Source organism: Triturus cristatus, chromosome 12 (assembly GCF_964204655.1).
Source record: "Triturus cristatus chromosome 12, aTriCri1.1, whole genome shotgun sequence".
Lineage (NCBI taxonomy): Eukaryota > Metazoa > Chordata > Amphibia > Caudata > Salamandridae > Triturus > Triturus cristatus.
Window position 1 is genome coordinate 13,967,042 of NC_140595.1, and position 144,179 is coordinate 14,111,220.

The following is a 144,179-nucleotide window of genomic DNA, read 5'->3' on the forward strand; positions in this document are numbered from 1 at the left end:
GTGTAAAGTCAGGAAAGAAGGAGAGTGTGGTGTTTTGAAATTGGATAGGTTGTTTCTCCCGGGCTAGGCGAAGTAGGGTGTCGCGATCCCTATAGTTCAGAAATCTGATGACGATAGGCCGTGGGGGGGCTCCGGGCACGGGACGAGGGCCCAGGGTGCGATGTGCTCGCTCAACCACCAACTGCGGAGAAAAGGCAGACGCGCCAAATAGATCGGACAGGCGCTTTTCAATGAAGATTTCCATTTTGCCAATGGATGTAGACTCTGCCAGACCAATAAGGCGCACGTTATTGCGGCGCGATCTCGCTTCTAAGTCCTCGTTCTTGTCGGCGATCACCTTCAGTAATTTTTCCATGTGCGATACTTTGATGGCGGTGCCCGCCGCCCCATCCTCTAGCCCAGAAATCCGTTGCTCCGATTCCTTAACTCGCTCCTCTTGTTGGTCGAGCCTATGTACTACAAAGTCTAGGCGCCGAGACATACCGTCAATTTTCGTGTCAATGGAGGTGAGGCTAGTCTGCATGTTGAGCAGGAGCGCCTTCCAGTCCACGTCGTCAGCGTCTCCTCCATCAGAATCGCCGTCTCCCGGTGGAGGACCGCGGATTTTTTTCTTTTGAGTTTCGAAGGGGAGTCGGGATTGTTTAGTGTCTGTTTTCCCCATTATAGCCGGGTATCAGAGATAGATTCCCCTATAGGCCACCAGTATGAGGGACTCCGGCCGGAGCTGGTAGGATCACGGTGTGTATCTTGATAAGGAACAGCCCGGAGCCCGGAGCCACTGCCACACCCGGCCCCACTCGTAGTTTGCGAAAAGGAAAGGGCACGATGTCACTAATGTGGGGGACCCCAACTGCAAAGATCGCCAAGCACAATGTCCCATCCGAAAGATGAGTTGCAGCGCACGGCCGCCACTCCGCCGGAGCCCCCCCACAAAGGCCTCTTGGGGCCTGGTGACGACGAGCAGTCCGGCCCGACCAGATGAGCAGCCTCCTCTAATAGCGTGTGTCTGGCCTGAACGATTCAGCAGTGGTGGGGTAGAAATGCCTGCAGAAGCATTCACCGCAGGTTATTAGCCATGCCAGGGTGCCAGGCGGCAACAGTCAGTCTCCCAGGCCGGAATTTAACAGGGTATGCGGCAAGCGCGGCCTCCGCGGGGGCGTCTCTGCGCCGTGGTTCAGGAGGGGGGGGGAGGGAGGCTACAGGGATTCGGTTTGTCCCGCACCTCCAGGGACAGCTCCGGGCAGGTATCGCACCTCCCCCCTCCCTGTCGAAAAGAGGAGAGACCTGGCGGGTAGCGGCCAGCACGCAGCCCAGAGCCCCCACCAGCGCCCAAGCTCGGCACCGCCTTACCGGCCTTCCAGCAGGTCCTCCCCAGCCGTCAGAAGGTCCGTCCACAGCACCAGTTATCTTCCGCCGCCTCCAGTAGGTCGCCGCGCACCGCGGCCCTCTGTCCACGTGTTCGCCTCGGTGTCGTGCAAGGACTCGCGCCGGCCTCACGCTCCGGCTGGAGCTCCGCTGCAGCCGCCGGAACCCTCGGCAGCGATTTCTCCCGTTCCGCTAGGCAGATCAGCCCCAGACTCGCCACAGGTGCTCTCCAGCTCCAGCCCAACACTCGACGGCGGTAAAGAGTTTATTTCCTTGATGTAGGATGGTCAAATGAAGTGTTAACTCGCCCGGCTGGCGAGAGCCTCACAGGTGTGCGGCCATTACAGTCCGGCGCCCTCTAGCGCCCCCCCTATGTTTAATATATTTGATTGTATATTTTAGAATATTGTTTATTTATTTTATGATTTTTTAAATTTTGTAATATTTTTAGTTTTTTCCAATTGTTTAAGTGTTTTTAGTACTTTTTGTTTCTCAGCTATCCAACACTTTCGCAAATGTTGCATTCACTGGAGTGGGAATAGTAATGTTTACCTCTCAGCTATCCAACCCTTTCCCTACTGTTGCACTCACTGGTGTGGAAATGGTCATTTTTACCCCTCAGCTATCCAGCACTTTCCCTACTGTTGCACTCACTGGAGTGGGAATAGTAATTTTTACCCTTCGGCTATCCAACACTTTCCCTACTGTTGCACTCACTGGAGTGGTGATAATAAATGTTACCCCTCCGCTATCCAACACGTATCCTACTGTTGCATTCAGTGGAGTGGGAATATTAATTTTTACCCCTCTGCTATCCAACACTTTCTATACTGTTGCATTCTTTGGAGTCGGAATAGTAAATTTTACCCCTGTGCTATCCAATACCTTCCCTACTATTGCCCCCACTGGAGTGGGAATAGTAATTTTTGCCCCTTCGCTATCTAATACTTTCCCTACTGTTGCACTCACCGGAGTTGGAATAGTTAATGTAATTCCTCCGCTATCCAACACTTACACTATTTTTGCAATCACTCCAGTGGGAATAGCAATTTTTACCCCTACGCTATCCAACACTTTCCCTACTGTTGCACTCTTTGGAAAGGGAGTAGTAATTTTCGACCCTCCGCTATCCAACCCTTTTCCTACTGTTGCACTCACTGGAGTGGGAATAGTAATTTTTACCCCTCTGCTATCCAACACTTTCCCTACTGTTGCACTTTTGGAAAGGGAATAGTAAATTTTGACCCTCCACTATCCAACTCTTTTCCTACTGTTGCACTCACTGGAGTGGGAATAGTAATTTTAACCCTTCCGCTATCCAACCCTTTCCCTACTGTTGCACTCTTTGGAGTGGGAATATCAATTTTTACCCCTCTGCTATCCAACACTTTCCCTACTATTGCACTCTTTGGAGTGGGAATAGTAATTTTTACCCCTCCACTATCTACCACTTTCCCTACTGTTGCACTCTATGGAGTGGGAATAGTAATTTTTCTCCTCTGCTAAGCAACACTTTCCCTACTGTTGCACTCACTGGAGTTGGAATAGTAAATGTAATTAATCCCCCATCCAACACGTTCCCTACTGCTGCACTTATTGTATTAGGAAATGTTAGATTAATTTTTTTTCAATAGTTTAAATTTATGATAGAATGAGTTTTTTTATTTTAAATTATTGATATATATATTTTATTTTTATATAATTTTACAGTTTAAAAATTAAATAAAGATAGTTAATACATAGTTTTTAAGTTAATAAATGTATAGTATACATTGTTATGTTTCTGAGTTTCTATATTTTTATTACGTTTATTTGTTATATTAATTTAAAATGCATAGCAAATGTAATATATTTTGTTAAAAATAATATTCAAATGTAATATATTTTGTTAAAAATAATATTCAAATGTAATATATTTTATTTTATATCTTTTTTTAATTGATATTTTTTACATTTATATTTTTTACTTAGATATTTTTGATTCAATATTTTTGTACTTACCTGTTTAAGTATAGGGAGTCGATGTTTTTGCATTCTATATTTTTTCTTCTATATTTTTGACATCGATATTTTGTCAGAGAACCCTCATATATTTCATTGGATTGTTAAGCATGGGGTATAATTGATTGTGCAATAGAATTCCTGGTTCAATTTTAAATTGATATATTGTTGTTTGAATATGGGGGTGTAACTATTAGTAATATATCATTTTTAATAACTATCAAATATTTGTGCCGCGCCTGGATGTCTGTGGCACTATAATTGATGGTGGGGTTTAGATGTAAACACAAGAAGATGATGGTCGAAGTACAGAAACTTTTCAGACACTCGCCCACAGTCACAGATCTGGATTGCATCCATCATCATTCTTTAGCTCACTTCCACACCCTAGTTCAGTGCTCCGTCAATCATCTCCTTGTGTTTGCTTTCTTTGCCTTAAGTTGGCAGGGTATGCCCAGACGTGGGTCCTTTGCTCACTTTGCCACTGGATTCAAGCTAGCCTGGCTGATGAGGGCTGTTACCCCGAAACCGGTCCCAGGATGCTTGTTTCCGGTCCAGTGAAGACATGGCTTGGCAGTTCAGGCTGGACTGTTCCCATGAGGCACAGGGTCAGACTGATTTGCATATAGCTGTGTCTGAACTGGGGTGGTGAAGTGAGCTATGGAACGATGATGGATTCAACCCAGATCTGTGACTGCGGGTGAGTGTCTGAAAAGTTTCAGCACTCTGTCCATCATCTCCTTGTGTTTGATTTGTTCGTCCTAAGTTGGCAGGGTCTGCCCAGACATGGGTCCCTTGCTCACTTTGCCACTGGATGCACACTAGCCTGGCTGATGAAAAGTGTTACCTCAAAACCGGTCCCAAAATGCTTGTATCTGGTCCAGGGAAGACATGGATTGGCAGTGCAGGCTGGACTGTTCCATAAGACACAGGGTCAAGACTGATTTGCATATGGCTGTGTCTGAATTGGGGTGTCGAAGTGATAGAATGATGATGGATTCAACCCAGATCTGTGACTGGGGGGCCCCGTCCATGGGGTTTCTTAAAGAGGGTTGTGAAAGGGTTGCCCCTCCCTTGTTTAAGGGACTTGCGAAGAAGGGATCCTGACTTCTCTAGGGGAAGTAAGAAGGGATGCCCCAGGTTTCTTACAGGGGTGTGAGAATTTTACCTCCTAGTTCTTGGAGATAAGTCCGGGATTTGTGGGGGTGGTTTGCACCTGACTTCTCTAAATGAGGTGAGGGGCTCGCTCCTGACTTCTCTGAAGGAGGTCAGTGGTTGACCCTGGAGTTAGTTGAAGTGGGTGAGAGGTTTGACTCTAACTTCTTAGTGAGAAATGAGAAGTTTGACCCAAGAGTTCTGAGGGAGGGGAGAGGGTTGGGCCTTACTACTTTGAGGAATGTAAGAGGGCTGCCCCTGACATTGCTGAGGGACATGAGGTGTTTTCCATAACTTCCCTGAGAGTTTTATCCCTAATGTCTCCCAGAGGAGTGAAAAGTCTGTTTCTCCCTAACCGCTCTGATGAAGGTGAGGGTTGTCTCTGAGAGAACAATTTGTTTCTCCCCGATCTCTCTAATGAAGGGGAGAGGTTTGTCTCCGTGTGAAAGGTCTATTTCTCCTTGACTCCTCTGAGGGAGGTGAGGGTTTTTTCTCTGAGTAGAAAGGTATCTTTGCCCTTGACCTCTCCGAGGAAGGTGAGAGATCGTGACCCGGATGTCTCTAAAGGAGGCGAGAGGCTTGCCCCCGACTTGTCTGAGATTGGTGACAAGCTTGTCTCCGAGTGAAAGGTTTGGTGCCATCTGACGTCTCTGAGGAAGGTGAAAGGTTTGCCTCGGACTTCTCGAGGGAGGCAAGAAGGTTTCCCCCTGACTTAACTAAAGGGGTGATAGGTGTGACCCGATTGACTTCGCTGGTGGTGTAAGAGGTATAACCCGGCCTGTCACTGAGGCAAGCGTGTGTACCCGTCGTCTTCAAGGGAAGTGTCGGTCTGTCCCTGGCATGTGAGTCTGCAGAAGTTTGTCTCCGAGTTGTCTAAGGCATGGGTGAGGGCTAAAGATTGCCCCCGTGTTCTTTAAGGGGTGGTGGCTATTACTTCTGGGTGGTGCATGGATCTGATGCGCGGACAGCCCCCAGCACCCCTCCTCGCAGCCTCCCTCCCGAGGCTGCAGTGCGCGGAGGGGCGGAGCGGGAGCGGTGTGTGCAGAGGAGAGGTGTGGGGACGCGAGGTGCGCCGTGCGCGCTGCCACTGCTGCTGTGCCTGCTCTGCGGCGGGAGCTCTCTGACGCCCGCCATGGAGCAACCCCGACACCCGGAGCTGCTATAAAAGAGACGGCTGCTTTGTGAGGCTCATTGTCAGCGAGGAGCCCGGGGGGAGCCGGGAGGAGCGAGGCTCAGGCAGCACTGCGGCCGGGACCAGCCCTGCACCCGACGGCCGGGGCTCACCTGCACAGGTAGGAGCTCACTTACCGACCAGGCCCACACGGGCTGGAACCCAGGACTCTTCCCCCCGCCCACCATCACCACAGTCCCCCGGTGCGGGCTGACCCGCACAGGTACCGCAACCAGCAGAGTCTTCCCGCGCGCTCCCTGGCCCCACCTGTGCCACGGGACCGTCCCTTCTCCAGACCGGGCTCACGCGCACAGATAGGAGCTAAGAACCTGTTGAGCCCTACCAGGACGGGGGTCCCCCGCACACACACACACTTCTTCAGAACCCCCCAAACCCTGGTACCAGCTTAGAACCTCCAGGACCCCGCCTGCGCCACAGTCCCCTCCCCCTCCCACCTGCACAGGAACTAGCCTAGGACCCCCGTGCGCTTCCAGGACCCCACCTGCGCCATATGACCATCCCTTCTCCAGACAGGCCTCACCTCCACAGGTAGAAGCTCGCCCACCGCCAGGACCACCTGCCTCCGCGGACCCTCGCTCCTGCGGAGAGGGGCGCAACTGCACAGGTAGGAAGGAGCCCGCAACCTGCAGGACCCTCCCGTGCGCTCCCAGGACCCCACCTGCGCCATAGCGCCACCCCTGGCTCTCGCCTGCACAGGTAGAGCCTCGCATCCTGGGTTGGTCCCCCATGTGCTCCCAGGACCCCACCTGCGCCATAGCGCCGCCCCTGGCTCTCGCCGCCACAGGTAGAACCTCGCATCCTGGAGTAGTCCCCCGTTCTCACAGGACCCCACCTGCGCCACGGGACACCTGGGCAGGCTCTTCCGGACAGGGGTACAGCTTACCTGCTCAGTAAGAGCTCGCATGCAGTAAGGCCCCATGCCTATGCTTTCCCAGGACCCCCCCGCCCAGACAGTGCTCACCTGCACAGGTGAGACCCCAGTGCTGTCACAACAGACCCTCTGCTCCCCAGCATTACTGCCCCCCCACCCCGTTCACCTTTCAGAGACCCCCTCCACGGCTTCCAGAAGTCCACCCTCGCACCAGTGTCTCACCCGCTCCTCCGGACCGTGTCTCGCCTGCAACCCAGGACTGGCCCTGCTCACTGGGGGGAGGAGGGGGGGGGGTCGTATGGCCCCATTTCACCCCAGGGCCATGCCTGTGTCTAAGGACCACACCAGAACACTGAATCTACTCCTGCACCCCTGGACCCCAACTGTGTGGCAGAATCAGTCCTGCACCCCATGCCGGGGCCACCCTCGCACCCCGGCCACCCTCACCCGAGGCGTACGACCACTCCCAGCTGCGCCCCTAGGACCACTCCACTAAAAACCAGTCCGGGGTTCACCTCCTCGGGGTTCACTTGCCATGCACCCTCTCTGCACTCTGGGAACACCCCTGCACACAGGAAACCTGCTGCACCCGCGACTACCCCTGCACCCCATGACCTCCGATGTACCCGTGGAGCAGACCCTGTACATCCCCTGCCCACAGCAAACTCGCCGAACCCTGTACACCCGTTTCCTCCTCTGTGAAGTTCGTCTCCTGTGCAGAGAAGCGATCCGTGCAAACAGCAGCAGCTGCAGGGAAGGAACAGCGCCAGGGAGAGACCACAGTGTCTGGGAGACGCATCACCTGTTAGAGGGGAGAGCACCATTGATGGTGAACTGCACCAGAGAGAGGGAGCAGCACCAGTGAAGGTGAACTGCACCAGAGAGAGGGAACAGCACCAGTGATGGTGAACTGCACCAGAGAGAGGGAGCAGCACCAGTGAAGGTGAACTGCACCAGAGAGAGGGAACAGCACCAGTGATGGTGAACTGCACCAGAGAGAGGGAACAGCACCAGTGATGGTGAACTGCACCAGAGAGAGGGAGCAGCACCAGTGATGGTGAACTGCACCAGAGAGAGGGTACAGCACCAGCGACTGTGAACTGCACCAGAGAGAGGGAACAGCACCAGTGATGGTGAACTGCATCAGAGAGAGGGAATATCACCAGTGAAGATGAACTGCACCAGTGATGGTGAACTGCACCAGAGAGAGGGGACAGAAGCAGTGAAGGTGAACTGCACCAGGGAGAGGCAACAGCACCAGTGATGGTGAACTGCACCAGGGAGAGGCAACAGCACCAGTGACGGTGAACTGCACCAGGGAGAGGGAACAGCACCAGTGACGGTGAACTGCACCACGGAGAGGGAACAGCACCAGTGAAGGTGAACTGCATCAGGGAGAGGGAATAGCACCAGGGGGAAGAACATCACCAGGTACCGGGGACAGCACCAGGGAGAGACTACAGTGTCTGGGAGACGCATCACCTGTTAGAGGGAACAGCACCAGTTAGAGGAAACTGCACCAGGGAGAGGGAACAGCACCAGGGAGAGGGAACAGCACCAGGGAGAGGGAACAGCACCAGGGAGAGGGAACAGCACCAGGGAGAGGAAACAGCACCAGGGAGAGAGAACAGCACCAGGGAGAGGGAACAGCACCAGGGAGAGGGAACAGCACCAGGGAGAGGGAACAGCACCAGGGAGAGGGAACAGCACCAGGGAGAGGAAACAGCACCAGGGAGAGAGAACAGCACCAGGGAGAGGGAGAGGGATAGCGCCAGGGAGAGGGAACAGCACCAGGGAGAGGGAACAGCACCAGGGAGAGGGAACAGCACCAGGGAGAGAGAACAGCACCAGGGAGAGGGAACAGCACCAGGGAGAGGGAGAGGGATAGCGCCAGGGAGAGGGAACAGCGCCAGGGAGAGGGAACAGCACCAGGGAGAGGGAACAGCACCAGGGAGAGGGAGAGGGATAGCGCCAGGGAGAGGGAACAGCGCCAGGGAGAGGGAACAGCGCCAGGGAGAGGAAACAGCACCAGGGAGAGAGAACAGCACCAGGGAGAGGGAGAGGGATAGCGCCAGGGAGAGGGAACAGCGCCAGGGAGAGGGAACAGCACCAGGGAGAGGGAACAGCACCAGGGAGAGGGAACAGCACCAGGGAGAGGGAACAGCGCCATAAAGCTGCAACAGTGCAGAGGAGGTTGGGGGGCTTCACCTGTTTAAGGGGGCAGCAGTGATGGTGAACTGCACCAGGGAGTCAAAACAGCCCCAGACACAGGGAGCAAGACCAGGGATAGGCGTAGTGTCCTGCAGGTGACATATCACATGATGCAGGGAACAGCGAGGGGGGTGAGGGAAGGGGGTCAGGAGAGCGATCGGACCTTGGAAGGGGACGGTCCCCACCAGAGAGAAGAGGGGGCGCATTAGAGAAAGTGAACAGCGCTAGAGAAAGAAGAGAGCGAGGGAAGAGAAGACTGCAGTGGGGGAGGAGAAGGGGCGAGAGAGAATGAGGTTTACAAGAGGCAGAACAGCAGCGACAGGTGCCTCACTCGTAAACTCCCCGAAGTCCGCAGAAGGGACAGGCACAACCCCGAACCTGGGAGCAGTGCCTGTCTCCGGGGAGGGGGCGGGGCTGAACCCCTCCATGGAAGGGGATCTGCCCCTGGATATGCAACCCCCGGGGGGTCTGCGTCTCCTCCACCTACCACCACCTGTGATGGGAGGTACCGGGACCCCCGGGAAGCGCCCTACCTCGACGTCTCCTAGTTTGTATCCTTGGCGAGCACCCTACCCTACTCCCCTCTCGTCTGCACCCACAGGGAGCCCCCACCTCACCCCCACCTCGTCTGCTCCCTACATGGTGGCCTCACCTCGCCAGCACCCTACAGGAAGCGCCCACCTCACCCCTCTCCTAGTACGCACACTACCTCACTCCCCTCCTCGTCTGCACCCTACAGGGAGCCCCTACCTCACCTCTCATCGCCTGCACCCTACAAGGAGTCCCTACCTCACCCTTCCTCGTCTGCACTCACAGGGAGCACCCTACCTCACGCCACTACCCTCCCCGTCTCCACACGCAGGGAGCACCCTACCTCACCTCACTTCCCTTCTCGTCTGCACCCTACAGGGAGCCCCCATCTCACCCTTCCTCGTCTGCACCCTACATGGAGTACCCTACGTCATCCTACCTAGGCTCTCCCTACCTCACCCTCACCTAGTCGGCAATACCCCCCCCCCCCATTTCTTGGAGCACTGTATCTCACACCCCTCTTTTTCTGTACATGTAGCCCCCGCCGCCCCCCCCCCACACTTGAATACATGAACCCCTACCAGGTAGACCCCTCGTGGAGTGGATACTGAAGGACATTGTAAGGGGCAGGGGAGGTGGCTTGGAGATGTGAATATTCGGGGGAGGGGAGGGGGTCGCATAGTCTCCGGGTGAACAGCATTGGCTAAGGGCTTTACAGGTTGTGCAGGAGTTGGAGGTGGGGCGTGTCAGCTGTGCGGCTTTAGGGGCGACGGAGGGGGTCTGTAAATGGTGGGAATACAGTTGGAGGCAGGGGCTTCTTGGCGGCGGCGGTGGGAGTAGGTTGGCGGGGGGGAGGGGGTGCATTAAAAAATGCTGCATTGCATAGAACTTCCTTTCCTCGTGCACCTGCCTTCCGATCTCTTCACCTCAGTCCATCTGTCTGTCTGTCTGTCTCTGTATCTTTGTGTTCCCCCAATCCCCCCTTACCTGAACCTGTGTGTATGTCACTCACAGAAGTTCCCAAGTGTGCAAGAACGAACGCCCATGGCGCTATCTCCCAGCTGTCCCCTCCCTCCCCACGGTAAAGCGACTCTCCTCTGTTTGTTGCCGCTTCAGTGTGCTAGCTGCCGGCTGATCTGAAGGGGCGGCGGACAGGCATGCACAATAAAACTCTCCCTGTCCTTCTTGTGGGTTAAGTGCCTGGCCGGCAGCAGCCTGTCATGTCAGAGGTGCGACCTTTGTACTGTTCCCACACTCCGCTTGAAGCCCCCCCCCCCCCTTGAGTTACGCCAGAATCACGTGTGACCATATAAGGAGTTGCTGTCGAGGTGTCTGGCTTGGGGGTGGAATACATATCCCGGCTACCCAGGTTAGTGCTACTCCAGAAGGGGGCACTCGCCCATTCCATTAGTCTCGTGCCACCTACAGGATGGGGCGCGCTAGAACCAGAACTTTGAAGAGCTGCACCCCGAAAACATGCGCTGACCCGATGATGAGTGATGTGAGGCACTTCACCCTCCAAGCTTGGGAAGACGTCTGCCGTGTCCTGGAATATCTGAAGGTCTGAAGAGCTAGTCTGCAGAGCCGAAGCCCCCAGCAGGGGGCTCTGCATGGCTGAAGAGCTAGTCTGCAGAGCCGAAGCCCCCAGCAGGGGGCATCAGCACCAACAGGACCATCTCCCATCCTTTTGAGACTTCAGCGCACCCCCTTGAACCAGACTCAACTGTGCCAATGTGGAGACCCTATCTGGCCAACTGGCCGCTGGATGTCAGAGAGGGACCCCCGACATGGCCCTGGCTGCAAGGTGCCAGGACGCAAAGTCCCACCAGGCTAATGCAAAAACAGAACATTGACTGGTGGGTCCTGCTACCCCCCTGAGAGCCGCAAAAGACGTTCCTCAACAAAGGACACTCAAAGGTGGCGCCTGACACCAAAACCCTCTGGCTGAGATCGCGAGAACAATTTATAAACGCCTCCGTTAGTTTCATTCTCATCACTACTGTGATACTGTCCAAACTACTGAGAATACCCAGGAACCATAGTCCAGTCAGTGCCAGGCTGTGCAAGACTGTCCCCTACTACAGGTTTGTGTCCTCCTGCAGAAACCGGTGCCCAGCGGCTGTAACCAGGAGTAGTGTAAAGAGAAGGCCCACAGCCTAAGCCCTTTCCAGACAAGGGGGTCTCCTGACCTATAGGTTAACAAAGCGCCCTTCACTGAGTATCCCTAAGAACCAGTGTGTGACTGCATGTCCCTAAGGATCTATGTGTGACTGCACGTCCCTAAGGATCTATGTGTGACTGCACGTCCCTAAGGATCTGCTTGTGACTGCTCGTCCCTAAGGATCTGTGTGTAACTGTTCATCCCTAAGGATCTGTGTGTGACTGCATGTCCCTAAGGATCTGTGTGTAACTGTTCGTTTCTAAGAATCTGTGTGTGACTGCACGTCTCTAAGCATCTGTTTGTGACTGCTCACCCCTAAGGATCTGTGTGTGACTGCACGTCCCTAAGGATCTGTTTGTGACTGCTCACACCTAAGGATCTGTGTGTGACTGCACGTCTCTAAGGATCTGTGTGTGACTGCTCGTCTCTAAGGATCTGTATCTGACTGCACGTCCCTAAGGATCTGTGTGTGACTGCACGCCCCTAAGGATCTGTGTGTGACTGCTCGTCTCTAAGGATCTGTATCTGACTGCACGTCCCTAAGGATCTGTGTGTGACTGCTCGTCCCTAAGGATCTGTGTTTTACTGTTCATCCCTAAGGATCTGTGTGTGACTGCATGTCCCTATGGATCTGTGTGTAACTGTTTGTTTCTAAGGATCTGTGTGTGACTGCTCGTCCCTAAGGATCTGTGTGTGACTGCTCATCTCTAAGGATCTGTGTGTGACTGCTCATCCCTAAGGATCTGTGTGGGACTGCACGTCCATAAGGATCTGTGGGTGACAGCACGACCCCAAGGATCCTCAGTGACTGCACGTCCATAAGGATCTGAGTGCAACTCCACGTCCCTATGGATCTGTTTGTGACTGCGCGTCTCTAAGTATCTGTGTGTGACTGCACAACCCCAAGGATCCTCAGTGACTGCATGTCCATAAGGATCTGTGTGTGACTGCACGTCCATAAGGATCTATGTGACTGCACGTCCCTAGGGATCTGTGTGACTGCACGTCTGTAAGAATCTGTGTGTGACTGCAAATCCCCAAGGATCTATGTGTGACTGCACGTCCCTAAGGATTTGTGAGTGATTGCACGTCTGTGAGGATCTGTGTGTGACTGCATGTCTCTAAGGATCTGTGCGTGACTGCGCATCTCTAATGATCTGTGAGTGACTGCACGTCTATAATGATCTGTGAGTGACTGCATGTCTCTAAGGATCTGTGTGTGACTGCACGTCCCCAAGAATCTGTGTGTGACTACACGTCCCTAAGGATCTGAGAGTGACTGTTCATCCCCAAGGTCTGTATGTAACTGCTCATCCCTAAGGATCTGTGTGTGACTTCACATCTAAGGATCTGTGCATGACTGCACGCCTCTAAGGATCTGTGTGTGACTGCTCGTCCCTAAGGATTTGTGTGTGACTGCACGTCTCTAAGGACCTGTGTGTGACTGCACGTTCATAATGAACTGTGCGTGACTGCACGTCCCCAAGAATCTGTGTGTGACTGCACGTCCCTAAGGATCTGAGAGTGACTGTTCATCCCCAAGGTCTGTGTGTAACTGCTCATCCCTAAGGATCTGTGTGTGACTTCACATCTAAGGATCTGTGTGTGACTTCACATCTAAGGATCTGTGCATGACTGCACATCCCTAAGGATCTGTGTGGGACTGCACGTCTCTAAGGATCTGTGTGTGATTGCTCGTCCCTAAGGATTTGTGTGTGACGGCACGTTTCTAAGGATTTGTGCGTCACTGCTCGTCCTTAAGGATCTGTGTGTGACTGCACGTCCCTAAGGCTCTGTGTGTGACTGCTCCTCTCTAAGGATCTGTGCGTGACTGCTCGTCCCTAAGGATCTGTGTGTGACTGCGCGTCTCTAAGGATCTGTGTGTGACTGCAGGTCTCTAAGGATCTGTGTGTGACTGCAGGTCTCTAAGGATCTGTGTGTGACTGCACGTCTCTACGGACCTGTGTGTGACTGCACGTCCCTAAGCATCTGTGCGTGACTGCACATCTCTAAGGATCTCTGTGTGGCTGTATGTCCCTAAGGTTCTGTGTGTGACTGCACTTCTCTAAGGATCTGTGTGTGACAGCTCGCCCCTAATGATCTGTGTGTACCCTGTTGCAGGTCCCTGGTGGCCTAGGCGTCCTATTGGCTAAGGGTAAGCCTCACTCCTCAGAAACCACCTTTTAAGGTTAAAAGAAGTTTGTTATCGTTTATTAGCGACCCTTTGAGGATGAACGTAGGGCCCCAGCAGCAAGGAAACTTGGGACTTTCAGAAGTTACAAGTCACGGTGGTATGAAAGTTCCCACTGGCAGCAAAAAAATCAGTGTTCTGGGTGCCCTCTGACCGGCAGATTCCAGGTCTGGCACTTGGGTGGTGTTGAAATAGGCAGGGTGGCAAAGCAGCGACAGGGCGGTTCACACTTTCATCATTACATGGTATATGTGGTAGTCATGTGTAGTGGTGTCTGGTATCTACTGGTCTACACTGCATAGTCGTGGGGTTGGTCCGTGGGACAAAGCTGTCTGTGTCAGTGACAGACTGACATGGAGTCTGCCAGTTACAATATACAGGATAAGCCTGCATGCTCCCGGAGGCTTGGGTAGGTCAAACTACAAACAGAAAGGATGCCCTACGCAAGCAGTTTGCATAAAGTGGTGGTGCTAAGACGTCATTGTGTTAATATACACACTCCAAGTGGTCACTATTCTTGGTGTAAGAAGGAGAGGGTGGAAGGAACAATCGAAAAAGAGAAATTAGGGAACCACTGCTTACAGAAACCAACATACTTGCATTAATGTTTACATAGTTTTAAATACTATACAGTAAAAATAAAATACCATTTTACAGGAGAGGTGATGAAAAATATAAAAACGCAGTCTATGTTGTGAGATGGGCAGCTATCCGTTCATGTTAGGAGCAGGGAGTATAAAAATGTGGCCATGAGGGACATGCGGCCTTGTTGAAGAGGTTACCTATGAAATGCACTATTTTTATAAATAAATACAAATCCTCAAAGGCACTGCTGGAAGCACAATGCATGAACCAATCGACTTCTTCCTTAACACATGTTCTGATCCGGTGCCGTCCAGAAAGGTCCTTCACCAGGAATGATAACCACGTGTACCACAACCACAAACCGCAGAAGGGCTGTAAAAGGCAGCCAGTTTTTTTCTCCAGAAATTTTGTTTCAGCCTCATGGTCATGGTGGCTACGATTGCACTGTAGCAGTTAGAAAAGGCTAGCAGTGACCAGTGAGGTCAGTGACACCTGGAGACTGCGCTGGAAAGTTGATGCGTACACCCTCAGTTGTGTTGTGGAGACCCCAGGGGGCCCCTCAGCCAGTAACACAGAACATCTCCCATCAGGCAGGACACGTGGCACTCAGCTGAGGAAGCGTCTTGCTTCTCTGATCCAAGGGCCAGACATTAAAACCGCACTAGACGTCCAGTTCAGGAAGCATTTCAGGGCCCTGCCTTGGCCTTCCTCTCCCATGGCCTCTCGCGCCTAGAGGAGCTGCAGGCCGGTGCCCACTGTCCAGCCACACTTACACGCTCACAATCAGACGCCTGGCTTGTAAAGACCTTGCAACGGCTCTTGTCACTCCACTGGCGCCGGTGCCCGATGCAGAGGAGAAGCAAGGAAGGAAGGGGGAGAGGAAAGGAAAGAAAACATGTAAGAGGGCTGAAAAAGGAACACCAATGGAGAATAAAAGGGAAAGAGCAAACAACTTAAAAGAGAGACAATGGGGGCAAACATGAAAAAACGAGGAAAAGAACAGCGTAAAAAGGGAGAGAAAAGGAGAGAAGATTGAAGAGTAATAGAGCAGGAAACATAAAAAGTGGTTCCTGATGAAGAATTAACCTGGAACTCGGAGGACAATACTAAACGAATGCAAAAGAATATATTGCAGTATAGGGGAAGGAATAAGAGAAATCATCAAAAGGGAAAAACCAAGGAGAAAAGGTGAAAGGAGACACTGCAGACAAAAAGGACGCGCGTGAAACGAAGGGCAGAGAAGAGTGATAGCAATGAACGTAAAGAGAAAGCAAAGGGCAATCCAGAAGCTTTGTGCGCTGCAGGCCAGCTCTGAGTGAGATACAAGGGGGGGCCAAGGGGGGTGATGCAGCCAATGCAGAGCCGTGTGTGCGATCTACCGCCCTCCAGCTGCAACCCTGGGGAAACAGCTCAGTGGATCACATACAGCGATGTGTAGGCTGCAGGTCACAGGTTCTAATCCCATACAGAAAGCCCGATGGGTTAATGCACATACAGTTGAGCTGTGTGTTGCCCCCACCGCAGGCTGCACATCGTGTTACTGCCCCTGCTGCAGAAATGTCCCTGCTTCAGGCCAGAGGCGCAACTAGAGCCGAATTTCGGGGGGGGCTGAGCAAAAATTTCGGGGGGGGCTGAACTTTAAGCAATAGGCAGAGTGGAGCTGCAGGGGCTCTTAGAAGGGGTGAAACAACAGCAAGGCCTCATTAACATGTAAATGGTCTTTTAAAGACCTGTGAAGTGCTCAGGTGCGGCTGCTTTTTTGCCCGGGAAGGTGTCTCATCCCGGGCTGCCACACACGACGGGGGGGGGCTGAAGCCCTGTGAGTCCAATGGGTGTTGCGCGCCTGCTTCAGGCCTCGGTCCCAGGGGCGGGCCTCGCCCCCTCCCGGGCAGGGCTCTTGCAGGACGAGTGAAGTGTCAGCGGAGTCCCAGGGTTAGAAAGAAGTGATTTTTTTTTTTTAAAAAGAGAGAAATTTGCATTATTGCGACGCTGTAGAGCCCGAGAAAATGGTGCACCGTGAAAACGAGACCATAGTGTGTGTGATTTCACCATTGTGTGTTTGACAGATCTGTGGACTGCGGTCGGCCAGCGTCTGGGCAAACGGGGGGTTGTGGCAGGGCGCAGTCTGAGGACTGTCGTAGACACGTAGAGCAAGGGTGCACTGCTGCCTCTGTGTGAGCCTGGCACAGGTGCGTGTGGCCACTAGCATGTGTGTGCAAGGTGTCTTCAGGTAAATTTGCACTGCTGCCTCTGTGTGAGCCTGGCACAGGTGCGAGTGGTCACTAGCATGTGTGTGCAAGGTGTCTTCAGGTAAATGTGCATTGCTGCCTCTGTGTGAGCCTGGCACAGGTGCGTGTGGTCACTAGCATGTGTGTGCAAGGTGTCTTCAGGTAAATGTGCATCGCTGCCGCGATGTGAGCCTCGCACAGGTGCGAGTGGTCACTAGCATGTGTGTGCAAGGTGTCTTCAGGTAAATGTGCACTGAAGCCTCTGTGTGAGCCTGGCACAGGTGCGTGTGGTCACTAGCATGTGTGTGCAAGGTGTCTTCAGGTAAATGTGCACTGCTGCCTCTGTGTGAGCCTGGCACAGGTGCGAGTGGTCACTAGCATGTGTGTGCAGGGTGTCTTCAGGTAAATGTGTATTGCTGCCGCAGTGTGAGCCTGGCACACATGCGTGTTTTCACTAGCATGTGTGTGCAAGGTGTCTTCAGGTAAATGTGTATTGCTGCCTCTGTGTGAGCCTGGCACAGGTGCGTGTGGTCACTAGCATGTGTGTGCAAGGTGTCTTCAGGTAAATGTGTATTGCTGCATCTGTGTGAGCCTGGCACAGGTGCGTGTGGTCACTAGCATGTGTGTGCAAGGTGTCTTCAGGTAAATGGGCATTGCTGCCGCGATGTGAGCCTCGCACAGGTGCGTGTGGTCACTAGCATGTGTGTGCAAGGTGCCTTCAGGTAAATGTGCACTGCTGCCGCTGTGTGAGCCTGGCACAGGTGAGTGTGGTCACTAGCATGTGTGTGCAAGGTGTCTTCAGGTAAATGTGCACTACTGCCTCTGTGTGAGCCTGGCACAGGTGCGAGTGGTCACTAGCATGTGTGTGCAAGGTGTCTTCAGGTAAATGTGTATTGCTGCCCCAGTGTGAGCCTGGCACACGTGCGTGTTTTCACTAGCATGTGTGTGCAAGGTGTCTTCAGGTAAATGTGTATTGCTGCCTCTGTGTGAGCCTGGCACAGGTGCGTGTGGTCACTAGCATGTGTGTGCAAGGTGTCTTCAGGTAAATGTGCACTGCTGCCTCTGTGTGAGCCTGGCACAGGTGCGTGTGGTCACTAGCATGTGTGTGCAAGGTGTCTTCAGGTAAATGTGTATTGCTGCCGCTGTGTGAGCCTGGCAAACGTGCGTGTTTTCACTAGCATGTGTGTGCAAGGTGTCTTCAGGTAAATGTGTATTGCTGCCTCTGTGTGAGCCTGGCACAGGTGTGTGTGGTCACTAGCATGTGTGTGCAAGGTGTCTTCAGGTAAATGTGTATTGCTGCCGCTGTGTGAGCCTGGCACAGGTGCGAGTGGTCACTAGCATGTGTGTGCAAGGTGTCTTCAGGTAAATGTGCACTGCTGCCTCTGTGTGAGCCTGGCACAGGTGCGTGTGGTCACTAGCATGTGTGTGCAAGGTGTCTTCAGGTAAATGTGTATTGCTGCCACAGTGTGAGCCTGGCACACGTGTGTGTTTTCACTAGCATATGTGTGCGAGGTGTCTTCAGGTAAATGTGTATTGCTGCCTCTGTGTGAGCCTGGCACAGGTGCGTGTGGTCACTAGCATGTGTGTGCAAGGTGTCTTCAGGTAAATGTGCACTGCTGCCTCTGTGTGAGCCTGGCACACGTGCGTGTTGTCACTAGCATGTGTGTGCAAGGTGTCTTCAGGTAAATGTGCATCGCTGCCGCTGTGTGAGCCTGGCACAGGTGCGAGTGGTCACTAGCATGTGTGTGCAAGGTGTCTTCAGGTAAATGTGCACTGCTGCCTCTGTGTGAGCCTGGCACAGGTGCGTGTGGTCAGTAGCATGTGTGTGCAAGGTGTCTTCAGGTAAATGTGTATTGCTGCCGCTGTGTGAGCCTGGCACACATGCGTGTTTTCACTAGCATGTGTGTGCAAGGTGTCTTCAGGTAAATGTGTATTGCTGCCTCTGTGTGAGCCTGGCACAGGTGCGTGTGGTCACTAGCATGTGTGTGCAAGGTGTCTTCAGGTAAATGTGTATTGCTGCCGCTGTGTGAGCCTGGTACACATGCGTGTTTTTACTAGCATGTGTGTGCAAGGTGTCTTCAGGTAAATGTGCATTGCTGCCGTGGTGTGAGCCTGGCACAGGTGCGAGTGGTCACTAGCATGTGTGTGCAAGGTGTCTTCAGGTAAATGTGCACTGCTGCCTCTGTGTGAGCCTGGCACAGGTGCGTGTGGTCACTAGCATGTGTGTGCAAGGTGTCTTCAGGTAAATGTGTATTGCTGCCTCTGTGTGAGCCTGGCACAGGTGCGTGTGGTCACTAGCATGTGTGTGCAAGGTGTCTTCAGGTAAATGTGTATTGCTGCCGCTGTGTGAGCCTGGCACACATGCGTGTTTTCACTAGCATGTGTGTGCAAGGTGTCTTCAGGTAAATGTGTATTGCTGCCTCTGTGTGAGCCTGGCACAGGTGCGTGTGGTCACTAGCATGTGTGTGCAAGGTGTCTTCAGGTAAATGTGTATTGCTGCCGCTGTGTGAGCCTGGCACACGTGCGTGTTTTCACTAGCATGTGTGTGCAAGGTGTCTTCAGGTAAATGTGCATTGCTGCCGCGGTGTGAGCCTCGCACAGGTGCGAGTGGTCACTAGCATGTGTGTGCAAGGTGTCTTTAGGTAAATGTGCACTGCTGCCTCTGTGTGAGCCTGGCACAGGTGTGTGTGGTCACTAGCATGTGTGTGCAAGGTGTCTTCAGGTAAATGTGTATTGCTGCCGCTGTGTGAGCCTGGCACAGGTGCGTGTGGTCACTAGCATGTGTGTGCAAGGTGTCTTCAGGTAAATGTGTATTGCTGCCTCTGTGTGAGCCTGGCACAGGTGCGTGTGGTCACTAGCATGTGTGTGCAAGGTGTCTTCAGGTAAATGTGTATTGCTGCCGCTGTGTGAGCCTGGCACACGTGCGTGTTTTCACTAGCATGTGTGTGCAAGGTGTCTTCAGGTAAATGTGCATTGCTGCCGCGGTGTGAGCCTCGCACAGGTGCGAGTGGTCACTAGCATGTGTGTGCAAGGTGTCTTTAGGTAAATGTGCACTGCTGCCTCTGTGTGAGCCTGGCACAGGTGTGTGTGGTCACTAGCATGTGTGTGCAAGGTGTCTTCAGGTAAATGTGTATTGCTGCCGCTGTGTGAGCCTGGCACAGGTGCGTGTGGTCACTAGCATGTGTGTGCAAGGTGTCTTCAGGTAAATGTGCACTGCTGCCTCTGTGTGAGCCTGGCACACTTGCGTGTTTTCACTAGCATGTGTGTGCAAGGTGTCTTCAGGTAAATGTGCATTGCTGCCTCTGTGTGAGCCTGGCACAGGTGCGTGTGGTCACTAGCATGTGTGTGCAAGGTGTCTTCAGGTAAATGTGTATTGCTGCCTCTGTGTGAGCCTGGCACAGGTGCGTGTGGTCACTAGCATGTGTGTGCAAGGTGTCTTCAGGTAAATGTGTATTGCTGCCGCTGTGTGAGCCTGGTACACATGCGTGTTTTTACTAGCATGTGTGTGCAAGGTGTCTTCAGGTAAATGTGCATTGCTGCCGTGGTGTGAGCCTGGCACAGGTGCGAGTGGTCACTAGCATGTGTGTGCAAGGTGTCTTCAGGTAAATGTGCACTGCTGCCTCTGTGTGAGCCTGGCACACGTGCGAGTGGTCACTAGCATGTGTGTGCAAGGTGTCTTCAGGTAAATGTGCATTGCTGCTGCTGTGTGAACCTGGCACAGGTACGCACTTTGAAAGTTCCGCTCTGTTAGTACATTTCCCCCCAATCAAGTAGCAATTACTCATCCAATGCTGACGTAATGCACACGTGATTCATTTACAACAGCCTTTCTTAAACATGGCTCGGATCAGCTCTCAATAGGCACAGAGTTCTAGATTTTACTGTACCTATAAACATAGCACTCACCACAACATTTCAGTTACAAACCATATTGTTGCGTTGGTAAAAGGAAGGATAGTGTGACATGATCTGCCGCTGTGTAATTTGATGGGTATCTCTACTCCATGTTGCTCTGTTTGTCGGTCGGTGTGTGTTGTGTTGTTAGTCTTTGGTGTGGTTGTTGCTGCCTGCAGTATCTTCACTGCAGTTGTGTTTTATGTTCTGCATCTTGCAGTCCTGCGGTGTGGTTGTGTGTCTGTCTGATCTATGCCCATCTCTAGTTGCTGCTGGTGTTACCTGTGTTTGTGCCCTGCTGTCCCTTTGCTTCATACGCGAGGCGTGCTCATGTGCACGTGATTTATCCGCATGTGGCTACATGTCTTTCTGGAGCTGCTCATCTGTGTATCTGTGTGCTGATCTATCTGTGCTGTGTTGTATCCATGTGTTCCCGCGTTATCTGTGTGCTGCATTGCCTATAGGGTGTTGTATCCATGTGTGCCTGCTTTACCTACGTGCTGCATTGCCTATAGGGTGTTGTATCCGTGTATGCCTGTTTTGTCTGTGTGCTGCATGTGTTTCAGCTTTCTCTGTGTGCACGTTTCACCTTTAGGGTGTTTTACCGTGTGCTTTAGCTTCAAATGTGTGCATGTTTCTCATGTAGGTTGTTATATCTGTGTGTTTCAGCTTTATCTGTGTGCATGTTCCACCTATAGGGTGTTTAATCCGTGTGTTTCCGCTTTATCTGTGTGCTGCTTTATCTGAACTGTGTTTTATCCGCATGTTTCAGCTTTATCTGTGTGCACATTTCACCTGTAGGGTGTTTTACCGTGGATTTTACTTTTATCTGTATGCTGCTCTACCTGTAAGGTGTTTTACTGTGTGTTTTACCTTTATCTGTGTGCTGCTTTAGCTAAACTGTTTTTGTCCGTGTGTTTCAGCTGTCTCTGTGTGCTTCTTTATCTGAACTGTGTTTTATCCGCATATTTCAGCTTTATCTGTGTGCATATTTCACCTGTAGGGTGCTTTACCGTGCATTTTAGCCTTATCTGTATGCTGCTGTACCTGCAGGTTTTTTTTTTATCCATTTGTTTCAACTTTATCTGTGAGCACATTTCACCTGTAGGGTGTTTTACCACGTGTTATAGCTTTATAAGTGGGCATGCTCTACCAGCAGTGTTTTTTATCTGTGTGTTTCAGCTTTATCTGTGTGCCGCTCAACCTGTAGGGTGTTTTAACTTTATCTGTGTGCTGCACTACCTGTAATGTGTTTTATGCGCGCATGTCCTTTTAATCTCTATTGTATCAAACAGGTGTGCAGTTCCTTCAGAAAGAGTCAGATAGAGAGAATAAGTGACTGGTCGGTCTGATATCCAGAGGAAGGGACGGGAGTCCGCTCCTTTAGGATCTCGGGCCCTCACACACCCGGCTGGGTGTCTTGCTTCATCATTGGCCCTGCTCCTCGTGGGGCCGGCGCTGCAATGCCCGACGAGCACTCGTAACGGGGCTCTTCATCAGAGATCTTTTATTCCAAAGTTGTTATGTGAAGTGGGGGTGTAGGTCTGTGAGGTGTAGATGAGTGTGATGAAATGCAAAGTACGTCGGGTAGTGCAATTAAAATAGACTAAGTAGTGGTACTCTAAAGCAAGTTTTAATATGCGAGTCTGCTTGTCTAGTTAAAACAAGCATTGGCATAGCCAATAGGTCTCGCCTTTGGGACCTTATAAGTGTTTAGCCATGCAACAGTTGCATAACTAAATACTTATAAGGTCCCAAAAGCGAGACCTATTGGCTATGCAAAGCGGCCGCGAAAGTGAAACTGATCGCGATCACGATCAAACATCAAAGCGGCCCCGAAACCGAAAGTAGTCGCGGTAAAGCACGGCGCGCGCCCCCGCGCACATGCACTGTGGCTCTAGGCTGGCCTGGTAGCACTTTTTGGAGTCGTCTCAATAAGTCTTGCCAGACCAGCGCATGCGCTGGGTCAGGCGAGACCTAAACAAATATGGCTAACTTGTGCGACATTGTTCTCTGGTTGCTCTACAAGGTCAACATGTTTCTTGCCTAATCTGTCAAAGAGGGATCACTTGGCAATTCGTCAGGACAAAAAAATGATTTCTATCATCTACACAGTGGTTGGAATACTGGTTAGTAGGAAGGGTCACCCAATCACTAGTAAAAATCTAAATGTGGTGTACTGTTTGGAATGCCGACCTGTAGTAAAAGCATCAATATACATTAGCCAAATTCTCATTCTTGTCCAGCATGCAATAGATTCCTCGACACGCTGTTATCAATATTGTGCACTAGGCCCAGTGAGAGGGAAGGCAATGGTGACAGACGGGTGACACATCTAAGGGCAAAAGCAGGCAGGTACATTGTGGTGGGAGGGGCATGGTAACTCACCCGAGTAGGGTGGCTCTCAGGCCTCCTCAGGTAATAGCAGAGGGAAAACTAATTTAGCATCCTTAAAAGAGAAAATAAAGCATGGCAAAAATTGTCCAGACGTCAGGAAAAAATGATGTACGTTGTGGAAGTATGCAAATATCATGCACTTTCTGCATCTGAACGACCCACCCTCTCTGCCACTTCAGGAGAGTGGGAACAGGGGGAAGACATGTTTTAGGCATTAATGCACGCTCCTTATGCAGGTGTTTCAGTCCCAGTTTCGTGCATGGTGATAATGCTTATGAAAACAGAGCGCCACATTGGACGTTCCAGATTGGTAAGATAGCCTAGGTGGGGTCCCTATATCCGTGGAGACTTTTCTATGGAGGTTTCCCCAGGGCCCAGCAATGTTGAGTAAATATGTATTTTGCAGCCTGTAAATTCAAAATCCCACCCAGATACGGGTGGCATTGTAATAATATATAAAATGAAACAATGGCAGCCGTGCAGAAGTCCGTCAATTGGACCCGCACCGCCAGCACCATATTATCGCCAAATGTCCAGGCAAAAGGGGCCAATGATGTATGGCGGGAGCCCCTCCGGGAGAGGTGCGCCTCCCGCCATCTGTCGTGCTAGGCATAGGCCACGTGGGCCTCAGTCGATGGTGAGACCAGACTGCTGGATGGGCCATGGGAGATCGAACGCCTAAATTCCCAGGGAATCATGGGGATTGTGGTTTCTGGTGACAAGTGGAAGTTACAACTACTGATTCCTAAGGAATAATGGGAATTGTAGTTGTTAATCGTGTGGTGCCAGAGTAGGGAGACTGGTGACAAGCGCGGTGGTGTGGCAATGAAGAGACATGAGAAAGGGTCACCGACCTGGCCACAATTTAAAGGATAGGTCAGAAGGGGTCGACTCCGAAGGTAATCTACCCTCGCTTGGCAGACAGTGGAAGTGCTCTACATGTTCCTTGGGTAAGTGGAGTATAGTTGTTTATCAGTTCAGTGATTTCCTCGTTCAACCCCCCCTCTGTGTGTGGAAAGGCGTAAAATCCAATTTTGTTCTCCTCTGAAGAGCGCATTCTTACTCATGCGTGGATTTGCCTCAAGGAATGTCCACCGTATGTCATCGAGTGAGTGCCTCTGGTTAGTAAAGTGTGTGCACATTTTGGTCTTTATTTTATGGCACCGAATGTTACTGCGGTGTTCCATGATGCGTGTCTTTACCGGTCTGGTGATCATACCGATATACCTTTTGTTGCAAGGACATGTCAAAGTATCTATGCAGTTACTGGAATTACAGTTAGAGTGTCTCTTCGGTATCCAGTTCAATGTACTTGTCAATTTGACTTCCTCAGTCGTGTCGGTTAATGCACCCGCGGTGCAGGACCCGCCAGGGAAATGCCCCATCACTGGAGGTAGGTCCCAGGGATCTCTAGTTAGTCTTGGGTGGCAATCATGGCCATGTATGTATTAACATGTCCTTCATATTCATGGCATGTATAAAGGCGAACCGTGGTTGTGGTATAGTCAGTTTGCCTGTTTGCAGTATACCCCAGTGCTTTTTGATAATATTACGAATTCTGTTTGGGTCAGTTGTACATGTTGTTGCGCAAGTCAGTGTGTCTTCTTGCTGTCTTGTGTTATATTTCAAGAGTGCGTCCCTATCATTGTTTTTGACCCGTTTTTTGGTTACTCTGATGCTGTGTGTGGGCTACTCTTGTTTTTCCAGATTGTCTGATAGTAGTTGTGCCTCTATATTGTAGTGTTTCAGAAAAAGACTGGGGAACCCACAAGGTAATGAAGGACCTTGGGCGTCAGTATTTTAAGTCAACAGTGGTCCTTAAAAAAGGTGAATAGAGCTATGATTTATATAGACTAGAATCAGTGCTACATTACAGCTGTCCAGCCGGACAGTAAATTAATAAATGATCGAAGCAAATGATAAACACACAACAATAAAGTGGGACACAGTCCTGTGTCCTACACAATCACAAAACATGTACAAATAAACAAAAACATTCAGGCGAGAAAGGAATAGCTTGTAAAAAATGCAATTAGTAGGAACAAGCTTAAAGGCGACAGTCGTGGCACTTGTTTTATCACAATAGATTAATGTGCCAGCTGTTTTAGCAAGTCCATGACGTTTCGATCCACTAACAAGATACTAGGATCATCATCAGGACGGTATTATACAAGCCTGAAAATTGGTGCCTCTTATTGAGGCATTTTGCGAACCAGGATGGCGTCAATGCACGAGTGCACAGGGGTAGTGCCGATGACGGCTCAAGTGCGGGCCTCAATTTAGGTGGTCGGAATAGGTAGAGAGGGGCGAGGTGCCGATGCACAGCACGGTTGTCTCGGTGGAAGCTGCACGGAATTGAAGAAGCAGGAATTAAAGCTCTTAAGTGACGATACATGGATAATCAGGATTGCAAGGGTCCGTAGCTCGATGGATGGGATAAAGGACGCATGGTGCCATAATTAAGGCGTAGTCGTAAAAATGTACCATCTGATAAGTTGTCCCTAAGAGCTTTAGGGTGGTGACTGCTGTATAGAAGTGGACTATTGCAGTCAGTTGGTTTCCTGTATATAGTAGTGGTCGACCGTCCCTCCGTCAAGGTGACCATCAGATCCAGAAAAGGGACCTTATTATTAGAGATTTTGCTGGAGAAGTGAAGGTAAGGGTTAAGGGTGTTTATCCACTCGCAAAATGCCTTCCTAGTGGCCCTTTCACCTTTCCAAAAAATCAAAATATCATTGATGTTCCTGCGACACAGTGATATGTTCAAGTAGCAGGGATTGGACTCCTGAAAGATCATGTCTGTTTCAAAGGCTGCCGTCTAGAGGCATGCCAGGCTGGGGGCAAATGTACTTCCCATTGATGTCCTCTGGGTCTGGGGTAAAGTTGTTTCTCAAATTGGAAGAGCTTCTCAGTTAGGGCTGTAGTTGTTCACTCCATGATGATGCTAACTGTAGTTGCCGAAGTCCAGTCTTCAGCTGGCAGGGCTCTCGCCACCTCTTCGAGTGTAGCTGTTGAGGTATGTTCATGTAGAGTGACTTGCTGATCACATCGGACGCAGAGGCAATCTCATGTGTGTCATTGGTGTTCTCAATCAACTGAACGGTATCTCTAGTATCCTGTAAGAATGAAGGAGTCTTTTGTGCCACTGGTTGTAGAAAGTGGTCACAAAAGCTGGATCGGGGCTCCAATAGGGAGTTGTCACCTGATACAATGGGTCGTCCCGTGGTGGGTGTTCTCCCTTATAGATTTTAGGCAGGACAGAAAAGTAGGGAATCCTGGGTTGTTTGTTAATCAGGAAATCAGCCTCATTCCTGCTAATCCAGCCCTGAGTCTCAGCAGCAGATACCAATGCGGTGATCTGTGTAGTCAAACGCTCAGTGAAGTCCGTTGAAATGGGGGTATAGTAGGTACTATTGGCCAACTGGCAGATACATTCCGCATTGTAATCTGCGGTTGACATGATTACTTTAGATCCCTTTTGTCAGCTTGTTTTATCACAATCTCAGTGTCATTGGTCGATGAACTCGCTGCTGCTAATTCAGAGTTAGAAAGATTGTGAAAGAAAAATCTCTTTTCACATTTGGCAACTTCTTTCAGAACTGTTTATTCGAATTTATTTAATTAGGTATCATGTTGGCATTGGGGTAAGCTTTGAGGGACTGAGTAGCCAGCCGTGAGTCCTTTTGGTCCGCACACAGTTTTCATGAAAGAACTTCCTCAATCGTATCTTTCTCAAAAAAAGTTTGAAGCTCACAGTTGTCACAGAATCTGTCACTTTTTTGGGGTGGGTACAAAGCCATGGCCTTTCTGTAAGACCTTTGTTTCAGTCTCAGTTAGATTCCTTTGTAATAGTTTTACTATCAATTTTCTTCCCCGATTGGCTCCGAGTCTGCATGATTTGCTGGGGCGGTCCCTGTCATTACACCCGTTTTTGATTTCCTGTCCTGCGTCCTCTACCTCTGGCCCAACCTGTCTAAAGTCTAAAAAAGTGGGGTTAAGAGGTTGACAGTAGAATTGTTTTGGGCTCTGTGGGAACATGGGGTATTGCCAGTACGATGGTCCTTGGTACGGTGCCATTGCTTCCCCAACTATTGTTGCTGGAGTTGCTGTTTGATGAGGAGCTTCCCTTACATGAGGATTGACTCTCATCAGATGAGTTGTCTCCTCCTGTGGGTACCTAATCCTCTTTGAGGTAGAGGTAAATCTTCTCCTTTTCAAATTTCTGTATGTTCTTTTGCAGTTTTGCAATTTTTTGTTCTATTAAGTAATCCTTATTCTCTGTGATCTCATTGTCAATCTTGGCTAATTAGGCTGATATTAGTATTCCTGTCCGAGGGCCCCTTCCGCTGCTGGAAATCTGACCATCAAGGCTCCTGTCCGAGGGCCCCTTCCGCTGCTGGAAATCTGACCATTAAGGCTCCTGTCCGAGGGCCCTTTCCGCTGCTGGAACTCTGACCATCAAGGCTCCTGTCCGAGGGCCCCTTCCGCTGCTGGAAATCTGACCATCAAGGGTCCTGTCCGAGGGCCCTTCCGCTACTGGAGCTCTGACCATCAAGGCATCCGCTCGTCGCTTTGTGGTATTTATGATCAGGATGAGGCAGTCCCTGGTGCACTTCCATGCCACCAGGGGCCGTTCATTTTTAAAGGTGTCATCCAATTAGAAAATTAGTGGACATTTGTCACCACCAGACCAGTGCGATATTGGCCCTTGAATAGTCAGTCATAATAGCACCATGAAGAGTGATCTTTTCCCACTGTCTCCTCATGGCTGTGAGTGATTTCCAATCTTCAGATTGGCTTCCTGATGGGGTACTCCCATCAGCCCCCAGTAAAGATGGGGTTTTCAGAGTCTCTGTCATTTGCAAAGCTTAAGCCCTGGTTGTCCTCTATAGTTAGGATAAATGCCGGTCAGTGGTCACCAAATATTGTATGGTGACGTTATCAAGGGAAGAAAGTTCCCAAAACAAAGAGAATTGAGGGCTCCGTGTAAGACTAATCAAGTCTCACGGCTAGCCGCCGTACAAGTAATGTATCTTCAAAGGATAGAGGACCAGGGGCCCTCATAGGGCCAGCATACGAGTCCCTAATAAATCGTAATTGTTTCAAATATGCAGTTCCTTCAGACTCAACACTGATGGGCCCTGTGGAAACCGCCCCCATAGAACAATGTCCACGGATATAGGGGCCACATCTAGGCTATCTTACCGATCAGTTACGTACACTATGGAATTCCGTTTTCATTAACATTATTACATGCAAAGGGAGCATGCATAGACACTTAAAACCAGCCTTCCCCCTGTTCCCACTCTGGGGTATATTGCAAACAGGCGAACTGACGGTTCTATGAATATGAAGGACATGTTAATACATACAAGGCCATGATTGCCACCCAAGACTAACTAGAGATCCCTGGGACCTACCTCCAGTGATGGGGCATTTCCCTGGCGGGTCCTGCACCGCGGGTGCATTAACCGACACGACTGAGGAAGTAAAATTGACAAGTACATTGAACTGGATACCGAAGAGACACTCTAACTGCAATTCCAGTAACTGCATAGATACTTTGACATGTCCTTGCAACAAAAGGTATATCGGTATGATCACCAGACCGGTAAAGACACGCATCATGGAACACCGCAGTAACATTCGGTGCCATAAAATAAAGACCAAAATGTGCACACACTTTACTAACCAGAGGCACTCACTCGATGACATACGGTGGACATTCCTTGAGGCAAATCCACGCATGAGTAAGAATGCGCTCTTCAGAGGAGAACAAAATTGGATTTTACGCCTTTCCACACACAGAGGGGGGGGTTGAACGAGGAAATCACTGAACTGATAAACAACTATACTCCACTTACCCAAGGAACATGTAGAGCACTTCCACTGTCTGCCAAGCGAGGGTAGATTACCTTCAGAGTCGACCCCTTCTGACCTATCCTTTAAATTGTGTCCAGGTCGTTGACCCTGTCTCATGTCTCTTCATTGCCACACCACCGCGCTTGTCACCAGTCTCCCTACTCTGGCATCGCACCATTAACAACTACAATTCCCATAATTCCATGGGAATCAATAGTTCTACTGCAAACGATTGGGAATCAATAGTTCTAGCTTACACCTATCATCAGAAACCACAATCCCCATGATTCTCTGGGAATTTAGTAGTTCGATCTCCCATGGCCCATCCAGCAGCCCAGTTTCACTATCGACTGGGGCCCACGTGGCCTATGCCTAGCACGACAGATGCCGGGAGGTGCACCTCTCACGGAGGGGCTACCACCATACATCATTGGCCCCTTTCGCCTGTAACATGCAGCGATAATATGGTGCGCGTCCGATTGACGGACTTCCGCACTGGCAGCATTTTTTCATTATATATATTGTTACACTGCCACACCCGTCTGGCTGGGATATTGAATTGCCGGCTGCAAAATACATGTTTACTCAACATTGTGGGCCCTGGGGAAACCGCCTCCATAGAACAGTGCCCAAGGATATAGGGCCCACACCTAGGCTAGCTTACCAATCTGGAACGTCCAATATGGCGCTCCGTTTTGATAAGCATTATCACCATGCACGAAACTGGGACTGAAACACCTGCAAAGGGAGCGTGCATTAATGCCTAAAACCCGCCTTCCTTCTGTTCCCACTCTCCTAAATTGGCAGAGAGGGTAGGTTGCTCAGTGCAAACGTCACAACGATGCAGAAAGCGCATGGTATTTGTATACTTCCACAGCGTACATCATTTTTTCCTGACGTCTGGACAATTTTTGCCATGCTTTATTTTCTCTTTTTAGGACGCTAAATTAGTTTTCCCTCTGCTATTACCTGAGGAGGCCTGAGAGCCACCCTACTCGGGTGAGTTACCATGCCCCTCCCACCACAATGTACCTGCCTGCTTTTGCCCTTAGATGTGTCACCCGTCTGTCACCATTGCCTTCCCTTTCACTGCGCCTAGGGCACAATATTGTAGCGTGTCGAGGAATCCATCGCATGCTGGACAAGAATGAGAATTTGAGTAATGTATATTGATGCTTTTATTACAGGGCGGCATTCCAAACAGCACACCACATTTAGATTTTTACTAGTGATTGGATGACCCTTGCTACTAACCAGTATTCCACCCACTGTGTAGATGATAGAAATCATTTTTTTGTCCTGACGAATTGCCAATTGATCACTGTTTGACCGATTAGGCAAGAAACATGTTGACCTTTGGCCTTGTAGAGCAACCAGAGAACAATGTCGCACAGGTTAGCCATCATTGTTTTTAACTAGACAAGCAGACTCGCATATTACAATTTGTTTTAGAGTACTACTCAGTCTATTTTAATTACACTACCCAACGTACTTTGCACTTTATCACATTCAACTACACCTCACAGCCCTACACCACACTGAACATGATGGCTTTGGAATAAAAGATCTCTGATAAAGAGCCCCATTACGGGTGCCCGTCGGCCATTGCAGCGCCGGCCCCACGAGGAGCACGGCCAATGATGAAGCAAGACACCCAGCCGGGTGTGTGAGGGCCCTTGTTCCTAAAGGAGTGGACTCCCGTCCCCTCCTCTGGATATCAGACCGACCAGTCACTTATTCTCTCTATCTGACTCTTTCTGAAGGAACTGCACACCCGTTTGATACAATTAACATTTATTTGGGGTTCGTATACTGTACCTATAAGCGCCCCTGGACCCCTTTCCATTGATGATCCTTTTCATCTATATAGCATGTTTTTCCTATCTGTGCACTCTACTTGTAGTGTCTTTTATCTCTATGCTTGCAATCTGAGTTGTGTTTTACCAGACTGCATGCTTTATCCGTAGTGTGACCCTGCGTGCCTTCTTTAACTGCCTCCATACTTTATCCATAGCGTGTTTTATCCATGCGTGTCTTTTTTTTATTCATAGTGTGCTTGCTTTAACTGTATGCATGCTTTACCTGGAGCATGTTTTATCCATGTGTGTCTGCTTTATCGTCATGCATACTTTATCTGCTGTATGTCCTGTTCGTTTGTGTCTGCGTTAGGTGTCTACATGGTTTACCTGTGGTATGTTTTATTACCTACTGGCGGTCGCCAGTAGGTAGTTATAGTTAGGACCACGTTTCCATAGGAAATCCGCAACATTCTATTTTGAATAACTTTTGCGCCGGTCGAAGAATCCTCGCGAATTTTTCAAAATAGGTGGGGCGCTACGCTCCGCTCCTACCCTGAAAGTCTCGGGGGGATTCGTCAAGCGGGGGCTGAGATAAAAGGGGGGTCCCAAAACGCGTTTTTCCCATGCATTTTTCCATAGGACCTTTAGACACAGCTACAGCCCGAACGGCTGAACAGAATTACTTGAAATTTGGCAGAGAGGTAGTCCTCAGGTCAAGGAAGTGCCTTTTGTAGGTTTGGTGTAAATCTGTTCAGTAGATTCTGAGAAAATAGCCTTTAAATCAATATATATATCTGAGCTAGCTTACGGTGCGCTTACGGTGCGCTTACCGTACGCGTACGGTGACGTGCGCGAGCGCGATTCTGATTGGCTCTTAGATCTTAGTAAACATTTGAATCGGCCGAAACCAGGAAGCGGCGGCCGCCATTTTCTCTCTCGCACTCTGAGTGGGGCAGCATAAATGAAGCCCAAAAATGTGTAAAGGGGCAGTATATTGAGATAATAATCACCCAGCAATGATATACGGGCCCCCAAACAACCCACAAGGCCAAAAAAAAAATATTTTTTTTTTTCGAAAAATCGCCGATTACGCTTACCGTACGCGTACGGTAAAAATAAAAAATAAAAAAAAAAAGTATCCACACTCTCCCCACCCCATGTGCAAATGGTGCCCGAAGGGCACCATTTGTGCATGGCTTATCAATCAAATGAAAACAATAAACAAAACATTTCACAACGATGCGCATAATATGTCCCCCATGTGTGCACGGTGCGCGAAGCGCATCGTGCGTACATGGCCCATCTCGCATAATGTGGGCACGCGGTGCGCACAGCGCACCGCGTGACCACCGTGCGTGCATGGCACTAACTGCGTAAAGTGGGCGCGTGGTGCGCGAAGCACACCGCGTGCTCACTGTGCGCGCACGGTGCGCGAAGCGCACCGTGCGCGCACGGAACGAACTGCGTTAACTGGGCGCGCACGCCACGAATGGCGTAAAGTAAGTTAGCATTTAAAAAACCGTACAAATTCACTGAAAAAACCATAGGTTTCACACACGTTATAGTTAGGAATTAGCATTTAAAAAACCTTGCAAATTCACTGAAAAAACCATAGGTTTCACACATGTTATAGTTAGCTGTAGATTTTACTGATAAAAAACCAATGAAATTCCCCCGTTATAGTTACTGTAGGCAACTATAACTCACGCGACCGTAATCCTCTGCTGATGACATATGTGTCTTTATGAAAAAAAAATATTTGTAATATATGTATAGCTAAAATTTAATGGAAGAAGACATGGGCAAATAAGTGTCTAAATACAGTATTAGCATCAGCAGAGGATTACGGTCGCGTGAGTTATAGTTGCCTACAGTAACTATAACGGGGGAATTTCATTGGTTTTTTATCAGTAAAATCTACAGCTAACTATAACATGTGTGAAACCTATGGTTTTTTCAGTGAATTTATATATATATATATATATATATATATATATATATATATATATATATATATATATATATATATATATATATATATATATATATGCTCGCTCACTCCTTTATCCTTTCTGGTATAAGGAAAGCACTCACAGGGGGTTTTCTTTCTTATTTCTTTTTAATTCATCCGCTTTGAAACATGACGCGCTTCGGCTAACGCCTTAGTCTAATGTTTTTAAGTTTCGCGCCAGAAAACGGCTCACATTTAAAATTACGACAATGGTCACATGATGTATTTTGCATGGAAATCAAAAAGAGACCACTAAACTCACATATACAGGCGCCATGTTGGAGAGTATAATCCCCCATCAAGACCGATGTACAGGACAAACATTACTGAATTATTTTCAGCGTAGAACAAAAAATTGTGAAATCACATTATTTGTAAAAAAGGTTAAAATAGTATATCTTACATACAATTAACAAATCCTGTTTGTCCAGAACAAATCAATACGAGTGAACTGAACTCAGAATTTAGCCGATACACGGCGTGATTGATTTGTTCTGGACAAACAGGATTTGTTAATTGTATGTAAGATATACTATTTTAACCTTTTTTACAAATAATGTGATTTCACATTTGTTTGTTCTACGCTGAAAATAATTCAGTAATGTTTGTCCTGTACATCGGGCTTGATGGGGGATTATACTCTCCAACATGGCACCTGTATATGTGAGTTTAGTGGTCTCTTTTTGATTTCCATGCAAAATACATCATGTGACCATTGTCGTAATTTTAAATGTGAGCCGTTTTCTGGCGCGAAACTTAAAAACATTAGACTAAGGCGTTAGCCGAAACGCGTCATGTTTCAAAGCGGATGAATTAAAAAGACATTCGAAAGAAAACCCCCTGTGAGTGCTTTCCTTATACCAGAAAGGATAAAGGAGTGAGCAAACATTGACAACGCGGATGCACCTCCGCGTACGAAGCACCCGTCCGTGAGTGCGCTGGTCTGAGGTGCAGTTGGAGCCATTATATATATATATATATATATATATATATTATCTACTGGCGGTCGCCAGTAGATAGTTATAGTTAGGACCGTGTTTCCATAGGAAATCTGAAAATTCTATTTTGAATAACTTTGGCGCTGGTTGACGAATCCTCGCGAATGTTTCAAAATAGGTGGGGTGCTCCGCTCCGCTCCTACCCTGAAAGTCTCGGGGTGATTAGTAAGGGTGGGCGTAGTGGGCGTAGTGGGGCTACGTGAAGCAGCACGTAGTGTGCCCAAATCTACGCACACTACGCGCTTCGCGTAGCCCCACTACGTGCCACCTACCTCCCGCCCGCCCTCCTTTTAAATAATATCAGCAATGTAAAATAAATTAAAGTAAAGCGACTTACCGTAAGCGCGGCGTCTCCGGGGCTCCCTCTTCTTCGTTTCTAATTTCTTCTGACAAATGCGCATGCGTCCGCGCATGCGCATTTCTCGCAAGAAATGCGCATGCGCGGGTGTCCGCGCATGCGCATTTGCCAGAAGAAATTAGAAACGAGAAAGAGGGAGCCCCGGAGACGCCGCGCTTACGGTAAGTCGCTTTACTTTAATTTATTTTTCATTGCTGATATTATTAAAAGGAGGGCAGGCGGGAGGTGGGTGGCGGGTGGCAAGCAGCTACGCTTCGCCCTCGGCGTGTGCGTAGCGCTGCCCTGCTTCGCCTACTTCGGAAAGTGCGAAGCAGGCAGCGCTACGTACACTATGTGGGCGAAGCGTAGTGCTACGCCCGGGGTTAGTGATTAGTCAAGCGGGGGCCGAGAAAAAAGGGGGTCCCAAAACGTGTTTTCCCCATGCATTTTTCCATAGGGACCTTTAGTCCAAGGTACAGCCCGAACGGCTGAACAGAATTACTTGAAATTTGGCAGAGAGGTAGTCCTCAGGTCTGGGATGTGCCTTTTGAATATCTGGAGTCAATCTGTTCAGTAGTTCCTGAGAACATTTCAGTTAAAAGTACAGATATATCTATAAGCGCGCACCGTGAGCGCACCGTGCACGCACGGTGACGTGCGCGTGCGCAATTCTGATTGGTTGTTAGATGTCAGTAAACATTCGAATCGGTCGAAATCAGGAAGTGTCGTCCGCCATTTTGTCTCTCGCAGTCTGAGGCAGTGAAAAACAAAGGTGGAGAACGTGAAAAGGGGGCAGGGTGGACAGTTCCTGACCCCCTAGCCTTTGTCAGGGGATCACTGAAGGACCCCCAAGGGTGAAAAAAACATTTATTTTTTTACGAAAAAGCGCGGGGTGCGCGCACTGTGCTTGCACGGCACGCACAACGCATCGTGGGTGCTCGGTGCGTGAAGTGCACCCAGTGCCCACGGTGCGCGCACGGTGCGCGAAGCGCGAAGCGCTTGGTGCCCGCACGGTTAAAAAACCTGAAAAAAAAAATATTAATAAATACATAACTTAGCATTTAAAAAACCGTACAAATTCACTTAAAAAACCATAGGTTTCACACACGTTATAGTTAGGAATTAGCATTTAAAAAACCTTGCAAATTCACTTAAAAAACCATAGGTTTCACACATGTTATAGTTAGCTGGACATTTCCCTCGTAAAAAACCAATGAAATTCCCGCGTTATAGTTAGTGCAGGCAACTATAACTCACACGACAGCAATCCTCTGCTGATGACGTCAGATATTACATCACTGTATTTAGACACCTATTTACCCATGTCTTCTTCCATTAATCTTAAGCTATACATATATTACAAATATTTATTTTTCAGAAAGACACATATGTACTCAGTGATGTAATATCTGACGTCATCAGCAGAGGATTGCGGTCGCGTGAGTTATAGTTGCCTGCACTAACTATAACGGGGGAATTTCATTGGTTTTTTACGAGGGAAATGTCCAGCTAACTATAACATGTGTGAAACCTATGGTTTTTTAAGTGAATCCATGTATGCTTGCTTTATATGTCTGCTTTATGTGGGAGTGTTTTCTTTGCGTGCATGTTTGATCAATGTTGTGTGTCTGGTAAGCGTCAGCCTCTCTGCTGTGTGTAAGATGGTATGTTATGTGCATTTGTCATTTGGCCAGCCGCACAGTGCTGTGGACATCAGGTCACCCTCTACGGTTCTGGGGATCTCACTGACCAGAGTCAAGGTGGTCTGTGGGTGCTGCATGGGGTGGTGTTTAGAGGTGAATCATACTGAGCAGTGGCCAAAGACGTTAGAATAGCATGTATCAATGAATGATGGACCCGCGTGGGTGGATCCCATGTGCACGGGCGCACCTGCAGAAGGACACTGCCGTGGATTCATTCTGCTTGGGGTGGAGAGCGGTTCATTGCTCGGCTTGGGTGGCTCTTCACTAGGGATGCATTCTTGCCCATTTTCAGGTCTGGCTTAATAGCGCATCTGTTTGCTTGACCTATTGCTGTCAGTTCCTTAAAACATTGATAGCTTCACCCAGAGAAGTCTCTCTTTTTATACATTATGCTATTGGCGGTTTGTTGTATCAATCCGCCTCCCAAGGGATGCTTACATTGTAATGCATGAGGAACTATTTTACATCTCAAAAGTACACTGAATTATGACACCTGAAAATCTTCATCTCACAGCTGCACTGTTTACAGCAGTTCATTTGTTTGTGTTTTTTCACTACAGCAGGATCTTTTTTTAAAAGGACTCAAAATACAAACCAGACCTATTGACCTTGCCAGTGCTTGTTCAGCTTTGATGTGATGTTGTGCATGTGAGATATCTTTTTCTGAATCGTTGTTAAGTAGTTTGGTGAGAGTACATGGCTGTGCTGCCAGGGTGGTCCATTTTAACTAACCATATAGTGCCAGCGCCGCATGGTGTATGAGGCATCAGGGACGTCACACATTGCACTTTTGAGTAAGATTACACCTTTGAGTACGTTTCCTACTTTTCTGTATTTATAAACTGCACTTTTGTAGTACTTTATACTTTTGTAGTAAGTACCGAACTACAAATGACCAACCACAGGTGCTGCAACACCCGTCCATAGAAAATAAGAGGAAGAGATGTAAAATAACCCCCCACAGGAAATAATGTTGAATTAAATTATTAAAAATTGTAAAAAATGTACACAAGACAAAGTGCCAGGCAATGCACTTCAAAAGACACTTTGCTTGAAGTGATCAACCAGACCCTCCTAGCAGACAGCAAAAAAATTGTGACTTTTTATTGGCTGTTCGCGCACACGTCACTACGTTCCGCCGTATTAATAGCCGCTTCCTCCTGCCGCTTAACAGTTTTGCCCAAACTCAGGATCAGACCAGAGACGCCCGTAGATAGGCTCAATCTCCGAGGTGCCTCTTCAAAACCTCCAATTCTGAATGTCTAGAGGTGTGGAGGCTAATTTACCGCTATGATCAAGTTTTTCAAATGAAGAGTTTCGGAATGCCATGTGTTCTGGAAGTAGCTTAGTGCTCAGCATACGGCACTATATTAAAGGAGGATTTCACGAAATGACATGCATGTCACAGAGGAGGCCTGCCCTTCAGTAGCGGCTCCTGGAGAGAGTGCTGCGGGGCGGTGGAGCAGGGGAGGGGCAGGGCGATGGGTAGTAAACTCCGGCACACGGCCGAACCGAGGTAAGTACATAAATAAATAAATATAACGAATTACATTGCGCACGCTGCATCACCGATTGTCGGTGCAGCGTAATTAATTGGGAATCGCTAACAGTGTGAAATACACTGTTGTACATTGGAAATAACGCCTTGCAAATTGCCAGTTGCAAAAAACTCGTTATTTGCAAGGCGCTATTTCCACGGTCGTACATCTGGCCCGAAATCTCTTTAAAGTTCTTGATTTCTTTATTCACGCCCCTTGCAAGCAAGCTTAGTTTCGGAAGAGGGTGCTGTAAACGTGGTCTTCCTTATCTGCAGCATCACTTATTGGCGGCGGCTGGATTAAGTGACTCCCATGCCGTTATATAGTGCTTGGTGTTGCATGTAGATATGCGATCTCAAGCGCTGTACTGGTTGCGCTACTTTTACCGACTTAAGGAAAATGTGAAGTCAAGTCATCCAGGAAGTTGGGCAGATCTCTGCCACAGACTCAGTACGCTCTGAAGCTTAACTGCTGTTCCAGTTAATGTTTATTTCCTACTTCGTGAGGCAGAGAGGATGATGGGAGCTTGCATTCTTGTTTGGAACGGCTTACCTGTCTGGACTTGCATCTTGTCACTGAATCGTGTGTAAACTGTAGAATAAAATATATATTATTAGCACACAAACACTCTCAGAAACTGTAAAAATGCCTATTTCAAAGTTCAATACTCTGCTAAAACAGTTTCCATTGATTTAACGCTAAAAAGGAATTATTACAAGTTAAATAAAGTGCTGCAATAATGCAGCAAAATTTCCATTTTTGTGCCACAAAATTAGGAAATCTATGCGGCAATATCCTGGGGGCCAGATCAACCCCAAACTCGAAAAGTCAGTGCAGAGTCGGCCATTTTGTTGGACAGAAGAGATGAATAAAAAGAGACAGTAGGGGAAGAGAAAAAAAACAACCACAGACCACCGGCAGAGCAGCGGTGTGCAGCAAGAGACAGGGACAGTCTGGCAACGCTAGTATATATAGCATTGGCAGGTGTGAAGTTTCCTTATTTACTTATTGCAGACATATGCCGTATGCGCAAACACTTTGGCAAACATATAAAAAGATACAAAAAAAGGAGTGGCCCAGCCATCGAAGCACACTAGCCTTGTAAGTGAGGCGTGCTGCTTTTGAGGTAGCAGTGCCCAGTGCTCAGGTAATATACCCTCACATACAGGACAACCCGCCAGTGGCCGAAATGGGCTGATCCGCGCTGTATGCTGCAGTGGGCAGAACAAAATGTGAATGACACAACAACAGACCAATAGATGAAGAGGACTGACACACTGTATGCTGTAGTGAGGGAGTGAAATGTGAATGACACAACAACAGACCAATAGATGAAAAGAACTGACACGCTGTATGCTGTAGTGAGGGAGTGAAATGTGAACAGACCAAAAGATGAAGAGGGCTGATGCGCTGTATGCTGTAGTGCAGGAGTAAAATGTGAACAGACCAATAGATAAAGAGGGCTGACCTATATCCCCTGTCTATGCATGCATTTCTATTATGAATTTTTGGAAAATCACAAGACTAGCACAACAGCTAAACCTGTCTCCAGGCGCAACCAGATAAACAAAAGAGAGCTGCAGGTAAGGAGCAGAGCGGCCAGGGGAATAAAGACTATGACGGGAGAAAGAGGCAGCCTCTGGCTGCAGCTGAGAGACAAAGATCTGGCATGGACCCATGGCTCTGGCATCTGCCCCATGCCGGGTGTCAGGCTGCCTGGGAGCACAACAGAACGTGCATTTATAAAGCGCACGTTCACTAAAGGGTTTCTTGGCGCTAAATAACCGAACTCAATGGTACTCATTTTATTACCCTTAGAAGGATGAAAGGCTGAGTGGACTTGCAGGATTTGAACCTGTGACCATGAGGCCGACCACAGGTCCCTACAATGGACTCATTAGTCCACTAAGTCACCAGACCCAGCCATAAGAAGTGGGGTGAGTGGATGGTCACGGGGCTCGTATCCCCTTGGCTGAAGCTACCCTAGGCTTCTAGTCCAATGCAGTGACTTGCTGGCAGGAGGCGGAGCACTAATGCTTCTTAGATATGGAAACCACACTAGAGCTGTAACAGATCCCTCGACCCACATGAGACCACTGCCCGACAATAAATCATTTGTACCACACGCAATAACATGCAATGCAATACAAAGCAACAACGACAGGGTCCGATTGGAACAGAAAATATGCTCGGACACCAAAATAAAAGCGGCCTCCATTAGTGAATTAGAAAGCTAAAAAAGTGGCCCATGTTTGCAAATTTGGGCAGTTTTGAACTTGTAAAGACACGCTGCATAAGTGTTCTGCGAGGTATGGATGACTGCATGCATTTGAGCTTGCTGCAGGTAATGTTTGTTTAAACATCAAGGAAAGCAACATTAAAAACCGGTCCAACAGCCCAACGAACAGGCCCACAAAAAGCGGCCCGCACACTGGCCTGCAAGAATCAGCCCGCCAGGCACTGCCGGGTTGCCCTTAAGGCTACCTAGACCCCGGCAATGTCTCATCAGCATTTATTTGCTTGCAGTGTTGCAAATGCTGGAACGATGCTTCACCTTTGCGAGTTTTACATGGATTTTTTTGCCTGCCTCGGTTGGGAGATGAGAAGGACTGACTGCCCTCTCTGCCAGCTCTGGGGGGGGGTTTGTGGTCGCCATCTTCAAGCCTCGAGGTGACTTCACTGTGGGGGGGGGGGTTGTGTTACCACACACCTGGGGTGCTTCTCTTCTAGTCCTCCACAAGGTCCAGGTGACACAGTTGATACCTCGGGCCCTCTGTCTCTTCCAGTGTTGGCTGCGTGACTCCTGACCCTGCGCTCGGTCATCAGGTGCCTTTGTTAGCGGTTCTTCACTGTCATGAAATGTCCTGATCTACAAGACTTCCTCTCCAGCCGTCTGGAGCATGTCACTGTGTGTCTGTTTGTGTTCCCTGTGGGTGGAAAGTCGTTGTTCAGCTGCTCTGTACAGCAGACCTGGGTGCTTTGGTTCTGCCCTCCTGTGGTCTTGTGGGCAGTTTTACCTCAGACAAGGCGGTGTTTGGAGGATCTGTTAATGGGAGGATGTGGTCACGGTCCACTGAATTTGAAAGGCTCTGAACTGAAAGATTCATTGCTGCTTTCCTGGCAGTGTGTCCTGAAGTCTGAGGTCTCTTGCATGTCCAGCAGTACAGGTTATTGTTGCTTTCCTGGCAGTGTGTCCTGAAGTCTGAGGTCTCTTCCATGTCCAGCAGTAGGGGTTATTGTTGCTTTCCTGGCAGTGTGTCCTGAAGTCTGAGGACTCTTCCATGTCCAGCAGTACAGGTTATTGTTGCTTTCCTGGCAGTGTGTCCTGAAGTGTGTCCTGAAGTCTGAGGCCTCTTCCATGTCCAGCAGTAGGGGTTATTGCTGCTTTCCTGGCAGTGTGTCCTGAAGTCTGAGGTCTCTTCCATGTCCAGCAGTAGGGGTTATTGCTGCTTTCCTGGCAGTGTGTCCTGAAGTCTGAGGTCTCTTCCATGTCCAGCAGTAGGGGTTATTGCTGCTTTCCTGGCAGTGTGTCCTGAAGTCTGAGGTCTCTTCCATGTCCAGCAGTACAGGTTATTGTTGCTTTCCTGCTGTGTGTCCTGAAGTCTGGGGTCTGTTCATGTGCAGCAGTAGGGGTTATTGCTGCTTTCCTGGCAGTGTGTCCTGAAGTCTGCGGTCTCTTCCATGTCCAGCAGTACAGGTTATTGTTGCTTTCCTGGCAGTGTGTCCTGAAGTGTGTCCTGAAGTCTGAGGCCTCTTCCATGTCCAGCAGTAGGGGTAATTGCTGCTTTCCTGGCAGTGTGTCCTGAAGTCTGCGGTCTCTTCCATGTCCAGCAGTAGGGGTTATTGCTGCTTTCCTGGCAGTGTGTCCTGAAGTCTGAGGTCTCTTCCATGTCCAGCAGTAGGGGTTATTGCTGCTTTCCTGGCAGTGTGTCCTGAAGTCTGAGGTCTCTTCCATGTCCAGCAGTAGGGGTTACTGCTGCTTTCCTGCTGTGTGTCCTGAAGTCTGGGGTCTGTTCATGTCCAGCAGTAGGGGTTATTTCTGCTTTCCTGGCAGTGTGTCCTGAAGTCTGAGGTCTCTTGCATGTCCAGCAGTACAGGTTATTGTTGCTTTCCTGGCAGTGTGTCCTGAAGTCTGAGGTCTCTTCCATGTCCAGCAGTACAGGTTATTGTTGCTTTCCTGGCAGTGTGTCCTGAAGTCTGAGGATTCTTCCATGTCCAGCAGTAGGGGTTATTGTTGCTTTCCTGCCAGTGTGTCCTGAAGTCTGAGGCCTCTTCCATGTCCAGCAGTACAGGTTATTGTTGCTTTCCTGGCAGTGTGTCCTGAAGTGTGTCCTGAAGTCTGAGGTCTCTTCCATGTCCAGCAGTAGGGGTTATTGCTGCTTTCCTGGCAGTGTGTCCTGAAGTCTGAGGTCTCTTCCATGTCCAGCAGTACAGGTTATTGTTGCTTTCCTGGCAGTGTGTCCTGAAGTCTGGGGTCTGTTCATGTGCAGCAGTAGGGGTTATTTCTGCTTTCCTGGCAGTGTGTCTTGAAGTCTGGGGTCTGAGGCAGGAGGTATTGCCTAGTTCTGCCCACAACCTGCGGCTGAGGCCCTGGGCACATCCTAGCTTTATCTAGGGTGTCTGCAGCCCGTGGCGAGTCTGCAGCCACCAGACCAGGAGAGCTGGTTGCCCAGCTCCATCCCAGAGTAATATTTAGACTTTCTTGGGCTGCTCAGTCCTTGTTGGTTGGATTTTGTGGCATAGCAGGGCCCCCGTGGTCTGGTCTTCGAAGAATGTCACAGCTCAGTAGGCAGCAACTGGATGTGTTTGGTTTTGTTTGACACTTTCCGTTTCCTTATTCTTATACCTTGTTTTTTATGTAGTGCATTTTACCACAATTTTTGACATTTTAAAGCTCTGCAAGTAACAGATGTTACCCAGTTTAAAGGTACCCAGGTTTTTGTCCTTGGAAGGATAACAGTACGAGTTGGTCTTACTGGGGTTCAAGCTAGTAATCTGCAGATCGCCAGCAGACGCCCCCTGCCCTCTCCCGGCAGCCAGTGCTTTTACATGGATTTCACATTTGCCCTTTTTAGGTCTCGGCTAGCGATGGCTGTGCTTGCGCAGTCTCGCTCGCGAGAGATAATGACTTGGGAGAAGAGGGGCTTGAACCCGCCCCTCTTCTACCCTGTTCTCCATTGGCTGGCCTAGTAAATGCTGGCCAGCCATTGGAGAAGAGGTCCCGTCACTCCAATCATGCCCCGTCCTTTTCGGATCGGGGGGCGTGTTTTTTGCGAAAAGTCTCAGGGAGGAGACAACAGCAAAACACGCCCCCGAATCCGAAAAGGACGCTGCGTTTCTCCGAGGCAGTTCTTCTCTGCCTCGGAGAAAGGCGGTGGTGTCCCGGCGTTGCTCCCTCACCTGATCTCCTTGTTCGTAAAAAGACCGACTCTCTCCAGCGAATATTCTTAACTCCACTTCTAGGTATTTTGAAAATACACACGGTACACACATGCCACGTTAAGTAATGTAAACCCATATCCAGTAAACTTACCATCTTGATTTTCGGGCAGTCGATATTCCGATCGCGATATTTTTGCATGTCGATGTGAGAAGCTCGATATTCTGGCAACAAACCTTCCAGGTGTGCTCGGCCCCTCATTTGACCCACTGGACAGCGAACATCTACACGGCACCGGTCTCTTCATCGCCGCGTCCCTGCACCTCTGCACAATGGCGTGCACAGTTTCTGTATTTATGGATTTGTTCCAAACAAATACAAAATAAATTATTCCTGTGAGACGCGTTGAAGCTACTTGCAGCAGTGCAACCGGAAGTCCTTAAAGGCAGTCCACCCATATTGTGCATTTCTATGGTTGTTTCGAAGGTTGTGCGCTTCTTGTCGCCGCAGCAGCGCTCATTGATAAGACATTTTGAAAGCCTGTAAGGACTTCGGTACAAATGAGTAAATTACCTAATAACTAACATATTCATCTTTTAACGTCACTCGATACTGCTCAGCAGACACTCTCTTAGATGATAACCACCGCCTATATCCTTATCTTGACTGTGTAGTATTTGTACTGTTACTGTAGAATATCTGTGTATTGGTGTTATGTTGCCCCGGGAAGCCCAGCGGCTTGAACCCGTTCATTCCTAGTGTAAGCGCCCCTCGCCTCCTCGTGCCCCGTCCCCTCCGCTCCGTCCCCTCCTCGCGCTCCGTCCCTGTGGCGTTCCCACACTTGAGTACAAGGGGCACGAACGTGTCCCCACCATCTGCCGTCTGAGCGCCGCTCAGTGGCTGAAGGGCCGGCTCCGGAAACGGATTCACAGCCAGCTGCTTTTCACAGCTTTCCCTCGTTGCAGGGGGGCGTGCTGCCGGCAAAAGGGAGAGGCGGGGAGCACGCACAGAAGGTCACCGAAAGGGAAAGTCTCAAGAGCAGGAATAACTAGAGGCGCAAGCAGTGGTCGAAGTGCATTAATAAACAAGAATTGGCATAGCTAATAGATCTCGAGACGTCCTTAGGCCCTTTATAAGACGTTAGCCAGAGCTATTGGCTTTGCCAAACCTGAGTTTGCAACATGCCCGCACTTGCAGTGTGCTTATGCGTGACACTGCAATGCCTTACGTGTGACACTAAGTGACACTTTATGATGAGCGGGACAAGGCAGTTATAACCAGGATTCCCTTTTCTGAAATGTAAGGCTCTATCTAGAAGGGATTTAAAATGGCTGCAGCAACGTGTGACGGTCAGACATGGGTGACGAGAACACAGGCCTATCAGAGCTTGAAGGCACAACTTGGACACAGACCCAGTAAAGTGGAAACTGGGAGCCTGTCACCAGTACTGCAGCTGCCACAGAGCTCTATCCCCCTGCAGGTCAGCCTGGAGCGCAGCAGGCACACGAGAAGAGCAGCTCGGAGCAGGTAAGTTGCCCACCTCCTGGCACAGCCGACAGTCTGAGAATAAGCAGAGACGACACCTGTGACATGCACTTACCCCTCCCCTTCTGCCGTCCCCGCCAATCCATTTTCGCTTCAAACCCTCTTCTGGTTCGATGCACCATCTTTCTCGTCTATTCATTCATTTACTCACTCTCTGCCTGCCATAATCGCTAGTTTTCTCCTCTACGATACTTCCTTTTGCCTAAATCTTCTCCCTCTCTCGTCGTTTCCACTTCACCACCTGCTTTCTCTTTATCCTCCTCCCACTTTAATGTTTTTATCTAGTTTTCTTCTCCTTCCTAAGCTGTTTCGTATATTCCTTCCTTCCTACTACATCTCCACCCCCTTGCACAAATTTCCTTCCAATTTCTCTGTGGTCCGGTCTCTATTCCAGGTGAATTCTAACCATATTTGGTGCTTCCACGTCACGTAATGTGAAATCCTTTCCCCCATTCACTTTTAACAGCCAAGTGGCCCTATGTGTGACACCATCAGCTAGTTCTGGCCATTTAGTCAACAACCCATATCACACTGGGAGTTGTAGTTTCCCTTTCCGGCTTATCAATTTGAGCCTAAATACCCAAGTGATGCTGGCTAAGCAGCCATGCTGGGGCTTGGAGAACTGAGAGTGTAACGTGACACAACCCAAGGGCGGCAATGATGATGCAAGTAATGCTCTTGTATTGCGAGGTCAGCAGTGTTTCTTGGACCGTGATGACATCACCACACACAGCGCAAGAGGGCACTACTTCTTTCGGCTGCTCTAGTAGATTTTCTACTTGAGCGGCAGCTTCCTTAACGCGAACAGAAGGCTTCTCAGCGTGAGCGGTGGTGACCATCAGCGACTGCCATGGTTGAGAAATCTCTCCGTGGGGTGGTCTGGAGTAAGATTTTTCTCACTCGCCAACTTAATGTTGGCGAGAGAGGAAAAGACTCTCCTCCACTGAGTTTTTCAGAACTCCGCGCTCTACACGGAGCAAGAAACACTCCACGCGCTAAGCTGAATTTCACACCGAGGCCTAGCATACAGGCCTCATGGGCTTTCTGGTAGACTACAATGATTTCAATCAGCAGGACTTCTGCCTTCCATATCACAGACATACTTTATTTTTCTCCCACGTGCCCGTCACACTTGAACTCCGAGCCCTACATTGTTTTCTGTCCCCAGCTTCCCAGCCTCTAGTGGTGATTTTTTTCTAGCTCTCCCTGGCCCACCACCCAAACAAATCACCACGGCTCTCCTTAACAAGCATTTACAATGCAATGGTCTCAGCATTGGTAAAGTTAGAGCTATTGGCATTCCTCATGACATTATTTTTGTTTATGTTTTTGTTTTTAAAACATTTAAAGAAACGGCATTGTTATTTACAATGTCAATAGCTTAATCACTCTCAAATGCGAGACCTATTGCATTTGCACCCACACACAGATTAAGCTATTGACATTGTAAATAACAATGCCGTTTCTTTAAATGTTTTAAAAACAAAAACATAAACTAAAATAATGTCATGAGCAATGCCAATAGCTCTAACTTTACCAATGCCGAGACCATTGCATTGTAAATGCTTGTTCAGAACATAGCCATGCTCGTTTCAGTTCGGCTTATTTTCCTGCTTTGCAGGTGCAGTGAGGACAGGCTCGTGTGTGTGTGTGTGTGTGATGCGATCGTAGTAGTTGCTTTGAGGTAGCGGCCAAGAGGCTGCTTCAAAGCGCTACTGAAAACACAACATGATCCCGCCTCTCATGAAGCTCGGCCTGTGTTTCTGTCGCGCGTCTGGCAGCAGCTGGATAAGTTTGAAATCCACATGACGCCGACACAAGACGGCTTCTCTCCTCACAGCGATGTCTGCGCTCGTCACTGTGAGACAGGTACACCCATGGGCAGGAGGGGCCTGTCAGCTGTCTGCCGAGACATGCTTACCTGTGATGAGCCGTGGGATCTGCATGGCTTTCAACATGTCGTACTGCTAATGTTCCTCATTAAGGCTGCCCTGTCTATGGTGCATAATTGGCAATTTGCTGGTGAATGTGTCCTGCATGAGCGCTTGTGTCTGCTGTGTTTGTTAAGTCTGCATGTGGGTGGTGTGTAGTCTAGGCCAGGCCCCCCTGATATGTGTGTTGTGGTGTGCCATGGCTCTGAGACGGGCTTTTGATGCCATTTGTACATTCCAGCGATACATCAGAGTTGTGAGTCTCCATGGGTGCCGGCCACGTCATTCCTGTATGTGTCTTGAGGAGATCTGGATCGAGGTAACACTAAGCCTGGGCAAAGCACTACGCTACGCTCGCGTAGTTTGCGAAGTTTGCGCTACTTCACACTACGCGAATTGCACGTAGCACAGTGCGAACACGCGTAGCGTTGCGTAGTGCAGTGGTCATTTTTTGCTTGCTCGCGGTCTTCAACGTCAAGTTGGCGACCGCGAGCAAGCAAAATGACATCCCGGCGAGACTTTTTCCTCGTTTGCGATTAGTAACATCAAGTTGGCGATCGCAAGCGTGGAAAATAAACCTCCCGGCGAGATTCTCAACGCGAGGAGGTCAGGTTTCTCATTGCGAGTGGTCGCGTATGCTCGCAACCGCTCGCGATGAGAAACTACCAGTCCGCGTTGAGAAAGCTGCCGCACGAGTAAAAATCTACTCGAGCGGCAGAAAACTACAGCTCGCACTGTGCAAGATGCCGTTTTCAATGATTGCACAGTGCCGGTTGCTTGTCCGCACTGTGCAATCATTGAAAACGACATCTTGCACAGTGCGAACAGGGTAATACGCAGTTCGCGAAGTGCTACGCGTAGCTCGCGTAGTGCGAAGTGCACTTTGCGTAGCTTCGCGTAGTGCTACTTCGCGAACTACGCCCAGGGTTAGGTAACACCCCTTGTCTCGTCGAGTTGTGCAGTGGGTACTGCATTCTGTAAGGGTGTCAGTGCCTTGAAGTACATGACATGCCTTTATTCCTCTGAAACTTTCATTGAGTTTTAGGAGGGCATGTTGGTGCCAGACTGAGTCAGTGCATGGGGGTAGTATGGGGGTTGTCATTAGGGGTGGGCGGAATTTGCGTAGTCGCGTTACGCAAATCTCCGCGAAATGGTTAAAAATCTCCGCGAACACGCAGAAATTCCGCGAACACGCGGAATTGCTTGTTCGCGATGCTTTTTTCTTGTTCGCGACCGCTTTTTGCGTGCTCGGGGGGAAATATCTCGCGAACACGCATTCTGAGATCGCGAACAAGCAAAAAATTCCGCAAAGCCGCGGAAAGCAGAATTTTTGGCAATTCCGCGTTCTCTGCGGAACGCGAAATTACCTAAATTTCGCAAATTCCGCGAACGGAACGGAATTGACCGCCCAGGCCTAGTTGTCATCCTGGACCCTACGTTGTACCGCGCAGCGTCAGGAACGTTCTCTCGCCCGTGCATAACCCCCCCTTCCCCCCCCCCCCACACTACACTTTTAGATTTCAGGAAGAAGCTCAAGACCCGCCTCTTCGACCGCCATGGCAACCCGACCTACCGAGTCTAGCGGAACCCCAGCGCCTCGGGACCCCCAGGGGAACAAGGTGCGCTCTACAAGACCCGCTGATTGATAGGACCTGTGAAGCGGCCCCCTTTTTAGGCCTGGCTTGTCAGCGACACACTTGCATTCAGAGGCACTTAGCTTTGGCTCCTCCCACTTGTTCATTATCTTAAGATAGCATTTGATAGGTCAGACGTTGTGTGCTTCCTCTGAAAAAAAGAGTGCTTCTTTTACACTCTTTGCATTGTGGAAAGTCATATGCTCAATATAGCAGGACTGAGTAGGTTGTGGTGCCAATCAACTGATCCACGCCATATATTATATAAAGTTACAACAAAGGCCGTAGGCCTGACCTGAAAAATGCGTTTTAAAGCCAATATGAACTGCATTTACCAGCTCTGATGCACTCCTATCAATGTAAGTGAACCTATTTTAAGAAAATGTATACTAATTAGCCGGTATGGGTGTGCTGCCTTCGTAGTGGTTCTACCATACCACTGATTCAAAGAGAAAATGATTTCTAGGATTATCCGTTCTAGACGAAGCCTGCACTACCTAAAAAACTCAGTCACAAGTTTGTTTGATAACATAAAACATTTGAAACAATTTTTGACAAAACTACATCAAGTGAACAGAATCAACACATCATAGTGAACTAATATGTTTGAACTTAATAACACAATTTCCATCCGCCGTGGTTCATCGCTTCTTTTATTCAAAAGCGAGACTCATAGATGAATGTGAAACTTCACATAACATTGCATGTAGTACTGAGACTCGAAACTTGTTGTTCCCAATGCATTTCGGATGCTTCATACACCCTTCGTCAGGTGAAATCTACAGAAAACATACATATTCTGAATTAATAGAACTATATTATTGTTTTTATGTGATGACAGGGCTCTCATTTACCGGGAAAAAACTAAGAGATTGACATTATATACGAAGGGTATCTTACACAACGAAAGAAATATCATAATCAATATTTTTAGTTTTAATCTGACAAACATGCCCAGTAAGGAAACCTAAATAAACCTGGAAAAGAGAGGAAGAAGTAGCGAAAACAAGTTATGCAAAGAAAAGTTAGAAAAGTAACCGTGAACCACATGGCAGTGTGTTGAATGAATATAGATTCAATGTGCTCCGATCCTATATGAGACATACCAAGAATCCAATCTAGTTGGAAATGCCTATTCTCGTCCTCGAATTCGATAGTTTCTTTAATTGCCAATACCGCAAATCCAATGCTTGTGGCGCGATGAGCGCGTGAAATATCTGCGAATAATGAAATTGCCAAATCAGAAGGATCTGGCCAAAATCGCAAGACAAAGGCTTTTATTGGGCTACCAGGAGACTCTTGGCTTACCTATCTGAATTCCAAATGCATATCGAGACAAATGTTATCTTGTGTACGACATACACCCAAGGTTATCCTGTTAAGAAGCGTGGTAAAAACGTAAAGAAACCTCACTGTTACTGCTGCAATAGAATTCGAAATCACCCTAGACCTTCACCACTGGTGTGAGTCAAAAATGTGCATCTCACCTTCCTGATACTACGCCGGCAAATCAATTTAAAATATGGAGTTGAAAGTACTCGTGATCAACCCGTCCTCTCTGCATCAAAAAACATGTTCACGAAAATGAGGTGAGAAATATCGAAATTAAGATGTGTATCCCCCGTGCTACAAATCCATATAAATTAGATCTGGACTTACATGAAAGACGGATGGGGGCCTCATGCGGAGTGGTCTCGATATGTGAACAGCGCTCGATCAATTCTGCACCGTTTATAAACAATTCAGTGTTTGCGTCTTTTCGCGCACGAGTTGCTAAACCTCAAAATAGGACTAAAGAATGAACGTGACTACCATGCGCGGCGGCCGTGTTGGTATGTTGTATGTAACACAGAACGTAAGCAGGACAGTCACCCAAAGAGAGAATCCATAGAGAGGAATGAGGAAAAAATGAAAACAAGCTGCAGAAGATCAAAATACACTAATGGCTGTATTGTTTCAATTACACACATATGGTCCTGGCGGACCGTTAAAAAGATACGAGTCATAAGTAATGTTATAACCTACTCGGCTTCCCTAATAACAATTGTCAAAGTCATACTCATCACATGTGTATGCAACATAGCTAATTGACAGACATCCTGTTAATGCGTATACATTTTTTAAAATAGCTCTTATACAGAAATAGATGTACTAATGATTATACTCATAGCACAAAAAGAGTCTGGTTAATATCAGGCTATACAGAGATTGTACTAACTATTATAAAACAAGGCAATTCTCATAAACAATGCCTGTATACTGTATGCAATGATAGAAATGTGTTGTTGTACATTGATAAACTCTTACATCAAACTGTACCCACACTTGACAAGTTCCTGATTGCCATCCCTTATAAGTAACTGATGATTCAGAAAGGATGCAGATAAATGGTTCACATGGACGGTTCCTAGATATCATGCTAGTTAAATGTAAAACGGTTCAATTCATGAAATGCATACCCAATTAACAAAGTTCGCTGTTGTAAACGATTGCTTAAGTACTAGGAAGTCAAGCAGTTGTAGATTAAAATGAAATTAAATTACAATGCTGAGAGTATGGTTGTTGCCTTAACTGGCCAGTCTGTCAGAGATACAATTGGTAAATCAAATGAATCTGACAAATCAAATGATGCAGAACATAAATGCCACTACAGGAAACATGCGAGTTCTAATTTGTCATTGAGACCATTGGGGGTGAGGGTGTTTAAGTACTTAATCCAAAAAGTTTCTCTTTGTGTGATCACTTTAGACATGTCTTTATCATCATGCTGTTTTACTACCTCAAGGATGGTAAACCTGAGTTGAGCTATAGAATGATGCGCCTTTACCCAATGAGTCGCTAACGGGGAACTTAATGCTCGCGTTCTGATCCTACTCTTGTGTTCTGTTATTCGGGTCCTTAAGACCCTTTCTGTCTTTCCTACATAATGAAGTGAACAGGGGCACTTAATTAAATAAATAACCTTCTTAGTGTTGAAATTGCCTGTAAACTTTAAGGTTATCTGTTTACCTGACCACGGGTGTGATATGGAGGATCCTATGAGAACATTATTGCAATGTGAGCAATTAAAACATTTTTGCATGCCCTTAAACTGTTCTTCATGTGTCAAGAGTTTTTTATTTAAGATCTCGCGTAAATTGTTAGATCGTTTATACGCGAATATGGGAGGATTTTGAAAAAGTTCTTTGAAATCGGGCTCTGCTTGTAATATTTCCCAACGTGGTAGGATCATTTTCTTGATGGCCGCTGACTGGGTGGAAAATGTGGATACATAAACCTCCCGTTTAAGCTGTGATTTAACTTTTTTTTTCTAAAAGCACTTCTCTTGTGATCCCTTCCACTCGTGTGACTGATGAGTCAATCACATCCCTAGGATAACCCCGATCCAAAACATTTTTGGGGGATTCAATCAATGCTTGTGTGAATTGATTTTCATTAGATGAAATGCGTTTTATTCGTAAAAATTGTGAGAAAGGTAGATGTTTTTTGAGAGTATCAGGATGAAAGCTACTGTAATGAAGTGTATTATTACGATCAGTAGGTTTTTTGTAGACAGAAGTATGAATGTTTAAACCATCCACTTCAAGGCAAACATCTAGATAAGAAATCTTGTGTGCGTCGAGAGTGTAGGTGAATTGGATTCTCGGATTTTTGGTATTCAAGTCCCTCAGTTTGGTTTCAAGAGAACACTTAGAACCCTGCCAGATGATAAAAATATCATCAATGTATCGACCATACATGATCAACTGGTCAGTCCAGGAAGGTTCGTTCAAAACATGTTCCTGCTCAAATTTCATCATAAAAGTATTCACATAGCTCGGTGCTCCTGCAAAACCCATAGAAGTACCATGGGTTTGTAAAAAGAACCTGTCTTTCCAGCTAAAATAGCTGTTAAATAGACTGAATTCTAGCAATTGTAAAAGAAAAACTTTATTCGCGGCTATATCCTCTTGTTGCAACAATGACCACTCAATGGCCTCAATTCGCTCAGCGTGCGGTATGGAGGTATACAGAGATACCACATCCACCGTACCTAACCAAATCTCTTTCATTGGTGGTAGCTGGAGATCCCTAATCAATTTTAAGAAGTGCGTGGTGTCCTGCACATATGTGTTACCTGACTGTACAAACGGTTGTAAGAAGGTGTCTATATATTGCCCTAAACGTTCATGGATGGGGCTACATCCTGATACTGTGGGTTGAAATGGTGGGTCTTGTAGGTTTTTGTGAATCTTAGGTAACATGTAAATTGTCGGTCTGCGAGGAAACTTGGTGTATAAGAAATCACGTGTTTTCTCCGTGATCCATTTCATGTCCAATGCGTGTGTCAGGATCTTCCATAAGGAGTCCTGAAATTCTTTAGTGGGATCATAGTTAAGAGGAAGATATGTAGTCTCATCTAATAGGACGGTTTCTACCTTGGACTCATAGTAGTTACGATCCATTACCACTAGGCCTCCTCCCTTGTCTGCTGGATAAAAAACAAATGATTTGTCGGACTTCAAGGATTTGAGTGCTTTTCTGTCTTTGAGTGTTAGGTTATGTCGTATACTGGGCTTGCGAGGCAGATGAGACAAATCACTTTTCACCAATGTCTCAAAAGAATCAATGACTTTGTGTGAGACGGGAGCAAGAAAACTGCTTTTGGGTCTGAATTCCCTGTATTCAGGTTGATGCGCTGTAGTCGGTTCTAGATTGGCAAAAAAATGTCTAAGCTTAAGTTTCCTGGTGAATTTATATAAGTCTATCTCCATGTCTAATGACTTCGCTTGGAATGTAGGCACAAAGGATATACCTTTGTTGAGAACTGATGTTTGTGTCTTGGTAAGTGGTGTCTGTGAAATATTCACCACTAATGTTTTTTCTGTCTGCGACCAACACCCGCTTGCTTTGAGCTTTCCACGACCTCTGCGGGTTTTGCCGTGTCTGATTTTTCTAATGTGGGGCCCGTAGGTGCATGGTTTGCTGCTTGACTTGTCTCCAAAATAGTATCTGCTGTTGTTGATGCAGGTGGACGTGATGTTCTGGTTTCACTGATAGATACTAGGCTCTCTTCTGAGGATGTAGTGCCAGGTTTTTCATATGTACGTTTTTGTGCATATATCTCTGCCCATGTATATACCTCGTCTAACTTATAGTCTATCGTGTCTCGTCTGAACTTTCGTATTTTTCGTTCATGGATTTCTTTGGCATAGTTGTCTAGTTTCTTGTTGATGTCATCCAAAGATGCTATCCATTCTTCGCCTGTCATGCGTCATTTTAGCGAATCCTGTAATTCTTTAATCTCTTGTTCTAATCCTTTCAGGACACTCGATAATTCTTCTACTATTAGAAGAATTAGGTCTAAAGAACACTTGTTCAAAATCGAGTACCACTTGTCCATACATTTTTTATTCATTTTGAACATCATTAGTTTCAGTGGGAGTCTTAAACCCCCTAGGGATCCTGCTGGCTTTATGATACTGCACCAGAGTGGTGGCATGAAGCCGTTGATTAATTTCTCGACGCATTAAATACTCTACCTGCCTTAATTGGTGAACAACCGGTCCCTGTGTTAAGTCAAATGTAATTGCAGTGACGGCCCGTGTAGGGCGTTTTACCGGGGCGGTGATGTGGCGCAGAGGAGGGGCAGGGTGGGGGGGTCGCAAAATGCGATGCAGCGCACGCAACGAAATTCGTTTTATTAATTTTTTTCGTAACTTACCTGAAATCGGCCGTTTGCCGCATTTTGCAACCCCCCACCCTGCCCCTCCTATGCACCACGTCACCGCCCCAGTAAAACGCCCTACACGGGCCGTCACTGATTAATTGTATCCAATACAAGACGCTTTTTGAATAATTTTTTCTAAACTTATTGTTTGAGAGTCTTCCTTTCTCTTAATTGTAATGTCTCGTACATGCACCTTTAATTATCTATTCTAAATGATACCAGTTGAGATTGTTTGTTGTCTCTTGCATATTTACCCTAGTCTCAACAAGGTTTATGGGTTTTGCTCCTGTTGTTCATTATAAAATCCTTTTAGACCGCCATAGGGGCATTGTATTTTACAGTGGGCCTGAGCCGGTGATGTTGACCAGCTGTGTATAAAGGCTAAATGCCTGATTGGTTCAAGGGGAAAAGTTATGTAAAATGCCACAAGTCATCTCTGTTTTTACTGGAAACTTTTAACAAAGGCAGCCGGCCAGGCTTATCTATTGTGAAAAGCCTTTTTTAAAGCCACTGTGCCTTTAAGGGTGGAAGGGCATTACACTATTTTAAAGGCCGTATGCATGTATTTTGTACCGTGGAATTTCACATTTTACTGTAGAAGGCATTGGTTGTGGCAACCAGCCATGGACAAGTTCTGGGGGTAGAAGATTTTCCCTGTGATAATCATTGTTAATGCCTCTTAGAAGGTGCTGCATATTTTTCTGTCAGCATTAGTTCTGCATATATGTTTACTTTGTTGACTGTATGGCTGATGGGTGCCCAGTGGGAAAGATAGGAGCAATACATTAGGCGTGAGTTGGTACGGTGTGGAGACAGTGGTAAAAGCTATATGTCTGAGTTGGTTTGCAGGGAAAAATGATTTTAGATGCCAAAGTTCTGAAATGTTTATTATGAAACGTTACTTCAAATCCAGTAGGCCTGACATATTCATTGTGATAAGCACAAGTGAAAAGAATACTCTTTTAAGGGCCGATGGCTGTTGCGTCGAGGGCTGGTGACGGATAATTTGCTACACAGCATCTCGCATATTACCGCGCCAGGCAAGGGATTTGATGTTGGTCAAACCAGCGGACAAACACCTGGGGTTGAATATTTGCTGTGTGATAATCCTTGTTAGATCCTTTTGGCTGGGGTTGCCTATTGTTTTGCCAACAGGAATTGTACACATATTGGTGATTTTAGGACTGTGTGTGCAATGATAGAAATGTTATTATGTACAATACCGTAGGCCTGAGCAGTTTATTTTGACAGGCCAATGAGAAAGGCTAAAGGTTTGATTGGTGCATTCGGAACATTTATGTCAGATGCCACAGGTCTGATCTATTTATACTGCAACGTTAAGACAGAGGTAGTAGGCCTGACTTATTTAAGGTGAAGGCATTTGTTAAAGCCGACGGGCCTGCGAGGGTGGATAGGTATTACACTGTGTTAAAGGCGGTGTAACTTGGAAGCTGAGAGATCCCCATCCTCTGTAACTATGCTGGAGTTAGTTACCCCTGTGACGAACCCTGGAGGAAGAGGGCTGTACACATAGTTTTCCCATCGCGCAATGTTCTACTTATTTATGAACTTATGAGTGGTCCCTGGTGGTTGCCTTGTAGATTATGCTCAATATAAGAGGCTGGAGTTGTTTTTATTGTAAAGCCAATTTTATAGGATAGAGCCCTGATTGGTTGACCAGGAAATGAGCTCTCTTCAGCCACTGCTCCTATAGCTCTATGAGTGATGGCATTTTGTCTTATCACATGAGTGCCACGGCTGGTGGACCCTTGAGTTTTCCATTTTCCTTTTTTATAGATCCTTGTTAGTTTCTTCCTTCCCTTTTTTAATTTCATTTTTATTCTTTAGAGTGTAACTGGCTCCCCATGCAGTACCCCTGTCCCCCTCGCTTACTGTTCACTTAATCTGTAATGCACTGCATCCCGCATGGCCACTGTTTTTAAAACAGGTAGCCATCTTGGAATGGTATTGTCCATAGTCTACCATTCTTTATCGTTCTAAGATGGCCAACATGCTACTTCTAAATGTGGCAGCCATGTTGGAACTTTAAAGCAACAACAGACTATGTAGAATATCATTGCAAGATGGCCTCTTATTGGGATGTTTAATTGTATTTTTTATTTTAAGCATACAGTTAGACAGCTGCATGGTTTTCCTACTTTATTCTTCTAATTTATCTTGCATGTGCTTGTTGAGCTTTTTTGTGTGTTTTACTGCGGATGGGTAAATGGGTGAATGCCATGATGAATGTCAGAGTGCATTTATGATGACTTATTGAGTGCTTAAACTAACCAGTGACAGTATTTTAACAATCTGCGGGGCTGCATGTTATGTAACTTCACAACTTTGCTTGTCTCTAAAACGACTAGAAGACGGCAGGGAAGGTGGGAGTGCATGTGCTGCTGACCAGAACACCAGCTCCGGGCCTGGGAGAGCCTAGTATACTCTCTGGGTGGCTGTGATCACTCAGTTAAGGCCTGCTAAGGGCTAAAGTCGACCCATAAGTCTTCAGCGCACAGTCCTAGAAGGTTGTTGAAGTAAAGAGCATTTATCTGGACAGTTTCTATACGGTCATGATACGCCCGTATTCAAACACAACACACTCTGGCGTATACGCCGACACTGTACTCACAGGAACCACAGGCATAGCATGGTCGTATAGAAACTGTTCACATAAATGCTGTTTGCTTCAGCGGCTTCAACAACCTTCCAGTACTGTGCGCTGAAGACTTACGGCTGACTTTAGCCCATTATACAGTGATTCCGGTATTGTCAATACCAGGGTTCAAATTCTACCCCTCGGGCCTTTATGGTTTGATTTGACTTCTACAATTAACTATGCTATCAGCCTTGAAAAAGTCGTCCAAGACGAAACACGTGTCGGCCGTCTTCTTATATACAGATATTGCCACTTCTGCTGGACTTTTGATCTCTTCAGCAATAAAATTGGACACTTTGTAGTGCTCTGGGTCTACTAATCTATCATGATCAATTGACCTCAAGGCTGAAACAATGCTGTAATGATTCTCCTGAACTTTGAAACAATTATTCTTTGTGGGAGATTCTCTGTAAGGGCTTCTCTTGTGGAATCGTTCCATGGCATAATCCCAACAATAGATTAATAAATGCATCAGAGCAGGTACAACCAGGGAACTAGAATCATTTCACCTCCTCGAGGGCGATAAAATGAGTATGATTGAAAAAGGTGATAATATCACCACCACCAACTCAGACAAGTAACACATCAAAACAAAATATGGCTACTACTAAATGTTAGCTCCAAGGAACACCTTTGGGTTTATAGGGATCTCTGGAGACTTTGGTCTTTGCTCCATCAATGTTCACTCTAAATTTCTGTTTCTGTTCTTTTTCTTCCAGAGGGCGAGCAGCTGGAGTTCCACCACCATCATTTGCTCTCCACGGCTCCTCCCAGAAGTGACTGACATCATGTGGCTCTTGGACAGGATACGTGGGTCAGCGGACCACAGTGGTGGCCGTGCCGGAGATTCGGTGGATAAGCAAGGCAAAGGACAAGGCTACAGCAATGTCTTGACGCCAGACAAGATCCCTGATTTCTTCATCCCACCTAAGCTGGCCATGGGGGTGCCCGAAGGAGCGGAAGCAGGGGCTGAAGGAAAGACCAAGTCCAACATTGGAATGTCAGCCTCGGAGCAGAACCTGTCTGTCCGGAAGCCCCAGCGCAGCCCACGGCTTCCGACCAAGGCAGCTTCAGAGAGCAGGAACCTACTCAAGTCGGCCAACCGGCACATCATTCAGATCGAAAGCGCAGACGAGTGGGCCTCGGAGGAGGACTTCAGCACCAACGCTGATCCCCAGTCACAGACGGCCATGTCGCTGCCCTACGTGCCAAAGGCTCAGACCTCCTATGGATTTGCCACGCTTATGGAGAGTCCCCATACCCGGCGAAAAGAGTCCTTGTTTCACAGTGACCATGGAAGTCTCTCTCAGTGCCAATCCCAATCCAATTCACCAAGCTCCCAACGCAAAAACCCCAACGGAGAGAGTGGCCACCTCAACCCCTCAGACATCAACATGTCACTCATGAACCCCTACCGGTACTTCAGTGGCGGGGAGAGCGATGCATCCTGCTCCTCAGCAGAATCCTCCCCCTTCAGTTCGCCCCTGCTCTCCAGGTCTGTCTCTTTGCTAAAGATCTTCAGCCAAGACAGTCAGTCCAAGATCATCAAGTTGAAACATTCGGTGGCCAGGAATAGCTCTCTGTCGACGGACGAGTGCAGCTCGGCTGATACCAGCCCAAGTGTGCCACGGAGACTGCGGGGTGCCATGAGCGCAGCAGGAAGCAGTGCCGCCCAACAGGGACTCCTACCCTTGGACCTGCTCAGTGAACGCGTGCACAAGGAGCACACCATCAGCTTGAGCAAAGGAGGCAGCATGCGGCTTGGTGCCGAGTACGACGCATCCAATGCCCGCCTGCGTGTCCGCGTCATCGCAGCAGAGAACCTCTTCGACAAACTCTGCGACGTCAAGAGCATCAACTGCTGCGTCGTGCTCTACCTCAATCCAGGCAAGGTGCACAAGCAGAGGAGCAACATCATCAAGAACAGCCGGAACCCGGTGTTCAACGAGGACTTCTTCTTCGACGGACTGGTGTCCGGCACCGTCAAGAAGATGGCACTGAAGTTAAAAGTCGTGAACAAAGGGAGCAGCCTGAAGAGGGACACTTTACTGGGCGAGAAGGAGATGCCGCTGACGAGCCTTCTGCCATTCGTATGAACTGGCGGGAAATGGGACTGGGTGGTGCTCCGGGAATTTATCTCGCAATCTGGACGATTGATGACCCGAGAGAAGGCAATACAAGTAGTGTCTGTGATTGGATATTTACATGTGATCTTGGATTTTAATCTTCTCCCCAATGCAGTCTGGTCGATGTAGTCCTTGAGCTATTACTTGAATGCCGCGTTATGCTGAGGAAACTCCTGCTCACTTTAAAAGACCAAAGAGGTCTTGGGAGACCACGGATTTATGATACAACAGGTCTGTCGAGGCACTCTCGTGCCCACCATGTTTGCCCTCTTCTGTTGCACCTTGAAAGAAAAGAAGAGGCCACACTGGGACATCTGAGGGTCCCAGGAAGGGTCCTGAGATGCATTGCTACCGGTCTGTGACAGCAGTCTATTTGCCAAAACAGGCCTCACTGATGCCATCTGCAAGGGAGCGCCCCCCTGTGTTATGCAGACCCCTGGGGGATGAGGTGGGGTGTTCACAGTCCAGGGATCACAGGGGACTTTCCTCAGCCTTAGGACCCGCAACCAAATTGGTTCATTTGTTTCTTGAAAAGCACAAGCGTTTGAATGCTTGCACCATGATGAACTAACATTGCTCGCCGCCCACCCCCTCCGACCGAAACACCAAAACAACACATTGTCATACTTCACCACTCAGAGCAGAGGCACAAGTTGGTGCATGAACCCAGAGAATTAGAACATAGTTCCCTCCGCTCGGGTGCAGCACAGGAAACTAACGGGGAACATACTCGTCTCGAGTTTACAGACGCGGGGGGGCTCATTCATGGGAATTGTGCTTCCCCTCCCCACCTTTACTTACCTCCCCTCCACGTGCACAGGTGTTTAAAGCTCACTTACCTTGCAATGAGTGTTATTTAAATATCAGCTTGAAGATATGTACCTTCGGCATCTACAGTCTGTCTGGAGTAGGGTGACACTACACCAACCTCTTCTTTATCCATGGCCAGGGGGTGACCGAACCGACAGAAAAGGTCGAGTGAGGGCTCAGTTTTGTAAAAGCGAGCAGCGAAGCGGGCAGTGTAGTTGGTTTGGCCTTATATTTGTTTCCAGCTACCCTGGCCTGAACCCTCCTCCCTCATGGAAGCCACAGTCTGACTCGAACTGGGGGTCTGCTGCCTCTGCCTAAGAGGTGAACCTGCTCCTCACCAGTGAGGGCCAGTGTTTAATTTGTGCTGGTGTTTCCGGTGCTCAGCACCAGCACTTATTTCGAAACACCGGCACTTATCATGGGATTACACCACATGGTGGCACTGTATGTCAATTTTTCTGCTGATTTTGTCAGTGTCGTGTTTATTCAAAGGTGATAAATCTAACACATGGGCAATGCTGGCACTGGCATTCGGCAGCGATGGCAGGGCCGTTGGTGGAGCCAGCTGAAGTGGACTCCTATGAAGTGCCTTGGGCTAAGGTGCAAAGGACTGGGTGCTGCACTAGGCAGTCGGCTTATGCACCAGAGCTGGGTAAGGGGAAAACAGTGTCATATCTGAGTGTGCTTGACTCTGTGATGCTCTTTCCCCTACTGCAACGCAGAACAACAACTCTGCTCGCTGCGTTGTGGTAAAAAAAAATAATACGCCTGCCCCCAAAGCTCTGATGAGACGGAGAGAACAGTCCAGCTTATTCGAAGTGCATCAGTGGAAGCAATCCAGAACTGGAACACCCACAATGCACTGGCCTGTGAAAAGAAAGTCAGGTCTAGACAAATTGCTCCCAGGGGTCTTGAAATTCTAGCTGCAGTATATGGACACAGATCAGCAACAGGTACTGAATCTGCTGAGGTGTAAACCATCCCAAAGCTCCTACACCAGACACCGCACACACACACAGCTAGGAGTCCCAAGTTCCCTAGACTCTGGGTTCTGTGTCTTGGCCACAGTCCGGGCCTCTCATCCTCACCAGTCACTCTTATGTGGGCCAAAAAGCCAAGAAGTGCTGAAAGAGACCCTCATGTCATGGGACATTGGGTAGCTGGGTCACCAGGGCAGAGGTCTATGCGAGGCTTATAAATACCAACCGTGAGCATCCCAGAGGGTCCACCATGGAGCAGGAGGGACTAGGAGATATTTGACGATCTGAAAATTAGATATAATTTTCTCTTTTCTGGAGGATCTCCAGTGCCCGACATTCTGAGTCGAGGTAAAAACCCTGAGCCTCAAATACAAATGCTTGGAGCAACATCTAAGTCCCATCTTCTGCACATAAGTGCCCCCGAGGCACCCCCAGCCGGCATTCCCAGGTCTGTGATCCACATGAGATGTCCATCTCTATTCAAACACCCTCAACTCAAGCTGTATTTAAAAAGGCCATGTATGGTAGAGAAGAAAAGGGTCTCTTACTCCAGTGCTACATGGCTAACAATTACCAACAACATCCGTCCCAGAATGTCCGTCTGTTTGATGACGTCTGCTGGGGGTTGAGCGCTATAGTGACATCATTCGATGGATGGCCCTTTAAGGAGCATGCACATCCCACGTTCCATGCTTCAGGGCGTGTTGAGATGGTTAATTTGTAGTGTATGACATATAAAACACATACATAAAAATCCATACATTCATTTTTCAAATACAAAAAAAATGTACATCACACGCCTGCACAAATATCTTGTGTATACATGGACACTCCCACTCACAACTCATCCAAATGCACAATGCATCAGCTTGCATGTGATATATGCTTTTTCACATCACAGGCGAAAAATCTTTGCACGGCTGCTCATGGCCGCCCCCTGCCCCGGCTGCTCCGGGCTAGGGGTTGCCAATTGGCAGAGATGTTAATTCTCCCACAGTGGCCTTTTATCCCTCCCAGATATAACAAGGTATTTATTCCCAAACCCCTCAGGCCAGGGTCCTCTCTGCCTCTTGGGAAGCTTGCCTTCCATTTATGGGGATCGACCGAGGCCTGGTACCCATCCTTAACCTGCCCATCCCCCCACCCTTGGCACTGGTCCTCTCTGCTGCATCAAGATAATTCAGGTGAACCAGGGCTCACCTCCATTGCACGATTCATCTACAAGTTCAAGGGAGATAAAGGAACTCAAGAACGGTGCACGGACCCAGACATGCTGATGTAGGAAGCAGTCTCATCGCCCCAAGAAACCCCACCGTCTGCCCAGAACCCCTCGGCACCCGCTGTCTGCACTGGTCGACGGCGATGCTTTCATGGAACCAAGTGCACCGTCTTTCCCAATATCACACCTCGCGCCCAGCAGCAGCAATGAAGTGTGCCCCTTAAGTAGCATGACTGGAAGAAGGGAGGCAGCCTGAGCACCCCTACACCCTCTTCCCAAAGAACTGCCCGGGGAAGTGTGAAGAGAAGTCCTGCCTTGGTTCCTTCTTCTTGACCCCTTGCCTCAGTTTATCCCTTCATCATGGGAAGTGGCACAGCCATGGGGCAGATATTGGCCAGATCATGTACGAAAAACTTGCAATGTGCCACCAGGGACACCATCTGCTCTTGTGCATGGAAATCCCAGGATAGCTGACTGTACGGCGGTTTACCAGTGACTGTATGCACATCACGGAGCCGCTCCCTGGGGAGAGTGGGCGTTTACATGCAGCCTCAAAATATAGACAAAGCCGGCGGAGCAGCGCACTTTCCAGTCAGACAGCATCTAAATGAAGATGGATGTGACCGTCTGCTTTCTAGCTATCCAACGCACAGGAGAGAGCGGGGGTGGGGGGGCAGGAGATGAAGGAAGGGTATTGTAACAGAGAGTGGAAGCCAGAAACAAACTCTGATGCTGGTGTTTTGTTAAATATTACTTTCATCATCTGATGGCCTTGCTGTGATGGGAGAATTGACAAAAAATGAAAGAGTGCCTCGGATTGGGGCGGGGCTAGAACACCCTCATGGTGGAGGGGTAGAGCCCACTGATGAAGGACAGGACCCTCTGGGGAGTGTGAGCCAGCTCCCCCTAGTGAGTGAGTCATGGAGATTACTTCATATGCCTGGGTCTAGGTCTTCTGTGACACCTGGGTTCCTTTGTGTCTGCCTAGGTTTGGAGAGAAGGAATATCTGTGTGGTTCTCCTGTCATCCCAGCCCACATTACTCTGGGTGCTTGCTCCGGGGGACTAAATGATGTCTTTGCATAAGGCTGTTTTAGGAAAGAAGTTGTTCCCGGTCTTTGTTTAAGGTCATAATGCCACCAGGCTTCAGCCTGGCCATCCCTTGAAGAGTTTAGGAATGAACTGTACTTTTGATCCACTCAACTCGTTAGACAGAGATGAAGAATATTTATTCCCTCTTTTGTCCCTCAGATGGTTGAGGCTTGTTCCTTAACCCTGTATTTTCAAAGGGGGTGAGACACGCTGCTGTCGGACCTGTCTCCCCGTGAGATGTGGCATTATGGATTTCAGTCCTCCAAGAAGGAAGCGAGGTACCAGTGGACTTCTTGTCTTCCATGAAACAAACAGGTATCTTTGCAGCCTTCTTTGGAGTGAGGCGTCACATATGCCTCTCACCCCCCCTCCAACAGAGGCGTCACATATGCCTCTCACCCCCCCTCCAACAGAGGCGTGACATATGCCTCTCACCCCCCTCCAACCGAGGCGTGACATATGTCTCCCACCCCCCTCCAACAGAGGCGTGACATATGTCTCCCACCCCCTCCTCCAACAGAGGCGTGACATATACCTCTCACCCCCCTCCAACAGAGGCGTGACATATGCACCTCACCCCTCCTCCCAAAGGCATGACATATGTCTCCCACCCCCTCCTCCAGCAGAGGCGTGACATATGCCTCTCACCCCCCTCCAACCGAGGCGTGACATATGCACCTCACCCCTCCTCCCAAAGGCATGACATATGTCTCCCACCCCCTCCTCCAGCAGAGGCGTGACATATGCCCCTCACCCCCCTCCAACAGAGGCGTGACATATGCCCCTCACCTCTTCTCCCACAGAGGCGTGATATATGCCTCTCACCCCCTCTCCAACAGAGGCGTGACATATGCCTCCCACCCCCTCTCCAACAGAGGCGTGACATATGTCTCCCAGCCCTCCTCCAACAGAGGCGTGACATATGCCTCTCACCTCCACTTGCCCCTCATTGCAGCACCCCAGGACAAGGTCCCCTCTGGTCCACTGAACAGACAGCCTCTTCTGGACAGATGCTCACTCCCTTCATGTGTTTGACAGTGCTGGCCGGTGTTTGATTATTTAAAGTTTAGACCTCCATTGGTGTGACAGGTAGAGTGGGCGCGTTCCTCTCCTACCCTCCCATGGGTGCCGACTGTTTCTTCACATTGTCAGAGGTTGCTTGTGACATGCATGGCTCATGGCATCGGCGTGAGTTTCATGCAGCTTGGCATGTACTCCCAAACTCCCCGCCTCACTCGAACCCGCTCCACAGCTTTGCACTGTAAATATGCCTCTGAAAGCATGGCTTGGGGTGGGGGGTCTTCAGTGTTTCGATAAATGCATGGAGAGTTTTTTAGTGCACATGGTTCTGTTCCCAGAATGCACTGGTTCCTTCCCGGCGCATGCCAGAATACGCCTCCCACGGGTCTTTGAATTCCTCTATTCACTGCCCACGGTCTTCTACAGCCTTGGTATCCAATAGGTGACCTTTTCCACTTCCACATATATGTAGCAATGTACAGCCTTTGGGGGTCCCTGTGCCACCCACTGTCCAGGGGCTGGAGGGGTGATTCCATGCACTGAGTGCTTTGGTCTTCCAGTATACGGTGTGAGCTGCTCACATTGGCTTTGATACGCCTGAGAAGTTAAGGGCAATACTGTAAGAAGTAATAAACTTTGTGTGGGTGACTGGCTCCTTGAATCAGGTGACACAAGACCACCATAGCTGGGATTTGGGTGGACTGGTTTGTGTTCTCTCCTATCTGTGGGCACCAGTGAATCTTGGGGTTTGTGGGTGCCACAGACCCATTCTGTGCCAAGCCTGTGTAGGAGGGAGTCTTCTGAATCAGTGTTAAGTGAGAGAGTAAAAGAGAAGTTTTCACCTCAGAAAGCATCTTTGTCTTTGGAGGAAACCCTCTTAGACATGGTTTGGCCATGGTCAACCTAGGGTTTTTGGTATTGCTTCCACCAGGGGTCTGAGTGAGGGTCATGTTGCTTCCTACGATACATGCATGCAAGTTTCTCCATTGGTACTCCGAGCCCTCCTTCCTGCGGGGTAACTTCTCTTTCCGGTGAAGAGTCCAATCTCTGCTCAACCAAAGTCTTAAAGATGATTTTTCAGAAACATAAATCTCAGACGGCGGGTGTATTTTTCTACAAAGCGAGAACCTCCTGCTCAGAAGGTTAAGAGCAGGTGATTGGCTATCGGCAGGTTACCAGGGGTTGACCACACTGGGCCTTGACTATTCAAGGATTACTTTTCTGTCTTGCCTACGCCAGCACTCACTGCGTCTGTGCTCCCTTTAGATACAGTAAAGGATTTGTGTACCACCTAGAGGTTCGCGTCCAAGCTTAGACACACAGCATTAAAAGACTTGTCTGTGAATCGTCTTCGGTCATCTACACCCTCTCTGATGGTCTCCAGTTATTTTTAACAAACCATAGTTACCCAAGGAAAAGCCACAGATGTCCATATTCAAACCTTGTTTTTAAGCACACATCCGACTGGGCCCAGCGAAGCACTGCTTGACTAACTGAAACTTCATTAGTAATAATAATAATAATAAAAATTAAATTTAAAAAAAAACTTTTTTAATATCGAGACAACATTCCTTGCATGCACTACAGTGGAGGTGCACTGATTACTCGAAATACACTACTGAGACACAGGCAGTCGGAAGCCCTGCAGCATTTGTATCCTGGGCTAGCTGTAGGCAGACACAGACAGGAAAGGGCTTCAACTAAGGACTTCCTGCCATGTGACACGTTGCCTTGCAGCACTTCCTGTTACGTGGCGGTGTGCTTCCTGCAAGCACCTTTTCTTTGCCTACTTTACTTTCCGTCTGATAGCTTGTAGTCAGAACCAGACCATGGAAGCCGCCATCTTTGTAGTAATGCATTTTTCACAGAACCTACAACGGCCAAAAGTTAGAGGCTTCCTTTGGGCCTCACAGTCTTCTAGGGACCACCTGCATATCCAACCGCTTCTGCACCATAGCTGCCTGAACGCTAATGCCCGTCTTCAAGGACACCGCAGGCCTGTCATTAATAAGACCCCTCATGAAGGGCCCTGAGAACTGCCGTCAGAACACTTCACGGGCTAAACACCAACCAAAGAAAGAGATCAGGGTTCAGGAAGACGTCAACTTGCCTGGCTTGGTGCGATTCGCTGATACCCGACATTTGCTTGAAGCATCTTTTCTCCCAGTGATGTTCTAACGTTGACACATCTCTCACAGGTCGCCGTCTGTCAGACTCACGATTCCAGGTCACATCAAGGTGAGATACTTCAGAGTGTCCACTGCTTATATGATATCCCTCCGAAACAACTGGCCTCGGCCGCAACAGGGACCTCTGGCTATGTCTTTTAGCCCTACCCTTGCAAGCCTTGCTCAGTTCTTGCCTTTCTGGCTTGAGGTACCATGTGCAGTGGAATATTAAAAATCTAACCTCAGATCTAGACTGTCAAGACCATTTTCTCTTTAGTAACACCAGAAAATGTCCAAGAGCTCCTGCTCTGCGCTGGTCTCAACTTTCGAGTTAAAAATGGCAGGCAGGCTTATCTGGGTGGGAGGAACACATAAATTTGATTCCACAAGCTGATTCACATGAAATGCTTTGCAATGTTGACAAAGTGATCAAATGACAGTAGTACAATTCAAAAGAGGCAGACCTAAATCCATGTTTAGCCTCAAGAATTTTCTTCTTAAGTAGCCTCATACTGGGATCTTCCCTCTGAAACTCCCATATTTATCTAGCCCAATTTATCAACATTTTAAAAAATGCCGACTTTAGAAGTAGAGAACAGAGGCGCCAGCCGATGGAGTCATCTGCCTAATATCCCACAATAAATGAGAGCTCAGACTTATCGAAACTCAAATAAATGTTTTACTTGCTCAACCAAGCAATGTCTGCTCTTGGAACCCCAAGCAGTATAAGGCAGGGCTCTAGAGCAGTTTCTAGTCATCACCGGGCTGGACTTCGACACCACAGGAGCTGTGAGACACATTCCAGACGCACATCATGAGGACAAATAATCGAACTGCTGAACTTCTTCCAAAATATAATCTATCTTGTAAACCTGTATCTTCTTACCTAATCTCTGAAGGCGGTAGTATTCTTGTACGGTGCTGGATGCTGGCGATAAAAATGTCTTCTTGGCTGTTAGAGAATGTTGAAGACAGAAGTCGTCTTGTACATTAAAGGATGCTGAACACAAACACCTTCTTGTCCATTGATGGATGATGAAGACGGTATCTTCTTTTTCATCTTTTCTATTAAGGGATGCCGAAAAATAAAGTGGTTTTGTACACTGAAGGATGCTGAAAACCAACATCTTTGTGTGCGTAGAAGGATGCTGAAGACTGTAGTCTTCTCTTTCAGTCTTCTTGTCCATTGATGGATACTGAAGATGGGAGTCATCTTCTTGTCCATGGAAGGAGGCTGAAGACCAAAGTCTTCTTGTCTATTGAAGGATACTGAAGACAGGAATCTTCTTCTTGTCCATGGAAGGAGGCTGAAGACCAAAGTCTTCTTCTCTTTTGAAGGAGACTGAAGACAGGAATCTTCTTCTTGTCCATGGAAGGAGGCTGAAGACCAAAGTCTTCTTGTCTATTGAAGGAGACTGAAGACAGGAATCTTCTTCTTGTCCATGGAAGGAGGCTGAAGACCAAAGTCGTCTTCTCTATTGAAGGAGACTGAAGACAGGAATCTTCTTCTTGTCCATGGAAGGAGGCTGAAGACCAAAGTCTTCTTGTCCATGGAAGGAGGCTGAAGACAGGAATCTTCTTCTTGTCCACTGAAGGATGCTGAAGGCTGTAGTCTTCTCTTTCAGTCTTCTTGTCCATTGATGGATACTGAAGATGGGAGTCATCTTCTTGTCCATGGAAGGAGGCTGAAGACAAAGTCTTCTTGTCTATTGAAGGAGACTGAAGACAGGAATCTTCTTCTTGTCCATGGAAGGAGGCTGAAGACAGGAATCTTCTTCTTGTCCATGGAAGGAGGCTGAAGACCAAAGTCTTCTTGTCTATTGAAGGAGACTGAAGACAGGAATCTTCTTCTTGTCCATGGAAGGAGGCTGAAGACCAAAGTTGTCTTCTCTATTGAAGGAGACTGAAGACAGGAATCTTCTTCTTGTCCATGGAAGGAGGCTGAAGACCAAAGTCTTCTCGTCCATGGAAGGAGGCTGAAGACAGGAATCTTCTTCTTGTCCACTGAAGGATGCTGAAGGCTGTAGTCTTCTCTTTCAGTCTTCTTGTCCATTGATGGATACTGAAGATGGGAGTCATCTTCTTGTCCATGGAAGGAGGCTGAAGACAAAGTCTTCTTGTCTATTGAAGGAGACTGAAGACAGGAATCTTCTTCTTGTCCATGGAAGGAGGCTGAAGACAGGAATCTTCTTCTTGTCCATGGAAGGAGGCTGAAGACCAAAGTCTTCTTGTGCATAGAAGGATGCTGAAGACTGGACTCTTCTTATCTCTTGAGCACTGCCCAAGATGCAAGCCTCCTGGCCCCTTAAACGATGGTGAAAAAATCTTCTTGACTCCTGATCACTACTGAAGACGGCAGCCTTTGTGTCAATGATTGGACGCTGTTGAGAGAAATGTTCTTGCCTGTTGCAGGCACCTTTAAAGATAGTGAAGAGAGTCACTTCCTGCTTGTGGACCTATGATGAAGACAGGAATCCTCTGTCTCCTTTAAAGATGGTAGAGCGGATGGTGGATTGGAGTCGTCCTGTTTGCTGATCGATGCTGAAGACAGGATTTTTCTTCTCTATTGAGAAGCCAGAAGCTGGATGACATAGAACCGTTACCCAATGCTAAAGACAAGAACCCTCTTGCCCAATGATGAACTTGGAAGATGTACTAAAGGTCATGTGAGAGGAACCCTTCTTTGGAGAAGGGATGGGTATATGGACTCCAAAAAACAACAAAACAACAACTACACTTTTCTCTGATGAAGTCTAAAGAGCGCCCAGTCTAGTGGAGGTTGCAGATCTGTCACTGGTGCTCCCCGGGCATAAAGAAAAGAAATGTTGCATTGTGCAAGAGAGGTTTAATGAAGCTTCCTCTAAGTCTTTCAATTTTATTTCAGGATTTTGGTCACAGCAAATATAAGAAGGCAGGTGATACTGAAACATGGCAAAGCATCCTAAATAAACTGCTTGACTCGCGTAGTCGCTAGTGTGCAGGAGCTAGAAAAGACCTTGGGCCGAGTCAGTTATTTACAATACAGACTCTGAAGTGTGAAGTGATTCCGCATTGATAAACACCACTCCAGTGTGTCAAGTCAGTAAATACCTCGATGGGCTAATGATCCTTCTACACATACTGTAAAACATGTAGGTCCATAGATCCAGAGTGCTGACTCATTCTTTCATCCTTTAGAATTTGAGAAAGTAGTGCCCCTTAATTGACTAATATAACTGCCACTTCAATGAAGCAAAACATAGCTATTAATTACTATGTGACCAACAAGTTATGAATTTAAGAAGGTGATAATTAAGCAAGTATGCGTTCTTTTCCCCCACTAAAAGACAGGATAAACATATTCTTCTTTTCAAGTTTGCATTTACTAATCACCAAAGTGCACTTTATAAGAGTGTAAACAAACAAAATGTGCAAAATAATTAATAAGAGTATCATGATAAGTGCATAGGAGAAGAGGTAGTTGGAGGATGTGTTCCGCGAGCTGACCACGTTTCGGTCACAGACTCTTCATCAGAAAACAAATACTCAATAATGAGATGCTGGGCCTGTGAAGACCCTCAGAGCCCTGCTGGGCCTGCGAGGACCCTCGGAGCCATGCAGGGCCTGCGAGGACCCTCAGAGCCCTGCAGGGCCTGCGAAGACCCTCAGAGCTCTGCTGGGCCTGCGAAGACCCTCAGAGCCCTGCTGGGCCAGCGAAGACCCTCAGAGCCCTGCTGGGCCAGCGAAGACCCTCAGAGCCCTGCTGGGCCAGCGAAGACCCTCAGAGCCCTGCTGGGCCTGTGAAGACCCTCAGAGCTCTGCTGGGCCTGCGAAGACCCTCAGAGCCCTGCTGGGCCAGCGAAGACCCTCAGAGCCGTGTTGCTGCTCTGTGATCTTGCATTTATAGACATTTTTGCTTTCCCTTATTAATCAGAAGTTGCTACTCACACCTGACAGGATACATTTGACAGTTCCTCACTGTTCTGAAAGGGTATTTATTTCCTGGGGTGGGGGGCACGGGATCTGGTGATCTCAGAGTCCCGGCTGCGTGCTGGTGCCTTCTAGTGAACAAAAGCTTAATTTCTGTGGTGCACACTTCGATGAAAGTCCGGCAGTGTGTTTGGCGAGACTGTAGCAGACATTATATCACAGAGAAGGTATATTTTCCTTTGCATGTTCCAGTGCCTGTTTTATTCACTGTCCGCTTGTTTCATCAAACCTTTGACGTTGCTTGGTTAGTGACCCTACTCTTGGGACATCCGGGGCCTGGCTGTGTGTGACGCTCTCAGCCAATGCCAGAGCAATGCTGAGAAGCGGTTTTAAAGACTTTTGGGTTTTTTAATGATGGTTTATTTCCTTGGGCGCCTTGACGTGACGCACAGCGACTCAAAGCACTGCGCCAAAAGGCACAACTCTTTGTAAACTAGGCCCTAGTCTTTCGTATTTTCTATTTAAAAAACATGAACCCCAATTTGGTCTCATCACCTGGAAGAGAAGCAAAGATTGGCCGGTCCATCCCATGCGTGACACCATCCCTGTGCGTGACATGTTCGCGTTATAAATTGCACGTGTACTATAATAATAATTATTATTATAACGATGTTTACCTTAATAAAAGCAACCCTCTCTTGCCTGCTCGTCCTCTGACCCCTGCGGCCCCGCCCTCCAGCGCTGACCGTGCGTGACGTTGGTTCCGTTCTAGACGCTGCCCCCAGGGGCAGAGGGGAAGGCCTGGCTGACGGGGGCGGAGACTGTCTTTCTGTCCCGTTTTTCTACACCGTATGCACTTGTTTGATATCTTTCTGTGTTTGGATTTTGCAGCAAATACAAAGATGGAATGTTTATATACATAAATGAAACTTTGCGACTTATTTGTGCAATAAAGTACTTTCTGCAACAGGAACGTAAAGGCCCTGGCATCATTTCTTTGTTTTTGAAAAGCAGTAAAGCTTCACAGTGTTTACGTTCGACATCCTGAGCCTGGAGCCGCAGAAAAACCCCAGGGTTGAGGCCGCGAAGCACGAGTCAGAAATTAAGGGGATGACAAATCCTACATTCTCGATGACCTTATTGACCACACAGAGCTCGTGCCCACTCAGGCTGGTGTACTAAACGCTGCGGCGGCCACAGATGCTCTGATTTGGCGCTTGTGACTGTTAAATGCTTTTTTCCTATGTACTAATCGCATTTTAGGAGTCGGAGTCTGGAAGGGGTGTGCTGCAGAAGTTCCTACCGAATACCGCAGCTGTGTCTTCTGCAGAGATGCTTTGTGACCGAAATGATGGAAGCAAAACATTGATTGGCAAATTTACAAGTCCCCTGCATCACTTTTAACATGGGAAAAGTGACGCAAAAGTGGCGCAAGGGGCTTGTAAATCTGCCCATGAATGTTTACAGACACTTCTAAGGAGGTGGCCCCCATTAGCAAAACGGAAAGGGCCCCTTTGGGACCTGTTCCCCTTGTAAAGGTAAGTGCAGACAATCTTTCAGGAAAACAGTCTGCTTTTAGAAACTAAGGGCCATATTTACAAGGCGGCGATAGAAAATTATCTCCGCTTTAGTGGCCGTTTTCGATAATTTTATCGCCTAATTAGCAAGGCCACGCTAACGCGTGAAACCTTGCTTTAGCGTCAGGATTCCTAACGCCCAGCTTTGCATCTCTAATGAGATGCAAAGTGGGCGTTCCTGACCTGACATGACAGGAGAAATGTCTCTAAGCGACATTTCTCCTATCATCAAGCCCCACGCTATGAAGCATAGCGGCAGGAAAAGATAACCCCTGTTATCGCTACTTTCCTTACGCCTGCTTCAGGACTGACTTAGCCATGATATCCTATGGAAGGTGGATATCATGGCTAAGTTTGTGAGTCCCTATCAACAAGCTAACGCCGGTTTCCAGTGATAATCTCACGTTAGGCAGTTAGCATGAGGATTTTTATCACTGAGGAGATAAGCGTTGCTAATAGCACGCTACATCAGCGATAAAAATCCTCGTTAGCTTATTTTGTTTCTACCAGAAGAGCGTTCGTCATTCCGAGCGGTATCATGAAGTCTGTCCCTTGCTTGTGATCTTGGCATGTGGCCTGTGGATGAGACAGCCCCAACTAAGAAATCCTTATTCGTGTCTGGAGCCACCATGACCCGACGGGCCCTTCAGGATGAGCGCGGGTGGTGCAGACACGGGTGGGGATCGAGCGCCTTGAAGGACCCGCAGGGAGTGAACCAAGGCTACAGCTTTCCAACCAAAGATCGACTGCTCCCAGGTGACAGTGTCACAGCGGGCTGTGGTTTGATTTGCACTCCCAACCCTTCAGGAGGGTGGCTCTCGGGTGCACATTCTGTCACTCATCCCTTTGGGGCATATTTGCAATAACTGGCGCATCCCTGCATATCAGCAGGGATGCGGCAGTTATTGTGCGCCACTGCTCCGCCACCATGGATGCGCCGCATTTACAATGCGGCGCACCATGGGGCAAAAACGGCACAGATGCGTGACGCATCTGTGCCGTAAAAGTGGCGCATTGCTGAAGTTGCGTCGCAAGCGCGACGCAGCTCCAGCAATGCTCTGGGGGGCCCTATCTTGCTAATGCTGCGTCAATCCCTACGCCTGCTTCAAGCAGGCGCAGGGTTTTGACGCAGCATGGGCATAAAAGTGACTGAGTGAAATCTTGTAGATTTCACTCAGCCACTTTTAGGAGGCGTTCCTGCGCCGGAACACCCTCCCCTGCGCAGGAACGCCTACATGTGGCGCAGGGCTTTACAACGTGACGCATCTCCCAGATGCGTCACGTTGTAAGTACCCCGCACCATGGTGCAGGAGTTGCGCCGCCACTGCGTCACAAAAGTGACGCAGCGGCGGCGTAAATGAGCCGCAAGGGGCTTGTAAATCTGCCCCTTTGTCTCTCAAGTTCATGCACAGGCTTCTCCTGCTGCACAGACTCAGCGGCTCCATGGCAAGGTGGCTGCAAACCACACTGTGGCAGCGCCGGATCCAAGGGAAGCGCTTGGAATCCACTGCGGAGTTCAAGGCCTTTTTCCTGTCTCTTGAAGGAGAGAGACTGGAGCGACGGGAACGTCTCTACAGCCAGAAGGGGCCAAAACACACCCCAGTGGCTGCATCCAGCTCAGATCTAACAGACAGCAACGTGACTCATCACCAGCGCACAAGAGCAGACGCTGTCAGACTCTGCATAGGTTCCCGGGACTGAGGCGCGCATCCTTTATCCTTTTCTAGATTCTGGGGCCTCCTGAAGTCCACATCCTCCCAGGTGGGTTGGAAAGGGTGCTTTCATACCGGCTGGAAGCTGAGTCCAGACCCCTCCACTGACCATTCCTTCATTCATAACGGATTCCAAACCCAGCATGGATGTGCCACCCCGGTACCAAACCACATGGGGCGCGGGGGAGTTCTTTCACTAGCTGATGGCAGAAAATGAAAGCCAGCCTCCTGCGCTCTTCCTTCCAGTTGGGTGTCAAAGCATTCCCAGGGCTGTTTGAAGTCTGAGTGTTATCCCTTCATCAGGACGACAAGCTCAAGGCGTCTGCTGTCTAACCACTCGAAATCACCGACCTGATGTGTTTACATACTGCGTTTGCCAACCCTACCACCAACAGAGACATGTTCCATCTATACTGTCCAGGCGCAGCACTCTGTGTAATGTCTCCTGCCACGAGGGGTCCTTGTGTTTGGAAAGAAGGAAAACAAGCATTTGCAATGCATTAGGTCTCGCATTTACGCAAGTTTGAGCTATTGACATTGCAAATAACAATGCCTATTGGCATTGTCATTTACAATGCCAATAGCTTTAACTCGTGTAACTAGTTGAAGAATTACGATATCCTTTTACAAATTATTTCGTCATTTAAGAAAGCACAGCTGTACACACTGAATGTAAATTCAGCTGTGGTTTATACATATACGCCACCAGGAAAAAGGCATGCGCGGATGCATGAGAGTGTTGGTAATATATTTTAATATGCTTTTTTTTAATTGTCAATCGAAGATGTAGTGACAAACTTTAATAGCCTGCTTATTGGTGTTTTTAAAATATGAAATAGAAGAATGTTTCCAAACGAACGCGCTGACAGTTTGATCAACGGAAATTACCAATATACGATTAATTCGATTACCTCCATTGCACACGTGTGTTTGGAGCCAGCAAATTAACTCCCTCGGCCAGCGGATATCGGATCGGTTTTCAGTCTCCACCATATGAAACAAAATTGAGCACAGTAGCGGACCATTCAAAGAGACACTACTTAAAAAATAAAAAAGGAAGTGTCCCCATTTCCCCGAAACGGTCCCAGTTTTGTAAGATAAGTTGAAGAAAGTAGGAACGTCCGTTCTTACCTTTATTTCAATTTTCTATAGTGTTAACTTGTCCCGAGGTCACTGGAGCAATTTACCGGAGACGCAGGCTAGATACATAGATGTATAGGGATTGAGAGAGTACGAGATTTGCCCAGAATCACAGGGTTTTGTGCCGAGGCCGGGATTTAAACCTAACTCCCCAGTTCCAAAGCCAACACCGCTAGCCGCTAGATTGTTGTATATGGCTTCAGTGAGCTGCAAAACGGGTTGCTTGGATTTCGGAATGCTCCGTTGGGGGGAGCATGGTGTGTTTGTGCGTTGTGGGGGGCTGTTTGCACATGCCTGGAGCTAATTACAGGCCGTGGCGGGCATGTCCAGACTGGGATAACAGCAACAGGGAGGCATCTATCTGTCCCAGCGCAGCTCTTGGTGACTCATTCTCGAAGGAAAATGTAATGAGCAACAGGTGGGCGTTGAGGAGAGTGGTCTCTCTGTGGGCGGGGGCGGGGGCGGGGGGGGGGCGAGGGCATGCATTAGCATCTGCGCAAGCAACATCCCCAATCATTAATACTTTTTGGGTTCCGGAATAGCGTGCTCCTCACCAAAAAGCGCATTGATGTCTCGTCAGTAGTAAGCGCTATATAAGTGCAATTAACATGCAGTAATATCATGCACGCCAGGTAAGTACCAGTAAAAAAACACACTCGAACACCGACACACGAAGAGTCCCGACAGAAAAGCAGACACAGAATGACATGCATGAACGGCCTGACCAGTACATGCAATGCAGTGTTTTACGTGGAGATACAGAAGTGCAGGGACTCACTCTCGCGTTGTAATAATGTCTTTCAAGTGGGCCAAAAAAGACCTGCTTATGGATACTAGTCCCAAAATAGCTTTTACATCCTGTGCCTCAAATAATACGTCTATGTAACATATATATGTAATTCTAACTGTACAGTGAGTTGTCTAAGACTGTACCAATTGAAGGACCACTGCTAATTTCTGCCATGCTGTCTCAACCGTACTCGCACACCATGATGTTCAAAGTCAGATCATGTTTTGAATGGCCCTGCTGCGACAAAAAAGTGTTCTCTTCAGCGGCCTGATGCTCCTTTGAGCTTTTTATGAGCACTATGAAATACGTTAAATGTATTTAAAAATTATTTTTTGGCTTACAAAACGGTGCCATGTGTATCACGTAGGCCGTTTGTGTAAAAAGTCACGGATTGGGTCTACCTTCGTTCCTTCCCAGTCGTTGTGCCCAAGCCATGGTCTCCCCGAAGCACTGGTGCCTGTGTTATGCTTTGCACGCCCTTGTGACGACAATAAAGCACGCCCGCTGAAAGCCCAGGATAAACACAGGGATCATTAGGGGGTGAATAAACAGCTGAAACATAAATGATACCAGCCACTTGACACCCATGAGCACCCAAGGGAGGGGGTGGCAAATGGCGTGTACATTTCGCGGGCGCTTTGATGTTCACAGTGGCCGCGCGGCTCACTGAGAACATCAAAGCGCCCGCGAAATGTACACGCAGGCTGCCAAATGGTGCGCGCGCCGCATGCACTGTGTGAAAGTGATCGCAATCGCGATCATATCAAAGCGGACGTGTGGCCCGCGAAAGTGAAAGCAAATGAGTGCTTTCAGGCCTCCAAATGGTGCGCACGCCCGGCCGACGCACATGCACTGTATTTGGAGGCCTGAAAAGCCACTGTTTGCACTTCCAAAACTCGCTTACTATAAGTCTCGCCAGAGCAGCGCTAAAGTGCTGTCTCAGACGAGACCTAAAAATAACTTAAATATGATAAAATAGTAGTCTTCCTTGCAGGCATTTGAAGAAGGCTGAGACGTGCTTTCTGATTGGACACATGATGAACATTTCGCCCCAAAACGGGGGCACGGGCAGAGCTGGCCCACGTGGCACCTACACCAGTTCTGTGAACCAGGAATATATATTGGGTTCGGGGTACCCTTAAACGGGGCGCAAAATAGAATAAAACGTTATTATGACCTCACAGACACTGGGTTGCACTTCATACCCTGCAGAAGTGTCTCTCGCGCACTTAACCAGGCAGGACTCTAAACCCAACCATGGACTCGGGGTCTGCCCTTGGGGCATGGGGTGGAATCAAAGGATTGCTTCTTAGAGGATCCCACAGGCCTCACTGACCTCCGTGCCCTCTGATCTCACCCGGTCTCCTGTGAATACCCTCAGGTTGCAATCAGCCTACAGCCTTCGAAGCTCACTCAGCATTCTACAGGCGTCGCCTCTGGAGAACCTGTAAAGAAAGGAGCTCCGCAGAGCCGGCCATCTCTGCTAACGGCTCTAGAAACAAGCATTTGCGATGCAATCGGTCTCGCATTACTGAAAGTTTGAGCTATTGGCAATGTATTATTATTTGCAACGCCAACAGGTCAAACTTTCAGTAATGCATGAGCTAATGTGTTGCAAATGCTTCTTTAATCTTGATCTTACCTCGGCGGGATCCCATGATGTTTTTCAGCAGGCCAGTGGCCTGTAGAAAAGGGCCTTAATGTTCCCCCTCCAGATAACAACATGGATGGATACTGCATTTGCCTGGGAAGGAGGGGAGGGTTTGCGAGCAAGGAGTCAAGAGATGGCCAGAGCTGGCCAAACAAAAGAAACAATTGGGGGTGTCCGCTGGGAGGGAACCAAGCACCGAAAGGTGGGACAGATGCACAATATTAACCAACCAGAGAAAAGGAATGTTAAAAAGCATCCCAACTATCCAACTAAAAGCACTGGCCGTGTCCAAAATACCAGATAGCCCATATACCGAATACAGCATGCCTTGCAGAGCAGCCCATGTGCTACCCAGGCTCGACCTGAAAAGGCATTCGCTTCTAGTCTAGGAGCGGGACCCAAAAGGATTAGTTCTAACATTTAAAAAGTCACCCCCACAGAGTGTTAACCAAACCCACAATTTCCCTACTGGTGAAGGAATACGCCACAGGAGGAATCACATGTTGCTGGACGGTTCTCCCATTGACTCATACCTCAATGATGGTTTTCAGGACTGTGGGCGTAGTGATACAGGGTCACGGTGCGTCCATAAGATGCTTCTGTGGAAGGTGTGTGACGGGTGTCCTTCAGGGCCCAGTGTCTGTCCCATGCACACCCAGACTTTCACATCTACTTCTCCCCCAGTGGTCAGAGAGGTCTCCGCTGACCTTCAGTCTTAACCAATAGGACAAAGAAATTGAAAAGAAAACCAGGGGATATGTGTTTTAAGCTCAAATTCCAATAGTTTTCTAGGGTATGATTTAGTGTTTGGCAGAAGTGTTACCCTGTTCAAACATGGTGGATGTCCGCCGGCCCAGCTACAAGCGTCGCAGGCTGCGATGCACTTGCAGTGAGGTGGGCGGGATATCCGTCACGTTTGGGGTGGAGTAACCCAATGGCCAAACTCTGCACCAGGCCCTTATTGTTCCTATGGGAGATCTGGCCAGCTCGTGCTCTTAGGTACACACATTAAGTCTTGAAGGTGAGTCGCCTCTACGCAGAGTCATTCTGTAAAGATTCGAGGAGTTGGCTTTCATGGGAAGGGTAGCCCCTGGAGCTGTCAACATCTGCCTCCCAGCGTCATGATGTGAAGATGTCTAATTGACTGCGTTTTGTTCATGAAAGTATGGACTTTGCAAATCAATATAGGTTTGAGTCAACCTCTAAGAAGCCACCGTTTTGAATAGATCCTCATCGATATACATGCAGAGTTCGCTCAGTCCTAGCTATAGGTGCATGCTTCTAGCCTTCTGTTGAACCAGGGATTACTTTGCATAAAATCATTTAAACTGTGCTGAATAATGAGTCTGGCCCATTATTTTAATTGTGGTTGTTGCTGACCATCGGAAAAGCAAATAGTGTCTCCTGGAAGTGTCTTGCATCCACGTGCAATATGAGACAGGATGGATACAGCATTAGCCATTCTAGGACACGATTTGTGTTGCCACAAGTTCCATCTTTCTTGAAAAAACACATATATGGTCTGCTAAACGGTAACCTCTGAGACAGGCAGGCTATGAACTGTGAACAGTACATGTGACTGTGGGTCTCCAGACACAGATGAAGACGGCAGAGTATTCAATACTGGAATAAGAACTCTTTAACTCTGTCAACATTTTAGAGGTGGATGCAGATCCCAGCAACATCCACAGAAATGTGCTTTAGAGAAGTAACCAGTGCGGAGGATGTGGTAGGACAAGCCGCGCCCTCCCACCTGACAGATAAACCCTCGGCACACATCACTGATATTGTAACTGTTGGCTTCAGGCCTCCAGGTAGCTTCAGGACTCTAGACAGCTTCAGGACTCCAGACAGCTTCAGGACTCCAGGCAGCTCCAGGACTCCAGGCAGCTCCAGGACTCCAGACAGCTTCAGGCCTCCAGGCACCTTCAGGACTCTAGACAGCTTCAGGCCTCCAGACAGCTTCAGGACTCCAGGCAGCTCCAGGACTCCAGGCAGCTCCAGGACTCTAGACAGCTTCAGGCCTCCAGACAGCTCCAGGACTCCAGGCAGCTTCAGGACTCCAGGCAGCTCCAGGACTCCAGGCAGCTCCAGGACTCCAGACAGTTTGAGGACTCCAGACAGCTCCAGGACTCTAGACAGCGTCAGGACTCTAGACAGCTTCACACCTCCAGACAGCTTCAGGCCTCCAGGCAGCTTCAGGACTCCAGACAGCTTCAGGACTCTAGACAGCTTCAGGAACCTAGACAGCTTCAGGACTCTAGACAGCTTCAGGCCTCCAGACAGCTTGAGGACTCCAGGCAGCTTCAGGACTCTAGACAGCTCCAGGACTCCAGACAGCTTCAGGACTCCAGGCAGCTCCAGGACCCCAGACAGCTTCAGGACTTCAGGCAGCTTCAGGACTCTAGACAGCTTCAGGACTTCAGGCAGCTTCAGGACTCCAGACAGCTTGAGGATCCAGGCAGCTCCAGGACTTCAGGCAGCTTCAGGACTGCAGGCAGCTTCAGGACTCCAGGCAGCTCCAGGACTCCAGACAGCTTCAGGACTCCAGACAGCTTCAGGACTCCAGACAGCTTCAGTACTCTAGACAGCTTCAGGACTCTAGACAGCTTCAGGACTCAAGACAGCTTCAGGAATCTAGACAGCTTCAGGACTCTAGACAGCTTCAGGCCTCCAGACAGCTTGAGGACTCCAGGCAGCTTCAGAACTCTAGACAGCTCCAGGACTCCAGACAGCTTCAGGACTCCAGGCAGCTCCAGGACTCCAGACAGCTTCAGGACTCCAGGCAGCTCCAGGACTCCAGACAGTTTGAGGACTCCAGACATCTCCAGGACTCTAGACAGCGTCAGGACTCTAGACAGCTTCACACCTCCAGACAGCTTCAGGCCTCCAGGCAGCTTCAGGACTCCAGGCAGCTTCAGGACTCCAGACAGCTTCAGGACTCTAGACAGCTTCAGGAATCTAGACAGCTTCAGGACTCTAGACAGCTTCAGGCCTCCAGACAGCTTGAGGACTCCAGGCAGCTTCAGGAATCGAGACAGCTCCAGAACTCCAGGCAGCTTCAGGACTCCAGGCAGCTCCAGGACTCCAGGCAGCTCCAGGACTCCAGGCAGCCTCAGGACTCCAGGCAGCTCCAGGACTCCAGACAGCTTCAGGACTTCAGGCAGCTCCAGGACTCCAGGCAGCTTCAGGACCCCAGACAGCTTCAGGACTCCAGGCAGCTCCAGGACCCCAGACAGATTCAGGACTTCAGGCAGCTTCAGGACTCTAGACAGCTTCAGGACTTCAGGCAGCTTTAGGACTCCAGACAGCTTCAGGACTCCAGGCAGCTCCAGGACCCCAGACAGCTTCAGGACTTCAGGCAGCTTCAGGACTCTAGACAGCTTCAGGACTCCAGACAGCTTCAGGAATCTAGACAGCTTCAGGACTGTAGACAGCTTCAGGACTCTAGACAGCTTCAGGACTTCAGGCAGCTTCAGGAATCTAGACAGCTTCAGGACCCCAGACAGCTTCAGGACTTCAGGCAGCTTCAGGACTCTAGACAGCTCCAGAACTCCAGGCAGCTTCAGGACTCCAGGCAGCTCCAGGACTCCAGGCAGCCTCAGGACTCCAGGCAGCTCCAGGACTCCAGACAGCTTCAGGACTCCAGGCAGCTTCAGGACACCAGGCAGCTTCAGGACACCAGGCAGCTACAGGACTCCAGGCAGCTTTAGGACTCCAGGCAGCTCCAGGACTCTAGACCGCTTCAGGACTCCAGGCAGCTTCAGGACTCCAGGCAGCCCCAGGACCCCAGACAGCTTCAGGACTTCAGGCAGCTCCAGGACTTCAGGCAGCTCCAGGACTCTAGACAGCTTCAGGACCCCAGGCAGCTCCAGGACTTCAGGCAGCTTCAGGACTCCAGACAGCTCCAGGACTCCAGGCAGCTTCAGGACTCCAGGCAGCTTCAGGACTCTAGACAGCTTCGGGATGGACTGTTCCCATGAGGCACAGGGTCAAGACTGATTTGCATATGGCCAGGTCTAAGCTGGGGTGGCACGGTGAGCAAAAGAATGATGGATTTAACGCAGATCTCTTGACTGGGGGTGAATGTTTTGATTTGTTCTACATTCCGTCCAAAAATTGTGTGTCTTTTGCTTTCTCCACCTAAGTGCACCAGATATGCCAAGACGTGGGTCCTGAGCTCACTGTGCCACTGGAATCAAGCTAGCCTGGCTGAAGAGTAGTAAAACCCCAAAACCGGTCCTAGGATGTTTGTTTCCGGTCCAGGGAGGACCTGGCTTGGCATTTCGGGCTGGGCTGTTCCCAAGAGGCACAGGGTCAAGACTGATTTGCATATGGCCAGGTATAAACTGGGGTGGCATGGTGAGCAAAAGAATAATGGATTTAACCCAGATCTCTTGACCTGGGTTGAATGTTTTAATTTGTTCTGCATTCCGTCCCTCAATTGTGTGTCTTTTGCTTTCTGGGTCCTGGGCTCACTGTGGCACTGGACTCAAGCTTTCCTGGCTGAAGAGGGGTGAAACCCCGAAACCGGTCCTAGGATGCTTGTTTCCAGTCCAGAGAGGACCTGGCATGGCAGTTCAGGCTGTACTGTTCCCATGAGGCACAGGGTTAAGACTGATTTGCATATGGCCAAGTCTAAACTGGGGTGGCACGGTGAGCAAAATAATTAAGGATTTAACCCAGATCTCTTGAGCTTCAGGACTCTAGACAGCTTCAGGACTCTAGACAGCTCCAGGACTCTAGACAGCTTCAGGACTCTAGACAGCTCCAGGACTCTAGACAGCTTCAGGACTCTAGACAGCTTCAGGACTCTCCATGCAGCTTCAGGACTCTAGACAGCTTCAGGACTCTAGACAGCTTCAGGACTCTCCATGCAGCTTCAGGACTCTAGACAGCTTCAGGACTCTAGACAGCTTCAGGCCTCCAGGCAGCTTCAAGCCGAGGGACAGACTCCAAGAAATGCACATTTCCTAAATATCTTCTGGAAGCAATAGCAGGAAGAAGGCCTTTTGGAGCTCAAGAGGCTGCTGGACCAGCCACAGTTTCTGGTTATTTAAGAATATATTTTGTGTTTTTCAGGCCAGTTCAGCAGATATTTAAACTACAGACCTGGATGTTGATGGCTGCTGCTAATTATGTGTGAATGCACTATTATTACACCCGTACAATTTTGCATAATTTCGGGTATTTTGAGTCATGATTGTGATGCACAATGCCCACAATGTCCCTATTATGCCATATCGTGGAGATAAATTTGTGTCTGGGTGAAAACATTGTTGTAGGAACAATCTTGGAAGCATTTGTGTTCTGCATAACAGACTCTTTTCATACCCTTACTAACTGCATCCATGTGGGGCCGCGTCTTCTCCTGTCCAATGCTGTACCATCCAAGTTAAAGTCCAGCGCTCTCTTCCCCAGAAGCCCCACTCACCCGGCCTGTACTAGCAGGACTCCGAATTAGGCTTATGCAAAATTAAAACTATGTCGGCGTAATTCGCTAAATTTCGGAAAATCAATGTTATACTTGTTCTGCAAAATTCCTGAAATTATGTAATTACACCACCTTGCATAATTATGTGCCACTCGCACAAAAAATGTAACACAAACCCACAATTCATGGTAAAAATTTACCACCAATGCATGCGAACAAAAGAACACAAGTGGCTGTTGTTTACAGTGTTTTTGTTTAAATTTGTCCTAGCAGCAAAATTTGATACATGGACGTATTTGGCTCTAAAATATTGAGTAAAATGGAGGGGTGGGCGGAATTTGCATAGCCGCGCTACGCAAAACTCTGCGAAACGATAAAAAAATCTCCGCGAGCACGCAGAGTTCCGCAAACACGCGGAATTGCTTGTTCCACCCGTTTGCGATGCTTTTTTCCTGTTCGCGAACGCTGTTTGCGTGCTCGCGGAGAAATATCTCGTGAACACGCATTTTGAAAGCGCGAACAAGCAAAAAATTCCGCGAAGCCCTGGATCGCGAAATTTTGGGCAATTCCGCCTTCTTCGCAGAACGCGAAATTACCCAAATTCCGTGAGCGGAACGGAATTTACCGCCCAGGCCTAGTAAAATGACAGATTTGCATTTTGTGTGATTTTACAAAATGTTGCCGTAATTCCATGTGAATTCACGAAAGCAAATTATGCAAATTGCTCACACACCTACTCAATTTACGCATAAGAGTATTCTCTAACAACACTACAGCAATCCGAAAGCAGAGCGTACTTTTACAAGCGTGGTAGTGCTGTAGATTCACGGTACAGTCGCCGACTCCATGTAAAAAGGTCTGGTACAATCAAAGCACGGGTGTGCGTAAATCCTCAATACCAGCTCAGATAAAAGGCTGCACTGTGGTCTGAAAGGGTCTGTAAACCGGATGCCCTGAAGGAGGAGGCGAGGGCTTTCCAGCAGGGAAAATCATTTTTCTTAATTTCTCAGGTTTATTTGAAAATCAATTTTTGATTGAATGCTCAGGAAATAGCTGTAAATTGTGGCAGACGGGGGTGGTCTTCGCTCTGAAAAGTGCAATCAAACGTCGCCGCTCACACATCACCCCCGGTGAAGGAAGGAAGTGCTGCAGCGGAACTGCCTCCCCCCTGCAGTCACAGCATCCTGTGCTTAGCCCCGAACAGACAACGCGAGTTCATTTCATGCATTTATGTGTAAGTAGCCCCGTCATGATGTAGTACAACTTAGACTTTATGGAGTGCTTCATTCCGCTGATGAGAGTTCTAAGCGCTGCAATCTGCATTGGGTTCTTGAGCCCTGGTTGGAGTGCATGGTTGGAAGGGTGTTGTGCTTCGATTTTCCTACATGGCCACTGTTGGCTGAGCTGCATGAGGTTCGAAGACAGGCTGTCGCGTCCCTAAATGTGCGTGCCACTAAAAGCTCCAGCTAGGTCTGAGCTTTTGCTGTGCTTGAGGTCCTCTGGAAACCTCAGGCCCCAAACAAGCCAAGCATTCACAGCAGGCGGTGGGGCCTGGTGCCTACAGTAGCCAAAGAAGATACAAGGAGATGATGGACGGAGCGCTGAAACTTTTCAGACACTCTTCCCCAGTCGCAGATCTGGGTTGAATCCATCATCGTTCCATAGCTCACTTCACCACCCAAGTTCGTCTACAGCTTCCAACCCATGCACTGTCGAGAGCTAGGATTGAATCCTGATCTCCGCTCAACAGAAGAATCCCCCCCAAGTGGAAATGGAATGCCCAGACGTGGGTCCCGTGCTCACCGTGCCACTGGAGCCATGCTGCTACACCCTGTTGAAGAGGCCCAACAAGGCCAAAACCAGCCTTAACTTGCTTGTGTTCCAGTTCAGAGAGGACCTGACTTGGCAGGCCTGTTCCTGTTCAAGGCCGGTCAAATCTGAAATGGCATGGTGGGCAAATGATTGATGGATTGGAATGCTAATAGCCTCCTTACCATTTCTCTGATTTAATGGCATTTGTCCTTTCCCGTGGAGAGGTGTGGCTCACTGGTTAGAGGCGGCAGACCCGTAAGCAGAGAATCGTCCAGGGACCAGGGTTCAATTCCCGACGCAGCAGGGTTGTGGACCAGGGTCAAAACGGACTCGATAATTCTCGCCTCAGTACCTACTCTAACCAGGAACACACTCGGCAACTCTGGGCATTAAGCTTGCCTCATCTCTACAACGGCCCCCCACAGACACCGGGGATGCCTGGTTTCACCTTGGAGATACCCAGAAAGGGACCATCTCACAGGGAAAACCAGGACGGGTTCCCCAGTGGTCTTCAGTGCCAGGATACTCCATGGAGTCACAGTGCGCTTTACAAGTACATTCACATTTCCCTGCTCACTTGTAAGTAACTACTTTTTTTTGTCCTCTTGCTTAAGCACTGCATGTGCATGTGTTTTCCAGCTCTCTCCCTCATGTAATTCTATCCCACTGCCAAATACCCGCCCCCACGCTCCATATTGCTATTTCCCTCACGTTACAAGCTCTCAATTGAGTGTTTCCTCTCCACCAAACTCCCTTCCCCCTTGTTACTCTCTAGCGTTTGTACTTCTTCTCCATGTTGCTCTCCCTTGTCTGCTGTTTTCGCCCTCCCCTCGCCCACTCCACGTTGCTTCCACCACCCATTCCTCCGTTGCCCCTCATGCCCACTGTCTCTTTTTTATTTACATTTGTTTTTTATGGGGAGAACCAGGCAGCAAATTGATACAGTCTGCTGCACCTTAAAAAAAAGCATGTTTTTATGTCTTGTATTTTTTTTAAAAAATGTATCAGTTCATCATGAATTACTCATTTAAAAAAATGGCACACACAATTTTACAGGCATGCATGCGTAATGGCACATGTGCGTGCTTACAAAATAATACGACCACCGCAGCCATCTTATTGCGTCTTTTTGCCCTTTTTTTGACTATCCTACACATTTTGCCAATGCTGTATTGTATTTCCGAAAGGCATTGGCAAAGCCAAGAGGTCCTAAAAGCAACACCTGTCGGCTTTGCTGATGCCTTTATATACGGGCAATAGTCATGCTCCAGTTGGCAATACATGCATTAAATGGACAGACATGATTGTTGTCCTGTACTGTAGAAGCAAAAGGGGTATTTGCTATCATTAAAAGGAGTCCCCATACTCTGCCCATACGGGGTTTTTAGAGGGGGTAGCACCCCGCTGAGGTGTTGATATTAGACTGGACTTGGGCTAGTGTGCCAAAGAATTCAGATCTACCCAGTGGCGCCCCCCTATTAGGGCAGCGGAGCGTCACCCCCCTGCTGCCAGTGCAGCAAAAGTGAAAAATAAAATGGTAATAAAGTGAATTAGTGTATTATTTTTTACTGCTCCCAGCCCAAGCAGTGTTGGTGGCGGGCTGCTGCTGACTAGCAGCAGGGGAGTGGTGCTCACTCCACCAGTTTACACGGCGCAGGTCACTTTGGACGGCTGTCTTGCGATGGCCAGCTTGACTTGCGCAGTCTGAACCTCTCCACCTAGCTGTCTCAGACAGCTGGGTGGAGAGCAGGCACAGGCCAATCCTGGTGCTTCTCTCATGCTGCTCATCTGCAGCATGATAGCAGCGTCGGGATTTGCAGAAGGGGGTTGCCTGAGGCTCTATGGGGTGCTGTCGCGCTGACGGCATCCAAGAAGAAAGAAAAAGACAGATGAGAGCCAAACAAGGAAACACAGGTAAGTACTTAAAAAAAACAATATTTTTCACCCCACTGGGTTTGGACCTTGGCCCCCTCAACGGCCCTCCAGTGTTGAGGGTCACCGCCCGCCACTGCATCTACCTTGAGGTACGGCTCCGTATTGTCCACAGACGCTGGAAGGTGATATCTGCTTTGGAAAAGATTTTGCTGGAAGGTTCAACCTATGGCTGAATAGCGCGAGGGCTAAGGCTGACCCTCGTGGAACGGCATGGAGTTACCCGCATTGACGTCTGTTAGAGAAGTCGTCTTGCGGCCAGGTATGTCTACAGAAAAAATCATTACAAAGAATAGCTCTCTGCTACCGGCCACACTGCTCCTGCCCATGTGGCGTCAGGGCAATTGTCCAAAACACAGGGGGGCAGATTTATGACGACTGGCGCATCCCTGCATATCAGCAGGGATGCGCCAGTTATTATGCGCCACAGCTGCGCCACCATGGATGCGCCGCATTTATAATGTGGCGTACCATGGGGCAAAAACGGCACAGATGCGTGACGCATCTGTGCCAAAAAGTGGCGCATTGCTGGAGTTGCGTCGCAAGCGCGACGCAGCTCCAGCAATGATCTGGGGGGCCCTATCTGTACAATGCTGCGTCAATCCTTACGCCTGCTTCAAGCAGGCGCAGGGTTTTGACGCAGCATGGCCTTAAAAGTGACTGAGTGAAATCTTGTAGATTTCACTCAGCCACTTTTAGGAGGCGTTCCTGCGCCGGAACGCCCCCACCTGCCCTGGAACGCCTACATGTGGCGCAGGGCTTTACAACGTGACGCATCTGGGAGATGCGTCACGTTTGTAAATGCCCCGCACCATGGCGCAGGATTTGCGCCACTGCTGCGTCACAAAAGTGACGCAACGGCGGCGTAAATGAGGCGCAAGTGCAACATAAATCTGTCCCAGGGAGACTTGTCTTCTGCCCTGGATGCCGAAGGCCAGCTCTCCATGACACCACCTTGGATGCTTGGTGAGTCACATGGACGTCTATTAGACTGAAGGGTGCCCGTGCTCTCCTGCCGCTCGTGTTAATAAATTAACACTTTGATCTCAGTCTTCTGGGTCTGGTGATGGGGTCACGGACAGACGAATGGAATTGAGCCTTGATCGTATCTCGAAGCTCTTCCCTGGAAGTGTTCGTCGTTGCAGATTTGATGTCTGCCTGACGGATAGGTGGTGAAGGGATAATGTGTATATCTCTGCGTTACACGCGAATTATAGCCCACGGCACCTGTAATACAGCGGAGGGGGTGTCTGCCATGTGTGACGAGTGACCTGTCTGCCAAACTCTACATCGGGCTCCTAGTATCTTTCAGATGGAGGAGGCTGCTGGTGAACTCGTGAGGGTTTGCGTCAGTCACCTGCAGCGCACTCTCACTGCGCGAAGCTCACCCTTGGATTCCAGGAAGGAACGAGGCGCTATCCACCACAGGACATGGCACTTCTCGGCGCCTGAAGGTGTATCATAGCTTGACTTGGCAAGAGAGCTCTGGGAAGAGCCCACCGGCCCCCCTTCTCTGCCACAGTCCTCACTGGGGGTCAGCTGCTCCCTCCACCCACAGCTGGTACGAATGAGACGTGTCTGACAGCCCCGGGTCGGCGGGGGGGGCTCTCCCTGCCTCGGACTTGACACGCTGTCCGAGCAGTGAGGAAGATGAAGGGCCCCCCAGGGCCGGCCAGTCAAACCGCAGCAGCCCTCCTCGGAGGGTCTGTCCCCACTGTCACTAGTCAGGAGAACTGAGGGCCGCAGGGGGACAGCTGTGCCCGCTGGCCCCTGCACGCACCCACACACACGCACACACACGCACACGGGCACAGATACCGCGGCTGCTGTTTATATCCCAGTTACTGGCACAAGAAAGAGATGTGGGAGGCGGCTGAAAATAGGGACTCGGAGGAAACAGGAGGAGATAAACTGACAAGAATCCAAAGGGGCATATTATCAAGAGAAGTTTTGCTGCTTTTCCAGCACATATCGCCGGAAAAGCGGCGATTTTCCTATCGCACTATCAACAAGGACTTGCTAACATGCGTTAGCGCTTGTTTCTGTGCGATAGCAGCCGTTTTTTTTGCCGCTTTACATGTCAGCGATATTCATCACTAATGATATGCAAAGTAGATGTTCCTCACTAAAAAATGGAAACAGTCGCAAACACAACTTCCTTCTATTACCAATGTGGCCCCGGACCCGCGAAGCGATAATAAAAGTCATGCTAACCACAATTATCGCTGGTATTTAACGCCTGATTGAAACCTGACTTGGGGGCATATCAACAAGGGCTTTATCTCTGCTTTTTTGGCTTTAAAAGCCAAAAAAGGAGAGATAAAACTAGCACCCTATCAACAACAGGGTGCTAACATGCAAATTTGCATGTTAGCACCCTTTTACTCTACGCTTCCCCTTGCATCTCTAATGAGATGCAAAGGGGGCGTTCCAGAGTAAAATAATAGGAGAAATGTCGCTAAGCGACATTTCTCCTATTATCAAGAATGTCGCTAACCCTGTTAGAGACAAAAAAAGCAGCGCTAACCGCGGTTAACGCTGCTTTTTTAAATCTGGTGGGGCATATCAACAACAACCGGCGATAATTATCTCTAAGCGCACTTAGCGCTAGGATAATTATCGCCAGCTAGCGTGAATTTTTATCGCTGAGATAGCGTGCTATTAGCAACGCTTATCTCAATAGCGATAAAAATCCTCACGCTAACAGGCTAACGGAGGTTATCGCTGGAAACCCAGCTATAATCTCACGTTAGCTTGTTGATAGGGACAGGCAAACTTAGTCATGATATCCTCCTTCCATAGGATATCATGGCTAAGTCCGAAAAATACCAGATGTAAAAAAGCAGCGTTAACCGCGGTTAGCGCTGCTTTTTTTGTCTCTAACAGGGTTAGCGACATTCTTGATAATAGGAGAAATGTCGCTTAGCGACATTTCTCCTATTATTTTACTCTGGAACGCCCCCTTTGCATCTCATTAGAGATGCAAGGGGAAGCGTAGAGTAAAAGGGTGCTAACATGCAAATTTGCATGTTAGCACCCTGTTGTTGATAGGGCGCTAGTTTTATCTCTCCTTTTTTGGCTTTTAAAGCCAAAAAAGCAGAGATAAAGCCCTTGTTGATATGCCCCAGTATTTTTCTGACTTAGCCATGATATCCTATGGAAGGAGGATATCATGGCTAAGTTTGCCTGTCCCTATCAACAAGGTAACGTGAGATTATCGCTGGGTTTCCAGCGATAATCTCACGTTAGCCTGTTAACGTGAGGATTTTTATCGCTATTGAGATAAGCGTTGCTAATAGCACGCTATCTCAGCGATAAAAATTCACGCTAGCCGGCGATAATTATACTAGCGCTAAGTGCGCTTAGAGATAATTATCGCCGGTTGTTGTTGATATGCCCCTTGGCCACCGCGTCAATGGGAGGTTGAGTGTCAGGCTGAGTCCACACCTGCCTATTAGCAAGCTTTACATTATCGCAGTCAAAATATCGCTGGATTTCTCGCGCTATTGCTGGTTTTCACCGCTATCGCTGGATTTTACATCGCCTCCGAGCAAAGCGTTTCTAATACGCCGCTAACACGGCGATGAAATCCAGCGATAGCCGGCGAAAGTAAAAGACGCGCTAAGTGCGCCTTGCGATAATTATCGCATTCCGTTGAAAATATGCCCCAAAGAGTCCTGCGGACGGTGTACGCAAAGAGCAGATACAGGGAGGGCATCGCACGCATGCACTCAGGCAGGCACGCACACTGCGGAACAGGCAGCAGAAAGGCAAGCCTCCCTTATCGACAGGAAACATCACACACAGACAGCTGCACTACTGCACAGGAGGTGAAACGCACACACAGATCCGCCCTCTAGCGGGGCCCCTTGGCCCAGGTGCAGTTGGGCAGAGAGCACGGCCCTGAGAGGATGCCCCGCGGCCTGGTGCTGATGCTGAGTCCGAGGGCGTGAGGGGCTGGACGCGGAGTAACCAGCCCCGCTTGCGGCCGTGGCCATCTTCTTCTCCCCCGCAAGGAAGAGCTGTCTGTCTGTCTGTCCCAAAATGGACCGCTGGGCTCTGAAGGTGCCTCGAGGCAGATAGCGCTAGAGTACACAATGCATCACACACTCAATATTCTTTTACAGACAGTGCCTGAGACTGACAGGGGAAATGCAAACATTTTTTTCTTTCTAATGGTTGGCAATATTATCAAAAAGTGCTTGCTAAGTGCCTCGCGCTGGTATTTAATGAGGCACAACATACACATGCTAATGCGAGAATGACTTTAGAGAAACTAAACAAATTGGCTGGTGACGTCATTCCCTTGCTTCGACCTGCACTGAATTCCTAACTCCAAGAGGAACTAGATCAGTCCCAGGGGACGGTAGGGGGGGGGGGGAGCACGTAACCAGGGCCTGAGCTGTAGCAGGTGGAGGCAGGTAATCAGGGCCTGGGGTGCCGCAGGTGGTGGGCTGGTAATCAGGCCCTTGGCTGCATCAGGTGGTGGGCTGGAAATCAGACCCTGGGCTGCAGCAGGTGGAGGCAGGTAATCAGGCCCTGGGCTGCATCAGGTGGTGGGCTGGAAATCAGACCCCGGGCTGCAGCAGGTGGAGGCAGGTAATCAGGCCCTGGGCTGCAGCAGGTGGTGGGCTGGTAATCAGGCCCTGGGCTGCAGCAGGTGGAGGCAGGCAATCAGGGCCTGGGCTGCAGCAGGTGGAGGCATGTGATCAGGCCCTGGGTTGCAGCACATAGCGGACAGGTAATCAGGCACCGGGCTGCAGCAACTGGAGGCAGGTAATCAGGCCCTGGGCTGCAGCAGCAGGTGGTGGGCTGGTAATCAGGCCCTGGTGTGCAGCAGGTGGTAGGCTGGTAATCAGGCCCTGGGCTGCAGCATGTGGTTGACTGGTAATCAGGCCCTGGGCTGCAGCAGGAGGAGGCAGATAATCAGGCCCCGGGCTGCAGCAGGTGGTGGGCTGGTAATCAGGCCCTGGGCTGCAGCAGGAGGTGGGTTGGTAATCAGGCCCTGGGCTGCAGCAGGTGAAGGCAGGTAATCAGGCCCTGGGCGGCAGCATGAAGAGGGCAGTTAATCAGGCCCCGGGCTGCAGCAGGTGGTGGGCTGGTAATCAGGCCCTGGGCTGCAGCAGGTGGAGGCAGGTAATCAGGCCCTGAGCTGCAGCACGTAGCGGGCAGGTAATCAGGCACTGGGCAGCAGCAGGTGGAGGCAGGTAATCAAGCCCTGGGCTGGTAATCAGGCCCTGGTCTGCAGCAGGTGGTGGGCTGGTAATCAGGCCCTGGGCTGCAGCAGGTGGTTGGCTGGTAATCAGGCCCTGAGCTGCAGCAGGTGGAGGCAGGTAATCAGGCCCTGGGCTGCAGCAGGTGGAGGCAGGTAATCAGGCCCTGAGCTGCAGCACATAGCAGACAGGTAATCAGGCCCGGGCTGCAGCAGGTGGTGGGCTGGTAATCAGGCCCTGGGCTGCAGAAGGTGGTGGGCTGGTAATCAGGCCCTGGGCTGCAGCAGGTGGAGGCAGGTAATCAGGCCCTGAGCTGCAGCACGTAGCGGACAGATAATCAGGCCCGGGCTGCAGCAGGTGGTGGGCTGGTAATCAGGCCCTGGCCTGCAGAAGGTGGTGGGCTGGTAATCAGGCCCTGGGCTGCAGCAGGTGGAGGCAGGTAATCAGGCCCTGAGCTGCAGCACGTAGCGGACAGATAATCAGGCCCGGGCTGCAGCAGGTGGTGGGCTGGTAATCAGACCCTGGGCTGCAGCAGGTGGTGGGCTGGTAATCAGGCCCTGGTCTGCAGCAGGTGGAATGCAGGTAATCAGGCCCTGGGCTGCAGCAGGTGGAGGCAGGTAATCAGGCCCTGAGCTGCAGCACGTAGCGGACAGTTAATCAGGCCCCAGGCTGCAGCAGGTGGTGGGCTGGTAATCAGGCCCTGGCTGCAGCAGGTGGTGGGCTGGTAATCAGGCCCTGGGCTGCAGAAGGTGGAGGCAGGTAATTAGGCCATGAGCAGCAGCATGTAGCAGGCAGGTAATCAGGCCCCGAGCTGCAGCAGGTGGTGGGCTGGTAATCAGGCCCTGGGCTGCAGAAGGTGGTGGGCTGGTAATCAGTCCCCAGGCTGCAGCAGGTGGAGGCAGGTAATCAAGCCGTGGGCTGCAGCAGGTGGTGGGCTGGTAATCAGGCCCTGGGCTGCAGCAGGTGGAGGCAGGTAATAAGGCCCTGGGCTGCAGCAGGTGGAGGCAGGTAATCAGGCCCCGGGCTGCAGAAGTGGGTGGGCTGGTAATCAGGACCTGGGCTGCAGCAGGTGGAGGTAGGTAATCAGGCCCTGGGCTGCAGCAGGTCATGGGCAGGTAATCAGGCCCCGGGCTGCAGAAGGGGGCGGGCTGGTAATCAGTCCCCGGGCTGCAGCAGGTGGAGGCAGGTAACCAGGCCATGGGCTGCAGCAGGTGGTGGGCTGGTAATCAGGCCCTGGGCTGCAGCAGGTGGAGGTAGGTAATCAGGCCCTGGGCTGCAGCAGGTGGAGGCAGGTAATCAGGCCCTGGGCTGCAGCAGGTGGTGGGCTGGTAATCAGGCCCCGGGCTGCAGCAGGTGGTGGGATGGTAATCAGGCCATGGGATGCAGTAGGTGGAGGCAGGCAATCAGGCCCTGGGCTGCAGCAGGTGGAGGCAGGTAATCAGGCCCTGGGCTGCAGCAGCTGGAGGCAGGTAATCAGGCCCTGGGCTGCAGCAGGTGTTGGGCTGGTAATCAGGCCCTGGGCTGCAGCAGGTGGAGGCAGGTAATCAGGCCTTGGGCTGCAGCAGGTGGAGGCAGGTAATCAGGCCCTGAGCTGCAGCACGTAGTGGGCAGGTAATCAGGCACCGGGCTGCAGCAGGTGGTGGGCTGGTAATCAGGCCCTGGCTGCAAGTAACCACACATTTTCAGGTTAGAGAAGCACGTGTACCTGGGAGTAACTGCCTATCACAGGGCAGTTCACGACAAGCCTGAAGCAGGTGGAGGCAGGTAATCAGGTGTCAGGCTGCAGCAGTTGGTGGGCTGGTAATCAGGCCCTGGGCTGCAGCAGGTGGAGGCAGGTAATCAGGCCCTGGGCTGCAGCAGGTGGAGTCAGGTAATCAGACCCTGGGCTGCAGCAGGTGATGGGCAGGTAATCAGGCCCCAGGCTGCAGAAGGTGGTGGGCTGGTAATCAGTCCCTGGGATGCAGCAGGTGGTGGGCAGGTAATCAGGCCCCAGGCTGCAGAAGGTGGTGGGCTGGTAATCAGGCCCTGGGCTGCAGCAGGTGGTGGGCTGGTAATCAGGCCCTGGTCTGCAGCAGGTGGAATGCAGGTAATCAGACACCGGGTTGCAGCAGGTGCTGGGCTGGTAATCAGGCCCTGGGCTGCAGCAGGTGGAGGCTGGTAATCAGGCCCTGGGCTGCAGCAGGTGGTGGCAGGTAATCAGGCCCTGAGCTGCAGCAGGTCGTGGGCTGGTAATCAGGCCCTGGGCTGCAGCAGATGGAGGCAGGTAATCAGACCCTGAGCTGCAGGTAACCTCACATTTTCAGGTTAAAGAAGCGCGTGTGCCTGGGAGTAACTGCCTATCAAAGCGCAGTTCACGGCAAGAACAGATACCAGGAAGAGCCCCGAGGGCCCGCTCTGCCCTCTTCGAAGCCAAGACTGGCGATTGTGGCAAGGCGCAGCATGGAAATCTGGCTATGGGAGGCGGGCAGAGATGGAAGTGGGAGGGCAGCACTTCCTGGTCAAACAGGTTCACCTGGTAACAGAAGTTTGGGGGGCTTTGCATCTGCACATTCAGGGGCAGATTTACAAGTCCCTTGCGTCACTTTTGCGCCGCCGTTGCATCACTTTTGTGACACAGCGGAGGCGTAAAAGTTTCGGCCCATTTACAACGTGACGCATCTTGGGAGATGCGTCACGTTGTAAAGCCATGCGTCACATTATACCTGCGTCAGGTATAATGTATGCAGGGTGGGCGTTCCAACGCAAAAAAGCCTCGCAGAAGTGACGCAGTGAAATCTACAAGATTTCACTACGCCACTTCTAGGATGCCACTGCGTCAAATTCTTACACCTGCTTGAAGCAGGCGTAAGGAGTGACGCAGCACAATGAGGATAGGCCTGCCCCTGCATTGCTGGAGTTGCGTCGTGCTTGCGACACGACTCCAGCAATGCATGACTTTTGCGTCAACAGATGCGGCAGAATTTCTGACGCATCTGTCAATCCTTGCGCCATGGTGCGCCGTATTGTAAATACCGCGCATCCATAGTGGCGCAAGATTTTCTAAGGGTGGCACAGGGAAAATGACGCATCTTTACAGATGCGTCACTTTCTTGTAAATCTGCCCCTACGAGTCTGCACCCACACTCGGCTCCTGCTGTGAACACTCCGGTCTTTGCCTCTTTCATTCTGTTGCTGCCCGGTGCGTAGCTGCAGCTCCGTGCAGCCGGTCAAAGGTGAACCACGCGTGGATTTCCGGTCAGAGGGCGCTGCGCTGTCCTGGCTCTACCTCTGTGTGTCTCATTAAGGCAGACGCGCTCGCTCCTGACCTGTGACCTCTCCAGGGCCGGGCCTGGACTCTGAGCGCTTCATTCTTCAGACCCAGAGCGCCTGCAGTGTCCTCTGTCCTCCTCACTGACCGCCTTTGGCAAAGCTCTGGCTCCTGATAACTGAGTCAGCGAGAGACTGACTGGGGGGGGGGGGGGCTGGGGTTACCACGGGGGTCGTGTCACCCTGCATGGTCCCATGACACGAGGTAGAAAGGACCTGAAGGAAGTGAGGTAAGCAAGAAAGGGATGGATGGAGGGGACCAGCAAGAGAAGGGGACAGGTTTACACGATTATCCGCAGCACCAAGCCGCAATGTTTACAGCCATGGGCTCTAGCTGAGAACCTGGTGCATTCTGGGAGTTTTAGTATTGGATAACTTTATTGAACCAATTGGACTACCCTGGCTGCCGGCTGTAATCTGAAGTGGAAACCCCAGGAGCATGAACCTACTGCCCTGCTGCCCTACTGCCCTGCCGCCCTTCTGCCCTGCTGCCCTACTGCCCTGCCACCCTACTGCCCTACTGCGAGCTGCCCTACAGCCCTGCTGCCCTACTGCTCTGCTTACCTGCTGCACTACTGCCCTGCCGCCCTACTACTCTACTGCCCTGCTGCCCTGCCGCCCTACTGTCAGCTGCCCTACTGCCCTGCCGCCCTACTGCCCTACTGCCCTACTGCTCTGCCGCCCTACTGCCCTGCTGCCCTACTACCCTCCTGCCCTACTGCCCTGCTGCCCCACTGCCCTGCTGCCCTACTCCCCTGCCACCCTACTGCCCTACTACCAGCTGCCCTGCTGCCCTACTGCCCTGCCGCCCTACAGCCCTTCTGCCCTGCTGCCCTACTGTCAGCTGTCCTACTACCCTGCCGCCCTACTGCTCTGCTGCCCTGCTGCCCTACTGCCCTGTTGCCCTACTGCCAGCTGCCCTACTGCCTTGCTGCCCTACTGCCCTCCTGCCCTACTGCCCTTCTGCGCTACTGCCCTGCCGCCCTACTGCCCTACTGCCCTGCTGCCCTACTGCCCTGCCACCCTACTGCCCTACTGCGAACCGCCCTACTGCCCTGCCACCCTACTGCTCTGCTGCCCTGCTGCCCTACTGCCCTGCGACCCTACTGCCTTACAGCCCTGCTGACCTGCCGCCCTACTGCCAGCTGCCCTACTGCTCTGCCGCCCTACTGCTCTGCTGCCCTACTGCCCTGCTGCCCTATTCCCCTGCCGCCCTACTGCCCTACTGCCAGCTGCCCTACTGCCCTGCCAATCTACTTCCCTACTGCCAGCTGCCCTACTGCCCTGCTGCCCTACTGCTCTGCTGTCCTGCTGCCCTACTGCCCCGCTGCCCTCCTGCCCTGCTGCTCTATTGCCCTACTTCCAGCTGCCCTGCTGCCCCACTGCCAGCTGCCCTACTGCCCTGCTGTCCTGCTGCCCTACTGCTCTGCTGCCCTACTGCTCTGCTGCCCTACTGCCCTGCCGGCCTACTGCCCTGCTGCCCTACTGCCCTCCTGCCCTACTGTCCTGCTGCCCTACTGCCCTACTGCCCTACAGCCCTGCTGCCCGACTGCCCTGCCACCCTACAGCCCTACTGCCAGCTGCCTTACTGCCCTGCTGCCCTACGGCCCTACTGCTCCCCTGCCCTGCTGCCCTGCTGCCCGACTGCCCTGCCACCCTACAGCCCTACTTCCAGCTGCCATGCTGCCCCACTGCCAGCTGCCCTACTGCCCTGCCGCCCTACTGCCGGCTGTCCTAGTGCCCTACTACCCTGCTTCCCTTCTGCCCTACTGCCAGCTGCCCTGCCGCCCTACTGCCAGCTGCCCTACTGCCAGTTGCCCTACTGCCAGGCTGCCCTGTTGCCCTACTGCCATGCTGCCCTGCTGCCCTACTGCCAGCTGCTCTACTGCCCTGCTGCCAGCTGCCCTGTTGCCCTGTTGCCCTACTGCCCTGCTGCCAGCTGCTCTACTGCTCTACTGCCCTTCTTCCCTACTGCCCTACTGCCAACTGCCCTACTGCCCAGCTGCCAGCTGCCCTGCTGCCAGCTGCCATTGTGCCCTGCTGCCCTACTGCCAGCTGCCCTACTGTCCTGCTGCCAGCAGCCCTACTGCCCTGCTGCCAGCTGCCATACTGCCCTGCTTCCAGCTGCCCTGTTGCCCTACTGCCCTGCTGCCCTTCTGCCCTGCTGCCATCTGCCCTGCTGCCAGCCGCCCTGCTGCCCTTCTGCCAGCCGTCCTGCTGCCAGCTGTCCTACTGCCCTTCTGCCCTGCATCCAGCCGACCGCCCTACAGGGAAAGGATATGGCACAGTGGCTAAATTGCTGAATTAAAAACCAGAATATACTGGTTGCAATACCTCAATCAATCAATCAGGGAATTGTAAGCGCGCTATTCACCCGTGAGGGTCTCAAGGCGCTGAGGGTCCGCAAATCTGTTTGCCGAAGAGCTAGGTCTTCAGGGTCTTCCTGAAGGTGTTCAGGGAGGGGGCGCGTCTGATGTCTGCCGGTAGCTTGTTCCAGGTCTTGGCTGCAATGTGAGAGAAGAATCTTCCGCCTGCTCTAGCTCTGTGGATGCGCTGGGTTTCAACCAGTGTGAGGTTGGAAGATCGGAGGTTTCTTTTGGGTACGTGGAAGTTGATTCTGTTGTGGAGGTATTTGGGTCCGTTGTTGTGTAGGCATTTGTAGGCATGAGTGAGGATTTTGAAAGTGACTCTTTTCTCCACGGGGAGCCAGTGGAGACTTCGTAGGTATTGGCTGATGTGTTCGTGTCGGGGGATGCCGAGGACGAGTCTGCCGGCGGTGCTCTGTATTGTCTGGAGTTTGCAGAGTAGGGACTCGTTGATGCTGGCGTAGAGTGCGTCTCCATAGTCCAGTCTGCTGGTGATGAGTGCGTGGGTGACTGTCTTCCTTGACTCAGGGGGGATCCACTTGTAGGTCTTGCGGAGGATGCTGAGGGTGTTGAAGCAGCTGGAGGTGACGGCGTTGACCTGTCGGTTCATGGTGAGTGATGAGTCGAGTACGATGCCGAAGTTCTTGGCGTGGTCTGAGGGGGTAGGTGGGCTTCCGAGGGCGGTCGGCCACCAGGTGCTGTCCCATGCTGAGGGGGTGGTTCCAAGGATGAGGACTTCTGTCTTCTCAGCGTTAAGCTTCAGGCAGCTGTTGGTCATCCAGACTGCGACGTCTTGCATTCCTTTCTGGAAGATGAGTTTGGCAGTGGTGGGGTCTTTAATGAGGGAGAGGATGAGCTGGGTGTCGTCGGCGTAGGATACGATGTTGAGGCCGTGCTGTCGGACGATGGCTGCGAGGTGGGCCATGTAGATGTTGAAGAGGGTGGGGCTCAGGGATGAACTCTGTGGGATTCCGCAGGTGATTTTCGTGGGGTCGGAGAGGAAGGGTGGGAGTCTGATCCTTTGGCTTCTTCCGGTGAGGAATGATCTGATCCAGTCCAGGGCTGTTCCTTCTATGCCTGCGTCTGGTGACTAGTGTGCAGTGGGAGACAGTGTCGAAGGGCGCTGATAGGTCGAGTAGGATAAGGGCTGCGGAGTGGCCTTGGTCCAGGAGGGTGCGGATGTCGTCTGCGGCTGCGAGTAGGGCGGTCTCTGTGCTATGGTTGCTTCGGAATCCGGATTGGGATGGGTCGAGGACGGCGTTCTCTTCAATTAATCACGCCAATTTCCTGTTGACTGTTTTCTCTGCAACTTTGGCTGCGAAGGGGAGGAGCGAGATGGGCCAATACTTCTTGAGGTCGGTGGGGTCAGCTGTGGGCTTCTTGATCAGGAGTCTGACTTCTGCGCGCTTCCAGTCGTCTGGGAGGGTGCCTGTCTTGAAGGTTGTGTTGATGGTGCGTTGTAGTTCGGGTGCGATGGCGGCCGCGGCTCTGTGGTAGATGTGAGGGGGGCAGGGGTTGGTGGGGGCCCCCGAGTGGATGCTTTTCATGGTCGAGGTGGTGTTTTCGGCCATGATCGGTGTCCAGTTGGAGATGGTGGGCTAGCTGGTGTTTCTGAGGGGAGGGGGCCATCTGTGGAGTATGGTCGATGAAGTTGTCATAGAGGTTTTTGATCTTGAGGTGGAAATAGGCTCCAAGCGTGTCGCAGAGGTCTTGGGATGGGGTGATGTCTGTGGCTTCACTGCATGGGTTGGTGAATTTTTGAATGACACTGAAAAGTTCCTTGGAGTTGATGGAGTTGGCCAGGATTTTGTTGTGGATGAAGTTCCTCTTGGTGTCTTTGATCTGGTTGTGGTAGTCCATCATGGAGTCCTTGTAGGTGGTGTGGTTTTCAGTTGTCTTGGTGTCTCTCCAGTTCTTACCTTGTGTGAAACTTGGTGCTGCGGATCTTTGTGTGTGTATATATATATATATATATATATATATATATATATATATATATATATATATATATATATATATATATATATATATTCACTTAAAAAACCATAGGTTTCACCCACGTTATAGTTAGGAATTAGCATTTAAAAAACCTTGCAAATTCACTTAAAAAACCATAGGTTTCACACAAGTAATAGTTAGCTGGACATTTCCCTCGTAAAAAACCAATGAAATTCCCCCGCTATAGTTAGTGCAGGCAACTATAACTCACGCGACCGCAATCCTCTGCTGATGACGTCAGATATTACATCACTGATTACATATGTGTCTTTCTGAAAAAAAAATATTTGTAATATATGTATAGCTAAAGATTAATGGAAGAAGACATGGGTAAATAGGTGTCTAAATACAGTGATGTAATATCTGACGTCATCAGCAGAGGATTGCGGTCGCGTGAGTTATAGTTGCCTGCACTAACTATAACGGGGGAATTTCATTGTTTTTTTACGAGGGAAATGTCCAGCTATCTATAACATGTGTGAAACCTATGGTTTTTTAAGTGAATTTGCAAGGTTTTTTAAATGCTAATTCCTAACTATAACGTGTGTGAAACCTATGGTTTTTTAAGTGAATTTGTACGTTTTTTTAAATGCTAAATTATGTATTTATTAATATTTTTTTTTTTCAGGTTTTTTAACCGTGCGGGCACCAAGCGCTTCGCGCTTCGCGCACCGTGCGCGCACCGTGGGCACTGGGTGCACTTCACGCACCGAGCACCCACGATGCGTTGTGCGTGCCGTGCAAGCACAGTGCGCGCACCCCGCGCTTTTTCGTAAAAAAATAAATGTTTTTTTCACCCTTGGGGGTCCTTCAGTGATCCCCTGACAAAGGCTAGGGGGTCAGGAACTGTCCACCCTGCCCCTTTTTCACGTTCTCCACCTTTGTTTTTCACTGCCTCAGACTGCGAGAGACAAAATGGCGGACGACACTTCCTGATTTCGACCGATTCGAATGTTTACTGACATCTAACAACCAATCAGAATTGCGCACGCGCACGTCACCGTGCGCGCACGGTGCGCTCACGGTGCGCTCACGGTGCGCGCTTATAGATATATCTGTACTTTTAACTGAAATTTTCTCAGGAACTACTGAACAGATTGACTCCAGATATTCAAAAGGCACATCCCAGACCTGAGGACTACCTCTCTGCCAAATTTCAAGTAATTCTGTTCAGCCGTTCGGGCTGTACCTTGGACTAAAGGTCCCTATGGAAAAATGCATGGGGAAAACGCGTTTTGGGACCCCCTTTTTTCTCGGCCCCCGCTTGACTAATCACTAACCCCGGGCGTAGCACTACGCTTCGCCCACGTAGTGTACGTAGCGCTGCCTGCTTCGCACTTTCCGAAGTAGGCGAAGCAGGGCAGCGCTACGCACACGCCGAGGGCGAAGCGTAGCTGCTTGCCACCCGCCACCCACCTCCCGCCTGCCCTCCTTTTAATAATATCAGCAATGAAAAATAAATTAAAGTAAAGCGACTTACCGTAAGCGCGGCGTCTCCGGGGCTCCCTCTTTCTCGTTTCTAATTTCTTCTGGCAAATGCGCATGCGCGGACACCCGCGCATGCGCATTTCTTGCGAGAAATGCGCATGCGCGGACGTCCGCGCATGCGCATTTGTCAGAAGAAATTAGAAACGAACAAGAGGGAGCCCTGGAGACGCCGCGCTTACGGTAAGTTGCTTTACTTTAATTTATTTTACATTGCTGATATTATTTAAAAGGAGGGCGGGCGGGAGGTGGGTGGCACGTAGTGGGGCTACGCGAAGCGCGTAGTGTGCGTAGATTTGGGCACACTACGTGCTGCTTCACGTAGCCCCACTACGCCCACTACGCCCACCCTTACTAATCACCCCGAGACTTTCAGGGTAGGAGCGGAGCGGAGCACCCCACCTATTTTGAAACATTCGCGAGGATTCGTCAACCAGCGCCAAAGTTATTCAAAATAGAATTTTCAGATTTCCTATGGAAACACGGTCCTAACTATAACTATCTACTGGCGACCGCCAGTAGATAATATATATATATATATATATATATATATATATATATATAATGGCTCCAACTGCACCTCAGACCAGCGCACTCACGGACGGGTGCTTCGTACGCGGAGGTGCTTCCGCGTTGTCAATGTTCGCTCACTCCTTTATCCTTTCTGGTATAAGGAAAGCACTCACAGGGGGTTTTCTTTCTAATTTCTTTTTAATTCATCCGCTTTGAAACATGACGCGCTTCGGCTAACGCCTTAGTCTAATGTTTTTAAGTTTCGCGCCAGAAAACGGCTCACATTTAAAATTACGACAATGGTCACATGATGTATTTTGCATGGAAATCAAAAAGAGACCACTAAACTCACATATACAGGCGCCATGTTGGAGAGTATAATCCCCCATCAAGACCGATGTACAGGACAAACATTACTGAATTATTTTCAGCGTAGAACAAAAAAATGTGAAATCACATTATTTGTAAAAAAGGTTAAAATAGTATATCTTACATACAATTAACAAATCCTGTTTGTCCAGAACAAATCAATCACGCCGTGTATCGGCTAAATTCTGAGTTCAGTTCACTCGTATTGATTTGTTCTGGACAAACAGGATTTGCGCGCACCGCGCGCCCACTTTACGCAATTAGTGCCATGCACGCACGGTGGTCACGCGGTGCGCTGCGCGCACCGTGTGCCCACATTATGCGAGATGGGCCATGTACGCACGATGCGCTTTGCGCACCGTGCGCACATGGGGGACATATTATGCGCATCGTTGTGAAATGTTTTGTTTATTGTTTTCATTTGATTGATAAGCCATGCACAAATGGTGCCCTTCGGGCACCATTTGCACATGGGGTGGGGAGAGTGTGGATACTTTTTTTTTTTATTTTTTATTTTTACCGTACGCGTACGGTAAGCGTAATCGGCGATTTTTCGAAAAAAATAATAATTTTTTTTTTGGCCTTGTGGGTTGTTTGGGGGCCCGTATATCATTGCTGGGTGATTATTATCTCAATATACTGCCCCTTTACACATTTTTGGGCTTCATTTCTGCTGCCCCACTCAGAGTGCGAGAGAGAAAATGGCGGCCGCCGCTTCCTGGTTTCGGCCGATTCGAAGGTTTACTAAGATCTAAGAGCCAATCAGAATCGCGCTCGCGCACGTCACCGTACGCGTACGGTAAGCGCACCGTAAGCGCACCGTAAGCTGGCTCAGATATATATATTGATTTAAAGGCTATTTTCTCAGAATCTACTGAACAGATTTACACCAAACCTACAAAAGGCACTTCCTTGACCTGAGGACTACCTCTCTGCCAAATTTCAAGTAATTCTGTTCAGCCGTTCGGGCTGTAGCTGTGTCTAAAGGTCCTATGGAAAAATGCATGGGAAAAACGCGTTTTGGGACCCCCCTTTTATCTCAGCCCCCGCTTGACGAATCCCCCCGAGACTTTCAGGGTAGGAGCGGAGCGTAGCGCCCCACCTATTTTGAAAAATTCGCGAGGATTCGTCGACCGGCGCAAAAGTTATTCAAAATAGAATGTTGCGGATTTCCTATGGAAACGTGGTCCTAACTATAACTACCTACTGGCGACCGCCAGTAGGTAATATATATATATATATATATATATATATAATTTTTTACTTCACGTTCTTTTATGAAAGCCCGCAAGGGGAAGGGTCCATGCTCCAAAGCCATGTCTTAGCAGTTCCAGTGCATCTCCCGTTTCTTGATGGAAGCAGCCTTAGGGCAGGACTTCTGGCAGCAGAGGACAGGAAGTAGGCGGCTTGTTGGGAGGCGGCTACTGGGCTAAGCCTCTGTCACTCACATCTAGCAGCCCGAGGCACAGGGGATAAAATGAGGCCCTGCTGCTGGATGTCCCGCTGGACTGTTGGCGCAGGGAACGGGAGGTGTGTGGCTTGTTGGGTGGACACATTGTGTTTCACCAATTTTCTGCACATCTAGCGTCTCTGAGGGAAAACCGATACAAAACGTGTTTGAAACCAGATGTGCCAAGGAGCTGCCAGCAGCAGGGAATAGGACAGGGTGAAGCAGACCGTCACCTCCAGTGCTCTAAATGGGAAAAAAATTGTGCAGGTACTAATTTAAATGTGGCGAGTGGGCGGGGTCAGGGGCGGGGCTAAAGGCAAGACATGCGAAGTTTATTGACCTATATACTAGTTGTAGCACATACCAGAACACGAGAAATTTGTTTCTATGAACAAAACAGGTTAATTCGTTACACAGAACAAAAGACAAACACAGTGATATTTTAACATTTCCTTATTTTTTTATATTTCTCTCACTTTTCTCTCACACAAAAACACGCACAGACCAGCAGGCAAACAAACAAACATAAGCAGACATTCACACAAAAGAGTCAGGTGGGATTAAAGCCCTTTTAACCTCTTTATCTCCCATGGCTTTCCTCATTGTGCTGTCACTGGGCTGCCTGGATTACTTGAACACAGCGTGACGGCAAACACCCGGATATCAACCAAATGAGCCCACGCTGGATAATTCAGCAGGGGCTCAGCTCAAGGCTGTAAAAGTGCTTTGACTGCCAAAGAGGCAAGCCGCCACCACTAGAGGCCAATGCGCCTACCCTTTCGTGAGTACCGGTACTCTCCATGGCAGTGGAGAAGTGCTGGCACTCAGAGTGATAAAAATAAGAAGTGCCGGTACTCAGTACCTGTGAGTACCGGCCCATTTAAAGCACTGGTCTCAGACAAAGACAAAAATGACAACCTTCTTTGAGAAGGACAAAGAAGTCTCAACTTTACTCAGTTTAGCGGGCCGAATAAAAATTTGGGCAAGCCTGTGTCCAATCTTGGCTCTCCCACTTGTTTAAAAAGTGTGACTGTAGAAGATCTCGAAGCCTCACCTCTCACAAATTCATGCTGCTAGCCATACTAGTAATAACTGACTAGAGAGGAGGACTGGAAGATTCTGGACTACATTGTTAACTCTTGTATACTAGACAGTGCATGCACTGTTTATTGCGAGATGTGTTGTCAGATTACAGTGGGCTTAGAGCCCACCCATAGCTTGCCACTGGTTGACTTCATTGTCACTCTCATTTGTTCTTCTTATTTGGGGGCATATTATCAAGGGCGGCGTTAAAAATTATCGCCGGTTTAGAAGCAGAAAACTGCCGCTAAAGCGGCGATAATGGGCTTGATAATATGCCCTTGAGAATTCCAATAGAAGTCCATGTTCTGGTGTGAACATGGGCTTCTATTGGAATTCTCCAGGGCATATTATCAAGGCCGTTATCACCGTTTTAGCGGCAGTTTTCTGCCGCTAAACCGACGATAATTTTAACGCCGTCCTTGATAATATGCCCCCAAATACCTTGTGTGAGCTGTACCTCCTCTTCATGCATTTGTACCCTCCCCAGGAGTACTACTTGTGTCCTTCCACTGCGCCCTTTTCAGGCACTACTCTTTTTCTTTTCACTTAAGCACACCAAAGAGCACATGTATTTTCCAGCTGTCTCTCTCCTGTGATTCCCCCCTCCGCCATGCTTTTTTCCCACCTGTGTGATACTCTCTGCTGCCCTCAATGATGCCCTCACCCTCATATGCTTCTGCCCCGTCCAAGTTACCTTGTTGCCGTGTTTCTCCTCCCAGCTCCACGTCGGGCTCTCTTGTCTGTTTGCTTCCTCTGTTCTATGATCCACTCTCTGTTTGTTTCCCTTCTCACGCTCTGTATTGCTTTCCCCACCCGCTTCCCCCTGTTGTTTCCACCTGCCTCCTTTCTATCTTGCTTCCCTCCAACTATTCTTGCTTCTCTCTGCACTGTGCTGCACCCCTTACCCTTCTTTTGCTCCCCCAATCTTTCCTCCATGATTCCAGCCCCAACATCCATGTTACTTCTCCCCACCCTTGTTTCTTCCCTCCCAGCCCGCTTGCGCTACTTTTGTTTACTTTTTGTTTACCATCAATGGCATGGCTTAAAACATTTAGGGGCAGATCTATATTGGAGATGCGCCACTTTTACGCCGCCGTTGCGTCACTTTTGTGACGCAGCGGCGGTGTAAACCCTGCGCCACGTTGCGCCATATTTACATCGTGACGCATCTATGGAGATGCGTCACGATGTAAAGCCCTGCGCCACGTAAAACCTGCGTCAGGTTTCACGTGGGCGTGTCGACAGAGGGGGGGGCGTTCCGTCGCAGTAACGCCCCTGAAAAGTGACTCAGTCAAATCTATAAGATTTGACCGAGTCACTTTCCCAACGCTGATGCGCCAAAACCCTGCGCCTGCTTGAAGCAGGCGTAAGGCTTGACGCACCATGTTAGGGATAGGGTAGGTTGGAACAGTGCTGGAGTTGCGTCGCGCTTGCGATGCAACTGAAGCACTGCGCCAACCTTACGCCATCGGATGCGTCACGCATCTGTTTATTCCTGCGCCATGATGCGCCGCATTGTAAATGCGGCGCATCATGTGTGGCGCAAGGGTAAACTTGCGTGACGCATCTTTCCTGGCACATCCTTGCTGATTTGCACCATGAGTACAGAAAGGTGCTCATGGAACTGGCAGACTCAACCCCCAAAGACATCTTCATTAGATTTACCCAAGAAAACCCCACAGACCCAACCCACAACTAAGACACACTCAGCCCTACATCCCAGCCAGTGCTTCCCAGTGCAAACACCCTAAAGGTAGGACTTCGTTATTGCTCAACAGCCAGCTCAACCCTCTGTCTGCAAGGGCCAAAGGGCTGGTCCTCATGCTCTGTGCGTCAATGTCTGACAAAAACAAAAATATAAAACGAAGCAACATGGAGCTGTTACAGTCAATAAAGTAAATGCTTGAGGAAGAATAGACTGAATCTTCAAATCTGTGCTTCAGTCAGAAAAAGTAATCCCAAGGCCTGGAAAAAATAAGAAAAAATAGCCTCATCAGTGACTGGAAGGAAAGGCCAGCTGTCGTGTTTGGTTTATCCTGGTCCTTGTGAAGAGCAGCCTCGGCTTGGATCAGCGTGAGTGACAGCTGTAATGAAGTTATCTGTCTGCACGTGCAGCATCCCAGAGGCTGTGAGAGAGGCCGGCTTACGACCTCGGTGCTTTACAATTCACCGCCGATGCACGCATTTCCATCGCAGGCGGTGCGAGGCCTCTGTCCTGCACGCGTGCACACGCGCCTGTGTCCTGACCTGTGCACTGAGGCACCAGCAGGCGCACGCACGCAGTCCGAGCCTCCTAGCAATAACGCCAAGTGATTCTGAGCTACAGAAAAGCCAGAAGGCAGCTGCGAGGCGGCTGAGCATTTTCTAGCCAACACACCAAGAATTTTCAATTCTATTAAGGACACGGAAGTGAAGATTATGCTTCTCTTTCTTCAGTGATATTTTCACAGCAGCCAATAAAAACACTTAAAATTTAAACTGCATAACCCATGAACTCCAGTAGTCCACTGTCTCATCCAACCATAGGGAACCAGCCTCCCTACTGTCGTGTCGCTTCGTGACAGACTCACAGGAGACAGGTAAGGATGAGTGAATACTTTATTGGAGTCTATGTTGTTGTCGCCGTGCCCACGCACGTCTGCCCACCTCGCTCCCTTACTCTGCAATCCCTCCCACATCCCCTGACCGGATGTGGTGTCCGGTTCCCTTCGTGTCCACCTAGTGTCTTGCAGGGTCCTAGTGCCCTGCCCTCAGGTCACTACATCTCCCCCTTTTGTCACAAAGAAGTGACGAGAAAAATGAAACATAGAGATGTGTAGATAGAGATAGATGCAAAGTCTGCCCGGGCACTTGTCGGTGTGCCTCCCATCATCACATTTCTTCTATTAGTCTTTTTGGACGTCTGCATGCTCTTTTCTGGCTTGCTTCCGTCTGTTGCTCTTCTGCTGGCCCCTCACCATTGTTATGCTCTTGCTCTTCTTGTTCTACTGTGTCCTTATCCTGGTCCTCTCTTTTTTCCTCTTTTAGTTCTTTGAAATGTGAACTGTTTCGTGTTATCCGCTGATGTGCTGATTCTGCCGTGATCATCGGTCCCTTTACTTTCGTTACTGTTAGCGGGTCTTTGGAGAACGTGCTGTCTGATTTCCTTTGTTGCCGCTGACGTACTATCACCGTGTCTCCTTCCTTTAGGTCTGACACTCTGGCATGTCGCTTGGCATCTGCATATCTTTTCATTTTGTTCTTCTCCTCTTTGTCTCTTTCTGCAATGCTGCTGTGATCCGGTGTCATTGTTGCCTCAATTTGCGGTAACCTTGTTCTGCTTGTTCGCCCCAGTACTAGCTCTGCTGGGCATCTTCCTGTGGAGTTATGCGGTGTGTTTCTGTAATCACGCAGAACCTGGCATAGAGCTTGGCCAAGTGAAATTTGCGCCAGTTTTGCTCTTTGAACTGCCTTTTTGATGTTTCCCATGAACCTCTCCACCATTCCATTCGCTTGAGGCCACAGAGGAGTTATCTTCCTGTGGTTTATCCCTAGGTAGGCCATGAATCTGCGGAAGTCTTCCCCTGAGAATGGAGGACCATTGTCTGTTTTTAGTGTTTCTGGTGAACCCCATGCTGCAAAGATGTCATCCAGTATCGGTAGTGTTGCTGTTGCTGATGTCGACGGGACCTGTCGTACTATTGGGAACCGTGAATATTCATCTATGACCACAAGCAGGTAGTTGCCTGTTTCTAGGGGCCCAAAGAAATCAGCCGCTAGTGTTGTCCACACCGCTCTCGGAAGTTCCGACATTTGTAGTGGTTCATTCCTAGCTGGTGATCCTGTTGCTTGACATAGGTGGCAGGTCGTTATGGTGTCTTCTACCATGTTGTCTAGGCCAGGGAACCATACTTTCTCTCTTATCAACTTCTTCGTGGCTACTATGCCTCGGTGTGACTCATGAGCCAGGTTTACCAGTTGCCTCCTGAGTGATCTTGGTATCACTATTCTTGTTCCTCTCATCATTATCCCTGTGGCTGTCTCTGACAGTTCCTCATTAATCTTCTTGAGAGCTAGCACTTCTTCCTTGCATACTCCTGTTTCCCAGGCACAATTATTGTTGACATGCCTCCATCGCTGCTTTCTTGTTACTTCTAAAGCCATTTGCATCGTGGCGTCTTTCTTCGTCTCAATTGCCAGTTCTGTTAGTGTTATTGGTGCCGGGGTGTTTTGTTTCAGTATAAAATTGAGGTACTCCTCTGCCATCGATGTCGTCTCATGGGCTTTCGGTAGTGGGTGCCTCGACATGTAATCTGCTGGGTTGTGCTCTTTCCCTGGCTTGTGCACAATTGTGAAGTCATAATCCATCAACCTTATGCCCCAGCGTTCAATCCTGGGCGGCATTTTGGCTGACGGGCTGCCATAGATCGTCACTAGCGCCTGGTGGTCAGTTATGATGGTGAATGACTTCCCGTAGATAAACATGTGGTAATGTTCACACGCCCAGACCACTGCTAGGCTCTCTTTTTCTGGTTGCGAATATGCTCTTTCAATGTCCGTTAAACTCTTACTCGCATACGCAACAATTTTCCTTTGTGAATCTCTCCCTGGCAGATGCTGCGCTAGTATCGCTCCTAGTCCTACTGGGCTGGCATCAACAGTCAGTTCAGTGCACAGTAGTGGGTCAAAGTAGGCCAGGTGTTCCACAGTCACCACCGCTTCTCTTATTTCTTCAAATGCCCTGTCGCATTCCTGAGACCAGATGAACTTCTGTCCTTGTTTTGTCAGTTCTCTTAGTGGTGTGCTCACCGTGGCGAAGTCCTGTATGTACCGCGCACAATAGCTGGCGAGACCTAGAAACGACCGTACTTCTGCAACATCTGTCGGGTGGTTTGCATTTTTCAGTGTTTCAACTTTGCTTGGGTCTGGCCTCATCCCTCGTTTGGAGAAGATGTGCCCGAAGAACACTAGTTCCCCTCTTCCCAACTCGCACTTCTCTCCATTTAGCGTGAGGCCCGCTCGCTCCAGTTGTGTGCACACTTGACGCAACGCTGCATCATGTTCTTTGTCTGTTTTTCCAAATACCAAAATGTCATCGCTGTAGTTCAGGCTGTTCCGTACCGGTCTTATCACTTGCCTTATTGTCTCCTGGAATATCTCCGCTGCTGACGATATTCCAAAACTCAGTCGCTTGTATCTGAACAGACCCATGTGTGTGGAAAATGTTGTGATGTACCTGGACTGGTGGTCCAGTTCTAACTGATGGTACCCTTTGCACAGGTCCAGCTTTGAGAACCGGCAAGCCCCAGTGAGGCAGCTGATCATGTCATTTAGGTGTGGCCCCGGGTGACGTTCTCTTGCGATTGCGGTGTTCGGGATCCTCATGTCCACACAGATGCGGATCTTTGAGGTGTTCTTCTTTGGGACTGCCACAATCGGGGACACCCAGGGCGTCGGTCCTTCAGCAGGTTCAATTATATCCTGTGCCAGTAGACTTGTTATTTCCTCCTCAACTTGTGGTTGTAGGTGAATTGGTACTCGTCTGTGATGCTGGGCCACTGGCTTGATCGCTTCATTTATGTGTAATGTTATCTGTTTTCCTTTTAGTTTGCCAAGACCCTTCAATATGGCTGGGTATTCTAGTAAGATGTTTTCCGTTTCTGACATGTGGTACGTCATTGCCAGTAGCCCCATCACCTGGGCCGTCACGTTGCTAAGCAGGCATGGTGCACAGGAGACAGGTAAGGATGAGTGAATACTTTATTGGAGTCTATGTTGTTGTCGCCGTGCCCACGCACGTCTGCCCACCTCGCTCCCTTACTCTGCAATCCCTCCCACATCCCCTGACCGGATGTGGTGTCCGGTTCCCTTCGTGTCCACCTAGTGTCTTGCAGGGTCCTAGTGCCCTGCCCTCAGGTCACTACATCTACCTACATCAACCTGACAGTAGTCCTACCTTTTTCTTTACGAACCACACCATTAGGCCTCAAAACCTGAGACCAACACGAAACTGCAATGGAACCAACATATCCATCCAAAGGAGGACCATAATCCAACAGGCGAAGGCGAACTCCTTTCGCAGCAGTAGCTGCTCAGCCACCAGCAACAAGATAGTCCACTTCAAGCTGATTTGACATCTGTATCTGAAATGAAAACATCACCGTAAAAGCCAACCCATAAAAATGATTCAATCAAATACGGGCACGAAAAATAGCATACAGTGACGGGCAAAAACAATGCACGATGACCTGAAAAACTCATGTATAATGAACGTGCAAAGGAAACAATACCGATTGAAAGATATTCTAATGTCTCGCGGTGTAACCCACCTCGCCTCCATGTCCTTAATAGAATTGAAAATTCTTGGTGCGTTAGCTAGACAATTTTTCATTCTATGTCAGAAACAGAGGTCTCAGATTATGCTAGTTTAAAGTTGAGCCACCACCAGTGATGCCACTTCCACAATAGGCTTGTGGTGAAAGTTCTTAAATGTGGAATCAAAAGACCAGTCCGCTGCAGCCATAATACCCTGTAAACGAGAACCAATAGAAAAGGCTTTAGAGGCCACAGCTTCTCTCATAGAATGTGCCCCAAAAATTGCTAAATCTATAGCAATTTCAGCCAATAACTATTTAACCCATCTGGCCAGAGTTGCCCAAGAGATTGGGTAGAAAGATTTCCGTAAAGAAATAAGCAGTTAACCTGCAGAATCTCTCCGCAGTTCACGAGTACAATCCTCACATGCTGTGAGGCACTAAACCACACACAATTTTTGATGATGAGCAAAAGCAAGACAGCTGATACACTGCGATGCAGTTCATCTTGAAATAGTAAAAGACACCCAGAGGGAGTGAATACTCTACCTGTTAAGTCCAGAGCTCTTATGTCCGAAACACGTCTGCAGTAAACTAAATATAAAAGAAGTTTTAGCTTTGCAGACAACTGTTTATGAGAAAGATCTTCGTTAGCGGGCCAAGACCTAAGAAAACACAAAACTGCGTCAACATCCCATAACAAAGAATACTTCAGTTGAAGGAGGCGAACTGTAGGAAAGTGCTCCTTGTGCTAATCAGGTTCCCAGGGCCTGTGTTCTTTCTCAAAAAGGGTACCTTTGTTTCCACATGTGGTACACCTATGGGTCACGTATAAGGAATAGGACACGTTACAATGCAAACATTTATAACACATGCCTTTACAATGCAATTTTTACACCACAACATCCATTACAACGCACGATTTTACAACGCATGCCATCACAACGCATTTTTAGAAGCTACATTTACAACACATTCCATTACAATTCATACCATTACAATGCATACCATTACAACGCATAATACTTTTAGGGCAACAGTAGGGTAAGTGTTGGATAGTGTAGGGGTAAAAATTACTATTCCAACTCCAGTGACTGCAACAGTAGGGTAAGTGTTGGATAGTGTAGGGTTAAAAATTACTATTCTCCATTACTTACCTTATAATGCGTTGTAATGGAATGCGTTGAAGGGACATGCGTTGTAATGGCATGCATTGTAGTGACATGCATTGTAATGGCTGCGTTGTAATGGCAAACAATGTAAAGGCAGTTGAGTTGTAATGACTGCGTTGTAAATGTAGTGCGTTGTAATGACTGCGTTGTACTTGCTGTTTCACCATATAAGCCTCTTTTAAAAGGTACTAGTGGTATCAGGGGCATTGTGACCAGAGAGGGTTTCTAAGGCCTGCAGCATGCATTCTGCCACCCTGAAGGACCCCTCATCAAACACATGCCCACAGCCACTGCAGCCTGTGTGTTTGGTGCAACTAAAAGTGAAGAGTCGACCTGCCACAGGCATAGGTAAGTCACCCGTACAGCAGGCTTTACAGCCCTAAGGCAGGGTGAATTAAACCTCTAGTGAGGGCATAACTGAGCAGAAATGCCCCTTAAGTGTCTAAGTCTATTCGTAAGCAGTATAAGTGCATAGTGACGCCATACCAAGAACATGGGCTGGGAGCTTGTCGATACGAGTTCCTCAGCTTCATGATAGGTTTACGGAATCTCAAGATGTCTGGTAACAAACATCTCAGATTAATCAGCCCACACTGATGCCAGTGTTGGCTTCATTAATAAATGCACTCAGAGGGCACCTCAGAGGTGCCCCAGTGAAAACCTAACCAACAGCTAGTGTGTAGCTGACTGGTCTGCATCAGCCTGCCACCTCTAGACATGTTTCTTACCACCTGAGGTGGGAGCCATGTACTCTCGTATGTCAGAAACAAAGCCTACTCTCGGTGGAGGTGCTTCACACCTACTCCCAAGCAGGAACAGCATTCAAGGGCGGTGAACCTCAAAGACTCCTTCCCTTTGTTGTGCTAGCCAGGGCCTCTCCAGCTAGGGGAGATGTCCGCCCCTCCTGACTAAGCCCCACTTTTGGTGGCAAGGTGGGTGACAAAATTAGTAATCAGGAGAGGTGTGTCCCCTCTCTGCCAGGACCACCCCTAAAGTGCCCTGAGCTGAAGTGACACCCTTTTTTGAAAATCCTGCATATTGGTTGTGAGGATTTTAGCCAATGGGATTAGGGGTATGCAACTCCCCAAAGGGGGTGGACATACAAAGGGTGTAGTCACTTTAAAGGTAAGTAGCCCATTGGCTACTACTTGCCAGTACCTCTAACACCATTAAATTGAGTATTTTGGGGGCACATCTGAACCTTGATCCTCAAATTCCTGGTGACCTAAAAAAAAAAGGGACCGAAGAGCTGTGCAGCAGTGAAGACTGCAGATGACAACTGACTTGGCCCCAGCCCTACCGGCCTATCTGCAGCCCTCAAAGAATCCTTCTCCAAAAAGCAACTCATCCTGCAGGCCTAGTGGCCTCTACAACCCTGCAAGGTCTGCCTGCCTTCCCTAAAGACCATGAACTCTCGAGGACAGCGGTCCTGTCCACAAAGAAACCCTCAAGAAGAGCCCTGGTGCCCTGCTGAACCGCACAACAAAACCCCTGGACCTACCTTTGCACCCGAGGCCTCTGGCCTGAGGTGAGGTGGCCCACCAGTCCTAACAAGGTTCTCCAGTGGTCCTGGGCTCGAGTACACCCTGGAGTGACCTCTCCTGGACTCCACAACGACACCTGCAGCCTCAACACAAAAGACCCCTAAACCGCAACCAGCTCTGGTAAGAATCTTCCGACCTCCAGGTACACCCATGCACCCACAGGCACTTGGCCTTGGGGAGCTTGACCAATGGTACCCAGGTGCCCCTCAACATCCCAACTTACCTGCAGAACAACCGGTTCCCTTCCTCCAGTCTTCCGGCTTGAGCCTGCAACCTTTGTTCGAAATCTTCAGTCTCTATTGCTTTTCATTAGGCGACCGACGCTGTGTTAGCACTCTGCACCCCGCCGTCCCTGTGCCACTGAGGGTGTGTGTGGTACTGCCTCATGGCCCGCCCCCCAGTGCTGGTCCTAACGCCCGAGATTGACCCCCAACTCCGATTTTACTCACCTGCAACCAGCACCTCTTAGCATGCCCCCAGGAACCATTGATTAATATTGGGCCCCAGAGACCGAATTTGACCTCTGCACCCAGCCGCCCTAGTGCCGCTGGTGGTGCAGTGTCTACATTTACCTGACCCTTGCCTAATGTTGGTCCTAAAACCCGAAGACTGAAACTGTAAGTCATGGAGTTACCTGTGAAACTGTATTATTGTTTTCCTTCCATAAATTAACATTGAACTGCTAAAAAGGCTCTGTGTCCACTTTTTATCCTGAAAAACTCATATTGCAAAATGTATTTTACGGCAACAAAGTATCTTTGGTTCTAAGTAGTAAACCTACAAAAGTGATATTTTTACAAGCAATAGGTCTCATATTTAGTCATTGATTGTGTAATCATTTCTTGTCTGCGTGTGTACAACAAATGCTTATCACAGCCCTCTGATAAGCCTGACTGCTCAACAACGCTACCACAAAGGAGAGCATTAGTATTGTCTACTTTAGCCTTCGTAAGGCTCTGGGGATCCACTTGGACTCTGTGCACACTGTACCTTACTTTGGTATAGTAAATACAGAGCCAACGTCCTACACGGACCATTCGAATACCTCTCAGTAACTTGCACCAAAGGATGCTTAACATCCAAATGAGGGGTGACCAGCAGAAATAGCAGAACGGAAGTTGTTAACCACTCAATAGGCAGGACCCTGACTGGCCAAATCAGATAGAGAATTCACCATCATATGGACACCTGCCCCCAAGGAATCCACACTCCATTCATTATACCAACACATCCATTGTCGACACGCTGTCTCATATTGCTAGTGTCTAGAAGGAGCCCAAGATTGTGACAAGAAGAACACAGAGTCCTGCAAAACTCCTGGCACCTGCTAGTGCCGCCTGAAAGTCTGCACGCATGAGGGATAAGAGCCCTTGAGACCAACGGATGTGGAGGACCCATCGGGTCAGAGAGGAGATCCGGAAAGGGAAGAATCCCCACCAGTGGTGCGCAAGATAGCAACATCGCTACAGGAAACTACGCCTGTGCCTTCCAACAAGGGTTCACTAAGACCAATTCCACCGTCTGTCGACTCACCTGCGAGAGTACTCTGGATCATTGAGAAGTGGGGAAACGCATACAGAAGACCTGTCATCCATGTCTGGAGAAAGGCATGGGAGGCTGCCACGAGAGGGTCCACCCTCCAAGAGCAAAAGAATGGGAGATGTGCAGTCAGCTGAATTGCAAATAGATCGATCAAGCATGGACCGCAGAGCCGATTCAGCTTGTGAAGGACTTGAGGATGAAGTCTCCAATCAATGGAGTTGTGTAAGAAGCGAGAGTTCCAGTCCACGATCACATTGGACTGGCCCATAATATATTCTGCTTTTACCGAGATTTGGTGTTGGAGACAGTAATAACCACTCAACAGTAATGCCAGAAGTCTTTGGCAATCTCCACCAGAAGACGTGATCTTGTCCTGCCCAGATGGTTGATATATCATACCCCCGACACGTTGTCCATTCGGAGAACAATGCAACAGCTCATCTTGCCCGAGGATAGAGTGAAAACCACAAATGACTCTGCCAAGAGCTCCAGACAATTGGCATGGACATGAAGCTTGTTTGGGGACGACCTGCCCCCCATCTCCACTGGGCCACACCTGGCCCCCAACCCCATTGGCTGGCATCAGATTATATTATTACCTCTGGAGCCGAAGCATAGATTGCTTTGCCCTTCCAGGCATCCATGCGATCCAGCCAGCAAGTCATCTCCACCCTGTCCTCTTACGAAAGCTCTATTTGCTCAAAATAGCACAATGCCTTCCGAAGATGCAAAATCTTCCATCTCTGAAGGGCCTGGTAATGCAGGGCACCTAGAAATATCGCCTGGATGGAAGACGCTAATAGGGACACGTGGCAAGCCAGGATACGCAATGATATATGGCTGAGAGGCAGCCACTCTCAGCAGCTCTTTCTTGATAGATATTCTTGTGTTCAATGTTAACAAGAGTTGGGCCTTGACAGAATCTACCTGAAAACCCAGGAACTCTAGTGTCTGGGAAAGAACCATTACAGGCTTCTCTGTAGTGATCACGAATCCTAGGTCCTGAAGAAGTTGGACCGCCCAAGAGAGATGAGGATGACCATGTCCCTGCTCTGAGCCACCATTTGAAGGAATACATACCTTACATCGCATGCCTTACATCCTATGCCTTGCGTTGTTACAACGCAAACTATTACATCACAAGCCGTTTCAACGACTTGCTGTAGAGGGCCCGGTGGACTTAAGAATAGAATAATTTACTAGTCCTACTCCAGTTTGTGCAACAGCAGGGAAGGTGTAAATCCAACACCAGTGCGCCCCCTACAGCATTCTTGCGGTCTAAGTGGATCATCCAATCTCCCTCCTGCAAAAGATCATGGAGCAGGTGTATGCCTTCCATCTTGAAGCTGCAAAACACTATCCAAGAGTTTGAAATGCTTGAGGTTCAGGACAAGCCGGAAGAGTTGAAATGCTTGAGGTTCAGGACAAGCAGAAAGCTGCGGTCTTTTTTCTGAACCAACAAGATTGTACTGACAAAGCCCAGTGAGTGCGGATCGGCCTGTACTGTCATCCTTATTGAAAGGAGCGCTTTAATTTCTTCTCTGATAGTAACCTCCGGATGCCTGGTTGAATCCATGGCCTGATGCTTGGCCTCGAAAGCACCTGGCAAAAAGGCCACTATGGAACACCTTCTTTGTTGACGTCTGGGTCTTGTCCAAGGCGGAGAACGTGGCAACATACTTTCCTAGATCTTTAACACATTTTTCTCCAAATAATAACTATTCGCCAAAGTGCCTCTGTAGAGGCCAACTCCGCCCCTTTCGGGTCAATCCTCATTACAAACAATTTCCTACGCTTGGTGGAAATAGCATAGTTAGCTTTGTCAAGGAGGCAAACGCTCTTTGGGCCCATTTGAGGATCTTGCCCAGATCCAACTGTAAATTTGCTTCCTTCGCCTAAAAAGCTTGTTCTAGAATTTTAGTGAGAGTGCGGGAAAGGTCAAGTAATTTATCTTGGCATCCATGCCATGCCCTGTCTAGACCGTTTTCAGGGTCTTTCTCTAACTTCTTGAGGAAGGTAGCCATGTTTGGATCTAGTTCCAGGGTTTCAGCCACTTTGCCGAGGAGAGATGGTCTAGGGCATTAAGACTTCAGGGTGATGCACACATCACATTGAAAACCCTTTCACAGCCTGTCCTGTACACAGTTCACCACCTCCATACAGGGCACACATTCTGTAGATCGAGGATGAACAATATTTGAGGTTCGAACAGCAAGTTCTTGTGACCTACCAGCTGAAAATCAGCAGTGCATGGTGTGTCTTGTGTTATGACAATGGTTGTGGATCAACTTGGGGAATGTCAGAATCCAAAGGTAGGGAAGAGGACATAGAAGACAAGTTTGTCAGATGGGGAGTGGAATCCACTGAGATCCTTAATGGACCCTGGGATAGAGCGCTCTCATACTCATGGTCTTTTTCTGTGCGTAATTGTTTAATTGGCTTTCTCTGTGTTTAATTGTTAATTTGTACTGGTATTGTTTTCATTTCTGTTTCCCCCGCTGTATTGCCTGTCTCTCCCTGCCTGTCGCCGCCCTCCGTCTTCCCTCCCCGCTCCCCGCTTCCCGCCACCACCGCCGGCCCCGCCCCTTTTTTCCTTCTGTTCCCTCCCCGCTCCCGCCTCCCAGCTGCTCCGCCCACCCGCGCACTTCGCCATATATGGCGACCGTGCGAACGCGCAGCGGTCACGCGCAGCGGGTGCGCCGATTGTGCGCCGAAGGCAAGCCCATCTACGCCCGTCCGCGCCTGGACCGCGCCCAGTGCCAGGACCCCTGGCCCTCGAGGACACCGACCAACCCGCCTGACGTACACCGCCGCCACCCTCATCGCACTCAACACCGGCAGGACCCAGGGATGCTACCGAGCTACTCCGAAGCACACCCACGGACCCTTCAGCTGCCTCGCCTGCCAGTTCACCTGCATCCGGACCTGCCCGGCACCAGCACCTGCCAAGCCGAACACCAGCAGCAACCACCTCAAGTGCATCCTGCTCAACACCCGCTCCGTCCACAGACACGCCATCGAACTCTGGAACCTCCTAGACGCCACAGCCCCTGACATCGCCTTCATCACGGAGACCTGGATGAACGCCTCCTCAGCGCCCGACATCGCCATCCCAGAAGGCTACAAGATCACCCGGAGGGACCGCAACGCCAACCAGGTGGGAGGAGGCATCGCCATCATCCACAAGAACACCATCCGCATCACGACCAGCACCGACAACACCCCACCCTCCGCCGAACACCTGCATTTCCAGATTCACACCGACCCGAAGACCACCCTCAGAGGCACCTTGATCTACCGACCTCCGGGACCACGCACTCAATTCAGCGAGGACATCGCCGACTTCGTCAGCCCGCACGCCCTCCCCTCCGCTGACTACATCCTCCTGGGGGACTTCAACTTCCACCTGGAGAACAACAACGACTGCAATACCAGCACCCTGCTCGACAACCTCGCCAACCTTGGACTCAAGCAGCTGGTGTCCACACCCACCCACCTCGCCGGACACACACTCGACGCCATCTTCTCATCCAGCAAAGACATCGCCTTCAGCCACGCCACAGAACTCCACTGGACGGACCACAGATGCATCCACTTCACCTTCAGTAGAACGACGATCCACCACCACCAGCAACAGGTTGCCCGAAGAAGCTGGAACAAGATCACAGCCGACCAGCTCGCCGCTTCCCTGAGCCAGCACCCTCCGGCCAGCTCAGCGAACCCCAGCCAGGCCGCCGACAACCTCTCGAAGTGGATCAGCAAATGCGCAGACGAACTCGCCCCTCTGAGGATCCCGCCCAGCAGACCCGGCAATAAGAGAGCCCCATGGTTCACCGACGAACTCAAGAGCTCCAAGAAGAACTGCCGAGCCCTCGAGAAAGCCTGGAGAAAGGAACCCACGCCGGACAACAGGACCACCCTCAAGCTCGCCACCCGGAAACACCACCAATTGATCCGCACCGCCAAGAAAACTGCATTCAAGGACCGGCTGGACAACAGCGCACACAACTGTAAGGAACTCTTCAACATCGTGAAAGAGCTCTCCAACCCCAACGCCGGAAACAACGACATCACCCCATCGCAAGACCTCTGCAACTCCCTCGCCTCCTACTTCCACAACAAGATCACGGACATACACAACAGCTTCAGCACTCAACCGACGCACGCCACGACCGCAGCAACGCCACCCACCACCACCCTCCGCGCCTGGACCCCGGTCAACACCGAAGACACCGTCCACATGATGAGCTCCGTCCACTCCGGATCTCCGACCGACCCCTGCCCTCACCACGTCTTCAACAAAGCCGACGCTGTCATCGCACCCCACCTGCGGGACATCATCAGCACCTCATTCGACACCGCCACCTTCCCCGAGAGCTGGAAGCACGCCGAACTCAGCGCTCTACTCAAGAAACCTACAGCAGACCCCACCGAACTCAAGAATTACCGCCCCATCTCTCTACTCCCGTTTCCAGCCAAAGTCATCGAAAAGACCGTCAACAAACAGCTGGCCGCCTTCCTCGAGACGAACGGATCCCTCGACCCATCGCAGTCCGGATTCCGTGCCAACCACAGCACCGAGACCGCCCTCATCGCCGCCACTGACGACATCCGAGCCCTGATGGACAACGGAGAAACAGCGGCCCTCATCCTCCTAGACCTCTCCGCGGCCTTCGACACGGTCTGCCACCGCACCCTAGTGCAGCGCCTCAGCAACGTCGGAACCCAGGAGAAGGCACTGGAATGGATCGTCTCCTTCCTCGACGGAAGAACACAAAGAGTCCGTCTACCACCGTACAAGTCAGAGGCCACCGAAGTCATCTGCGGCGTCCCTCAAGGATCCTCGCTGAGCCCTACTCTCTTCAACGTCTACATGAGCCCCCTCGCGGCCATCGCACGCCAACACAACCTCAACATAATCTCCTACGCCGACGACACCCAGCTGATCCTCTCCCTGACCAACGACCCCGCCGCCGCCAGAGCCAACCTGCACGAAGGGATGAAAGAGGTAGCCGAGTGGATGACGACGAGCCGCCTGAAACTGAACTCAGATAAGACGGAGGTCCTCATCCTGGGCTCCTCGCCCTCCGCCTGGGACGACTCCTGGTGGCCCCCCGCCCTGGGCACCGCACCCAAACCGACAGACCACGCACGCAACCTGGGTTTCATCCTGGACTCCTCCCTCTCCATGACCAGGCAAGTCAACGCCGTCTCCTCGTCGTGCTTCAACATCCTGCGCATGCTTCGGAAGATCTTCTGGTGGATCCCCACAGAGACCAGGAAGACCGTCACCCAGGCCCTCATCACCAGCCGACTGGACTACGGCAGCGCACTCTACGCCGGAACCACCGCCAAGATCCAGAAGAGACTCCAGCGCATCCAGAACGCCTCAGCCAGACTCATCCTCGACATCCCACGACACAGCCACATCTCCGGACACCTAAGAGACCTGCACTGGCTCCCGGTCAACAAGAGAATCACCTTCCGCCTCCTTACCCACGCACACAAAGCTCTCCACGATCAAGGCCCGAGCTACCTCAACAACCGCATCAACTTCTACGCTCCCAAACGCCACCTCCGATCTGCCAGCCACGCCCTCGCCGCCGTCCCACGCATCCGCAGAGCCACTACAGGAGGAAGGTCCTTCTCCTACCTGGCCGCCAAGACCTGGAACTCCCTCCCGGCCGACCTGCGCCTGACCCAAGACCACCCCTCCTTCAGGAAGAAGCTCAAGACCTGGCTGTTCGAGCAGTAGCGGCACCCCCCCCCCCCCCCAGCACCTTGAGACCCTACGGGTAGGTAGTGCGCTCTATAAATGTCTTGATTGATTGATTGATGGTCCTGAAGGACGGAGGCAGTAACCTGAGATAGGATGTCCGAAGTAGAATAACTCCCACCTGAGGCTCTCTGGGTGAAGCACACTTCATTGGCCACAACATTACCAGCGAAGGAGTCCCCAAGAAACCCTCCCAACTCTCGCAGTTCATAATCGGCCAGGGTTTGCGTGAAAGGCCTCAAAGCCTAAATTCGAACTTGAGTAACAGAATCCTGCACATGAGTATCAAGTGCTTCGACCAACTAGGTCTGGGCGGTGAACTTCACTCCGTTCGCTGAGTTTCAGGAGACCTCGCTGAGTGCAGAAAACTCCGCTTCACGATGTGCAGCAGAGTTTTTTCCCCGCTCGCGATCGTGAACGGTAAGTTTGCGAACGCGAACGGTAAGTTCGCGAGCGCGAGCTGCCGCACAGGTAGAATTTCTATCCGAGCGGCAGGAATACCAGCACAAACTGCAGTTCCCACTGCATTCCGCTACTCGCGTAACTTTGCAGAGTTTTTTTGGTAGCAAAACTCTGCGAACTACACCCAGGCCAACCACCAACCTCCCTTCAACCTCATAAGGCACTTCTGTATATTCCAAATATCCTTCCTCCTAACCAGCGTAGTATACCATGCTGCTTTAAGGCAAAAATGCAGTGAGGGGCTGGAAGAGGTGCAGGAGTGATATGCGCCCTGGAGCATGTGAATGAAAGCCTTAACGGGCAAAACAAGGGCAAAAACACAGCCGAAAACCAGCCAGAATGAAATGGAGGGAGTCACCTGCCTGTATCCCTAGGGCAGAGCCCTTAATAAACGTTTATTCACCCTGCCGGGCATTGTCTTGGGATTGGGGTGCTGAAGATTGCTGCATGCATTGTGCACAGCCGATCGGAGACTCAGAGGACCCGGATCGGCCTTGCATGCATGCACGAGAACAACAACAAAAGGAGGACTGTGTACTCGCATCGAGCATCTCGACCTCTCTAATTCCACGATCCATGCTGGGAAGGCGACGGGCCCTGTTCAGACATGAAGCCCAGATGAGCAGAGTCCACTCCGTCACCGCAATAACAACAGAGGATCACAGGCAATTATCATACAGTACGATGCATACAAATAGACATTATCAATAAAAATGAAGTCACTTAGCTCGGCTGCAGCAGCAGAAAAGAAAGAGGAAGGACTATGGTCAGACTGATATATATAGGGAGGCTGGTTTCCTATGATTGGATGGGACAGTGGACTACAGGGGCTCATGAGATATGCAGTTTAGTTTTGTGTGTTTTGATTGGCTGCTCTGAAATTCTCAGTAAAGGAAGAGATGCATAATCTGAAGCCTCCATCCCGAGATAGAATCCTTAACATCACTGTATCTTTAGGGGCTTATTTTTGAGAGCCCTGCGTCACATTTGTACTACGTACAGAGGTATATGCATGACACGGGGCTCTCATAAAAATGTATGAAGCCACGCAAAGCCACCCTGCATGGCTTTGAGAGGCCTCATATACCATGAGTAATGTGACGCAGCGCAGATCGCTGCCTCGCCTTACTCTGTGACCGGGAGGCGTTCCATGGGCGCTGCAGTGGGTTTTCCCACGCAACACCCATGGAATTTGACGCAGCCCCAGATTTAAATAAACATTTAAATCTGGGGAGGTGTCAAATCTGTATGCTTTCTGGGGTGAGAAGTAACGAGGAGAAATAACTTAATTCTGCAGCACACATATAAAGAGGAAAACACCTCCTAGGATTGTTTCTTTGCAAGAAGGTGCCCCTTCCTGTACAAAAACAATCCTGCCTACAACGTAGGCACCCTTACCCTATGGGGTAAGGGTGCCTACGTTGGTGCTAGGCTGCCAAAACGGCACCCGCACAGTCCGAAAGGACAGGAATGCGCAGTATTGCTTAAATACGGTACATTCCTGCCCTTTCACTTTGGCATAGGCAGCGCCCAAAGTGCCTTGCTGCACTGCACTACGGCAAAATGCAATATATGAGACCCCTAGTGTCTGCACTGACTGCCTGCGGCTGGTACAGCACGTTCAGGTGCAGCTCCCAGAACTGGCTCCTACTTCCTACAGCAAAAGCCCCGCCGTGCCCGTCTCGTCGATCCCGGCCGGCACCACAGCTCTCTGTCTACTCCTTCCATCAATCTTGTAGGTGAGGAAACACCTTTCGTGAGATGAAGCTTCAGGTGCCAGAATTGGAGCAATCTGCAGCCTTCGTGAGCACTCGGGACCTGGCTCTTTCCACCTCTTCCACCTTTACACTCACTGAATTATCACATTTGATCGGCAGGCATGAGTAAATGCCAAAGCAGCCTTTCTCGTATGTCTTTTCTAACACCTACTTTTTAATTGCGGCGAAGCACAACTCCAAACTAGACGCGGGCAGAGAACTCCGCTCCGCCAGCAGAGTCTGCGGAGATTTCCCTACTCCGCGCTTCGCTGAAAACGTGAAGTAGGGAAAAAACTCTGACTCCGCAGCGGAGCAAAGTTAGTCAGCCCCCCCCCCCCGCTAAATTGGCCCCCCTCCTCCACCCCAGCTAATAATATACTACTGACAACATAATTTAAGAAGAATAAAAGTCACTTACCTTATGGCGGTGTCCCCGGGCTGCCCTTCTCCTCTTCGCCATACATCTTGCACGAACTGTGCATGCACACGCGTGCATGCGCATTTATTTGTGAGAAATGCGCGTGCGTGCGTGCATGCGCAGTTCGTGCAAGATGTATGGTGAGGAGGGCAGCCCGGGGACGCCGCAATAAGGTAAGTAACTTTTATTCTTTTCAAATCATGTTGCCTGTAGTATTTTTATTTAGGCGGGGTGGAGGCGGGTGGCGGAGCAGAGTTCCACAGAGTTTATCCCCAACTCTGTGGACCTCCACGTAGTGGCACTCCGCAAGCTCCGCCCTGGGTTACTCTAAACTTCACATAGGTCACCCAACCTCCAATTTAGGTAACTGTACAACCACCAACCACCTCAACCCGTACTCAGAAAAAAAAGGGCAGACATGATCTCTATGCAAATCAGACGCTTCATTACCCCCTCAGTGGTATGCAGCCTTAAATTAATGACGCAGTACAGAGACACATCCAGGGGGTTTGCATCTTGCAGTCGCAGTGCTGACGGGTGTGCCAATTCAGTCTCACACACTCAAACCAAATGACAGTGTACTGCGGCTCACAGTGCCCACTTGACTGTAGAATAACTCAGGGTCTCTCTCTCTCTCTCTCTCTCACACACACACACACAATGTTACGCACATGCACACACACACTCTTGCACACACACACACACACCTCCCACTGACAGTTCTGGCTCTGGGTGCCGAGTAATTGATGGTCTCTCTCTCTCACACACACACACACTTAAATACACACACTGTTACACACACGCACACACACCTTTCACTGACAGTGCTGGCTCTGAGTGCCAAGAAACTCATGGTCTCTCTCTCTCTCTCTTTCACACACACACACACACTCTTACAAACACACACACACACTTTTACACACACACGCACACATACACCCACACACATTCTTACGCGTACACACCTTCAAGCCACAGTTCTGGCTCTGGGTACAAAATAAGTCAGTCTCTCTCTCACACACACATTCACATACTCTTACACACACACATTCACAAACACACACACACTCTTATGCACATGCTGTTGTATCTTGACTCTAATGTTATTGTTGCACTGCCGATGGAATCTTGCTGTAATGACATAACATGGAATGTTGGGAGTCAAATACACACAGCTGGATGGGCTGAGCAGCATGCTGGCTGCTCCTGGTGGGGTCCTTATTGGAACTTGATCTGATCCTGATTCAGTCTTCTTGTGACCTTGTATCTATCCTGATTAAACCTCTCTATACCACACCTACCTGCGAGGACCTGATCACTACAATTTGTGGCGACGAGGATGGGATACAAACCCATGCGTGCATAGCACAATGGATTAGCATATTTTATGTTTCTATCCATTGTTACGGTGCACATTGTCTTCGCCTTCACACAAGGTGAATAGCATGGGTCTTAGTCCCATTGCTACAGTTACAGTACACAAAGTTTTTACCTCCATACGAGGTGTGTTGCACGGGTTCCATCATTTTACAACGTTTTACCTCCGCTCGAGGTGTCTCGCATGGGTCCTATTCCCATTGCTCAGTCCACATTGTCTGTACCTCTCCATGAGGTGCGTCCTAACACATGGTGCGCAACATGTGACCTCAATTCGAGGTGCGTTCGTTCACGTACTTACTCACATTAATTTATATTCTTTTCTCTCAGTGCACAATTTACCTTTCTTAAGGTGTGTAGTGTGAGTTGTACTAATTGTTTCTAATAGTGCACAACATTCCAATTGTTACCCTTTTTGGGTGTGTAGTTTGGGTTCTAGTCCCATTTCCATAGTGCATGGTCTATGTTACACTGGGCGTTTGATTTTTAGGTTTTATGTTTCATTGTCAACACTATAGCCCATTCTTGTTCTCTATTTTGATTTTATCTTCAATATGTGATGGAGAAATATGTGTAATCATTTGTATTTCTCTTCTTCTCTGTCTTCTAGTTTCCTCCTGCTCTGACTTGCTTCCTTGCATACCTGTCTGGCCAGTAGGTGTGCAGGTGGTAGTCATTGATGGCTTTTACTTCTACTCCTCTATCTGCCACTGCTCTTCTTGTCTCTCTGGTTCTCTCTTCTCTCTTTCATTCATCTAGCTTCAGCCACAGTGTTCTTTTCTGTTTTCCTTTGGAAGGAAGGAGGATATGTTGGGAGTGAGAACCTACAGTTGGAGAAGTGCTGAGCAGCATGCTGGCTGCTCTTGTTGGGGTTGAACTACCGGAATTGAACTACTACAATAAATACTCCTGAAACTCTACTAACTGTCTGGACTCAGTTACTACACATGCACACACACACTCTTACACACACACATACACACAATTACACACACACTTTCCACTGACAGTTCTGGCTCTGGGTGCCGATTAATACATGGTCTCTCTCACATACATAAACACACTCATCCTTACACACACATACACCTCTTCCACTGACAATGCTGGCTGTGTGGACCGAGTAACTTATGGTCTCTCTCTCACACACACTCTCATACTCTTATACACACACACACACGCATGCACACACACACATACACAAACACATACCTTTCACTGACAGTGCTCGCTCTAAGTGCTGAGAAACTCATGGTCTCTCTCTCTCACACAGAAACACATACACTTACACACACACACACTCTTACACACCCACACATAGATCTTACACACACACACACACACCTTCCACTGACAGTTCTGGCTCTGGGCACCTAGTAACTCATGGTCTCTCTCTCTTTTTCGCACACACACACATACTCTTATGACTCTAGTTGCTGAGTAACTCATGGTCTATTTCTCTCTCTTTCTCTCTCGCTCTCTCTATCTCTCTCTCTCTCACACACACACACTCTTATACACCCACACACTCTTACACATACTTGCACTATTACAAACACACTCATTCACACACACTCCTTCCACTGACAGTGCTGGCTCTGGGTGCCATGTAACTCCTGGTCTCCCTCTCCAACACACAGAAACACCACCCTTCCACTGGCAGTGCTGGCTCTGGGTGCCGAGTACCTTATGGTCTCTCACACATACACACCCACACACACATTCCACCCTTCCACTGACAGTGCTGGCTCTGGGTGCCGAGTAATTAATGGTCTCTCTCTCACCCACACACACCCCAACCTTCCACTGACAGTGCTGGCTCTGGGTGCCGAATAACTTATGGTCTCTCACACATACACACCCACACACACACTCCACCCTTCCACTGACAGTGCTGGCTCTGGGTGCCGAGTCATTCTTGGTCTCTCTCTCTCACGGACACACACACCACCCTTCCACTGACAGTGCTGGCTCTGGGTGCCAAATAACTTATTGTCTCTCACACATACACATACACCCCCACACACACACCAAACCCTTCCACTGACAGTGCTGGCTCTGGGTGCTGAGTAATTCATGGTCTCTCTCTCACACACCACATACACCACCCTTCCACTGACAGTGCTGGCTCTGGGTGCTGAGTAATTCATGGTCTCTCTCTCTCACACACACACACCCCATTCTTCCACTGACAGTGGGTGCTCAGTAATTCATGGTCTCTCTCTCACACACCCCACCCTTCCACTGACAGTGTTGGCTCTGGGTACCGAGTAACTCATGGTCTCTCTACACACACACACACACACCCCCACCCTTTCACTGACAGTGATGGCTCTGGGTGCCGTGTAACTTAAGTTCTCTCTCACACATACACACCCACACACACACACCACCCTTCCACTGACAGTGCTGGCTCTGGGTGCCGAGTAACTCATGGTTTCTCTACACATACAAACACACACTCCACCCTTCCACTGACAGTGCTGGCTCTGGGTGCTGAGTAACTCATGGTCTCTCTCTCACATACACATACACACCCCACCCTTTAACTGACAGTGCTGGCTCTGGGTGCCAAATAACTCATGGCTCTCTTTCTGACACACACACACACACACCTACCTTTCCACTGATAGTGCTGGCTCTGGGTGCTGAGTAACTCATGGTCTCTCTTGCTCACACACACACACACACACATACACACCTACCTTTTCACTGACAGTGCTGGCTCTGGGTGCTGAGTAACTCATGGTGTCTCTCTCTCACACACACACACCTACCTTTCCACTGGCAGTGCTGGCTCTGGGTGCCGAGTACCTTATGGTCTCTCACACATACACACCCACACACACATTCCACCCTTCCATTGACAGTGTTGGCTCTGGGTGCAGAGTAATTAATGGTCTCTCTCTCTCACTCACACACACCCCAACCTTCCACTGACAGTGCTGGCTCTGGGTGCCGAGTAACTTATGGTCTCTCACACATACACACCCACATACACACTCCACCCTTCCACTGACAGTGCTGGCTCTGGGTGCTGAGTAATTCTTGGTCTCTCTCTCTCTCACAGACACACACACCACCCTTCCACTGACAGTGCTGGCTCTGGGTGCTGAGTAATTTATGGTCTCTCTCTCACACACCACATACACCACCCTTCCACTGACAGTGCTGGCTCTGGGTGCTGAGTAATTCATGGTCTCTCTCTCACACACCACATACACCACCCTTCCACTGACAGTGCTGGCTCTGGGTGCTGAGTAATTCATGGTCTCTCTCTCTCACACACACACACCCCATTCTTTCACTGACAGTGGGTGCTCAGTAATTCATGGTCTCTCTCTCACACACCCCACCCTTCCACTGACAGTGTTGGCTCTGGGTACCGAGTAACTCATGGTCTCTCTACACACACACACACACACCCCCACCCTTTCACTGACAGTGATGGCTCTGGGTGCCGTGTAACTTAAGTTCTCTCTCACACATACACACCCACACACACACACCACCCTTCCACTGACAGTGCTGGCTCTGGGTGCCGAGTAACTCATGGTTTCTCTACACATACAAACACACACTCCACCCTTCCACTGACAGTGCTGGCTCTGGGTGCTGAGTAACTCATGGTCTCTCTCTCACATACACATACACACCCCACCCTTTAACTGACAGTGCTGGCTCTGGGTGCCAAATAACTCATGGCTCTCTTTCTGACACACACACACACACACCTACCTTTCCACTGATAGTGCTGGCTCTGGGTGCTGAGTAACTCATGGTCTCTCTTGCTCACACACACACACACACACATACACACCTACCTTTTCACTGACAGTGCTGGCTCTGGGTGCTGAGTAACTCATGGTGTCTCTCTCTCACACACACACACCTACCTTTCCACTGGCAGTGCTGGCTCTGGGTGCCGAGTACCTTATGGTCTCTCACACATACACACCCACACACACATTCCACCCTTCCACTGACAGTGTTGGCTCTGGGTGCCGAGTAATTAATGGTCTCTCTCTCTCACCCACACACACCCCAACCTTCCACTGACAGTGCTGGCTCTGGGTGCCGAGTAACTTATGGTCTCTCACACATACACACCCACATACACACTCCACCCTTCCACTGACAGTGCTGGCTCTGGGTGCTGAGTAATTCTTGGTCTCTCTCTCTCACAGACACACACACCACCCTTCCACTGACAGTGCTGGCTCTGGGTGCTGAGTAATTTATGGTCTCTCTCTCACACACCACATACACCACCCTTCCACTGACAGTGCTGGCTCTGGGTGCTGAGTAATTCATGGTCTCTCTCTCTCTCACACACACACCCCATTCTTCCACTGACAGTGGGTGCTGAGTAATTCATGGTCTCTCTCTCACACACCCCACCCTTCCACTGACAGTGCTGGCTCTGGGTACCGAGTAACTCATGGTCTCTCTACACACACACACACACACACACACACACACACACCCCACCCTTTCACTGACAGTGATGGCTCTGGGTGCCGTGTAACTCAAGTTCTCTCTCACACATACACACCCACACACACACACCACCCTTCCACTGACAGTGCTGGCTCTGGGTGCCGAGTAACTCATGGTTTCTCTACACATACAAACACACACTCCACCTTTCCACTGACAGTGCTGGCTCTGGGTGCCGAGTAACTCATGGTCTCTCTCTCTTACACACACACACACACACACACAGACACTCCACCCTTCCACTGACAGTGCTGGCTCTGGGTGCGGAGTAACTCATGGTCTCTCTCTCTCTTTCACACACACACACTCCACCTTTCCACTGACAGTGCTGGCTCTGGGTGCAGAGTAACTCATGGTCTCTCTCTCTCACCCACACACACCCCACCCTTTCACTGACAGTACTGGCTCTGGGTGCCGTGTAATTCATGGTCTCTCTCTCTCACACACCCCACCCTTTCACTGACAGTGCTGGCTCTGGGTGCCGAGTAACTTATGGCCTCTCACACATACACACCCACACACACACCCTACCCTTCCACTGACAGTACTGGTTCTGGGTGCCGAGTAATTCATGGTCTCTCTCTCTCACGGACACACACACTCCACCCTTCCACTGACAGTGCTGGCTCTGGGTGCCGAGTAATTCATGGTCTCTCTCTCTCACAAACACACACAGCACCCTTCCACTGACAGTGGGTGCTGAGTAATTCATGGTCTCTCACACTTACACACACACACCCCACCCTTCCATTGACAGTGCTGGCTCTGGGTGCCGAGTAATTCATGGTCTCTCACACATACACACCCACACACACACCCCACCCTTCCATTGACAGTGCTGGCTCTGGGTGCTGAGTAATTCATGGTCTCTCTCTCTCTCTCTCTCTCTCTCTCACACACACACACCATCCTTCCACTGACAGTGGGTGCTGAGTAATTCATGGTCTCTCACGCTTACACACACACACCCCACCCTTCCACTGACAGTGCTGGCTCTGGGTGCCGAGTAACTCATGGTCTCCCACACATACACACCCACGCACACCCTCCACCCTTCCACTGACAGTGCTGGCTCTGGGTGCCGAGTAACTCATGGTCTCTCACACTTACACACCCACACACACACTCCACCGTTCCACTGCCCGCGTTGGCTCTGGCTGCCGAGTAACTCATGGTCTCTCTCTCACACACACACACCCCCCACCCTTTCACTGACAGTGCTGGCTCTGGGTGCCGAGTAATTCATGGTCTCTCTCTCTCTCTCTCTCTCTCTCTCACACACACACACTCCACCCTTCCACTGACAGTGCTGGCTCTGGGTGCCGAGTAATTCATGGTCTCTCTCTCTCACACACACACACACCCCACCCTTCCACTGACCGTGATGGCTCTGGGTGCCGTGTAACTCACGGTCTCTCTCACACACACACACCCACACACACCCCACCCTTCCACTGACAGCGCTGGCTCTGGGTGCCGAGTAACTAATGGTCCCTCTACACACCCACACACACACACACCACCCTTCCACTGACAGTGCTGGCTCTGGGTGCCGAGTAACTCATGGTTTCTCTACACACACAAACACACACTCCACCCTTCCACTGACAGTGCTGGCTCTGGGTGCCGAGTAACTCATGGTCTCTCTACATACACACACACACACACGCACGTACACACACCCCCACCCTTCCAATGACAGTGCTGGCTCTGGGTGCCAAGTAATTCATGGTCTCTCTCTCTTACACACACTCCACCCTTCCACTGACAGTGCTGGCTCTGGGTGCCGAGTAACTCATGGTCTCTCTCTCTCACACACACACACACACACACACACACTCCACCCTTCCACTGACAGTGCTGGCTCTGGGTGCCGAGTAATTCATGGTCTCTCTACATACACACGCACACACTCCACCCTTCCACTGACAGTGCTGGCTCTGGGTGCCGAGTAACTCCTGGTCTCTCTCTCTCACACACACACACCCCACCCTTCCACTGACAGTGCTGGCTCTGGGTGCCAAGTAACTCAGAGCCAATCAAATATTTGCCCTCTCTGTCGTTCTCAGAATTCAAGCAATAGCATTGCGCCTGAGCTGTGTACACAGGGATGTTTGCTTTTGTAATGGCACATGTGTTTATCGTTACAGGAACAAAATGTGTGTTTTGCCAATACGGAGCATGTCAATTCTGTCCAATGTGGGCACCCAAATGAAAAACTAGAAAGAGTCTATCTAAACAAAAGACTTCCCTATCTCTATCTCGTCCTCCTCCTGCCCTCTCTCACTGTCTCACTTTCTCTTGCCCCATTTCTCTCCCTCACTCATTGTCTCTCTCACACTATTCTTCCCAACTATCTCGCTTAATTTCTCTCCCTTTACACTGTCTCACTCCCTCTTTCTCTCACTCCCTCCCCCTTCCGTTTTATTTCCCATCTCTTTTTCCGTTTCCTATGTTTGCCTGTCTTATATCACCACTCACATAACAGAGAGCACGTTCCCCCCTCCCTACACACACTCACATATTCAAGTGCACATACATGGTTGCAGGGGCGGCTCCTCGGCTATGTCGGAGGAGTGTCGCCACACTGCTTTCTCGCAGTGCGAGAAGCCAAAACATTCTATGTTTGTGATGCTTTGCAGGCAGGTGGGCGGGGCTGCTCTTCTCCCTGAGCAGGGCAGGGGAGGAGTGGTTTGCCCACTCCTGAGTGTGCAAATACTGTTTGGTCAGCCCTCTCTGTTTGGGTGCCCAAACCCGTCATGCGCACTTTGCCCTTCTCCACTGCATGGAGAACATGCACACCCCTCTAGCCCCTGGCTGAGCACCGCGACACTGCGCTCCAGACCAATCACAACACTGCATGCAGCATTGTGATTGGCTTAGAGCAGGGAGCCTGCCTGCCTGCTTCCTGTTCCTGTCGGGAGCAGGAGCAGTAAAGACGTGGGACCCGGCGGAAAGGTAGGTTATTATTTTTATTTTTTTTAATTATGATCCTTCCCAGCGCGACCTACCCCTCCCTGCATGCCTGCCCCTCCACCAGCGCCCGCCTCCCACCCTCGAGCCATACCGTCCGCTACTTGCATGCACACACAAACGCTTCAGAATTGCGGTCTCATATTCTACAGCTCATGCACACCTACACACAAATGTATGCCCCAGTATTCATTCTTATGTTTTTTACTTTAAGTTATTTTTTTCTGAGAAAGAAAAAGAGATACAGCTATTAGATGCGTGTGTATTTGGGGGCACACATATCATAACCAGGATCCAAGCTTGGTATAATTCACCAAATGTTTCTTTTCACATGCACACCTTTTTGCCTATCCCATGACGAGGGGTGGGCAGAACTCACGGAATATCTCTCCATGGAATTGAAACTCTGCTAGATTCCATGAAGTTCCCCAACGGGTGAAAATATGCACCTCGACCTGCTTGCGCTGCAATTTAGTCATTGCAAACGGCATCACACAGTGTGCACAGCACGGTCATTCGAGTTGATTCTGCTGCTGCTCGAGTAGAAAATCTACTCAAGAAGCAGCCCGCTGACCACGCCCGTGACCACCCGGCGTGAGAAACTCTTGCCGGAAGTCCCCCTAGCGACCAGAAATCGCACTAGAGGACTGCAAATCACACTCACGCTTGCATTTCTGTAGCCACGTGGGAGAAAAAATTCCGCTATGCTGCAATTGGCGGAATTTGGCCTGAAGTCTGCATCACGTAACGCGGAGTCACTAAATGCCGCCAATTAAACGATCAGAATTAAAATTCCAGTCCGGGCCTTCCCATGACACCCTTTAGCCTCACACATTGTGAAGTGGCATTTTATTGTTAACTTTTTTATAGTATGTTGTCTACGTGGAGCCCTCCAGACACATTCATAATGCAGCAACCTGACAGGTGCTCACTTTAAACAGACAAGGCCACATGAATCCGGCTCTCAAAGCTCTTCATTGGTTACCAGCGGTGAGGAGAGCATGCTTCAAAGCACACAGAGCGATCCATGCGGCAAACCCAGCCTTGTTATTATAAAAACCCATGTCTTTACAATCATCAGGAATTCAGAAGAGAAATATAATCCTGCCTTTCCCAAACACTGGACCCAACAAAATCACTGCCACGCCCATTGACTGGTTTGTATGCACTGCTTGTGATCCCCTCTGCGCTCTTCGTTTCTTATAAGCACAAGCATAAGCTGCAGACACATGACACTGTGTCAGGTCCAGAGAATACTCTTCAGGCCTCAGACGCAACACAAAAACTCAACACTAATTGACCTGACTGATAGCAACCTCCTACTGCCATCCACGAACTACTCTTGGAGCATACTACCACCTGACTGCTTCAAATGCGCTTTGGTGCCTTGACAACAGATGGTAACCACTATAGCAATGCTTCAATAAAATATAATATCCATTGCCAAATACTACAACAGTAGTAACCAGCCGGCGGTGCTTTGGGGGTCCAGGGTTACACTGAGTTACTGCTGGTGCAACCTAAATGGTATCTGAATTACGGCACTTGGGTCTGCCAGTGACACTGGTGCCGCGGCTCATGCAGGAGGCTAAGCGGACCCAGTGTTATGCTAGACCATACAGAGATGAGTCGAATCTTCTCTAAATCCTCCAAGAAAGCACCTCTCAAGGTGGCACATGACAGAAGTAAGTCCTACCAGCTGCCAATAATATTCAGATAAGAGAGGGACTTGGTGTCACTGTGCGGGAAATATCGTGTCCAGCATAGTAGAATGCAAAGTTTACATTGGCCCATATAAAGAGCTGGATCTTCAGTCATAAGTTGGATCTGAGGGACCCCCTTTAAAGTCTCATATGGGCATGGTGGGCGATCTTGCGGGCAGAATCCTATATGTTTAGGACCATGCCTCCAAATCTCTCACACCAGGGTGTAGAGATAAAGATTATGTCTAGACTTTCTTGTTTTTACTTTCTATTTTTGGTAAATTCTGGGGGGGTTTTATCAGTGTTTTCCAGTTATTTCAATACCTTAAAAAGCTTTGGGTATCAGTGGTTACATACTTTCGCCATTTTTGCAAATCAAACGTATTTCAGTACACCATACAATACGTCTTCAGTGAGTCTTTGGTCATGCGCGCTTGCTCCTTCCTTCTCATGCAAACTTTTATCTGTGAAAAGGCCATCACAACATTCACACTTGAGACGGACAACGCCAAAACGGCCAGTACACAATTTGCTAACACTAGCCCCTGACATAGCTTTCCACGCCAATACTGGTGCACTTGAAAATTACGATTCTCTGGGACGGGGTCTGCAAATTATGCATTGAAATGGGCGCATATGCCCTCAGAGTTATTGAAGTGGCCAAAAATGAAGCAGCACTTTTCAAAGTCTGGAGAAAATTCCCCTTTACGTAAGGGATCTAGAACTTGTGCAGAATACCACAGTGAGGCTTCATTGTCTTCAAATGCCATGGTTAGTGAAGGGACATTTCTATGCATCATTGCATGCCATTTCTCATGCATACTAAAGTAATATTTGTTGAATTGCTACTCAACATTTCTTTGCTTACCAAGTGGCAAGCATTCTAACATGGAACATGTTGCAGTGCCAAAGTCACTAAAGGTGTCGCCCAGTCTACTCTCCAGGAGATGTTTCACATCTACACCAATCATGTTAAACACTTGGTAAACAAGGGTATTTTCACACTATAGTTTTGATTTTGCCGGCTCCAGAAGTCTTGTTTTCCTGTACAAATCTAAGAATGCAGTAGAGTGTACTTTCTTCCACATGACCATCAATATGTAACCAAAGATCCTCACATTTCTTGCCTTTGGCATCATCACTAAGAAAAAATCCTGCAAACGGTCGCCACACGGATAATATACCATTCACGGGGACTGAGAAACACCGGCTAAATGACACAGTTAGGATGACTCTTTCTTTGTTGCCACACAAAGCACACAATTAGAAATAATTGTGTTTTAGTTACAGCGCATAACGAAACAAGGCTCCAGAATGGACTTTTGGCAGCAGCATTCCGAGTAACACTGCGTTCCATGTTTTCCAAAAAGTCTGGTGTGATGTTTTCACCACTATCCCAAATGATTGGTGATAGCGTTCTTTTTCACATATACCTATCACTGCACCTTGAATTGAATGTTTAAAGCCTGGGGTGTTTGGCAATTCACCTACTATCAATACTATCAATATTGACTCGCTAGATAAGGGAGCTGATGTATCAATGGGTTTCACCCATTCTCTGTCTGTAGGTAAATGTGAGGGTACATATTGGGAAAGATTCCTATGAAACCAGCCATTTTACCTATCAGTGAAAGAATCAAACGTAGCCAAAATATCAAATATGATTTTGATATTTAATGATTCTTTACAGTTTATGAAATAATTAAATAAGATCTAAAACATGCTTCTAACCCCTGGATCCTTAGACCAAATACCACAAAACTGAAAAAAAAAGCCAAGGAAATAAGAAACAATATTTTAGTGACGTCCCTAAAAAACTAAACTCAAGCAGAATGTTAGCCTAGTTACATTGTATTGGCCCTTCAGGAAGAAATAAAAATGCCCCTTTCACTTTCCTTTTTCTTTCTTTGAATGGCATTTAGTTGGTGGTTGTGCAGGTGTTTATCAGTGTTTATATGTTTACACTGGTGTGGGCTATTTCCCTCTCGGTGGGGTTTTATCAGTTATTTTAGGTTTAAGCCTAAAACAGGATAGCCTAATTATGTCTTGAAGGGCAGTCCTAATCTCTGACAATGCTGAAAGATATTCAAAAGATATTCAGTGGTGCAGGGTTGCATTAATCTTATTTCAGGATTTGAGGGATTCAGCATCTCTGTGTAATCAATTTCCAGGATCAGCCCATGTTATTACCAGTGAAGCTACACTGCTGTCTAGGCTGGAAATATAGGTGGCAAAGGCTGAGTGTAGGTGTCGATTCATCACTTTTTTGTTAAAGGCCCGGAGGAAAGGATAATCCTTTCAGAAGCCATGGACAGGCAGGCCTGCAGCAGAGCTGGAGCGAAGAACCCAACAGCAGAAGCGAGGCAGAGGGGTTGTTACACATTGTGCCACTGCTCAGAGGCTCTGGATACTGGTAGAACAAGAACCACCTGAAAGGACAGGCCTGGTCTCAGAGAGGAATATTCAGGAATGGAGTTTATGTTTAGTGGCCATCCGGGAGAGGAGTGTGAAATGAAGACAGGACAGGTAACGGAGACAAGAAAGGTTATGAAGACCAAAGTATGAGGCACTTATCGTCTGCAGTACGCCAAAATGTAGGCAGAAAAATCACTTAGAAGGAGCCTGTCAACCAATTGATTTTAGCAGACTTTAATCTCGCTGAGTAACCAAACATGTCTACATCCCAAAGACACAGCTGACATGTACACAATGTCTCTCTAACTCTGCCTATCTGTCACACACTTTATCTCTCTATTTCTCTCTCACACACACTGCCTCACTCTCTTTCTTGGAGCACCGTCTCGCTCTCTAAGTCTTTGATTCTCTGTCCATCCAAACGAAGGAGGAAGCCAGACCTGTCTCTGAAGACACATACAGAGACTAGGTATCAAGACCCGGATAGAATCCTTCCGGATTGACATGCTCTTGCAGAAGGCCAGGACGGCAGGCAGAGCAGCGGGCGCTCGAGCCCAGTGTTGACAAATGCTGCAGTGAGCTGCTTTGGTGACATGCCTTGAAAAGAGTTGATAACACACATCCGGCCTCTCCCACCCCCTTCTCTTCCACTTAGCTCTCTGTCAGGCCAGCCTTTCTTGCAGAGATTTGTGTCACAGCTGTGCGGCATTTTATCATTTATTAACAGCCGCACGTCCAGGCGCCCTTCTTCTCCGGCTCTCTCTGGCCCATGCCGGAGCCTCGCCAATTGCTCATGACAGCTTGATGTCTTCCCTGGGCAGCGGAGCGTCTTACTTCAGCTGCGCGCATCCCTCTTCCTCAGCAGCTGTCATCCCTCACCGCGGCGCCACCGACAGCAGCACCTTCCATGAAAAAATCATCAAAAGCCAGAATTTTTATGAATTAACTGAGGGGGTAATCTCAGCCTGATGGTGCCTCAGCTAGGCTCCCACCTAGGCTCCTCCCCTTCTAGGTACACAGCGATGGTGTCTCAGCTAGGCTCCCATCTAGGTTCCGCCCCTTCTCAGTACAGAGCTCGATGGTGCCTCCCCTAGGCTCCTCCCCTTCTCAGTACACAGCTCGATGGTGCCTCGCCTAGGCTCCTCCCCTTCTAGGTACACAGCGATGGTGCCTCAGCTAGGCTCCACACTAGGCTCCACCCCTTCTCAGTACACAGCACGGTGGTGCCTCAGCTAGGCTCCTCCCCTTCTAGGTGTACAGTGATGTTGTCTCAGCTAGGCTCCCACCTAGGCTCCTCCCCTTCTCAGTACACAGAGGGGTGGTGCCTCAGCTAGGCTCCTCCCCTTCGCAGTACACAGCAGGGTGGTGCCTCAGCTAGGCTCCCACCTAGCCCCTCCCCTTCTAGGTACAAAGCGATGGTGTCTCAGGTAAGCTACCACCTAGGTTCCTCCCCTTCTCAGTACACAGCCTGATGGTGCCTCAACAAGGCTCCCACCTAGGCTCCTCTGAAGGAAGGTGGAATCTGACTGCATGGCTGCCCACACTTTTTGCCTGCTGTTTTGCTCGTTTTCGACTTAGTTTGACTGGGATCCTGCTAATCAGGACCTCAGGCGATCTGCTTTCTCCCTAAATTGGTTGTTCGTGTACTTTAGGTACACCTCAGATTGGATTCTGGGGTACCCTTATAAGTCCCTAGTATATGGTATACTATGTACCCAGGGCATAGGTACCGCAGAGGCCTCCCAGGGGCTGCAGCATGTATTATGCCCCCCCTGGGAGACCATTCAAAATGACACAACAGGTCTGTTACTGCAGCCTGTGTAAGGTGGTGCATGCACCCCTTACTTAGATATAGGTTCACTATATCTATCCATATCACTGCAAATATAAACCTATCAGTCACCCCTATGGCAGGCCTTATCATTCCTGAAGGTAGGGTGCTGGGTTTTATGTGAGAGGGTGCAATGCATGAGCACAGCCCTTCTGCAGCCTTCGGACCCTCTATTCTGGGGTTGTTTGTGATGCAGCCTACCATATACTCTTAAGTGCATTATAACCTCGCGGTAAATGCTAACTTTAAAACGGCTGCATGGAAATATGTCGTGTTTGGTGTCAAACACCTTGGAATCATACCTCTACACCAGTAACTGGTGTGGGAGGTATGATTCCACCCTACTAGAGGGAGAAATATGACATCACCGGTACACCCGGTACCAGCTTTGCAAGCCCTGGCATCACAAAATGGATGCTGCCAGCCACAGACACGAGTCTGCCCTCCTGCTGCTGGTCAAAACTCCGGCAGGGGACGGCAGGACAATAGGTTTCCTGTCACAGGGAGGTGTGACCACCTCCCAGACAGGCTTTAGTGTATTGGGGCTGGGTGGGTGCACTTTGAGAGTGCTTTGTTGTCTGCACTGGGGGCACATTTTGTGTTCCTGTGCACAGTCCAGCTCAAACCGGTTGCAGGGGCTTTCAGCCCCTGCTCTGGCGCGAAACTGGACAAAGAACATGGGTGTTGCCATCCCTCTGTCCTGACCCTCCCATTGGTGGGTCCCCAGAGTTTGCCCCACCCCATCCTTGGGTATAAAGTAGGAACCCCTGGCTACAGGACTTTAGATATTACTTGGACTAAAGTCTGCTACAGAAACCAAGTATCCTTCGACGATCTACGCTTTGCTGGACAACTGAAGAATCTCCCTTGGAGTAAAGGAGTTACTCCCCTGCAAGGCAGGCACCTCAACGCATCTGACCGGTTTGTATCTACGCAGCTCCCGACGGACTCCGAAGATTTTGCAACACAGAAGGTGGGTTTCTAAGCTTCCCCGAGGCCGATCAGTGCTCTCAGGAAACCTGAGACCCAAAGCCCTCGTGGGGACCACGCAACCCGAACCCCTGGACACCGTGCACATTTGCAGCAGCATATGCTTTTTGGCAATCCCTGAGGCTGTGCTTTGGACTACGTGTAGTCCCGACCCTGAACAGTGATTCCACCGAAGATCACTGGCCTACACTCCACGAGTGTTCCGTGGGCTGGTGTTTTGTATTTCCTCTCGAGGTCCCTTCGCGATCCCTGGTCCATCGACCTGTGGATCCCTGAGAAGGGAACTTTAACTTTCAAAGGACTTACCTGGTTGCTCCATATGTGCTCTGACTCTCCATTGCTTGGGGAGTCCACTGGACCTTGCTGGCCCACACCGAAACATCTTTACTCTAACGAGTGGGTTGCAGTTGCCAAGGCTTGTTAGTCTCCAATCCGGACACCGACCCCCCAGCGCTCGACATCCTTTGTGGGACAGCTCCCCTGCGGACTTTGGTTGTCGTTGACATCTTCTGGTCCCCGTGGCTGCAGAGTCAAGCTTCACCTCTTCGCACCTGAGGCACCCAACATTGGTGGGCATTCGTCTACCGAGCCCTAAGTCACTGGCAAGTGACCCAGACTCTGTCCCCTCTGCTTTCAGGTTCTTCTCAGCTCTGATCCAGGCTTGAATCACACCGGATACTTTTCCTCTTTACGGCAGCAGCACTTTGCAGCATCACGCCATTGAAAACGATGAAGATTCCCGACACCATGACACCTATGCACCCGGCTTCCCTGGGTTAGGTAACACGAGTACTCCGGTGCTCACATGGGTGCTGGCTTTAGAACAGGGGTCTCCAACCTTTTCTATGTGAGAGCTACTTCTGCTCAAGGAAAGTTCTGCTGAGCTACTAGAATATGTTATCACTGTAAAATAGTGGCAAAATGTGTTAACATTACACTAGGACAACTCTTAGCAGGATTATCAGTATATTTTATATATATACCTTGTGTGGTTCTCCTTTCATTTGGTCATTCAACAGGTTATAATCTGGTAAACCAAGCTGCTTTACATTCTTTCGAGACTTAGCCTGAAGGCTGCTCTCCATAGCTACCACTAGGATAGCTTTCAATTAAGGTTGTCTTTAACCTAATCATCAATAAGGGTTGTTTGGACTGGTACAAGGTGCCAACTTTAATTAATGGACAGCATATACCAGGCCAACTTCTCACATCCTCCCCTTCTCAGTACACAGCAGGGTGGTGCCTCAGCTAGGCTCTCACCTAGGCTTCTCCCCTTCTCAGTACACTGCACGATGGTGACTCGCTTAGGCTCCTCCCCTTCTCAGTACACAGCACGGTGGTGCCTCAGCTAGGCTCCACACTAGGCTCTCCCCTTCTCAGTACACAGCACAGTGGTGCCTCAGCTATGCTCCTCCCCTTCTAGGTACACAGCGATGGTGCCTCAGCTAGATTCCTCCCGTTCTCCGTACACAGCTCGATGGTGCCTCACCTAGGCTCCTCCCCTTCTCAGTACACAGCTCGATGGTGACTCGCTTAGGCTCCTCCCCTTCTCAGTACACAGCACGGTGGTGCCTCAGCTAGGCTCCACACTAGGCTCTCCCCTTCTCAGTACACAGCACAGTGGTGCCTCAGCTAGGCTCCTCCCCTTCTAGGTACACAGCGATGGTGTCTCAGCTAGGTTCCCACCTAGGTTCCTCCCCTTCTCAGTACACATCCTGATGGTGCCTCAACGAGGCTCCCACCTAGGCTCCTCCCCTTCTCAGTACACAGCAGGGTGGTGCCTCATCTAGGCTTCCACCTAGGCTCCTCCCCTTCTCAGTACACAGCATGATGGTGCCTCAGCTAGGCTCCCACCTAGGCTCCTCCCCTTCTCAGTACACAGCATGATGGTGCCTCAGCTAGGATCCTCCCCTTCTAGGTACACAGCAATGGTGTCTCAGCTAGGTTCCCACTTAGGCTCCTCCCCTTCTCAGTACACAGCACAATGGTGTCTCAGCTGGCACCCACCTAGGCTCCTCCCCTTCTCAGTACACTAGGCTCCTCCCCTTCTCAGTACACAGCCCGATGGTGCCTCAACGAGGCTTCCACCTATGCTCCTCCCCTTCTCAGTACACAGCCCGATGGTGCCTCAGCTAGGCTCCCACCTAGGCTCCTCTCCTTCTCTGTACACAGCACGGAGGTGCCTCAGCTAGGCTCCACACTAGGCTCCCCCCTTCTCAGTACACAGCCAGATGGTGCCTCAGCTAGGCTCCCACCTAGGCTCCTCCCCTTCTCAGTACAGACTGATACAGCCCTGGTCTTGGGGACCTGCTTGTTTTTGATGTTCTCTAGGTGTGAAGTCTTATTGTTTTGCCCTCTAATTCACTGTGCCTAGGTGTTAGCAACAATGTTGATCGTGTACCGCTGGCCCAAAGTATTTAACAAGCATTTGCAAAGCCATTAGGTATCGCCTATGTGAAGTATTGGCTTTGTCAATGTTTTTTTTAGCCATGCTGTGCAGCATGGCTGAAAGTTTTTTATTTTTTAAACGCAATGACGTGGCATGCGCTGGCCACATTATAGTTTTTTTTTATTGCTGGCGGGAGGGAGGGCATGGCGAGAGGGCAGCATGGAGGATGGGTGTGGGGGGAAAATGCAATGTTGGGGCCAGCAGTGTTCGTCTCATAGCATTTTTATGCAGAGTATGGGGGACAATGCAGACGGGAAGATGGGAGGACAGGTTGGGGCAAGACAACAAGGACAGTAGGAGTGAGAGAGGTTTGGGTTTAAAACGCTACATTTGGGCAGCAGTGTCTGTGTCATAGCACTTTCTTATGTCGAGTATGGGGGCAATGTAGACGGGAGGGAGGGAGGAGAAGTGTGGGCAAGGCAACAAGGACAGCGGGAGTGAGGGAGAGGGCAATGCCAACATGGACAGCAGGAGGAAGGGTGGTAAAAAAGCCAACACTGATAGGCGAAAAATCCGGAGGGGGGGAGAAGAAGACATGAGAGCACCAGCTGAAAAACACAATGCTGTAGAGTGCTTAAACACAAAGAAAAAAGTTGTGCGCAAAACATTAAGGAGTGGAAGGATGCAAGTAATGTGTCCATGCTCCAGAGGAGGGACAAACGAGGAGAGGAAACAAGGAAATGAGAGTGACAATGAAGTCAACCAATGGTAAGTGGTGAGTGGACTCTAAGTCAACTGCATAGAAAACAAAAGATCTTGCAAGCCACAGTGCATGCCAAATGTTAGGTGAGATCTAAAAATTTGGATGACGTCATCTCTTACTGAAGAAGACTCCACAATGGAGTGACCAAGGTGTACACACATTATGTGCTGCTGTGTGCCAGGCTGCTCATCACTGGTGTGATCCCTCTTGTTGGAGACCCTTCCTGCTATTTGGTTGGAACCTGGGGGACTAATTCCAGCTAGGGTGTATCGGTGGGGTGTAGTGGAAGGAAGGGGCTTCTTCGTTACCCCTGAGGCTCAGGGAATTATTAGCTGGATCTGGTGGCTGACTAGTCCTGTGTGGGTCCTCATTTCAACCAAATGAGTCATAGTCCTGTGGCGAAAACATGTCTAAGGAACATTTTATAACTTCACTGGTCGTGGTGATTAGCACGCATTAAAAGCATGACGCATGTTTTGATCTTTAGAATGGGGTTGACGTGCTCCACTTCCAACAAATGGGATGTCAGATTCGTCAGAACCTGAGGAACAAAGCAATAGTCATGGAGATCTCTGAAGGTACAGGAGATAACCCATTTGACAACAACCCCTATGACATGATGGAGGAATGTGTACCTGGGGTACCCGACCTACGCGCAATGGTTGTCCCCATCCAAGGCCACCCTCTGTACCTCATTTTAACCATAACACACAGGGAGGCCATCACTGCTGCATGATCAGCAGAGGCCACATAATCACGTCCACCCTCACCTTTCCTTCCTCTTCAGTAACTAGGACAGCAGATTCATCAGCGGTCGATGGAACACATCGGGATGAGGAAATCTCACTACGATGGACCATAGCATAGAGCCTGAGATCTTTCCTGTCCCATCTAAGGTGACAGTGAGCCCCCAGGAGGGGCGGTTTCCTCCCGGGCCGGAGATCTTTCCTGTCCTATCTAAGATGGCAGTGACCACGCAGGAGACAGGGTCTCCTCCCGGGGCTTGAGATTTTTCCTGTCCCATCTAAGGTGACAGTAAGCCCCCAGGAGGCAGGGTCTCCTCCCGAGATCTTTCCTGTCCTATCTAAGGTGGCAGTGAGGCCGCAGGAGGCAGGGTCTCCTCCCCAAGATCTTTCCTGTCCTATCTAAGTTGACACTGAGTCCACAGGATGAGGGTTTCCTCCCCGAGATCTTTCCTGCCCTATCTAAGGTGACAGTAAGCCCCGCTGGAGGCAGGGTCTCCTCCCCGAGATCTTTCCTGTCCTATCTAAGATGGCAGTGAGCCCGCAGGAGACAGAGTTTCCTCCCCGAGATCTTTCCTGTCCTATCTAAGGTGGTAGTGAGGCCGCAGGAGGCAGGGTCTCCTCCCGAGATCTTTCCTGTCCTATCTAAGGTGGCAGTGAGGTCGCAGGAGGTGGGGTCTCCTCCCCGAGATCTTTCCTGTCCTATCTAAGGTGGTAGTGAGGCCGCAGGAGGCAGGGTCTCCTCCCCGAGATCTTTCCTGTCCTATCTAAGGTGACAGTGAGCCCGCAGAAGGCAGGGTTTCCTCCCGAGATCTTTCCTGTCCTATCTAAGGTGGTAGTGAGGCCGCAGGAGGCAGGGTCTCCTCCCGAGATCTTTCCTGTCCTATCTAAGATGGCAGTGAGGTCGCAGGAGGTGGGGTCTCCTCCCCAAGATCTTTCCTGTCCTATCTAAGGTGGTAGTGAGGCCGCAGGAGGAAGGGCCTCCTCCCCGAGATCTTTCCTGTCCTATCTAAGTTGACACTGAGTCCACAGGATGAGGGTTTCCTCCCCGAGATCTTTCCTGCCCTATCTAAGGTGACAGTAAGCCCCGCTGGAGGCAGGGTCTCCTCCCCGAGATCTTTCCTGTCCTATCTAAGATGGCAGTGAGCCCGCAGGAGGCAGGGTTTCCTCCCCGAGATCTTTCCTGCCCTATCTAAGGTGACAGTGAGCCCGAAGGAGGCAGGGTTTCCTCCCCGAGATCTTTCCTGTCCTATCTAAGGTGGTAGTGAGGCCGCAGGAGGCAGGGTCTCCACCCAGAGATCTTTCCTGTCTTATCTAAGATGGCAGTGAGCCCCCAGGAGGCGCGGTCTCCCCCCGGGGCCCAAGATCTTTCCTGTCCTATCTAAGATGGCAGTGAATCCGCAGGAGGCAGGCTCTCTTCCCGGGGCCCGAGATTTTTCCTGTCCCATCTAAGGTGACAGTAAGCCCACAAGAGGCGGGGTCTCCTGCCCAAGATCGTTCCTGTCCTATCTAAGGTGACACTGAGTCCACAGGAGGAGGGTCTCCTCCCCAAGATCTTTCCTGTCCTATCTAAGATGGCAGTGAGGCCGCAGGAGGCAGGCTCTCCCCGAGATCTTTCTTGTTCTATCTAAGATGGTAGTGAGCCCCCAGTAGGCGCGGTCTCCCCCCGGGGCCCAAGATCTTTCCTGTCCTATCTAAGATGGCAGTGAACCCGCAGGAGGCAGGGTCTCCTCCCGGGCCCGAGATTTTTCCTGGCCCATCTAAGGTGACAGTAAGCCCCCAGGAGGCGGAGACTCCTGCCCAAGACGTTCCTGTCCTATCTAAGGTGACACTGAGTCCACAGGAGGTGGGGTCTCCTGCCCGAGATCGTTCCTGTCCCATCTAAGGTGACAGTAAGCCCCCAGGAGGCGGGGTCTCCTCCCCGAGATCTTTCCTATCATATCTAAGATGGCAGTGAGAGATCTTTCCTGTCCTATCTAAGGTGGCAGTGAGCCCGCAGGAGGCAGGGTCTCCCCCCCGAGATCTTTCCTGTCCTATCTAAGATGGCAGTGAGCCCGCAGGCGACAGGATCTCCTGACCGAGTTCTTTCCCGTCCTATCTAAGGTGACAGTGAGCCCTCAGGAGGGAGTGTCTCCACCCCGAGAGCTTTCCTGTCCTTTCTAAGGTGAAACTGAGTCCACAGGAGGAGGGTCTCCACCCCGAGATCTTTTCTGCCCTATCTAAGATGGCTGCAAAAACAACAGTTGATGGACAGAATGCAGAACAATGTCATACATTCACCCCAGTACAGAGATCTGGGCCTAAATCCATTGTTTCTTTGTTCACCATGCCATTGCAGTTTGAACCCAGCCATATGCAAATCAGTCTTGACCCTGTGCCTCATGGGAACAGTCCAGCCTGAACTGCCAAGCCAGGTCCTCCCTGGACTGGAAACAAGCATCCTAGGACCGGTTTCGGGGTTTCACTCCTGTTCAGCCAGGATAGCTTGATT

At 49.6% G+C, this 144,179-nt stretch overlaps 1 protein-coding gene across 1 annotated transcript; it reads left to right on the forward strand.

Moving 5' to 3' along the window:
• Window positions 1-5,553: 5,553 nt before the first annotated feature.
• C2CD4C (C2 calcium dependent domain containing 4C) lies at window positions 5,554-70,177 on the forward strand. The gene is made up of 2 exons (XM_085636897.1): window positions 5,554-5,813; window positions 56,609-70,177. Exon 2 carries the CDS (start codon window positions 56,678-56,680, stop codon window positions 57,983-57,985), a length of 1,308 nt encoding a protein of 435 aa, XP_085493023.1. The 5' UTR covers window positions 5,554-5,813; window positions 56,609-56,677; the 3' UTR covers window positions 57,986-70,177.
• The last annotated feature ends 74,002 nt before the right edge of the window (window positions 70,178-144,179 follow it).

Excerpts from the sequence above, each read along its gene's own strand:
- C2CD4C (XM_085636897.1), top strand. The coding sequence starts at position 56,678 with ATGTGGCTCTTGGACAGGATACGTGGGTCAGCGGACCACAGTGGTGGC.